We start from the raw sequence: 144179 nt of genomic DNA on the forward strand, positions 1-144179 counted from the left end.
TGGTGTTATCTATTCTTTTGAAAGAAATTTTGTGCTTTTAACTTGTAATAACTACCACTTGCTTAAAAGCCACCTTTTCCCCACTAGTTTGTGCATGGGACTCTTGCACAAACACCGTTTTAAGAGAACACTACGTATTGGACTCTCCAATCCTTAGCATTATTGACAAGACATTACTTGAGAGCCCTATCACATGAAATTTCCAAAGGTTTGAAGCTTCCAGCTTATGTATTAGTTGATGTACTGTTTGATCGGCCTCTCTACTAGAAGCTCTTAGAAAGAGAGATTGGTGCACCATGCAATAGAATTCTACAGCCAAGCATCCTGAATGCTTGATGATGTATGCTTTACATACAACAAAGGTCCATTATATAAACATATAATTCACATTCTAATGTCATCAAATCATTGCCTTACTTGGTGCTCTATTTAAATTTTGCACACTTGACTAATTAACCACAACCATCGTATGTGTCCAGAGGAATGGTCATTAATTATGTGATTAGTTTTCACATTCATTATTTAGTTGGTAATGGAAATGACTCCTTATTCAAATTCATTTCAAGGTGTGTGTAGCATTATCTACCTACAACTAGCATTATATGCATAACTACTTGAATGATAAAGGCTTTGTAATAAGTTAGTCATTTATAATATTTGTGCAATGTTTAACTTACAACACATAATATCAATAGCTACCATCAAAGATAAATCGGTATCCATAAGAAAAAAATGGTATTATTATTCTCGTTAGATGGTTGTGAACATTTCCACTTAGCTTAACAATTTATCTAAATAGTTTCTCATCCTGCTACAAAGTGTTGCAACTTAGTATTCTTCTTTTGGAAGATCAAAATGAGCTTTAGAAATAGTTTCAAGTGCCCCCACATGGAATTCTCATGCAAGCACAAGTACTCTTTTAAAGTTTCTTTGCCTTTGGAAGTAGCTTCCTTCTATCCATTATTTTTTTCATAATGGTTGGGTATGCACTTTTTTGAAGCATTTTACCTCTCTGTGTAATATTGATGTAAAGATAAACAATTCAAAAACGGAACAGTAGGGAGGACCACTAGCTTAGCCACTCCCAGAGGAAGAGAGGAAGCATCATGTTTCGAAGTTTGATACGTATTCCTGTCTTGCTCCACTAGTAACTCCACCATAATTATACTACTACTAGTGATAGCTTAGAGACTAGCGTTCTCAATTTTTTTCACAATATTTTGGTTTGAGTGTTATATTGGCTTGAGACCTTATCTAGCAATTGTCTCAGAATCATCCTACTCCTTGTGGACTCGGTAACCTTTCTGAGACCCGTGGCTAGCAAGTTCTTTCAACACATCTGGTGGAAACTGATAGTATTCACTCCAAGTTGCCTTACAACATCCTATGAACTCCCATGCCACATCCACCTCTTCTCCCTCATTGAAATATACTAATTCATGCATTGATTTCCAATGAAAAATTGGCATCTGTATCGATTTCCTTCTCTAGTGCATCATCCTTAGTGAAATAGGCCACACCTTGGTGAGTTCCTTTGTAAAAAATCTCCAATGCTGCCAACTTTTTCTTTGTCTGGACAACACTACCCTAAGCACCCGACCTTCTTCTTCTCGAAACCATATTCTTGCTACTATGCATCGATACAAGGCATGTTCATAGGTTCTGTGACTACCTCAATCAACTTCATAGCTGACATTCTCAGCACCCTTCCTAACTTCTTGGTCATTATAGGCACACTACAAGTCTTGGTCTCATCCTAGAATATAAAATAGTGGGTTGCACCAATGTCCACCAAGGCTTCCACCTTCAACCCAATCACCGTCGCGTTCACAAGACAAAGGTCATGCTTACCTTCACCTCCCAAAGAATTCTTCCTTCACCCAAAGTTTCCATTGCAACTCTATCATTGGTGCACTTTTGCATGCTATAATGTGAAAGGAAGAATTAGATGGTTTCTAACGCTTACACATGGAAGAATAGGATTGACTCTCCCAAAGGCCCCCATTTCCTCTTTCCCCCTTGTGGGATCATTTCCCCTCATTTGAACATTATCTATATGTCAGTCATTGAAAACAAAAAATAATTGATTAAAATTAATTATGAAAAGAATTGTTCACTCCATTTCAGATTTGTGTTCATTCTCTATTTACATAGTTTTATTTAACTTTGTGTTCATTCCCTATTTACATAGTTTTATTTAACTGATTTTGTGTTCATTCTCTGTTTACATAGTTTTATTTAAAATAGATTTTGAATTATGAAAAGAGTTATTCACTCCATTTCAGATTTATGTTCATTCTCTGTTTACATTTTTTTTGTCAAAATTAAGTTATTGTACATTGATATTTCAGAATAATTTTGTCAAAGTTAAGTTATTCCAGATTGATATTTCAGAATAAAATCAACAATGTTCAAAGAAGTTCAAAACTGTTGCATATCCAAAAATATCATCATCAATCAAGTGAAGTTCAAAACTGTTGCAATATCCAAAAATATGTAATCTAATGAACTTTAGTCATTCATACTGAATTATGTGCAATCAAGTGAAGTTCAGTTATTTTATTGATATTTCAGAAGAAAATCTGGAGGTGCTATGATTTACAATCTCCTTAAATCTGTCGGTTCCCATTTACTATTGCGAGTTAATAACTTTATACTTCGCTGGTGATCTGCTGAACTTTCTACTAAATAATGAAAGAATTGTGCACCTGCGAAGCGTTCAGCGAGATAAATAAACATATTTGGTGAAAAAGTATTAATTCGTGCTTGGATTTGATTGAAAGAGTAAAACATGCCTTACGTTTTTTTTTCTATCCACAAAAAAACAATAGACCTTATCTTCTTACAGTATTGTACTGGTAAGACAAGACCTGCAATTCATTTCATTGAAGTAGTAGCTAACACTTCAAGCCAACTCTTGCATTTAACTGAGTCATGTTCAAATTGGTGGTTTCTCGAAGGAGTTCTATTGCAATTATTGAGTAGTTGGAAACATCCTCACATTCTTATAGTATTCTACTGGTAAGACAAGGCTCGCAATTCATTTCATTGAAGTATTTGCTAACACTTCAAGCCAACTCTTGTGTTTAACTGAGTCATGTTCAAATTGCTGGTTTCTCGAATGAGTTCTATTGCAATTATTGAGTAGTTGGAAACATCTATATGGGAGAAATAAAACAGAGTAGCAAAGTTGCTTGGGAGGCTTTGAAAAGCTTCAAAGAAGCTTTGGCTCGAGTGAATCTCCTTCCTACCCAGGAAGATCTGCTAGCTTTACAACCAGAAGAGCCCAAGAATTCACTAGGCCTGAGTCCTCCAACAGATGCTTGGAGAAAGCTAGTACCAACTATGAAATTTGGGTTGATCTGTGCAGATAGCAAGTTCCATGGAGGTTGGTGGTACTCTGATCCAAGATTCCAATTTGCAAATTCGTGGAGATTTAGCCACCCAAAAGACCCTTAACAGCTGGATCATGGCTAACTGGAAACCCAATGGAGGATTCACAGTCCCCCTACTGCAGCATTGCTTTGCCTCCCCTGAGTGTCTTTTGTGGCTCTTTTAACTTGCTTAAATTCCTCTGTGTCATTGCCGAAAGGTTTAGATATTTTTCATACTTATTATCCCTGCTTAGCCCATGTGATAATATTTCTTAATAAGGAACTTAACAAGGAAGATAAGGAATTACAGTTTTAGGCAATTCAATACAAAATAAGTAAAATACTGCCAACCCACTTCCCAAGTGATGTGAAGTTTTTGAACACTTCACATAATATTCGAATTTTTCCCATAAATGGATAATCGATCCACCTTGAACATAGCTGATCTATAATCTTTCCTTTTCATCAACAGGGGACACCATTTTAAAGGAAATTTCAATTCAAAATCTAGTGTGGACTTTTAATTAATTATAATATAATTAATTTATATCACATCGATCTAAGGTTAAGCAAGAATATGATAACTATTCTAGACATTTGTTGTTAAGGTTAAGCAATAATCTGATTGCTAATCTAGCCCAACCCTGTGTTGATTGTTTGACTATATCTATTTTCTTATTATTAAAAAGGAGTTTTTATTAGTTTGACCTTTCATTTGCTTTGGCATTCTCTGAAACCCTTGAAATGGCCTTGAAATGATTTCAATAATGGGGGATATGTAAGTAACATAGAATTCTAGACACATTGTTGTTACTTATTTAATTCTAATTAGAATATCTTGATCGAGAGAACCTGACAGAAGTTCCTCTTACAATCTGAGTATCTCCATCAATGTGAAAAGCACCAAGCTGCTGTAAAAGGTCTTGCATGTTATTCTTTCCAAGCAAATTTCCTCCTACAGTTTGAGTATCTCCATCGATGTGACAAGCACTAAGTTGTTGTAAAAGATCTTGCATGGTGTCCTTTCCAAGCAAATTTACTAGCTTCCGGTGGAGGCACAACTGATCGTTGTATAAAGCTTGGGAACACACAAACTGGAGCCAGTCTCAACAATCAAGACACTAGATCTTAGTTAAGGAATATAACTCTCAAATTCTTTGTTTCAAAGGTTTACACATAGGTTTTCTCCCTGCAGTGGAGTGAACATCAGAAGGAGCTCCTAATCAGCCACGGATTCAGTCAAAATCAACTTCGTCTATGGAAATCAACAACTGGATCTACTATTGCCCTTGCTTATGCACTTGCTTCTAGGCATGGAACATTTCTAGCTACCTCTACCTTCAGCTCTGCCCATGCTAGTGTTGGTGTTACATAAGGTGGTGGAGAAGCGACTACTACTAGCTCTGCCTCTATAGGGTATGAAACCACTGGTGTTGCTTCTTTGACTGAGCCGGTTATGATTTGATTGCTAGGACTGGTATTGATGCTGCTACTGTTACGGGTGTTGTGAGTGGAATCATCAGAGTTGCCCTATTCTCACTACAGCCAGACAATCTTGGATGGAAGGAAGGTTTACCTACTACTACCAACTCACCACCTGTCCATTTACCACCCTTGATAGACCGACTAGAAGGGTTGCTTGTACTATAGCAGTTGGGCACATGAACATTAGCCATCATTTGTGCCCACTTCAAGAGAGCAGTAAAATTTTGCAGAAATTAGAGAATTTATCTTTAAGCTTTTAGTGAAGGGCTTAGAAGCATGTTTGGGTTCAATAACACCCAGTCGAGCATTAAGCTTCCAATGATGCTAAATTTCAAATGTGACATTGATCACTATTGAGGTTGGGTCCAAGCCTCATCTTTGCCTTTATTTTTGTAATTCTATTGATAGAATAACCATCTCACAGTTCAGTTCTACCATAAAAGAGCTTTTCCAGTAAGCTTTGAACAATTTTTCTGCATAAATTTACAGGCGCATCATTATATGCAAATGTATTATTCTAGTAGTCAACTCATTGCTGCAATGCTACTTACAAAATACTCATCTCATTGCTCAACTCGCCCACTCAACTACCTCGGCTCCTTTCCTCACCCCCGTAAGGCAGGGACTAGCTATCGTGCAACCTATCTTGTTTAAAATTAAAGAGGGATAGTTTTGACCATTCCAATTAAAAATTAAAGTCCATTTAATTAATGAAAATGGAATTGCAAAAATAGTTAAGTTTTACACACTATCGAACAATTAGACTGTATTTATATTCAAGGATTAATTTAAATTTAAAAATGACCATTAACCATGTGTAAAAGAATAAATAAATATAAGAATAAGAATTATAATGTGACATGTATAGTAATAAATTAATAATAATTTTATTATGTATAACTTCATTAATACTTTCTTTTTAATATGAATGTGCTTCATTTTTTAAGAAATTAATGTATGGTTACGGTCTTTTTAATCTAAATTTTATGTTGAAGTATTTTGTTTACTAATAAATGTCAATGTCATTTGATTTTTATGTGTTTATTTTATTTTATTATAATTTATTATAATGCTCGATGTATTCAAGTTTGTCGTTACGTGAATGTCACTTGATTTTTATATGTTTAGTTTATTTTATTATAATTTATCGTACTACTAGATGATATTCAAGAATGTGGGTACGCTAGAGAAGATCGGTTTGTGTGGATGATTTTTATATGTTTAGTTTATTTTATTATAATTTATCATACTACTAGATGATATTCAAGAATGTGGGTACGCGAGAGAAGTTCGGTTTGTGTGGATGAAGTGGAATAAGAAGGTTTGAGCATGAGTTGAAGGCAATTGGGAGATTGGTAGAATATGATGCAGAGATCAGTGCGTATGTTGAGCAATACAAGATGAAGAAGGTGAGTGGAGTGAAGAGCTAAGGCGCTTTTTTTTGGATCACTATCTCTGCGATTTCCATTGAGGATATATCCAGTGGTAAGATCTGCTTCCAGAGTTTTATTGTTGGGATTAAGAAATGCTATAAATTACAATAAAAAATCACTAAATGTATTGATGTAATTAGTAAAATTGAGTTATTGTTCAATAAGTTTTGTAACTATAGGAAGTTATGTAATGAAATGGTCCATATTAAATTGGTGATTGCCTGAGAGACTTGATGCAATGTTTTGGATAATCATTTTTTGACCTGCAGTGATAAGAATTCCAATCTCTTGCCCTATGGAGGTTTTCTTGACACACTGTCAAGGTTTCACCACATAATTCCTTGCTTTTTCTTGTGTTATTCAATTTCTATTCTTTAGGCATTTCTTTCTCAATTAGATATTAAATGGGCTCAAAATATCAACAAGTGGTAACAAAGCTTAGGATGAGAAGCGCTGGATTGTGAGGGTCATGATGTTAATTTTTTTTTAAACTGTGTGTACCTATAGAGCTGCCGTTTTGAATAATCGGGCAGAGAATTTTACAGCGATAGAGAATAAAGGAGCCACCTTCCGCCTTCCGTTGTATCATGTCTATCATTGAGAAATCAAGAAGTGTATTTTCCATCGAGCAATTAGAGAGCCACGGGTAAGAAGTCAAGAAGGTAAATCAAATTCTTAGCGACAAACTTCTTGAAATTATGGAGTTGTACTGTTGACTATGTTTTTTGATGAGCCAACAAAGCGCCAACCTCGTCTTCTGCTGAACGAGTCATTCATTTTCTTTGTTGAGCCACTCTGTTCGCAATAAGATTTTTAAAGAGTAGAGCTGCTGTTGAATTTTGAGGCGCCAACCAAGAGCAGATCCGCCAATATCTGATGAAAATACAAAGTTGCCTACACAAAACGATCCAACCGCGAGTTGAACTGTTGGGAGAAGCAAAGACAACACAATTTTTTTATTTATTATTTGAACAACTGTTGGCTCAAAAAAGAATCCGAGAAATTGCTGAGGGGAGCATGCCGCGCCATGGAAGAGTTTTTTTTATAATTAAAATCTCTGGAAGCGAGTAGTCATCATACATATTTGAAATAAAAGAACAGTTATTGTTTAATACAGTTTGCATAATTTTTTTTGAAGAATTGTTTCTCCTATGAACAAACAATGAGATTTAAGTAGGGTTCTAAAGGAAAAGTTCTGGGTTCTAGGTTTAAATTTTTGTAAAAAGGAAGGGGAACTAGTTTTCCTTTTAAAGAAGAAAAAATATTTGAAAATTCTAAAAACAAGAAGTAGTTGAAAACCATAATTGAGAGAAGAAATAAAAAGAAACCCTAGTTAAAGAAACGAGAATAAATAAATTTAGATAAACGCTAGTTAAAAGTAGAAAGGGAAATCTAGAAGATTTTTTTGAAGGAACGCGTTCATTAGTAAAGATTTTTTTTTTGAAAGAACCCGTGTAGGAAGAAAATACTAAAATGACTATTGCTAAGTTTGAGGTGAAGAAGTTCACCAGTAAGAACAATTTTGCATTATGGAAACTGAAAGTAAGGGATTTGCTATTGCAACAAGGGTTGCACTGATCCAGGTGGATATTGGTGGCCACTCGCCAATTCCACTTAGACCCCCACCATTGCTTCTTTAAGTTTTTTCAGTTTCCTTAATTGTAGCACAATTTACTATTTTTAGCAGTTTTTTGGGTCCTAAAGTTCCGGAGTCGTTTTGAGGCCCTAAATGAATTTTTTCTGGAAATCTACCGCTAGAAATATGTTTTCTAAAATGGTATTTTTTGTCGTAGTCCTCAGAGAGATCTTTCCAACATGCTATCATGTCCGTCAAAGGGAGATAATATGACCAAGTCACGACCTCGAGAAGTTGGCTGTCCAACTCACGCCAATAGGGTCCATAAACTCTTGGTGTTACATCTCCTCAGGTTAGGGTTTTGGTCGTTTAGGGTTTGCTCTTATTGTTCAATAATAAAAAGGCCCTTGAGCCTCATTTAGTTTAGTTCAGAGGCATGTAGCTGTCACATATCTTCTCAGAGATAAGCTACCATCACCCTAGCTGGTGTATTTCCATTTCCGTTTGTAAGCATATTTCAGTATTTTACATTAATGAAATGACATATTATTTCCACTGCATCTATGTGTTTATGGTTATCTCTGTAATTTGTTGCATTCCTGTTTAAATCCAAATCAGTGGTATCAGAGCGGTCTGCTTTTTTTTCTCTATTTTTCTTTGCATGTCCCCAACGAGGTTAGGATATAAGGAGTTAGGGCTTGAACTGGTCGAACCTTTGCAAGACCAGCCTCGCAAATCCCAACGGCCTCCCATGGCAAATGAAAAGAAAGACAAGGGGGCAGGAGATCCTATCAAAATCTTGCTCGAAGAAGCCCTCGAGCAACAAAGGAACACGATGATGGAAAACTTTGCCCAGATCCTTCAGCGGCTACCCAAGGGTGACGCATCAGCTTCCAACAGCTACTCTAGAAATGCCACACCATATAAGGTACAAGTTTATTTTGAAATCCCCATATTCAAGGGTCAGATATACGCAGATGCCATCGATAGATGGTTAAATCTGCTAGAGGGTTATTTTTCTGTTCATGATTTTTCCAGTTAGGAAAAGATTATTTTCGCTCTTCTCAAAGCACCCCCCCCACGTCAAGGACTTGTGGGAAACCTACTACAAGCAGAAGGATGAATGTACGGGCTCACTATTTTCAGCTGCACCCACTTGGAATTAATTCTGAGATGCCATCAAGGAGCAGTACTACCCTGTCAAAAGCTATGAGGATCAATACATAAAGTGGACCATGTTGCGGCAGGGAAGGGACCAAGACGTGCCGAAGTTTACCAATATTTTTGATACCCTTCGCACAAAGTTGGGTATCAAGGATTCAGAGCAGCATTTGGTACTCAAATACTGCAGCTTCCTGCACAAGCACATCCAGGAAGAAATAGAATTCCTGAACATCTCCTCGCTCAGCACGACATATCGATATGCTGTCAAGGTTGAGAAAAAGTTTAAACAGAAGAAGCGAGACTTTGGATCTACGAATTCGAAGCAAGGGAAAGGTTCCCCCAAACCACAGAACAAAGGACAAAGCCAAGGCAGGGCAGCCCAAGATAACCCACCAAGGCTGCAAGAAAAGAACAACGCCACGAAGCCAAAAAAGGACACGGGAAAGTGGTGTGAGTTCCATAAGAGCTCCACTCACAACACAAGTGAGTGTCGGGCCAAGCAGTCACTAGTGGCCGAGCTAAAGGTTTCAAAATCAGATGCATGTTCCGACTCTGAGTCAAAACGCGACAAGGGGAATGATAAAGGGAAGCAGATTATTGATGCAGAGCCCAATGCCACCGTTGCCACCACGAAGACCCAGAAGGAGGAACCCGAAGATCCAGAGGAGGAGGAGCATCTCTTCCACTCCCAGATGTGGGTAAAGGGCTTCGTGCTACAGTTCATTGTTGATAGCGGGAGCCAAAAGAACCTCATTTCGGCAGAGGTCGTGAAGCGGTTGGGCTTACCGATCATAGCACATCCACAACCGTACACCATGAGGTGGCTTCACCAAGGACGGGATCTTCACGTGAGCCAGCAATTTCACCTTCCATACAACATCAAGCCCTTCACATATGAGGTATTGTGTGATATTGCTTCCCTTGAAGTTTCTGATGTATTATTAGGACAACCATACTCTTGGAAGCGACATGTTGTGTATGAATCAAGTCCCTGTGTTGTTATTGTTACTTTGGGAAATAAGTTTTACAGGATACTGGAGGTAGCACCGCCTACTGCCATCTCTTTGGTTACTGCAAAACAATGCAGTAAGGTCATTTCCAAAACCGAGAAATTTGTTTTCCTAATGATACACCCTCAAGGAAAGAAGAAGACGGTGGCCAGACTGCCAGACAAGGCCCCTCCACACGACAACTACATATGGACAAGGTTGTGGAGGAGCACAAGGACATATTCACCTCCTTCGCAGGATTTCATCTGCACTGTCAGGTCAAGCACTCCATCAATCTAACCCCAGGTGCACTGCTACCCAATGGACCAATCTATTGGCGCTCTGAAGACATAACTCCATAACACTATTCTACCACTACTTTATCCCACTCATTTAAGGTGTTAGTTTACTACTTTCGTTATAGGCGGATTCTGTTCTGGAGAACGATGAAATCAAGAGGAAGATTCTAGAGCTGTTGCAAAAAGGTCACATCCATCTGAGTTCATTGCCCTGTGTGAGCCCAATCATGTTGGTACATAAGAAGGATGGGACTTGGAGACTCTGTATTGACTATGGGACGCTGAACAAGATCACTGTTCATAATAGGTACCCAATCCCACGGATTGATGACCTCTTGGACCAACTGAAGGGGGCAAAATATTTCAACAAGATCAATTTGAAGTCAGGATATCACCAGGTACCAATCGAACCCTCCGATGTGTGGAAGACTGCCTTCAAATCTAAGGAGGGCCTTTTCGAATGGTTGGTTATGCCTTTCGGATTGACAAATGTTCCTGCAACCTTCATGAGGCTAATGGATGGCATCTTGCAGCCACTCACCAACTCATTTGTAGTGGTATACTTGGATGACATCCTGATCTTCAGCCAAAGTTGGGAAGAGCACCTCCACCATATCCGACAAGTTCTCCAAACACTACAACAACACCAGTTATGTGCCAATTTAGAGAAATGCAGTTTTGGCATGACCCAGGTTCAGTATCTGGGATACATTATTGATGAACAAGGGGTGCATGTGGATCCAGCCAAGATCCAAGTCATTCGGGATTTGCCTTCTCCAACCACTCTGACAGAGCTCCGCAACTTTCTAGGTCTTGCCAACTTCTACCGCAAGTTCGTGTTGGGATTTTCTCATATCACTTGGTCCTTGAGTCAAGTCACCAAGGGAGGAGTGAAAGAAAAATTATTTTGGTCTGAATATCAACAAAAGGCATTCACAGAGTTGAAAGATCGCCTTTGCTCGGTGCCTTTGCTCGGCACCAGTGCTCGCATTACCAGACTTGCAACAACCATTTGAGGTCGAAACAGATGCCTCTGACGATGCTATTGGGGCAGTCCTTACTCAACACGGGCATCCAGTGGCATATCACAGTGAGACACTTTCAGACATAGTCCGGAAGTATCCCACTTATGACAAAGAGATGTATTCCATTGTGCAAGCCTGCCGACAATGGAAGCATTACATTTTGGGGAAGGAAACGATCATCCACATAGACCACCGACCCCTGGAGTTCATACAAACCCAAGGGAAATTGCAAAATGATCGCCATCAGAAGTGGTTTACATACCTGCAACAGTTCCATTTGAATATCAAGTATAAGAAGGGCAACACAAATAATGTTGCACATTGCCTCATTCGACCATTGATTATGGCGTTAACCACCGTGCTCAACTATTGTGGGCACAATACTTTTGATTGGCCACTTCACTACAAAAGCAACCCAAAATTCTACCACACATACCAGACACCCTTGGAGGGTCAGCATGTTCCATATTTTCACTTCCAAGATGCCCTGTTATGCCACTTGGGTCACCTTTGTGTTACTTCAATTGAGCATGCCAAGATGATTTGGGAAGCACACTACAGTCGAGCTGCTGGGCATTTCAGGGTCGAGAAAATGGTGGCAGTTTTATAGAAGTATTTCTATTGGCTGAATCTTCAACAGGATGTTAGGAAGTACATTAGATCATGCACTACCTACGCCATTACCAAACCAACCATCAAGAAGCAAGGCCTCTATACTCCGTTGCTTACCCCTGGTCAACCTTGGGAATCCATCTCCATGGATTACATGTCAGGCCTTCCTTCCACTAAGCATGGAAATGACTATGTTTTTGTGGTCGTCGACAAGTTCTCCAAGATGGCCATTATGGCAGCTTGCAAAAAGAATATCACAGCCGAAGCCACTCCTAAACTCTTCTTCGAACGAATGTGGGTACACTTTGGGATGCCACAGTCTATCATCTCAGATTGGGACAACAGGTTCCTCAGTACATTTTGGTCCAGTCTCTGGTCGATGCTGGACACCAAACTCACTAAGTACATAGCCTTCCATCCTCAAACTGATGGCCAGATAGAGGTTGTCAACAGGATGATTGTACACATTCTAGGCATGTACAACTCAAAGCATCCACACACATGGGACGAGAGCCTCCCCTATGCTCAGCACAGCTACAATCGAGCTCTCCACAGCTCGATTGGCCACAACCCTTTTCAGGCGGGCTTGGGATTCCAGCCACTATGTCCCATTGATGTGGCCATGCCATTTCCAGCTACTCACGCAGATTCGACACATGCCCAGTCTAAACCAGATAAGTCAAACAACTTCATTAAGAACATCCAACATATTCTCCAACAGGTCCATGACATTCTAGAGAAATCAAATTCCAAGTACAAGCAGCGACATGATCAACATCGGGTGCCACACAAGTTTCAGGTGGGTGACAAAGTCTGGTTGAATTTGCAAAAGGAACGCCTTACCGAAGCCTATCGGAAACTCAGGCCACTCTGATATGGTCCTTACACCATTACCAAGGCTATGGGAGACAATGCATTTGAGCTCAACATTTCCCCATTCCTTGGCCTACACCCAGTGTTCAATGTGGACCGCCTTCGGCCATACTTTCCACCATTACTAGACACATCCGACATTGCAGACAACTCACACCCATAGAGTTAAATCTAGATTGCATGGAACAAGCTGCAACTGATTGGATCACGAACACAAAGATCAAGCACACTCACCAACAGAATATCCGACTGTATCGAGTTGTCAAAGCAGTCCAACTCCTTCCCCAGGGCAAGTGGCTCACTACGAACCAAGTTCAGCAGAAGTTTCCTCATCTCATGGAGGAACTCAACGCAATGGGGACCATTGCTTCCTAAGGGGCGAGGAATGATCTAGGTGGATATTGGTGTCCACCCGCCAATTCCACTTGGACGCCCACCATTGCTTCTTTAAGTTTTTTCAGTTTCCTTAATTGTAGCACAATTTACTATTTTTAGCAGTTTTTTGGGTCCTAAACTTCTGAAGCCTTTTTGAGGCACTAAACGACGTTTTTTGGAAATATACAGCCATCAAAATTTTGTCCAAAAATCACCTTTTTCGTCGTAGTCCTTGGAGAGATCTTTCCAATGGGCTATCATGTGCATCAAATGGAGATAATATGACCAAGTCATGACCTCGGGAAGTTGGTTGTCCAACTCAGCCCAATGGGGCCCATAAACTCTTGGTGTTACATCTCCTCGGGTTATGGTTTTGGTTGCTTAGGGTTTTCTCTTATTGTTCAATAATAAAATGGCCCTTCGGCCTCATTGTAGTTCAGTTCAGAGGCATGTAGCCACCACATCTCTTCTCAGAGATAAGCTACCATCACCCTAGCTAGTGTATTTCCATTTCTGTTTGTAAGCATATTTAAGTATTTTACATTAATGAAATGAAGTATTATTTCCATTGCATCTCTGTGTTTATGGTTATCTCTATAATTTGTTGCATTCCTGTTTAAATCTGAATCATACACAAAGCTTTAGATGTGGTTAGGAAGAAACTTGCTAGCATGACAAATTTGGATTGGGAGGACTTGGATGCCTGAGCTCTCACTACTATCAGGTTGTGTCTTCCAGATGAAGTTCTTTTCAACATTGTTAACAACAACATGTTTGTGGGGGAAGTTGGAAACATGATATATGACCAAATATTTAACCAATAGAATTTATTTGAAGAGACGACTCTATAGCCTTCGGATGAAAGACAATACTAAATTTACAGAACACTTAAATATATTTAATACACTTATTTACCATTTGGTAGATATGGATGTTAAATTGAAGAAAAATATAAAGTTATTACCTTGTTGTTTTTCTTGCCTGATTCTTGGGATCACTTTGTGACTTCTATCAATTTGAGCACAACCGAATCTTTGGACTTTGATTTTGTTGTGGGAGCTCTGTTATCTAAAGAAGTACATAGGAAGTATAAAATCGAAACTTCCACGCCAGAAGCCATGGTAGCCAGAGGTTGGTCCAAGGAAAGAGGAGAGAAAGAAAGCAATTCTTCCATATCAAAATCAAAAGGATAGAAGTGTAAAGCTGAATGATGGTATTGCAAGAAATAGAGCATCTCAAGAATGATTATTGGAAAAGAAAGGAGTCCATTAAAGACTCAAAGAAGTAAGCAAATCAAGTTGAGTCTGGTATGATTGATGAAGTTTTTCTACTGAATTAGGTATGGTAGATGAAGCTTTACCTGTTTGTAATGTCTCTCAGAATTATGAAAATTGGTTGTTAGATTCTGGTGCTTCTCATCACTTGAGTCCGCACAGAAATTGGTACATTTCATATCAAGCTGTGAATGATAGCTCTGTGTTTATGGGTTCTTGTCAAACTGTTGGGATAGGAGATATCATAATTAAAATGTATGATGATATAGTTAGAACATTGACTGCTGTTAGAAATGTACTTGAGTTGAGAAAGAATTTGATTTCTTTGGGAGTATTGGACTTTGAAGGTTACAAGTTTACATATCAAAATTGGGTGTTGAAAGTTTCAGAGGGAACTCTAGTTTTTATGAAGGTAGAGCAGATCAGAAATATTTTCTAGACTCAAACAAAGAACTCAGGTTAGTGAGGCAACGACTGTATCTAAGAAGGCAGAAGAAGATACTCGCCTATGGAATGAAATGTTGGGTCACATGAGTGAGAAGGGCCTTTAGGTAATTATGAATCACAAATTACTTCCTAGTTTGAAATCCTTGAGTTTGGATTTTTGTAAAAATTTTGTATGTGGAAAACAATGTAAACAAAAGTTTAAAACTAGAAGTCATAATAGTAAAGGAATTTTGGACTATATTCATTTTGATCTTTGGGGACCATCTCATACTGTATCTTATGGAGGCTCATTATACTTCTTAACATTTATTGACGATTTCTCCAAGAAATTATTGGTCTATATGTTTAAAAGAAAAGTTGATGTATTTAATGTTTTAAAACAATTTAAAGCTACGATGGAAAAGAAACCAGACAAATCAATTAAATGTTTAAGAATTGACAATGGAGGTGGATTTACTTCCTTATAATTTGAACATTATTACAAGGATGAAGGGATTGTTAGACATAACACTACTATCTACACTCAGAAAAATGGTGTTGCTCAACATATGTATCAGATTCTTATGGAAAGAGCCAGAAGCATGATCAACAATGCTAACCTACAAAAGGAGTTGTGGGAATAAGAAATATATTCTACTTGTTATTTGGTAAACATATTACATCCAGTTGCTATTAATTGTAAAATTCCTGAAGAAGTTTGGTCGAGTCAACCTTGTGATTAGTCACATTTAAGAATTTTTGGTTGTGATGCCTATGATATTATTTCAAAGAATCAACATTCAAAGTTAGAGCCAAAGGAAAAATGTTATGTCTTTGTTGGGTATGACTATCCAGTGAAATGATGCAAATTATGGGATCCTTCCTCATGTAAAATAGTCATTAGTAGAGATGCAACATTTGATGAATATTCTCTTCTAAAATCAGATGTTGAAAAAGTTGAACAGGAATAGGTATCACCGAATCAAAAAATTTAGTTGGATACAACCTTTTTTTGAAAGTCGAAAGGAAGGAGAGACTTCTGAAGAAAAAGGTGAAGAAGATGCAAAGGAAATTGTAGAAGTCAAGAACCAATCCAACAACCAGTCACTCTAAGGAGGTCTATAAGGGAAAGAAGAGCACCAAACGGTATGAAGATTCTGCTTCATCTATTGCATTTATTACTGAAGACGGAGAACCTTCTTGTTATCAAGACAAAGTGGATGATGTAGATAGAGAAAAGTGGAAAAAGACAATTCTGCTATAATTTTTCTTCTCGAAGGTTTCAAAAGCTAAAACTTTAACAATAGTGAGGGAAATATTGTTGATCATGTAGTCAAAATTTCATATATTGGGTCACAATATTTTAGGAGATATAATCAGAGCAAGTTGAACTTCTTAGATGCTCCTAAAATCATGCATCAAATATTCCATGTTGGCATTTATGCTATAAAATTTCTTCTAGGAGGTTCCAGAAGCTAGAACTTGGATCATAGTTAGGGGAAATCCCATTGATCATCTGGTTGAGTTTTTAGAACTTGGATTGCTATAAATTAGGAGATATTTCCTGAGGAAGTTACCATATTGTTTTTTTGCAAAGTGTTTGAATAAATGCCAAAATAGTTTAATGATTCATTGCATACAAACTACTTGATGAAATGCCTCAATGAATATGTTGTTTTGTGGATGGGAATAATATTGGTGTGTGTTAGCATTGTTATATGACGTTATTGTTGTAGCCGATATCTACCTATCTGAATGAAAAGAATATGAAGAAATGTATTAAAAGTGTTTTATTAAAATTTTCATTCAAACTAATGAGTGGTATATTTTAGTTATTATGTTACAAGTGGAACTAGAGGAATGCTTCTTATTTGATTTCATACAAAATGTTTGAAAAAATGACTACAAGAAAAAGGCTACTTAATTGGTTGTATAAAAAGTCTTTGAAGAAAGGTTTACATGTAAAGTGTTTGACAAAACGTACGAGAGATGAAAATCAAGGTTTTGCAAATGTGGTTTGGATAAAATTAGTAGCCTGGGTATATCACAATGTGGTATGAGATCTTATTTTCAAGCTAGTAAAAAGAAAAATATTTTTTTTGCTGTCCCGAAGCCTCTATAAGTCATTGAGGGAAACGATTATGTTACAAATAATTATTTATCATTTATGAGGCATTTATGAGTTCCTTGAGACTTATCCACTTGTGCCTTATGGATTATTTTATTAGTGTTGTTGCCTTATCTGTAGGGTTTGTCAGAGATAAAGGAATTATTGTATGCTTTTATAGATTTTAGAGAAAAGTCACATGTTATATCTCTCGTAAATAAGAGAAGTATTCCTCACTTGTAAATCATTTTTTCTTATGGGGACATATAACTATATACCTACTTTCATCATTATGAAAAAGGCTATGGAAGGCTTACAAGAGCAACTTCTTGTGGAGATAATTTTAGTGGATGATCCTGAAAATTTATATGGACTTTCATGACTATGGTTTGGTGGTTGATTTTAATTTTATGAGTAAGTGTCATCTATAATATTGTTGGATTTTTTTATGGATGATTTGATTTTAATTGTACTTGTTTAGTGGAGAGGGTGCACTCACATGGATTCTTTTGGATAAATCCCATTTTTAATATCCTAGGATGCTTTCTAGTGGAGAAACTTCCATGGAATCTCTTAGATTTGTCATAAAATACTAGGTATATATTCTAGGGTTGGTAATGGAAAGCACTAAATATATCCATTTATCCTCTTACTATGCTTCAAGGGAGTCCTTATTTGACTCCATATTCCCCAAAAAATAAGTAGGCACTAGTATTTCTCCCAAAAATCTATAACTAAATTCAAAAAATCACCTTTTATTTTCTATTTTAGGTTTAGATTCAGGTTTATAACAACAAAATATCCATTTCCAACCATACAATAGCTAGAAATCTAGGGTTATAAGCATTTATATGGATAAAAATAAGTTTTATCATCTTATAATGCATTATTGATTTATTTTAGAACCTTCTTAGGGATGGACATCTTGCATTTTAGGGTTTTTATATGCCATTTAAACCCCATAACTAAGAAGAAACTTAGCAAGAGACACAAAAGCCTTTGTTTGAGAAAAAAACCTAACTTATAACTCTTCTTTGGCGCACATAACTTCTTCAAAAGATGATAACAATCACATTACCTTCACCGAGTTTGCTTGATGCTCCTGCGTTCATGTCTACTTGCCACTTCTTCATCACCATGTTTTATCACTACTTCTTCCTTCAGTTGGTTAGACAAAAAAATGAGTCTCTAGATGAAATTTATGGTAAATCTCCCACACCTCTCACAAAGCTTGTTCCTTTTGGCCTCTTCCCAAGAACAAAATTGTATAGAATTCCAAATATCCAGTTCTAAAAATATGATTATGAAAATTTTCCTTGAGGTACATCTGTATGTCTCAGATATTTTAAAATTTGACAATCTAAAATGACACCAAAAAAAAATTGTGGAAAAAATACCAATTGACTTGTTCAAAATTGATTTCAAGACCATTTAGGAACCCTCACTTCCATAGGGAATATCTCAAAAGTTATAGAGAACCAAAAGATAAATTTTTTACCTAAGATATTTCTATATATCTTTTCATATCTCTCAAAATTCTACAGTATGAAAAGTATTATAAATGAATTTATCACAAAACTGGCATGCTAGCATGCATGCAATTGATTTTAGGACCATTTAGAAACCCTAATTTACATAGAGCATATCTATAAAAGCATAATGAAGCAAAGTCTAAAATCTAGATTACACTTACCTAGAGGTCTATCCTCTATCTCCTCGAAATTTCATGGCCTAAAACATCCCAAAAAATAAGTTATAGTGATATTTTCAAATTGACTTGTTTGAAATTGATTTCAGGAGTGTTCATCTACCCAAATTTCCTTAGAGCATATATTTGGAATTATAGCAAATTGAAGGTTAAAGGTTTCACCATAGGTACTTAAATATCTTAACTCCATCTCATAAAAGTTTCAGGGTATGACATAACCTAAAAAAACCGTTATAGAAAAAGTGTCAATCTAACTTGTTTGAAATTGATGTTAAGGGAATTCAAGAACCCTAACTTCCACATGACTTATTTTAAAGATTATAATCTACCAATTTATGAGCATTTGACCACATGTATGGAGATATACCACCTCTATCTCCTTAAAATTTCATGGTATGAAATGTCCAAGAGAATAAATTATAGTGGAAATACTGATATGACTCGTTTGAAGCAGATTGTGGGACCAACCATAACCGTAACATCCACAACATATATCTTCAAAAATATAGAAAATAGATATGAAATTTTAACCAAATGTTCCCTTTGATCTCTCCTCAATATTCTCAAAATTTCACGATTTGAAGCATCCCAGGAAAAAGTTATAGCAAAAAGGCCAAGATGACTCCTCTACTCCAAAAACTGCATTTTTTTCTTACAGACTCTTTCCTTCCAACACTTTCTCTTATTATAAATGATCGTAACCCTTCATGAGAAGACATGTTACTTCAAAAATTCATGTCAATTCATTAATTAAATAATTAATTCCCCTTTTTTTTTCAAAATTCTAAATATCATTGGAAAATCCCATGGGATTCCTGGTGAGCACCAGTATTGTAGCAATAATGCTACAACTTCTGGGGCTTCCTACTTTACTTTTATCAACCCGGTAGTTCGTAACAAACTTGGAAGTGACGGTGCTGTATGCACAAGTACTAGCTCTTACTGCAGGCTGTCACTTGGTCAGCTGGTGCAAGATCACTAGGAGCTCAAGCCAACTTCTATGAGTTTCCAGAAGAAGCTTTTAACGGTGATGAAAGAAACCTAACTCTACAAAGAATATTCTACTTGCAGAAAGAGAAAGAAGACTGGAGTGTAAAGAAAACCCTACCAAACCCTAATTTTTCCAACTAACCCTACTTTTGCAGAAAAAAGAGATGAAAATTGGTGAAATGAATGCCATTGACTACTGAAAAGGTAAATTATATCTATTCAAGCTATTCCTAGAAGAAAATGAGAAAAGAACATCTTTTTGTATTTTAATGTGTTTTATGTGAAATTGTTATGCATGTGATTTTGTCTGTTTGCGACTATGCAGAGGTTTGGTGGTGATGGAGGATGGATTTGGTTCTTGCAAAGGTGGAGGAAGGTGTGGAGAGGTCCTAAGAAGCCCCTAGTACCCTTCTGAAGACTTCCCTTGCAATCGGATTTCGAAAAATCACTTACAGGAAATTCTACAGGAGGCTGCAGGGGATCTACAGGAGGATCTACAGGAGGGTGCCGAGAGCTATTTTTGAAGATTTTGAAGGTGGAAAAATGGTGGGAAAGGGTTAACGAAGGCTAGATGAAAGTGTTTAGGTGTCTGGATCTTGTCAAGGAAGATCAAGAGGGAACATGATGGTTGGATTTGTTCAAATGGCAGGAGGGAAGCTTATGGAGAAAAATGCAGAAATTAGGGCAGATTGGTGAAATGTTGCGAATGACTTGGGAAATCTGTGAGAAGTGAGTTGATGCTGGCTACTTTATGGATGTATGGTGAGCTGAGGTGTCCTGCAAGAGATCTACACATCTACTTACAAAAACTGATCAAAGAAAGGACTAGCTATACCATGGAAATATAAATTTCTCTAGCTTGACCTAATTTTTGACCTAGAAACAAAAAATGCTGAACGGTAACCTTTGAATAGAAAAGCATGCAAAGAGATCTATTTTAAAAGAATAGGAAATGATCTAGGCAACTGAATCTGAAGCAACACATTAACTTTTGAATCAAGTCATCACACTAGAAATTGCATGGAAGAACAAAACTGTGTTTTTGGTGGCAGCAATGGTGCCAAGACCCCAAATCATGATCCCAGGAAGGGAGAAAAGAGATCAGGGCCTATTGTTTGCCTTTTTGAATCTTACCCTATCATTGTATGAACCTACTTCAGCAACTGAAACAAAAGCAGCTATGCAAACCATCAAAAGCAACCTATTCTAAACAAGTTAAAATGAATCTATCTAACATAAATTAACTCATGAACTAAAGCAAAAACATATAAGTACAAAGAAAGAGGTGTTGGGCAGCTTGGGTTGGGCCCTAACCCAAGAGCTTCAGCCCTCTGAAATAGATCAGTACTAGCTCAAAAATGGTTTCATCTCCATTATCAAAAACAAAAGTCACATTACATAAACTGTCCTCAAAAAGGAAGCTCGAAACTGAGCTAAACAAGAGCTGCACAAAAGTGTGAAAATTCTACTAATAACTGGCCAAAATCCAACTAACTCCACTGAGCACCTAAGCCCTACTATTTATACAACTCGAGCCTCCAACAGCTCTCCTAAAATCAAGGAGCTCAGCTTCCCAAAACTGCAGATAAACAACAGTCCTTCTTTACTTTCTCAGCTGCCCCTTGGATGCACTCATGTGGCTGCTTGTGCTCCGAGTTTCTGATGGAAAATTTGAGGTAAGGGTTCATAAATGAAGGGGACACCCCCTTACAAATCCTCTTCCCTGTTTTCCTCGAATATTGGCGGGCAAATGCTCATAAATCCTTTGACTTTGTCCAAAATTGACCAAAAAATCTGCAAAAAGCACACATTAGACTTCATGCCATAATGACTAACCCAATTCACTCTATTAGCATAAATATAATAAAAAACATGCAATAAACTAATGAGAATGGTGGATTAAGTCGAATTAAGAGGTAGAATGAGCCCATATAATTACCCATTTATGGGGCTCAGCATCACCCCCTACTGAAAGTGTTGCTCATCCTCTGAGCAACTAATCTATCTCTTCATCGTTGATGGCCTTGATGGCCTCTCTAACATTCCATGCTTCAGATATGAGATCTTCTTCCCTATCATGGAATCCAGCTTTGGCATCCAACTTTTCCCACTGCTATTTTTCTTCTTCTTCCTTTGTGCCTTCTAGCAGTCCTAGCAGTAGTGGAGGACTCAGCTTCAAACCAATCCAATGGGCCTTCAGACTTTGCATAGAGTCCTTATATAGGGGCACTCTTCTTAGTGCTTCTATCATTCTGTTTGGGGAGTGGTACTCCCTGATCTGTAGGTTGTGGGGGAGTGTGTTCCACCTTCTCATGCAGGCATGGATGCAATCTTCCCCAAACAACCTTTCCATGTCTTCAAAATGCGCAATAGCCTAAGCTTGCTCATTGATGTACTTAGGCGCACTTTGAGGATTAGCTGCAAGTTGCTGGTGTGTGTAAATGAGAGCCATTGGGTCTGATGGTTCTGCTCTAATCATCAGAGGTTCATTCTGCTCTTTTGCCATCATTTTCTAGATTTCTGCTGCTCTTTTCTCTTCATGGTTCATCCAAGATGCCATGGCCATCAACTGCAAGTCTCCTAACACAACATTGGGGTCCCATAGGTTCATATCAGTAAGGGCCATGTTGTGTAAATAAAACTCTGCCAGATTCACTTTGTCCTTAGCTAAACTGTGGTCACATAGATCCATTAATTGGCCATAATCCTGAAAAGGTATGGTGCGTCTCTGGGCCAGAGTTTTGATTTGGAACTGGAGCCACTGATCCTTGAGGTATACTACATAGGATTTGGCTACTTACCTACACTGTAGTGCCTCCATAGCCCAGTTGGCCATGTAGGCTAATTGGGCTTCCCTTTCCTGTAGCTGCCTTCTTAAGATCAATACCTCATTTTCTACCTGGGGTTCCCCTTCCTGTTGTTGTCTTATTAATATCTCACTTTCTGCCTGGGGTTCCTTTTCCTGCTGCTGTCTTCTTAAGATCAACAGCTCATTTTCTGCCTGTGGTTCCCTCTCTTGCAGTTGTTTCTTTAACCTCTTATTTTCTTCTTCCAATTGCGATCTCATAATGCCTTCTATATGCCTTACAGTGCTTAATTCTTTGCCCATCTCTCTCAACCTGTTTTCCATGTGCCTAATGTCTTCCACCCCTTTTAATTTTGCGATTTGCATCCACCTATGGCTTCTGACCCATTCTTTTTCTAGCTCAAAGAAGAGCGGGACTACAAATTTCTGAGGAATAATTTTTTCTCCTTCAAGAAGGTTGTAATAAGAGCCCAAATTAGGCTGTGGGTCAGGTTCTGGTATCTCTCTTGCTTATCTTTCTCCTTGGTCTGCTCCTCTGCCTTTTTCTCAAGATTTTCAGTCTCTTGTAGCTTTGTCAATTTCTCCTGTAGGACTGTATGCACCTCCTGTAGGATTTCTTGAGAGTCCTGTAGTTTTATCCTTTCTTTCCAAGTCGAGGTCTTAGGACTTCCTCTTTCATAAGTGATGGGGGTTTTGGATGGAGATTCATCCTTTTTGGTAGTAGGGGAATCTTCAATGATGATGGGCTCCTTTGAAGGTGGCTGACGCTTCCTCATCTTTATTCTGGTGCTTTTTTGAGCCTTGAAGTACATGGATGGTTGTCTTTTCCTTCTTCCCTTTGGCTTGGCTAGAGTACTAAGTGCAGCAAGAACAACTGCTGCCTCCCTTGCTAGTGTCTCAAGGGACACTTCTTTTTCTTCATCTACTGTGTTTCCTGTTTCTGCTGGTTTTTCCTCTTGTGTCTCTGTTTGGGTTTCCTCTTCTTTTTTCTTAGCTTCTGCTTTTTCCATGTTAACCTTTTTCTGAGTTGTCTTAGGCTTTTTCCTATTGATTCTAGGCCTCTTCTTTTTCTCTATTGTGGTTTTATCCTTCTTTGTTCTTGGTTCCTTCTTCTTTTCTGTTGTAGCCTTTTTTCCTTCCACTTGGGTGTTCCTTTCCTCTTCTTGGGTTTCCTTCTCAGCTTCCTCTTTTTGTTCTTCCTCCTCACTCTCAGATGGACTGAGGTCGTAAGTGAAGGCTTTCACATCATCCTCCTTGGTCATATTTATGAAAATCTCCCAGGCTATGGGGATTGTGAAAGTGTGGAGGGCATCTTCCACTAGCAATTTAATTAACCCATGGTGAGCCAGTTGGTCTAAAACTCCTGCCTTCAATTTGGTGCTAGATTCTATTAAGGATTGGAGGAGAAAATAAGGAGTACTGAGTTTTCGAGGTGTAGGGAGATCCATGCCATACGTCAATTCATGCAAAAGTCTGAAATGATACCCATAAACTATGTTGTATCTTCCTTCACAGGAGATGTATTTCATAATCTGATATCTGACCTCATCCCAGGGGTAAGGTATACTGGTTCTCCTAATTCCATTCTTGTCTTCCACAAGGTGCTCATTTGGCTAGAAAAAGGTCTTCTTGGCAACCTGACCCAGTGGTTTTTCTTCCTTGCTCCAGGATAGCCCAAGTGGGAGACCGGTGACCCTATTGATGAATTCCGATGTGAGTTCTATGGTTAAACCCCTGAAACTGACAATGGCATGGGTTTTTGAGTGAGGTTTTAAAGACAATGCAAATTCCTCTGTGACTTCCTCATCATACCCATGAAACTTTTCAAAGAAAGGCATCCAATTTGCTTTGGTAAAGAGGGCTACGACTTCTAGATGTTCATGCAGCTTAGTTGAATTCAGAGACTCCTTCCTCATAAAACCCCCTGTCATGATGTTTCAGATTCTGCTGGAATATTTAAGTTGAAGAGGGAGGCAACAAGTTTCAATACCTAAAACAGAGGAACAGTTGAAGTTTTCTTTCAGGAAACAAAGAGAGATTTTTCGCGTTCTTTCTTTTTAACAAAAACAAATTGCAACTTTCCTTCCTTCCAAACTTTTTTCTTAAACTTACACTACTTCTCTGTCTGTTTGAGGGAAACACTATCTAAAAAAATGGAGAACATACAGAACTGTGTTTTTTCCCTTTTACAAAATAATCAGACTACCCAATGCAAGTTCACTCTTTACAGGCTTAATTTTCTAGAGTTTCATCATCTCTTTACATAGGAGAATACCACTAAGGAGAAAGAGATAGTATTTTAGTGCAAAGAGCAAATGGAAAAACTGTATATACTTTTAAAAAACACAGGCAGACTCTGCTCTCACTTTTCCTTCCTTTTTCAACTCAATACCTTGCTTGAAATCACACCACCCTTTGTAGAGACGGAAATGCAGAGAGGGTCTACACAAAGCCTACCTCTTCGAGCTCGAATTTTCCATAAAATCCTGAATTTTCCTCTGCGATGCTGCTCACTGGCCCTCCTGTAGAAAGGCTCCTGTAGGACTGTGTTTCCACTCCTGTAGAGTTCGATAATGCTCCTATAGAGCCCGATAAGCGGAAGGGTTCTGAAACTGACAGAGAGTGACTGTTTCGAGGCTCTGGAGGTGGTAGGTAGCTCATTGCAGTCGAGAGCACGACGATACAAATGAAAACAAAGGTGGTGAAGGCGGTCGACTGCAACGTACTTAAGCTTATGGGAGAGAGTTGCGGTGATGAGATGAGGTGGCAGGAAGGGTACGTTACCCTCATCTGGACCGTTGGTCCCTACTTTAGTGTCATTATGAAACTTCATGCCACCTGCCTGCAATCATTTCCATCATTTGTGTTTGGACGCCGCCACTACCTGTTTTCAAATTCTTACGAGTTGACTGGACACACGTGCTGAGTGCACCCATTGAGCGCTATTTGAACTGGACGAGGGTGGCCAGTTAGCTGGCCACCAATCTAGTTTAATCACAACCATCTCATTTATCCATGCAGTTTTTAAACTATACCCATGCAACAGAGGAACGATTTTAGTCACTTACCTGTTAGTCGAGAATTGCGTCCTATCGTGTTGTTGCATGCTTAGACTTTGGCATTCTATCCATGGATTTCTACTACTAGCGCCCGTGGCTTCTGGATTGGTGGCTCAACTTCTTTTTACAGGTGATCTTCAATCAGGATCCTGCTCCTTGCACGTTCTACACATCTGTGGCTGCACTGACCTTGCCTCTGGAGCTTGATTTTTAAGGGGATCAACTGCTACAGGAATCCTATAGGAATTCCTGTAGCTACTTCTCCCTCTAAAAATTTTGGTTGGGGCTTGAGCAGGGATTTGAGAGGAATCTAAGGAAGATTCTGACTGTCATGGGAAAGCAGTTGGTATGCAATAGGTAAGAGTTGAGGATGCTGCTTGGTTATTTTTTTATTTTTCTAAAAAACCAAAAGAAACAGGATTTCTGTGTTTTATGTGTAGGGAGGAGAGAAACGATTAGGAATGTGGTGGTGCAGGTATGGAATGGAGAGTTATGATGATGGATGACTGTAGGATGGCTCATAGGTCTTCTGTGAAAGTTTCTAGCCCTTTGATCCCTTTTTCGACCTAATTTCGAGCTCTCTGTGATTTCTACAGGAGCCTCCTGTAGAACACACAGAGCTTCCTGTAGGATGCACAATTTTCAAAAAATGTAAGACCAGGGAATGGGAGAAGGCAGAAATGATGGAAGAGGGTCTAGAAGAGGTGTAGTAGACTTGGTGCATGTCCCCTTTCCTTCTGTGGTCCTCCTGCAACCTGCAATGCACTCAACAGAAGTTAATTTCTCTTTTCTTGTTTTTTCTTTCTTTTTGTTTTTTTTTTTTTTTAAGGGACAGCTAGGGCACCTCCAGGAGGTTTTCACCCTACCTGCCTGCCATGGGCCCCTCCAAAGGGAGGGTTTCACCCAGGGATCTTTATTCTCCTCATTTTTTACTTTTTTATTTTATTTATTTATTTATTTATTTATTTTTATTTTTTTTAGTGAGTGGGTGGATTGGGGGCAGAGACTTGCTCCACTACCAACACTGTTTTACTCAGATTTTCAATGAATTCTTGCATGTAGAGGGGCTTCTTGTATATTTTCAACCTATGCCCATTGACACGAATGGGGATGGCTTCTTCATCGATGGTCTTGATTAGAACTGAACCATTGTCATTGCACTTTTCTACTGTGTACGGTCCCAGCCATCTTGTCCTTAGTTTTCCCTTGAAATCCTTATACCTTGAGTCATATAGCAGTGCCCAATCTCCTTCTTGGAATTGCTTCTCTTTGAGGTGTTTGTCATGCCATATTTTCCTTTGAAGCTGGACTACCTCTGTGTGGAGAAGGGCCTGCAATCTTTGTTCATCCAATCCATTTAGCTGGAGTAACCTTTCCTTTTGTGCATGGCTGAGATCTAGGTCCAGCTGAGCTGCCATCCTTAGTGTATTGTATTCAAATTCTATTGACAACAAAGCCTTCTTTCCATAGACCAGCTCATAGAGTGTGAACCCGATGGTGGTCTTCCATGTGGTGTTATAGGCCCAGGTGGCCTCAACCAGTCGATTTGCCCAATCTTTTTTGCTGCTGCTCACTACTTTGGTCAAAATTCTAGACTACAATCTTTGTTCATCCAATCCATTTAGCTGGAGTAACATTTCCTTTTGTGCATGGCTGAGATCTAAGTCCAGTTGAGTTGCCATCCTTAGTGTATTATATTCAAATTCTATTGACAGCAAAGCCTTCTTTCCATAGACCAACTCATAGGGTGTGAACCCGGTGGTGGTCTTCCATGTGGTGTTATAGGCCCAAGTGGCCTCAACCAGTCAATCTGCCCAATCTTTTCTGCTGTTGCTCACTACATTGGTCAAAATTCCTTCCAAAGCTCTGTTAGTGACTTCCACCTATCCATTTTCTTGTGGATGGTAAGGGGTGGAAGTTCTGTGCTTGATTTTGTGATGTGTGAGCAGGTCTTCAACCATATTGGAGGTAAACTGACTCCCTTTATCTGTGACTAACTCTCTTGGATAGCCAAACTTATAGAATATGTTCTCCCTCAAAAACTCAGCTACTTTTTCTTCTGTTGCTACCTTGATCGCCTTCGTCTCTGCGCATTTTGTTAGATAATCAGTGCACACAATGATGTAATATTTCTACTTTGAAGGAGGGTTGACAGGACCCACAAAGTCCATGCCCCACTTCTCAAATGGCTTGAAAGTCACTTGAGGTTGCAGGAGAATCTCATCCCTTGGAGTAGGTTTCCCCATCCTTTGACAATGGTCACATTGGCTTATATATCTCCTCACATCTTGATGAAGAGTGCGCCAATAGTAGCCTGCTTGCAGAATTTTGAAGGCAGTCCTCTTTGTTGCAAAATGGCCTCCACAGGGCCCATCATGACAGGTCAGGAGGATGTCAAAGACTTCTTCCTCCCTGACACATCTTCTCAAAACTTGATCTGGGCCAAGTTTGAAGAGATTGCCCCCAATCCAAGTGAAAGGGGCACTTTTCCTCACAATCTTTCTCTTCTCTTTCTAGGACAAGTGTGGTGGGAACTGTGTTGAAACCAAGTAATTTGCTATATCATCAAACCATGGAGAGACTACTGAGATAGTGAATAGGTGTTCATCTGGAATTTGAGCATCCACCATTCCTTCTTCACCTGTAGGCAGATTTAGCCTAGACAAAAAGTCAGCAACAACATTTTCCTTACCAAGTTTATCAGTAATGGTTAAATCAAACTATTGTAATAAGAGCAAGCACCTAATGATACAAGCATTCACATCTGGTTTATTCATCAAATACCTAATTGCAGCATGATCAGTGTGTACAAATGTTTGGTAGCCAGTGATGTAGTGTCTGAATTTATTTAAGGAATGGACTACAGCTAGGAGTTCTTTCTCGGTCACCGTGTAGTTTAATTCTACCTTTGATAAATTTTTACTTATAAAATATATGGCATAAGGTAGCTTCTCATCAACTTTCCCTAAGGCTGCTCCTATCGCTTTGTTCGAGGCATCTATGTGAATGTGGAAAGGTAGGGCCCAGTTTGGACCTCTCAAAATTGGGGTAGTCACAAGTTTACTTTTCAAGGTATCTAGGGCTTCTTGACAGTGGTCAGTCCATATGAATTCGACATCTTTCCCCAAAAGACCAAACAATGGAGAGGCTAGCTTACTGAAATATTTAATGAATCTTCTATAATATCCCACTAAGCCTAGGAAACTTCAGACATCTCTCACCTTTTGAGGAGGTGGGACCCTTTGGATGATGGCAATTTTGTTGGGGTCCACCTATAATCCTTGCTGAGAGATTGCATGACCTAGCACAGTCCCTTCAGTCATCAAGAATTCACACTTTTCAAGACTGAGGGACATGTTCATTTCAATACACTTGTCCAATTTTTTTTTGAGGTTAGACAAAGCTTCTTGGAAGTTAGAACCATAAGGGGTAAAATCATCCATATATATTTCCACTGCATCATGAACCAGTTCAGAGAATACACTCAATACTTCTCTCTAGAAAGTGGCAAGAGCATTGCAAAAACCAAAAGGAAGGACCCGATATGCAAAGGTACCCCATGGACAAGTGAAAGTGGTCTTATCTTGGTCTTCCAGGTTGATTTGGATCTGATTGTACCTACTAAACCCATCTGATTGTACCTGCTAAACCCATCTGGGAAGGAGAAAAAAAATTTCCCTGCCAGGCCATCTAACACTTGATCTATGAAAGGCAAAGGAAAATGGTCCTTCTTGGTGGCCTTTTTTAGTTCCCGATAATCGACACAGATTCTCCACTTCCTATTTTTCCTTGGCACCAGCACCAAAGGAGAGACCCATTCACTGTCAGAGATGGTGTAGATGAATCCTGCATCCAGTAACTTTTGCAATTCTTCCTTGACAATGTCTTTAAGGGCTGGATTCATCCTCCTTTGAGGCTGCCTGACTGGTTTGCAATCTTCCTTAATGTAAATGTGATGAGTATATACTGAAGGGTGCAGTCCCTTCATCTCCTTATAGCGCCAAGCGAAGGCATCCAAATGGGTTCTCAATATGCTACATAGTTCCTTCTCCTGGGAGGTGGATAGGGATGAGTTGATTTTCAAGGTCCTTTCTGGGTCGAACTCTATATTCTTAACTCGGAGAGAGGTTGGGTCGGCCACATAGAAATCAGCTGAAAGATTGTCTTGGGTTTCTTTCGCTAGCTCTTCTAATGGCAACATACTGGGGGATGGATTCTGAATTAAGTTTTCAATGATATCATCCTCAGTTTGTGGTTCCCCCCCCATGGCAGTTTCTACTGCACACAGTGGTGCAGAATAGACTTCATCCTCATCTTCCTCCTCCAACTAGAGAGGTAGATCATGTTCTAGCAAAGGTTGGGCAGGAGGGTATAGGACTAGTTGTTCAGACATATGCCCATTCTTGATTGTCATGTTCCAAGCTCGACAGCTGATGTAGGCATATGCAGTAGCCAACCAAGGTCTTCCTAGGATGAGAGGATACCCAGTGAGCTTTGCCTTCGGCTGGAGAACCCAGAAATCAGCAGGGTACTCCCAAGAATCAATGTATACCATTACATCTTCCACAATCCCTTCAGGGGTCATGGTGGAGCGGTTTGCTAACTGCAGTACTGTTGTGGTCTTTCTCAGGGAGCCCTGGAGGTTGAGCTTGAGCATAGTGTCCTTTGTCATCACATTAATGGCAGCCCCTAAATCAATCAGGGTATGGGGGATGATAGTTCCATTGATGTGGACATTAACTACTGGGCTTCCAGGGTTTAGATACTTCGGACAGATTACCTTCGCCAGCATCAGGTCGGATAGTTGTCCTATGACATTGATGGTTGGGGCATCTCTCTTGTGCCTACCTGGATGCTTGAAGCACTTCTCCTTGATCATATTGTTGTATATAGGCACATCCTTTATGGCTTGGAGAAGTGGTATCTTTACACATAATTGTTTCAATTCTCCCAGAAGTTTAGTTTCTTCTGGGGTAGGCTATGTTGTGCTGGATAATCTCTCAGGAAAGGGTGGAATTTCTTTTGGTCCACTTTCCTCTTTGTCTTCATCATCCTCCTTAGGGGGAGGCTGGCTATCTAGGAGAACCTTCCCAGATCGTAGGTTAATCTCCTAGATCTCCACAACATAGGTTGGGCATGACGATTCCCCACTATGTACCTAGTGATCCTGTCTATTATTTGGGTTCGGGTTCGGTTGAGGAGGCATTTGGGTTGCCCAGGTGGAGCAGGAGGCAATGGTTGTGGTTGAACAGGTGGTGGAGGCAAAAGAGCGGGAGGAGAGTTGTACCGGGGCCTCCACCCCTGATGAGGTGCATTCCACTGAGGCTGTGGCTGAGCATAGGGGTGAAATGAATGAGCAGTGGGTTGAGCATGGTATTGAGATGGATATGACCACTGCAGAGGTGTGTACCAGGAAGGATGAGTAGGGTGACCCCAAGAAGGCATCGTAGTGGCTTGACTAGGGTTGTAGTATGCTTGGGATGTCACTTGCATCCCCTGCTGATAAGGTCTAGGCCCATGTGGCCTCCTTTGGTTCATGAAATAGAGTGGCTCAGTGGTTCCTTCGGCCCCTTGGTATACAACATTAAGTCCGGGCAAGGAAGGGAACTTGTTTGTAGCATGATCTTCTTCACAGACTGAACACAATTCTATAGAGTTCAATGGACACTCATTCCTAGGATGCCTTCTGGTGAACCCAGGACAAAAAATAGCCAAAGCTTTTTCTTCTTCCTCTTGTTTCCTTTTGATATGCAAGGTATCCATTTGCATGGAAAGAGTCTGCATCATCTCACTCTTGAAATCTTCCAGCAGATTTCCAAATTCTCCTTTAATGGATGAACTGGATGAGGAGGTACTGGCTATGGGTTGACTCCCCCTACCTCTCTTTCTGGCTGCCCTAGAATGGTTTCTAAATACAGTCTTGATGTCTTCATAAGGTAGCTCGTAGATGTCTCCCCCAGCCAGTAAATGGAGGGTGTCTAGAAGGTCTTCCGGAACTCCTCTGAGCAAGCCAAACTTCAGAGATTTGGGGTCAAGTGTGCACCTGGCCCTTTTATAACTGAGTTGGAATATCTCTTCATAGTCCTCCAAGGATACATCACTTCCCATAGTCATTCGGAAGATTTCTTCCTTGGTATCTTTTCACCTACAGTAGTCTCGATATTTGTTATCAAAATCTTGCTGCATCTAAGCCCAAGTGGTGATGTTGTTGCCAGGTAACCCCATGAACCAGCGCAGTGGTGCATCCTTAAGGGTAGAAGGAAACAGTTTCAACTTCTTCTCATCTTCTGCATAATCATAGGTTCGACAGATAATGGCAAACTGAAACAAAAAGGTGTCAAGATCTTCAGTAGTCAATCCATGGAACTGAGGTAGAGCTGAAGGGCCAATGTTATTCATTTTAGTGTCCCCATTGGTTTCTCGGATGGGAAAGGTACCCTCTACTCTCTCTCCATTTCCCTTAACATTTCTATTTTCAGCCATTGTCTCCGGAGGGATGGTTTCTTCCTCTTCTTCTGCTATAGTATCTTTGTATATCTCTGGTTGTTCACCTATAGGTTCTTCCGGATCACTGCCATCGAAGAAGAGAGAAGGGTGGATTTGTGATGTGGTGTGGGTGTTGGGTAGGAATTTCCATGAATTATCTCTATTCCTACGAGGCATGAAAAGAAATATTTTTGGGTGGTTTTTGTTTTTTTCGCTGCTTGTACCTACAAAACTGAAATTGATTGAACAAACAAATTGTAACTACTGAAATGAACTTGCTGAAATGAAAATTTGCAAAATGGAAATGAAAGCAAGGAAATGACTAATCTACTTTTGTTGAAATGGAAATTGCAGAATTGAAATGAAAGCAAGGAAATGACTAATCTACTTTGCTGAAATGGAAATTGCAGAATTGAAATGAAAGCAAGGAAATGTCTAATCTACTTTGCTGAAATGAAAATTACAGAATTGAAATGAAAGCAGGGAAATGACTAATCTACTTTTGCTGAAATGGAAATTATAGAATTGAAATGAAAGCAAGGAAATGCAGAAATTGAAGGAAACAACTACTCTACTTTTGTTGAAATAAACTACTTAGCAAAATGTTGCGAGAAGAAAATAGAAGAAAAGCAATAATCACAAAATACTCTGACGCTTCCTCGACAACAACACCAAAAAGTGGTGAGCACCAGTATTGCATCAATAATGTTGCAACTCCTAGGACTTCCTACTTTACTTTTATCAACCCAGTAGTTCATAACAAACTTGGAAGCAACGATGTTGTATGCACAAGTACTAGCTCTTATTGCAGGCTGTCACTTGGTTAGCTAGTGCAAGATCACTAGGAGCTCAAGCCAACTTCTATGAGTTTCCAGAAGAAGCTTTTAACTGTGATGAAAGAAAGCTAACTCTACAAAGACTATTTTACTTGCAGAAAGAGAAAGAAGACTGGAGGGTCAAGCAAACCCTAACAAACCCTAATTTTTCCAACTAACCCTACTTTTGCAGAAAAAAGAGATGAAAACTGATGAAATGAATGCCATTGACTACTGAAAAGTTAAATTATATCTATTCAAGCTATTCCTAGAAGAAAATGAGAAAAGAAGATCTTTTTGCACTTTTATGTGTTTTATGTGAAATTGTTATGCATGTGATTTTGTCTGTTTGTGACTGTGCAGAGGTTTGGTGGTGATGGAGGATGGATTTGGTTTTTTCAGAGGTGGAGGAAGGTGTGGAGAGGTACTAGGAAGACCTAGTACCCTTCTAAAGACTTCCCTTGCAATCAGATTTCAAAAAGTCACTTACAAGAAATTCTACAGGAGGCTGCAGGGGATCTACAGGAGGATCTACAAGTTGATGCAGAGAGCTATTTTTGGAGGTTTTCAAGGTGGAAAAATGGTGGGAAAGGGTAACTGAATGCTAGATGAAGGTGTTTAGGTGTCTAGAGCTTTTCAAGGAAGATCAAGAGGGAACATGATAGTTGGATTTGTTCAAATGGCAGGAGGGAAGCTTATGGAGAAAAATGCAGAAATTAGGGTAGATTGGTGAAATGTTGCGAATGACTTGGGAAATCTATGAGAAGTGAGTTGATATTGGCTGCTTTATGGATGTATGGTGAGCTAAGGTGTCCTACAAGAGATCTGCACATCTACTTACAAAAACTAATCAAAGAAAGGACTAGCTATACCATGGAAATAGAAATTTCTCTAGCTTGACCTAATTTTTGACCTACAAACAAAAAATGCTGAACATTAACCTTTGAACAGAAAAGAATGTAAAGATATCTATTGTAAAAGAACAGGAAATGATCTAGGCAACTGAATCTGAAGCAACACATTAACTTTTGAATCAAGTCATCGCACTAGAAATTGCATGGAAGAGCAAAAATGTGTTTTTGGTGGTAGGAATGGTGCCAAGACCCCAAATCATGATCCCAGGAAGGGAGAAAAGAGATCAGGGCCTATTGTTTGCCTTTTTGAATCTTATCCTATCACCGTATGAACCTATTTCAGCAACCAAATCAATAGCAGCTATGAAAACCATCAAAAGCAACCTATTCTAAACAAGTTAAAATGAATCTATCTAACAAAAATTAACTCGTGAACTAAAGAGAAAACATATAAGTACAAAGCAAGAGGTGCTGGGAAGCTTGGGTTGGGCCCTAACCCAAGAGCTTCAACCCTCTGAAAGAGATCAGTACTGGCTCAAAAACTATTTCATCTCCATTATCAAAAATAAAAGTCACATTACATTAACTGTCCTAAAAAAGGAAGCTCGAAACTGAGCTAAACAAGAACTGCACAAAAGTGCGAAAATTCTACTAATAACTAGCTAAAATTCAACTAACTCCATTAAGCACCTAATCCCTGCTACTTATACAACTTGAGCCTCCAACAACTCTCCTAAAATCAAGGAGCTCAGCTTCCCAAAACTACAGATAAACAACAGTCCTTCTTTACTTGCTCGGCTGCCCCTTGGATGCACTCATGTGGTTGCTTGTGCTTCGAGTTTCTGATGGAGAATGTGAGGTAAGGGTTCATAAAGGAAGGGAACACCCCCCTACAAATCCTCTTCCCTGTTTTCCTCAAATATTGGCTGCCAAATGCTCATAAATCCTTTGACTTTGTCCAAAATTGACCAAAAAATCTGCATAAAACACGCATTAGACTTCATGGCATAATGACTAACCCAATTCACTCTATTAGCATAAATATAATCGAAAACATGCAATAACTAATGAGAATGGTGGATTAATTTGAGTTAAGAGGCAGAATGAGCCCATATAATTACCCATTTATGGGGTTCATCAATTCCTAAAATATTGGTTTATAGCCACCGAAACCACCATTTAAATTTTTGACTTATCCAATTTCACAAAAACCTCCTTTTTAATATACTTAGATACTCATATATAATATCAATTATATAAGCCCTTTTACATCAATTATAACAATTTGTTCAACATTCACAAGTAGAGGGCATTGATTTTGACATTTTTCTTTCTCTTATTGCTAAATTGAATTCTATATTAGATTTCTTTTATCTAGTGCTACTACTTTTGATCTTGAAGTAAACAATATGGATGTAAAAACAACGTTCCTAAATGTGGATCTTGAAGAAGAATTCTTGATCAAATATATAGGTTCTTTTGTATTGAAGGGGTATAAAGAGCTATTTTGTAAGTTGAAAAATTACATATTGTAGGTTTTAAACGTGCACAATTAATTGTTGCAAACAAATTCTTAATAAAATAAAAGAAATGTAGTGCCAAACACACACATAAACACATATATTTTATCTTGGAAATTTAAAATTGGGAAACCAACAAGATTGTTACAATATATATTCTTTTGTATAATATTACAAAATAATATATATCCCATGACATCCGTGAAATACCAATCCATTTACCCTGGGTTACAATACAATTGTAGTTCCTTAACCAAAACTACAAATCATGGGAAACACCACCATGTAGCACAAAAACACTTAAAAAAATTGTGTGCAAAAACTACCAAAAACAGACACAAAAAGTTGGCCAATTTCTTTTAGGGGTGTTTCCCCTAAATCCCTACATAGGGGGAATTCCACCCCCAACAAAGCCCTTAAACAAGGGGGGCTTCTACCCTTATATTATGTGTCACAGATTCTACAATGCATGAGGATAGGTGCGCAAATAATATAATACATACCCACCATTATCCCACTTGTTATTTTATTTACACGTACGGGGTTACAAGTGTACATTATCAAAAATCTAGGGAAATAATGCCCATTATTTCTCGACACTAAGCGAACTTCTCAGTTATCACATATTTGTTAATAATTATATAACATTATCATGTTCACTTTTTCCAACCCCACCTTCTTGACTTCAAATATATCTCTTACAAATTGATACTGGACATCAATATTCTTTGTCTTTGAATAATAAGACAGGCTCTTTTCAAGGAAGATTGCACTCTAACAATCACAAAATATCCTTACATATTGTCATACTAACCCAATATCTGAACAAAATATCTACAAAGATATTTATTCCTTGCTCGCATTAGTGGCTACAAGGTATTCAACTCCTTTATTTAAGAGTGCCACTAAAGATTGTATTTTCATCATCTAACTGATTACTCCAATTTGCCCTAGAAGGAAACCTTCGGTTTATATGAGAGAATTGTATTGCGATCGTGTATGATTTCTGAGCAAGAGAGAGAGGAGGTTGTGTAAGAGTGAAGAGGAAATTACAACGGATTTGTTGTATGTTGCATCTCTTCATTTTGCTGAATAATATAAAAGGAAGGACTCGTTGTTTCTCAGTGGATGTAGCCCAAATTGGGTGAACCATGTATATCTGTGTCTATCTTGTTTTATGTGTTTCTGTATTTGTGTTTCTGCAATATTTTATGCATTCCATTTCTCTAAAATATATAATTTTCTAACAACTAGTATTAGTTCTGAAGGTCTATTTGGCCAATAAACTCGTAGGAAAGAAGTGTTCCTGATTCAAGTGGGAGCAATGGCAGAAGATGGTAGGTTTAGGGTCGATAAAATTAATTGCCAAAACTACTATCTATGGAAGATGTAGATAGAAGATTATATGTATCAGAAATATTTGTACCTACCATTGAGTGGAAAATCAAAGAAGTTGACGAGTATGATGGATGCACAACGCGAGATTCTTGATAGGAAGGCACTAGGAACAATACAAATGTGTCTGGTAGCATCGGTGGCATTCAACATTTCAAAGGAAACAACAACAAAAGTTTTAATGATGACATTGATGAAACTATATGAAAAAACCTTGGCCTCAAATAAGGTATTTCTTATGAATCGTTCATTTAATATGAATATGTCAGAAGGTGGATCTGTTGATGATAATTTAAATTAATTTAACATGGTTACCGGCCAATTAAGTTATGTGGGGGTAAATTTTTATGATGAAGTTAGGGCTCTATTGCTTCTGTGCTCATTTCCAGAAATTTGGAATGGCTTAGTTATGGCTATCAGTAACTCTACCTCTGGATCTAATACTTTAAGGTTTGATGAATTTGTTAGGGATATCCTTAGCAAGGAAATGCGACATAAAAACTCAGGTGAGACATCAGGCAATGCTTCGAATGCAGATACTAGGGGAAGAAAAATTGGAAGAGGAAGGATCCCATGAAATCTCAGTAAGTCAAGAAAAGGAAAATCCAAATCCAGATTAGGATAATGTGCTAGAAATGCAAGAAGAAAGGACACTTGAAGAAAGATTGCAAATCTCAGAAAGGAAAAGAAGGAGAAGGACAATAAGAGAACAATCATGAAGCAAATGTGACATGTGATGTGTTGAAATATTATTTGATTATTTCCTTAGAGAATATTATTGATGCCTGTGTGGTAGATTTAGGGGCCTCATTCTATGCCACACATGATAGGAAATATTTTCATGACTACATTCAAGGAAATTTTCGACACATTCGTTTGGGTGATGATAAACCCTGTACAATCATTGGAATGGGTAAGTTTTTTACAAAGAATAAGAATTGAATACAATGACTATTGAAGGAGGTAAGACATGTTCCATATCTGAAGAAAAATCTAATTTCAATAGGGAATTTAAGTGGAGAAATTTATGTAACTACATCCACAGACAAAACCTAGAAGGTCACTAAATGAGCCCTGGTAATAGAAAATGGAGAAAAGGTTGGTAAATTGTATTTATGAAATGATATTTCTAATTTTGGTTAATGATTTAACCTCCGTAGGAGAAGATACCATATTCTGGCATCATAGGCTTGGGCACATGAGTGAAAAAGGGATGCATATTCTTCACTCAAGAAATTTGTTACTAGGTTTGAATCATGTTGATTTGGATTTTTGTGAGAATTGTGTTTATGAAAAACAAAAGAGAGTCAAATTATCAAAGTTGGAAGGATAAGAAGAGAGAAAAATTAGAGCTTGTGCATATAGATGTATGTGGACCAGATCTGGTATCATCTCTTGGTAGCTCTCTCTATTATGCTATTTTTATTGATGATGCAACTAGAAAAAATTGGATTTATTGTATTCAGAATAAATATGATGTATTCAAAACTTTCAAGAAATGGAAAGATTTGGTTGAGAATGAGAAAATAAAGAAGTTGAACTGTCTTTGATCAAATAATGGAGGTGAATACTGCAACAAAGAGTTTGATAAATATTGTTCAGAACATGGAATTCGTAGAGAGAAGACAGTTCCAAGAGTGCCATAGGAAAATGGTGTGTCAGAAAGGATGAACATGACCATCATTGAGCTTGCAAGGTGCATGAGATTACATGTACGATTTTGGGTAGATGTTGTAGATACTTTTGTTTATCTAATAAATATAGGACCTTGAATTTCTTTAGATAGTGGTATTCCATAGGAGGCATCGACAGGTAAAAAGGTAAACTACTCATTTTTAAATACTTTCGGTTATGAATCCTTTGCCCACATTAATAAATAAAATAGAACAAAACTTGAGGAGAAATCAAAGAAATGTACCTTTATTGGATATGGTGTGAATGATTTTGGTTATCGCTTATGTGATTATTAGAACCACAAAATCATTAGGAGCAGAGATGTCATATTCAATGAAATGTATCTTATAAGGATCAAATGCATTGAAAGAAATAGGAAAAGGAAAAAAAAGAATATGAAATGCTTAATGAGATCATAGAAAAAGTAAAGGTGCCTAAAACTGATAATGATCAGTAGTGACAACAACAACAACAACCAAAACAACCACAACAACAACAAACACCTCAAACACTTGAAAGTGGCATTAGAATATCTACCAGGATAAGTAGACCCCCTAAATGATACTCTCCTTCATTATATTATGTATTGTTGACTAATTCTAGTGAACCGAAAATATATGATGAAGTAATGCAGATAGATACTAGAATTAAGTGGGAGCAATCCATGGAAGAAGCGATGGACTCCTTAACGCATAAATAGACTTGGGACTTTGTAGGTAAAACATCATTGCAGAATAAATGAGTTTACAGGTTGAAGGAAGAAGATGGAGGAAAACAAAGGTATAATGCTAGACTTGTGGGGAAGGGGTTTTCAAAAAATAAATGTATATAATTTGATGAAATTTTTTCTCCTATTGTTAAAATGACTTCAATTAGAACTATTTTAAGTCTAGTGGCAGAAGAAGATTTTCATCTTGAGAAATTAGATGTAAATACAACCTTTCTCCATGGGGATTTGGAGGAATAAATATATATGCAACAACCACAAGGGTATGAGGTCAAAGGGAAGGATAAATTAGTGTGTAGGTTGAAGAAGAGCTTGTATGGCCTAAAACAAGCTCCAAGGCAATGATATCTAAAATTTGATAAGTTTATGTCTGAACAAGGTTATATTAGATGTCATTTTGATCATTGTGTTTATCTTAAGAAACAAAATGATGGCGGCTATATGATATTTCTATTGCATGTAGATGACATGCTTTTTGCAGGGTCTAGCATGCGGGAAATAAATGTGCTCAAAGGAAAATTGGCAAATGCATTTGAAATGAAGGATTTGTGTTGGTTGTGTTATATTATTTCAATGGCTAGCCCATGTAGTTAACCGGGGGGTTAGAGGGGGGGCGGAGCAGGGGGGTCACAGGGGGTTTGACGGGTGTAGGTAACCCCCCTCTATGGGGTCTGGGGCAGTGCCCTAGAAAATTTTGTTTTTTGGACCCTGTATTAGGTTGGGTGGACCTACCTATGGTCTTGTGCATGATTTTCGCACATGGTTTTGGACGCGATGGTTTTTGGTCCATGGTTTTGGATGTGATGTTTTTTGGTCCATGGTATTGGATGCTTCGGCATGTATAAATATGTATTGTAACATTAAAAGGAACATAATGAAAAATCAAGCTAGTAGTCCTGGTTTTGGGATCCAAGGGAAATCTCTGTGTATATGTGTTTTATGTGTTATGCTCTCGCATTGTTTCTTTTCTGTGTTTTAGAATTCATATGCAGGTAATTTCTGTACAGGTTTAAAACTGACATTTTGTATCAGAGTTGTTTTTTGCTTCAAGGGGACGCCTTTATTGCTGAGGGGTTTCACTTGGGCCTGTGGCAGACCTTGTTCAGTGGGAGATCTACGAGATGGATTCTGGTGGTGAAAGAAGATGGCGAGCAGTGGAAAGATAGAAATCGAGAAATTTAATGGTCAAATTTTTGAGTTGTGGAAACTCAAAATGGAGGATCTGTTGGTGGATAAAGATCAGTGGATCACGGTAGATCCAGGTACTAAACCAACGAGAGTGTCTGATGAAGAATGGATGAAGTTGGATCGGAAGGAAAAGAGCACAATATGATTGTGTGTCTCAGATTCAATATTGTTGAATCTATCAGGGGAAGCTACGATGAAGGCTTTGTGGGACAAGTTAGGGACTTTGTACAAATCTAAGTCTCTGGTGAATAAATTGTTCCTGCAGAAAAAGATGTATAAACTAAGGATGAAAGATGGAGACTTGGTGACAGAGCATCTGAACAAATTTAATACTATGTTAAGTCAATTATTATCTGTTGATATTAAAATTTCAGATGAAGATAAGTGCATCAGTTTGTTGTGTTCTCTACCAGATTCGTGGGATAGTCTGGTTATTGCAATAGGTAGTAATACAACTGCCTTACAGTTTGATGAAATAGTCTCATCCTTGCTGACAGAGGAGATGAGATGGAAAAATATGGAGAGCCAGAATGGTGATGCCTTGTTTGTATGAGGACGGTCCCATAACAGAAACAAAAATAAGTCATCAAGTGGGGGATGTAAATCTGGAGGAAAACATGTAAAGGTGGTATGCTGGAAATGCGGAAAGGAAGGGCACTACAAAAGGGACTGTAAATCTAAAGCTCCTAATAAAGGAAAGGGATCTAATCATGCTCCCTCTATAGAGGCGAAAACCACCTTAGATGAAGGTGGGGATGTGTACTTGGCTTCTTCAAGTACACATGTAGATCATGAGGCATGGTTGATTGACTCAGGTGCATCCTTTCACTTCACTCCCTATAGGGAGTGGTTCTGTGAGTATGAGAAATACGATGGTGGTGATGTCTTCTTAGGGGATGATAGGAAGGCTAGAATCGTTGGTCACAGAAAAGTAAATTTGATATTGCAAGGTGGAAGGGTTAGAACACTTCTGGGTGTTCTGCATATTCCTTCATTGGCCAAAAATCTGATTTCTGTAAGCAAGTTAGATGATGTAGGTGTAAAAATACTGTTCGAGAATGATACCTGCAAGATGGTTCGGGCAGCACTGGTATTGATGCAGGGAGTTCAGATTGGAACTCTGTACAAGCTGCAAGGTAGCACTGTTGTTGATGGGTACAATAGCTCTATGGTTCCTGAAAGTGGAGCAGAAAATCTAGTGGTCTCTGGAGAGAAGACCATGATGTGGCATCAAAGGCTTGGACATATTGGAGAGAAGGGCCTTCGAATACTTCATGGTAAAGGTATGGTAGAAGGTATGAGCAATATCTCTCTCGATTTTGATTTTTGTGAAAATTGTGTATATGGGAAGCAGAATCGAGTGAGTTTCCCCTCTGGTGGTAAGAGGGTGAAACATATATTAGAACTTGTGCACAGTGATGTGTTTGGACCTGTGAAGGTTCCATCACTGGGTAAGTCTGTGTACTATGTATCATTTATAGATGACTTCTCAAGGAATACATGGATATATTTCCTTAAGAAGAAATTTGAAGTCTTCGATAGATTTAAATAATTTAAGGCTCTAGTGGAAGACAAGACAGAGAAGAAGATAAAAGTGTTGAGGACAGATAACGGTGGAGAGTTTTGTACCAAAGAATTTGAAGAATTTTGTAAGAAGTGTGGTATAGCATGGGAGAAGACTACTCCATACACACCTGAGAAAAATGGAGTTGCAGAAAGAATCAAGAAGAATTTAATGGAAAGGGCAAGAAGCATGCTCAATGGTGCCAGGTTAGGATAGGAATTCTGGGTAGAGGCAGTGGAGATAGCATGTTGCCTAGTCAATAGATCACCTTCATCAACGTTGGAGGATAAGAATCCACAAGAGGTATGGGCTGGTAAGAAACCCTCTCTTTCACATCTGAGGGTATTTGGATGTGATTCATATGTACATGTTCCAAAGGAGAAACGAACCAAGTTGGATAGTAAATCTGAAAAGTGCATCTTTATTGGGTATAAGAATGGTTTAAAGGGTTATAAGATTTGGAACCCAATAACAAGGAAGGTTGTCTACAACTAAGATGTGGTGTTCAGAGAGGTAAAAGATGTTACTAAACATGAAGTCCAACCAAAGGAACCTGAGAAGATAACATTTGAGCTTAAGGAGGAAGAATCAGACTCTGCAACAGAGGAGGAATCAGAAGATGAAAAGCCACAAACTCTAGGTGTGAGAAGATCAATTCGAGAAAGAAGGCAACCAAAAAGGTATAGTCCATCTTCTTTCTGTTCAAATTTGTCTTTATCTATTACTGACGATGATCCCAGAACTGTGAAGGAAGTAGTAGATTCAGAGGATGGAAAACTATGAAAAGAGGCCATGGTTGATGAAATGGCATCTTTGCACAAAAATGAGGCTTGGGATCTGGTGGAGTTGCCGACTAGAAGGAAACCCATTGGCAGCAAATGGGTTTTCAAGAAGAAGACAAATGCAGAAGGAAAGGTGGTTAATACAAAGCTTGGTTGGTAGCAAAAGGCTATTCCCACGTGTTGGGAATTGATTTTGGTGATATTTTTTCTCCTGTTGCCAAGGTAACTTCTATTACATTACTTTTATTTGTTGTTGCTGCTTTTGATTTTGAGGTAGAACAGATGGATGTGAAGACATAATTTCTTCACGGGGATCTAGAAGAGGAAATCTACATGAATAACCCTGAAGGCTTTGCAGTCAAGGGTAAGAAAGAACTGGTATGAAAGTTAAAGAAGTCTCTATCAGGGAAAATTTTAAGAACCCCCCCTAAATTTATAAATATAATAAATGGGCGAATCTCCATGGTATATAGGAAAAATGGAAGGCGATTTTATCAATAATATAATATGTATATATAATTTTTTGGCGAATCTCTAACCAGGCATGGCGAATATTTTACTCAATTATAAAATCTTGTAAGATCTTGGCGAGTCTTTCACTAAATAATAAAACTTTGTAAAGTCCTAGTGAATCTTAGCATAGGCTACATGCTGGTTTAATTCCCCGATTTAAATAGGCTACATTCTAGGTGAATACCATGGGTCAATACCATGTGCCATTTTTATTTTTATTAATTCTAATATTAGGGTTAATAATGGTTTTTTGCATGGTATTAATAACAATCTAGTCCATGGTATTTGTCCCATAGTATTTTGGCCATAGGTTTCACCTAAATATAACCCATTTTTTGAGTGTTCGTAAATATAAGGTGACTTATGGAGTAAATATAAGAAAATGTTTTATTTGTTTACCATACCTCTCATTTATTTATATTTTTATTAATTTACCATACCTCTTTTACAAATATGGTATTTGGCCCATAGGATTCACTTAAATAAAACCTCTTTCTTGAGCCTTCATAAATAGAACGAGGGTTATGGACTAAATATAAAAAGAGGTTTTATTTATTTACGATACGTCTAGTTTATTTATATTTTTATTTATTTACCATACCTTTTGAGTAAGTATAAAAAGACGTTTTATTTATTTACCATACCTCCACTTTACTTATATTTTTATTTGTTTACACCCTTACATATATATAAGGTGACTTATGGAGTAAATATAAAAAATGTTTTATTTATTTACCATACCTCTCATTTATTTATATTTTTATTAATTTACCATACCTCTTTTATAAATATGGTATTTGGCCCATAGGATTCACTTAAATAAAACCTATTCTTGAAATGCGCGAATAGATTCACTTAAATAAAACCTATTCTTGAAAATGGGCGAATGGAAGGTTGTAAGTCCTAATTTCAAGGGCTAAATTTACCTTTTTTACCCTCTCCCTTAAAATAAGGTGGGCTATTTGAGGTGATTTGTAAAAATGTACTATGATACAAAATATTCGCGCACTAAAAATTTAAAACCCCTTAATTTCGCCAAAGGGCGAACATTCGCCCCTAAAATTATCCTTGGTCTCTATATGGATTAAAACAATCACCAAGGATGTGGTATCAAAAATTTAATACATTTATACGAGGACTTGGCTTCACCAGAAGTAAAGAAGATCACTATGTGTATTTTAAATTAATTGGTGACCGTGTTATTTATCTGGTCTTGTATGTGGATGATATGTTGCTAATTGGAAATGACAAAGAAATTATCCAGGATTTGAAGACCCAATTGTCCTCCAAATTCGACATGAAAGATATTGGTGCTGCAAAATATATTTTGGGCATGGAAATTAAAAGAGATCGGGCAAAGAGGAAGCTCTGGTTAAACCAGAGGAAGTATGTCCAGACAATACTGCAGAGTTCTAATATGTAGGATAGTAAATCGATGAAGGTTCCTATTCCTATAGGTCTAAATTTATCTGTTGAACAGTGTCCCAAGACACAAGAAGAGGAAGAGGACATGTCCCGTGTTCCATATGCAAGTGCAGTCGGTAGCCTGATGTATGCAATGGTCTATACTAGACCAGACATTGTACATGCAATGGGAGTATTGAGCAGTCTTATGTCAAAACCAGGGAAGGAGCACTAGACAACAGTGAAGTGGGTTTTCAGGTATTTGCGTGGCACTAGTGATTATGGTTTGTGCTACCAAGGAAGACCAGGATTGGACAAAGTGTTAGATATTCGTGGCTTTGCTGATGCAGACTGGGCTGAAGATCTGGATCAGAGAAGATCTACAAGTGGATATGTGTTTAACCTATTTGGAGGTGTAGTCAGTTGGATGAGTAAGAAATAATCTATAGTGGCACTATCAACTACAGAGGAAGAATACATGGTAGCCACTCGTGTAAGCAAGGAAGCAGTTTGGTTGAAGAGATTGTGTTCAAGTATGGGGTTAGTATAGGCAACTATAAGGATAGAATGTGATAGCCAAAGTGCCATTTTCTTGGCAAAGAACATTGCATATCATTCAAAGATAAAGCACATTGGTGTTCAATATCACTTTGTGAGGGATATGATAGAAGACAAAAAGGTGTTGCTAGTAAAGGTGGACACTTTGAAGAATACTACTGATGAATTGGAAAAATTTGTGAGCTCTGAGAAGTTCTCTTGGTGTAGAGAAACAATGGGCATTGTAGGGCTGGATAAATGACTAAGCTCTCTTGTGGCCCCCTGTGGTAAGAAAACAACAATTGGGAGAATGTTGGGTTGTGTTATATTCTTTCCACAACTAGCCCTCGTAGTTAACCAGGGGGTTAGAGGGGGGCGAAGCCACCCATTCGTTGCGCCGATTGCGTAGTGGGGGGGTCACAGGGGGTTTGAAGGGTGCAGGTAATCCCCCTTTATGGGGTCCAGGGCAACACCTCGGAAAATTTTGTTTCTTGGACCCTATATTAGGTTGGGTGGACCTAGCTAGGTTTTGTGCATGATTTTCGCACATGGTTTTGGACACGATGGTTTTCAGTCCATGGTTTTGGACGCGATGGTTTTTGGTCCATGGTATTGGATTCTTCGACATGTATAAATATGTATTGTAACATTGAAAAGAACATAATGAAAAATCAAGCTAGTAGTCTCGGTTTTGGGATCTATGGAAAATCTCTATGTATATGTGTTTTATGTGTTATGCTCTCACATTGTTTATTTTTTGTGTTTTAGAATTCGTATGTAGGTAATTTCTGTACGGGGTTAAAACCTAAAATTTGGGTGTTGCAAAACAAATCCTTGGTATGAGAATAACTAGAGACAAGAAAAATCAGAAATTAACACTGTCTCAGAGTGAGTACATAGAAAAGGTTATGGAAATATTTAATATGGAGAATGCAAAACCAGTTAGTACACCTTTGGCTAGCCATTTCAAACTAAGTAAGGAGATGTGTCCCAAGACCCAAGAAGAGATGGATTATATATATATAAAGTTCCATATGCATCAATATTTGGACGCTTATTGTATGCAATGGTCTGCACAAGGCCTGATATTGCACATTTAGTGGGAGTTGTAAGTAGGTATATGAATAATATATGAAAAGAGCATTGGTGTAACACCCTCCTCTGACATCTACCCAAGCAACTAGCCAGCTGAGGTAAATATGCGATGGGAGGCCATTATGATATGATTCGACCACCTAAGTCACGTTAAGGAAGTGGAACCAATGGAAACACACCATACAAACATTCAACATCAACATTAGGACCCTCATGAACCAATCCAACCTTCCTTCCAACCATCCCCTGGGTCCCACTAACATTTTGTACTACTTGACCTCTGTATGCTCTCATGCTATGTGAATGCCAACGTCGAGGGACCTCTGGATGCTCTCATAGGCCTGCAAGCCAATGTCCAGGGACTATGTTGCACAGTGCTATGCTAGCGTCCCCAATATTTGAGCCAATTTTTCATGTCCAGAGCCTAGGTCACTGCCAATAATTGAATGACATCTTTAGAACATTATATTGACAAGGAAATGATAGTACACATGAAATCACTTGAATAAGACCTTGACTGGACCACTACTAGCCATGCTAGGAATTTCTTCAAACATATCATGAATATGTAATATAGAGGTGTAATTAACATATTTTTGGATAGGGGTCTCATACTTAGCTGAGAATCGCTAAGAAAAATTGATGCCTCAAGGCATAAAATGCCATTTCATCCATTAGGTCATAGATACATTTTTCATTCATTTACCAGTAAAAACATGATGAGAGCCATACATGGCTACTGTCATGAAACATATAAATAAACAACACAATAGTAGTATAAATACCATTGAAATCACATCTATATAAACCACATATAACCAGCATAATACACATAGAATTACAAGGAAAAATAATCTTATATTGATGATGAAAAATCCTATCCCAGGATGGGACTTCTACGTTCCACTCGACTGTAGTATGGCTGAGCCAAATCTCTCTTCAGCCATTCACCCTCATGCCATATTCCAAGCATAAATGTGGGATGTCATATAACACATCAATCCAAAACCATCTAGGTCTTCCAAAGGACATCTACCTCAACCCATCAAACAGTGATTCGACCTCATAGTCAGACATCACAAAACCATCATCAGATTGGTCTCTATCCAATCCTTTTAGGGCTTCCAGAGCATTTGTTCCAACCAAGGCTTCCAGGACTAGTAACTCAACCCACAACTTCCATCGAGCTTCCAGAGTGTTTTTCCAACCAAGTCTTATGGGACTAGGAACTCAACCCACCAAGGGCATCCAAAGCGTTTGTCCAACCAAGACTTCGAGGACTACTCACTCAACCCAAGATGTTACAGGCCCTTCAAGAGTGTTTGTCCAACCAGGGCTTCCAGGAACTAGTAATTCAACCCAACCTAAAGAAAACATGAGAACCAACTAGAAAAACAAAGAAATAAACTCACAACACCATGGATATCTAGGAAATGGAAAGGCTAGGAAAATCCACTGTCAATCTAGGCAATCCTCCATGTCAATGACAGATCATAAGAAAGAAACCACATTCATGTTCCATGCATGCCGAAACTAGTGAGGAAAACATACATGCAACTCGGTACCTGCAAGAAAAACTCGTTGTAGCTTCCCAATGTCCTCTTGCGATTTCCTGCTCTTTCTTTGCCTTATTGCCCCAAGAATCCAAGTATTCCACACTATCCAAGAGTGCTCCAAGAAAACTCCAAGTATCCAAGAGTATGAGAGAGAGAATAGAATAGAGCTCCACCAAACAAAACTAGCCAAGCTTACACTGACCAATCCTGCCCACTGATCCTCATAAGCCTTTTTATTAATGAGGCCTCTATTTTCTTCATTTTCCATTATTTTTCTTCAATTTCCTCCTCACATGCAACCTGTGACCTTCCACCTTCCTTTTCTCCTAATTTCCATTATTTTCATAAATAAAATGCCAATAAATGCCTCATGCCTTTTTAATGCATTACCCTTTTCCTTTACCAATTTCCTTAGCCATAATAAACTGAATGAACACCCACTAGTATGTTTTCCCCACCATTTAGATTGGAATACATGTCCCATCACCATGGCTTTATATATTTTTATATGGATTTTTAACCAAGGTTGTTACAGAACCCTTCCCCTTGGAGGAACACCGTCCTTGGTGTTCAATGACACCTATAGCCAACAAGACTGTTGAAACAAAAGATACTGCCCATGGAGGTTTATAACATAGCTCGTTACAGTATTTACAATGACCATCTGTTAAAACATGACAAACATACCGTTTACTAGAGCTTTATAACAATACTCATTACGTTATTTACAATAACAACAACATATACTCATGCACATTTTCCTCGCCCAAAAAATAATCATACTGCCTATGAAACTTTATAAATCAAGCTCAATATAGTATTACAATAATACACACATATAAACATGTACATTTTCTCAACCAACAAATAAAATGATATGATGCTTGCATCCCCAATAGGGAATCCATGGACTCACACCTCCACCCTCAAAGTAATACCAGGATTCACCTCCTTCCCAGGAAGTCCATAATCCACTATAAGGTCAAACCTACATCTAATGTCCAGCGCAACAATCTAGCACAACTTTTCCTCTCAATGAAAAATTATCGGCTCATTGTTCCAGGGCACACTCCTAATGTGCATCAAATTCCATCTATCAATGCTAGTGACAAAAAAGAATCCATCCCCAACATTACCTTCTCTGCTACATAGTCCCTCAAGCAATCTGGTCACCCCTTCTATGTAGTCACTCACCTTCCAAGTTCCATTGGCACCCCCATCCCAGGCAGTCCATCCCTTGCAAGGATTCCTTACACCAGAAGATACAAAAACCAAGGCATATCCCTACATTAAAACCATCATACCCTTCATAAGATGCTCATCGAAATCAGTGGAATATATGGGTACCAATGTCCCACAATGGACCTACTATTGGATGCTTTACCAACATACTGCTGCCTTTTCCAATTCCTTTTGTTGTTGAATGTTCTTGTAGTCAATTTCAACCACCCAATCGAGCATGTTCATGTATTCTTATACCAAGCACATAATTTCCATTAGATTTAAAATGAAATGAAATAAATTCACATCACGCCTTATTGGTAGCGCACCAATAAGGTACACTTGCAATCCTATTTGCTTCCTACCACAACAAGTCAAACTAGCATCTTTTACCAGATCAACATGTATAAACATATCACATCAGGTTAGCTCAAAACACAACCATCATAGATCAACATCATAAATCGCATGTAACCATCATCAACCAGAATCATAGATCACATGTAATCATCATAGACCAGAATCATAAGTCACATGAATAATAAAATTGAAATAAAGTACTAGTACTTATCCTTTAATCAATCCTTTGCTTCTATCTTTGTCTTTATTCTGTACACACTTCGGATCGGTTGCCAAACCTAACAAACACCCAGTGCCTTCTCCTCAACCATGTGCACATACACATAGTGTGCATCGCACACATACAATGAAACACGACATATAACACCATGCAATACATGCACCTACACTTGACATGCCACACATAAACCTACATCCAGTGTACAACACAACACAATACATATGCCTACATCCAGTGTACACCACCACACAATACATACACCTACACTAGATGTAAAACACAATACAATACATATGCCCACGTTAAGTTTACAACACCACACAATACATACACCTACACCCGGTGTACAACACAATACAAACATCTTTACCTGATGTACAACCCCACACAATACATATACATACACATAGTACAACATAATGAATACATGTCACGATACGATGACTATAGAATGCACATACATAATACCACATGCCTGCAACACAACATGTACAACATGCACACAATACCACACGTACACCGGTACCATATGTACAACACATACAGTACAACCTGTACATAGTACCACCTGTACATAGTACCACCTGTACATAGTACCACCTGCACAACATGTGCACAACATCACATGTACACAGCACTACATGCACAATGTGTACACAATGCCACATGTACATCATACCACCTGTACAATGTGTATACAATGCCATACGTACACATCACCACATGCATGACATGTACACGACACCACATGTACACAACACCATATGCACGACATGTACAAAACACCACCTGCACACAACACCATATGTACATAGTACCAAATGTAAAACATGCACACAACACCATATCTACATAGCACTACATATACAATATGTACATAGCACCCTCTGTACACAGCACTGCATATCTAACATGCACACAACACCGCATATCCATCACGCACACAATACAATATGTACACAACATCACAAATGAAACATGTACACCATGCACAACATATACACAACAATAGTAGCTCACATCCAAAATCACACTGTCTCTACCAAGAACCTTGCTTCTGTGTCTTATCCATGCTTGTCCCAACATGTCGCAGAGCAAACTGCTTTCATTTCGTTGATGTATCTGTCAACGTTGTTATCACTCAAATTTTCCTTGAAGTTGTCAGAAGAAGGAAAGGGGTCTGAGGTAACCACAAACCAACTTTAAAGTATGAAATCTAGCCAATCTGTACTCAGAGGGGGCTCTCTCTTTAAGATTTAGCTTTGTTTTATAGGATATTAGGCTAGTTATGAAATCTTAGGGGTTTTGATTGTGTTTGGTGGTGGAATTCAAGAGAAGATGGGTAGAACAGATTATCTCAGGCCATTGGGCTATGGAGTCAATTGCAGATGGCTAAACTAGATTTGGATTATTCAACAAAGGAGGGCTTCACAAGGAAAGATAGCTAAACAAGGGACAAATGGTAACTTGAAAGGGTGATATGGTCTCAAAAGGGAAGAAGGGCAGTTAAGAATCCTTCAACAAATTTTAAGAGTAGGGAAAAGGGTTATCACTAATAAAAAGAAATTAAGAATTTCTTATGAAATGAACACAATGATAAACTAAGAAGCAAAGAGCAGTTAAGAATTCCTTGCCTATGATAGCTTAGAAGAAAACATTTATAATAAAAACGATTTTAAAGACAGATTGCAGTAAAGCACATTCTGAAATATAATTTTTCATTTAGTATTCAGATATGAAACACAAATGAAATATTAAACTAGAAAACAATAACACATAAGATATAGAATACTTATTTGTCCAATGTTTGACACATGAATCCTGTAAAAGTCCTTTGCTTTATTTCTTCATCCAGCCAACCATACAAAAGTTGTTCAACAACACTTTATTCCAAAATAATAAGTCTACATAAATGTTTTTGAATCCACCCTAAGTACTTCGAATGGGGAAGTACTTATACAAAAATTTACAATCAAAATATCTCATAACTGAGAGAAATATAATCTAGGAAGACTAACTATATGTTACATAAAAGTAGAGACAGATGGTCTCAAAGATAGAAGCTAAAAGTGAACCAATGGCTTATTGTCCCTGTTTTTGTGAATAAGCTGGAGGCAGGCCTTATGATTGAGCATCTTGCTATCTTGCTCGTAATTCTGTGTTCGCTTTTTACTTTTCATCTTCTTACTGATACTCTTTGACCTGTTCTGATACTTTTTCCCTGCTTTATCCTTATTCACATTTTTACCAAAATTGACTATGGTAAATACTGAAATTTACTTCTTTTTACCAAGGGAAATCATAAAATTTTTGTCATATCTGTCCACCAATCTTCCTTTGGTATCCTGGTCCTTTGTAGCTTCCTGAAGATTTCATCAGCCTTTGTGTATTTTAGAAAATTAGATTGAACTAAAAACAAATGTTTTAATTCATGTTCAACATAGAAAAGGTTCTCTAGACTGTCATAGAGAACTCTGCCTGTAGGGAGTGCCTTGGGTGTAGATGCACTAGTTGATTAACTAGCTTGGTTATTTGCATACTTATCCAATTTGTCGATATAATCCTCATGCCTCATCAACTTATCATTGATCACTAAAGGACTTGGAAGTCCTTTGCTCTGTAAAATGCCAAACTTCTCCATAAATTCATCAATGTCCTCCTGCATGTTTTGACATTTTCTTTCTAAGATCTACATTAGAGACCTTTTGGTTAAGACCTTCTTAATTTCTAGGATAGTTCCAATTCTATCCTCAATATTTAGCTCTTCTAGCTAGTTCCTGGTCCTACTATTTAAAAATTTTATTAGCCTGATAGCTTCCTCGGGCTTCCCTCCTAGCTCTTCCTTAGTTTTTTGAATCTCTTGAAGAGCTACTTTCACCAGGTCAATCTGTTCAAAAATGATTTGTATGGATGACCAAACATCATTTATTGATTGAGTGATGTTGGTCCAAAGAATATTCCTAATATCTGTTAAAGGTTTTTCAAAAGTGAGGTCCTTCTCTAGTGTTTTCACCTGCTGAGCCAAACCTCTATTTTTCCTTACTTCTTCAACAAAATTAATCTTTGAGACATCATACTTCTGCTCCAAGGTGACAAATTTTTCTTTTACCTTTCGCAATTCAGAGACTTGGAGTTCCATCTCCTCCATGGAATTAATTAGTTCTGCAGTACTTTGAATTGAAGTTCCCACCTATAATGTACTTGTGCTTGTACCTGTGACTGCTTCTATTGTGGCCAAAGGAACATTTGGTGCCAGAGCTGTTGCAAGTGTTGAAGGGACTGCCGTGGAGACCACTGGTATCACATTTTGAGGCTGGTAGGTCGGCTCACCCTGCCTGCTTTTTACTGATTTTTCTAGTTCCTGCTCAATCTCATTTAATTGTTCATTGAGCTTGAGGACTAGGTCCATAAGCTCTTCGTCATATTTCTTTTGAATAACTTCAGCAGTTTGTGGATGCCTTGATGGAGGCAACTTTAACTACTTTCTCAAGGTAGCTATGTCTTCATCTTTCTTCTTTATCAAGGCTTCTGTAGCTTTTACATCTTTTGGGTTATGACCCAATCCAATAACCAACTCCTCCAGTGATTTAATTCTATTGTCTTTAGCCTATGAGGAGGCTCTTTCTAGCTATAGCTGAGTAGTGGTATTGTAAAAAGAATTCTCTAATCTATGGGCCATCATTGCTTTACTTGTCAAGGTGGAATACACCATCTCCCCTATCTACTTATGTAATTCAATCTGATCTAGGGGGTGAATGTCCTTGGCCATGACCTCAAAATCAGTCTTGAGGTACTTTTCAATTGACTGAGGTTGTTGTACTTTGGGCTTAAAGAAGCTCATCTGCATTTTGACTTGCTTGATGTCATAGGCTGACATCAACCTATTCTGATTGGTGGGATCCATCTTCAAATATTGATTATAGACTTGGACCCTTAGTGGTTCATTTCTGGCCTTTATTTCTTTGAATTTCTCTTTAATGTCTAGGTTGTTATTCGCTGAAGGCCTGAAGGATGATACTTCAACACTTTTCTGTCTCTCCAGCTCCTGTCTTTGTGAGCTAGAAGGTGTCCCACCTACTGGGAAGGTATGTTGACTGTTTGCACCTTCTTTCCTCTGACTCTCTGTAGTTTCTTCAAAGAAATCTTCTTCTGAATGGGGATTTAGCCTATGCCTCTTAGCACCAGGCTGGTTTGTAGGGCCATTGGGAGGGGTAGCTACTTCCCTGTCTCTCTTTAAGCTTTTTTCCTCATTCATAGGAGTCTGCAAAATTGGAGGGTCTCCCATGTTAACTTGAGTTGGGTGGGCCTGTGTTTGAGCCTTTTCTTGAGAGGTTTGAGGCTACTTTGACATGCTTGATTGCTCTGTTGCTGGAGTGCTAGTTTCTTGTTCTCTTCCTTGTGATGTCTCTGCAAGTGGTGCACTAGTATCCTATGAGTGCCTTTGTGAGGTATCAGCTGTTGAGGCACTAGTCCCTGATGCTGGCTTGTGAGAAGTCTCAAATTGCACATGTCCAAAAGATTCCAAGTCAAGTGTTTTTTCTAGATCTTTCATGACATTTTCTACATTGACCTGATAACTATCCATTTCTACAAGAGTCCCTTCCCTCCATTTATCCATGTTAGCATATTGCTCAATTTCTGGAATTCTATGATGAAAATATGGTGATAGTCTATTTTTCATTCTCCTATCACATATGAAACTGTGGGGGTCATATGGAGTCCAACTAAAACTTTTGTTTAATTTCATGTGGTCTTCTAGGATTTGTTCTACTGCTTTCCATGCTTCCCTATTGTTGCAGACAAATGGGCCTAGATGATCTTTTATTCTCAGTTGTGATTTCTTCTTGGCCTTGGTAAAATGAATAAGATCTGAGTATATCATTTGTCTATAATATTCCAAAGCAAAAAGTCTCATTGGAACATATCTTCGTAGCATGAATAGGGGAAGTTCACAACCATATACCCTAATTTTTGTGTGATTCTGGTATAAGTACTAGTCACCTACTCTGTACTGTTTTGATAGCTGAAGGATCCTTTTGATTTCATCACTAATCCTCGGGGGAGGATTTCCTGTCAGCAAGGTAGTTTTTGGGTGGACAAACTGGTCAATGAACTCATTATATGAATAAGGGCAAGCAAAAGATTCATGGAAGATAGAAGTCCAAAAGATGACAGACCTTGGATTACCCTTTGTATCAAGTTTCTTGACAGAAAAAGGGAACTTGTCAGACTGGTAGTAGAGAATGAGGTGGTATATGAATGTGGAGTATTTGAAAACCTTTTCATTTTCCAGTCTCGTGAACTGGTCATGAATTTTCTCAGCAATAAATGAAGCATAATTGTACTTGATAGCAGGGGGTTGACCCAGGGTAAATATGGACATCAACACTAGGGTCTACTCATCTACATACTCACTAGTGTTGAATCCCATGACTGCAACTATCATATCAACTGTAATTTTGCCTATATCTGTGAAGAAAGCTGACATATAAGGAGGGGGATCTTTGGGTTGATGGTTCTTATCCACAAAGGTCTGACAAAGGTGACTGAGTTCAGATTGGGTCAATTTAGTTTATTTTTCAAGCAAATCTCCAAGGGAAATGGGGGTGAGGGCTTGACTAGGATGAAATTGCAGCATCTCATTGATTGAGTCAACAGTTATGGTGAAGAGGACTCTTTGATTAGGAGACATCACTGCCCTGAGGTTGGGGTCATAATTTGCATGCACTGATGGATTATATCAGGAAAAACGTGCACAGAGGGGAGAAAGTACATTGGGAGATTGGATTCCCATAGTCCTATGGCATCATAGCCATTCAAGTGATTATCTCAGCATTGGCAAAACACTTTCAAATGGTCTTTCTTAGTGGTTAGGTCTTTTATTTGAAAACAGATAGTCTAAATCACGGTGAGGGGTGGTAATGGGAGCAATTTAGGGAAACTAGGGTTTCCATTTTGGTTCTTGTGGATTCAGAAAGGAAACTCAGATTTTTATGGAAAATTGGTGAAAACAGATGGTCTGGGGAACTTGAATTTCAAGTGTGATAACTGAATTATGGTGAATTGGGGTTCTTTTCAATTAAATTTGCAGTGAAAACAAATATTCAGAGGGTTTCTTGACGGGAATTTGGTAAATACCTGCTTTTAGGGACGGGAAACATAATGCAGATACATTGGGTGTGAATGGATGACTCTAAGCAGCGTCGACTACAAGTTTTGAAGTTGGTTGGCGGCTGGGAGCACAAGCTGGTTGACCTCGTTGTTAAGTTTGCATGTTTGTACAGGTTCGCAGAATAGAACAACGAAATGATTTCTTTTGTTTTTTATACAAAGTCAAGAATTTGGTGGGTTTCAGGATTTGGACAGGTGGCGTCAGCAGGAGGATTTGATGTTTTGTCATTAGCGGGAGGCAGTAAGCAGTTTCTATCGCACCGCTAATGGAGGGGATGTGGTATTTAGGCTAGACCGAGCGATTCCATAGGATGAGTGACGTGTGGTGATGGCATTGTTCATAAAACCGCTTTGCGATTGCACGCTAACGTTTAGTCGCGAAGGGCTGTACAATATGCACAACAGCCGTTGGATGTGGGGCACTTGATCGGATGGCTATCGAGGAGGTGAGGTGACGGGATTTTAATGAGGGTGAGCCCAACACAATTAAAGATTTTTTAATCATATCGGGAGCAACGGGATTGGTCGGGAAAGTTATTAATTAACCGTGGGGGTTAATTAATCCTTATATTTAATATGGCAGGGTCATAGTTCTTAATTAGTTACAGATTAACTAATTAATCCCAATTAGGAATTTATTATGGTTATATTTTAACCTGAGGGACAGGATATATAAGATTTCAGGGTTTTTACATAGTTAAAGTAATACGAGAATGGGAAATCTTTTAGGGGAACTATTTAATAATATAAGTTAGTAGTTAATATGACTGAATGAATAGAAAAGGCACTAAGTATCAAACATTTTCATGTGTATATTTAAACTTAGGCTAAGTGAGAAATGAGGGTTTTTATGGAAAATATTTTAATTTCCCTAAGTAAAATGGAATTTTACTTAGGAAAAACTTTATAAAGGGGATAAATGACTTATGAAGGGGTATGATGATTGATGAGTGGGCTTAAGTACTTCGACATTATAAATTATTGGGTCGAGGGTTCGGTCCCTCCAAAAGTTAGAGAAATGCTCTGAGCCCCTCTAATTTGATAGATACCTTGGCACTTAGGGGAAATTAGTAAAAATTTAGGGGAAATGAGTAGGGAAGTTAACTATTTTGACTTTTCTTGCTTGATATGCCTTCCATGTGATGTATGCCTTTGTCTTGTGATGACAGTAAAAGATTTACACAGTTAAACTTATCATTCATCATATGTTATTATGCAACCATCATCTACCTACCCTACCTGCTTAACCTAACATTTTTACTTATTTATTAGGGTGCACTTAGACTGGAAAACCCTTATCAAACTTTCTTTTCTTTTACATGGTGATTCCTATCTAAGTCTACACTTATTACATCCAAGGGCTCAAATTACACTGTTGAGCTCCTTTTTTCACTCTACCTATCTACTTATCTGCCAAGATTACACTGTTTGGTCAGATCTTAATTCTCTATTTCTACAACATGAAATTGAAAATATGAACTATCCAAGTTTAAACTGTTTGACTATTCATGAATTGTGTCATAAGTGACAAGCTTCACATAATTGTTTATTATACAAAAGTGAAAAAGTAGTGGCATTTAGACTTGCACACTTTCCTAGTCTTTATTTTTTGTTGGGGTTCATTTTCTTTCATTTTTTGACCATCTTTTATTCTTTTCACCCTTTGATTTTTCTTTTAGGGTATACTAGATCTTTACTTTTTTTAAATTTTTTGATTTTTTACAAATATGGAAAACCTTTGCAACAAGTAAAGGTATGAACATATTACATAGCTCATCAAGTCAATCATGATATATGACACCTATTGGTATAGGGGAATAACAAATGTTACCTGTCATAACATAAACAGAGGCATAATACAAGCATACAATATCAATTCATATCCATATGACACTGACCTCATACATTTTCCATGACTACTTTTCCCACTTGATTCCTTATAATTGAGGAACCTCTTCATGCAATTAACCTACATAAGAAATCATTCTTCCACAAGAATGATCCCTGATGACCCTGTCAGACAATGACATAGATACATGGATACATACATATATACACATAAATATTAGCATAAACAATCATGATCCTGTCAGATAACGATATGCATACGTACACATACATACACATAAAAATCAACATAGAATAATAATGATCCATAATGACCCTGTCAGACATGACATACATACATACATACATACATACATACATACATGTATACACATATAGACAGCAACATAATCATGATCACACGTAATTACTAGATATCAGAAGGTCAAGGTTAAGAGAACTCCCTTTTTGCGTGAAACACATGTGCAACGTCGAGAAAAACAGTTCCCAACATAGCCAAGGCATATGATTCCTCAAATCCATTCAACTTACCTTCCTTGATTACCTTCCCCATGACTATCTTGTCATCGTCCATTTACACCAATGGACCCAACCAATCCAATTGGTTGTCATACTCTTTCCTTCAACTTCCTTTATACATGCACCGGCTTCCTCTGAGTCTTACATTGCCTATTGGATTTCATTCAAGTCTCTTCGAGCTCCACTAACTTTTCTCTTTCCAAACCAATTCACAAGACTCAAAACTTAAAAGGAAAACACAAGAAACAAACAAGATAAAACCATGAAAACCAATAATAATATGATACCACAAACAAAGCAGTATGGCCATACACCACACGTAAACAAATTCGCAATCAAGCACAAAAAATCACAAAAGAGAAAACACAAAAAAGTAGAAGCAAACACCATGACTCAATCCCTATGGTTCCCGAAGCCTCCAAGGGAAATCTCAACCAGAACCTTCTTCAGAATTTCATGGCAGTCTCTTTCCCATGCAATCCCCTACATCATATTCCCAGAAACACATAATTGTTAGTGCATAAATAAGTATACAATATACTATCTGTCTTACCTTATTGTGAAAATCACGTTGCCTGCAACTGAACACATCCAGGCCATCTCTTAAGGGACTCAAATTGTCATGACAGATCCACCTGTAACTAGAGGCTAGATAATATAACTGTCAAATACAAGTTCATGAATCTAGCACATATCCACATAATGTCAGACAAGATTAAGGTTAAGAATACTTCCTATATGCAAAGCACTCATTTGTTTGGAATTAGGGTTTCCAAACATAACCAAAATAATTCTTGCCCAATTCCTTTCTTTGACCTTTTCCTTGTTGTAGTTGAGTGTTACTATGCACTGTCACATCACCAAACTATTAGTTATATAAACACAACAACTACTACCTTGCCATGTTAATACCAAGCATGTTTCCTGCAACTGTTTACACATGTCAACCACATGTTCCAAATATCAATAAAATCATGTGTATGAATTTGAAATCAATCTTTACCAATACTAACAACCATGTCATACTCAATAATCAACTCACATTCATTAGTCATAGCATATAATGCTACAACTATCACCTACTTACTCTCAAGTAAATATCAACTGTCTCAACACATAATGCATTAGTACAACCATCTTAAAACAAGACCATTCATTCATGTAAGCTTACAGACATATACTCGTATAATGCAAGTAATCAAACATTTAAAATACATATAGATGACATAATAGACACCAAACACTCAAACACCAAGTATATGACATAATCAAACATTCAAGCACCAAGTAGATGACATAAGCAAACCCATACCTTAATGTATCTCAAGGGAGGCTACCTTTTCTACACAATCAAGCTAGATTCACACAGTATAACTTCACAACATATCAAATCAACGATAAATAAGGCCATGATATCCATAATAGTAACTAGATAACATGTTCACATCATAAGCTCATAAGCGATTATCATTCATACATAATAATCACATCTGCATAGTCAATATAGATTAGTACAACATAATATCACAAAATTGTCAACTCATACCTGAATGTCATAACCCTAACCATCTACATAGGCCAATCCACTTTAGCATGATACATATAAAATCAAGATCTTAAATGCAATAACCCTAATCATCAAGTTAACTAACATATAACAAAAACAATTTATATATCATGCTCATCAACAACATATAATATAATCATCAAGCTAACTATCATATAACCACAACAAATTAACCTAGAACATACTCATCAAGTTATCTAACATAAAACAACAAGAGTAATGCATACAACCATAGGTTACTACCACTCATGACTATCTGTCACATGTGCATATGACTACACTAATAAACTAGAATCTATCACGTATGTAACCATAACATCAATAGAATGAAAGGAATTCACGTAACCATAAAGCATATAACAACCCTTAACATACATACCTACATGCCCAACATAAAAATCTGCATGACGACATGCTCTTTCCTTGAGGTCCAATGTTGCAACCTCACTTTGATGATCTACATCTCCTGCTTTATCTCAGCCAAAACAACAACATCATAACAACCAACAACATCATGATGACCTAAAGTGCAAACAATGACCTGAAAATGCATGTTTGACGTACTATACATGCATAACTATAACCATGACAATGCATGCCTAATAACATATATACACTAACATGCATAACAACTGCATATATAACCATACACTCATGACGACACATCCCACAAAATAATCATCAAACTTCTCATGGAAAAATCACTACAACCATGATCAACACCATGTAAATGCAACAAGAACTGGACTACAAGGATAAGCAAGACATATGCAACCAACATTAATGCATGACCAACACACTGCCCATCTAGTTTGAGGGGTGAACCATGCTCTAATACCCCTATGTAACACTCTCCTCCCACATCTACCCAAGCAACCAACCAACCGGGGAAAACATGCGACAAGAAGCCACTATGATATGACTCGACCTCCCAAGTCAGATTAAGGAAGTGGAACTCACAGAATTACACCATAAAAGCATTCAACATCAACATTAGGACCCTTAGGAACTAATCCAACCTTCCTTCCAACCAGCACCTCGGTCCCACTGACATTTTGGACTACTTGACCTATGGGAACTCTGATGCTATGGGCATGCCAGTGTCTAGGGACGTTTGGATTCTCTCACAGGCCTACAAGCCAGCGTCCAGGGACTATATTGCACAGTGTTGTGCTAGCATCCCCAAGATTTGCTCCACTTTTTCAAGCCCAAAGCCTAGGTCACTACTGTGAATTGAATGACATATTCAGAACATTAAATTGATAAGGAAATGAAAGTATAAATGCAATCACTTGAGAAGACCTTGACTGGACCCCTACTAGCCATGACAGGCATTTCATCAAACATATCATGAATATGTAATCTACAAGTGTAATTAATAAATCTGAGCATAGGGATCTCATACTTAGCTGAGAATCGCTAAGAAACATTGATGCCTCAACACATCAACTTCCATTTCATCCATTAGGTCATAGATACATTGTTCATTCAGTTACCAGTAAAAAAATGATGAGATCCATACATAGCTACTATCATGAAACATATATATAACCAACATAATAATAGCAGAAATAACAATGAAATCACATCCATATAAACCACATATAAAACGTATAAAAATCATAGGATTACAAGGAGAAATAATCTCGTATTGATGATGAAAAATCAAAACCCAGGATGGAACTTCCATGTACCACACGACCATAGAATGGCTGAGCCAAATCTCTCTTTAGCCATTCACCCTCATGACATATTCCAAGCATGAATGTGGGATCTCATAGAACACATCAATCCAAAACCATCCATGGATTCCAGAGGCCATCCACCTCAACCCATCAAACAGTGATTCCACCTCACGGTTAGACAACAAAAAATAATCATCAGATTGGTCTTTATCCAAGCCTTCCAGGTCTTCCAGAGCATTTGTTCCAGCCAAGGCTTCCAGGACTAGTAAATCAACCCACGACTGTCGTCAGGATTCCAGAGCGTTTTTCCAACAAAGGCTTCCAGGACTAGTAACTCAACCCACTAAGGGTTTCCAAGGTGTCTATCCAACCAAGGCTTCCAGGACTAGTAACTCAACCCAAGCTGTTACAGGGCTTCCAAAGCATTTTTCCAACTAGGGATTCCGAGAACTATTAACTCAACCCAAGCTAAAGGAATCATGAGAACCAACTAGAAAAACAAAGCAATAAACCCACAACACCATCGCTATCTAGGAAATGACAAGGCTAGGAAAATCCATTGTCAATCTAGGCAATCATCCATGCCAATGACATATCATAAGAAATAAACCACATGAATGTGCCATGCACGTCGAAACTAGTGAGGAAAACATACATGAAACTCGGTACCTACAAACACAATCCATTGTAGCTGTTGATCCCGATGTCCTCTTATGCATTCTAGATATTCCTTTGCCTTCTTACCTCAAAAATACAAGTATGCCACACTCTCCAAAAGTGCTCCAAGAAAAATCTAAGTATCCAAGAGTATGAGAGAGAGAATAGAGGAGAGCTCCACCAAACTGAAATGACCAAGCTTACACTGACCAAACCTGCCCACTGATCCTCATAAGCCTTTTTATTAATGAGGCATATATTTTCTTCATTTTCCATTATTTTCCTTCAATTTCCTCCTTACATGCAAACTGCGACCTTTCACCTTTTCTCCAAATTCCCATTACTTTTATAAATAAAATGCCAATAAATGCCTCATGCCTTTTTAATGCCTTAGCCTTTGTCTTTGCAAATTTTCTTAGCCATAACAAACTGAATGAACACCCAATAGGATGTTTTCCCCACCATTTAGCTTGTAATATGTGTCCCATCACCATGGTCTTATATATTTTTACATGGATTTTTAACTAGGACTGTTACAATTGTATGACAGTGAAGTGCATTCTGAAATATTTGAGAGGCACCACAAATCAAACATTATGTTTTGGTGGTTCAAACATTTCTCTACAGGGATATGTTGATGCAGATATGGTAGGTGATAGAGATAATAGGAGGAACACCATAGGGTATGTGTTTAATGTAGGTGGAACAACTGTCAGTTGGGTTTCAAAATTGAAAAACATTGTTTCACTTTGAACAACGAAATTAGAGTATGTTGCTACTATAGAGGCTAGTAAAGAAATGATTTGGTTACAAAGGTTTATGGATGAGTTGGCAAACAAGTGGGAGATGGGAAGGTTATACAGTGGCAAAGAGAGTTCCATTCATCTTGTAAAGAATTCAACATTTCATTCGAAGGCTAAACATATACATATCGAGTACCATTTCATACAGTCAGTGTTGGAAGATGGACAATTGAAGATGATAAAGATACACACTAGCTAGAATCTCGCAGACATGTTAACAAAGGTTTTAACCGGTGAGAAACTGAGATATTTCTTAGTTACAATTGGTCTTCAAGTATGATGATGAATATGAGAAACAAATAGGTCTGAAGTGGAAGCATTTTCCTGCAAATGAAGCAGCGATGGAGTTGTTATAATCAGTCTAAAAGTGGGATATTGTTGGAAGTGGAGCTTGTTTATCTTCTTGATTTAGATGTCTTAGTGACGTTGGACCCCAGTTCCTAAATGGGGTCAAAAACCTTCCCATACGATAGCTTCTGGGGGGGTCAAGGGGGGGTGATGACTACTTTTAAAGAGCCCCCTCCTGGCTTGGGTTCGGGGGTAGTTCCCCGAAGCTAAAAATAGATGAAAAATTACCTTGTAAAATATTGTAATTTCATAGTCAATCTGAGTCATTCATTAGGTGCATGATATGATAGTAGAAGTTATTTTAATTTAGGGTTTTTTCCCTAGAAGGAAACCCTTGGTTTATACAACATAATTTTATTGTGGTTGTGTATGATTTCTAAGCGAGAGAGAGAGAAGCGGATGTGTGAGAGTGAAGAGGAGATTACAGCGGACATGTTCTAGGTTATATTGCTTCATTTTATTGGATAATATAAAAGGAAGGATTGGATGTTTCTCCGTGAAAGTAGCCCAAATTTTGTGAACCATGTATATCTGTGTCTCTCTTATTTTATGCATTTTTGTAATTGTGTTTCCACAATATTTTATGTGTTCCATTGATCTGTAATATATATTTTTCTAACAATTTTTACTACCTCAACTGTGAACTAGAGTTACAATGTAGACTCTTCTGGATTCTTATATATCATAATCATGTGGCTAGCCCATTTTTCATGAATAATGGGGGCTAGAATGGCATGCTCTCAAATTATGGTGGTGAAAATAGGAAGGCCAAATTTTGAGTTGCATAACTTTCGCATACAAACTCTGATTAACATGACTCTTGCACCATTGGAAAGGTATCTATGTGTAGAATAGGAAAATAATATTCCAAATCAAAGTGGAAACTTTTTACCCCCCAAAAATTAATTTGATGCCTCAAAACACTCTCAAAATTTTTCAGACCCCAATTTTCCAAATTGGGTCCCACTGGTAAAAATGGTCCCAAGAGTTGATTCCTCCACTTTTTCCACTCTAAAAGCATCGATATGGATGAAAACAAATATAATGATCCAATTTGTATCATAAATTCCCATTTTAGAATGATTTTGGTCTCGAAAAGCTTCTACTGAATGAGGTGAGGAAATTTTTCCTCCACCTTCTCTCAGGTGTACCATTTAGCTTTTCCTAGAAGTTTTCCTTTCAACCTAATATGCCAAAGGTCATGCTATCCCCGTATTTTAGTTCTATACCTCTTTTTAAAAAATGTATCATTTTTCAGCTCTTCCTTAACATATGGTTCCAAATCCTCCACAAAAGGTACGACCTATTCCTATTCCTGATCTAACATGGAAGGCTCATAGAGTTTTAGATTCTCTACATTTAAAACTGAGAAAATGAACATATATGGTGGTAAATTGAGTTGATATGCATTACCGGCCAACTTTTCCAATATCTCAAAAGGACCATATCTCATATTCTTAATTTTCTTACCAGGCTCATTTATCATGTCCTTGTTTAACTGAAACTATACTCTGTCTCCCACCTTGAATTCTTTCTCTGTTCTATGTTGATCATGCTTGGCGTTATATTTATCCTGTGACTTCTACAATGTCTCTTGTACTTGTATATGGATATGCCCGATATTTTCTATAATTTTTTCAACAATCAAGGCGTCTTGTGTGAGATCTTCCCTCACTCCTCCTTTCTACCCACATGAAATGTCTAAAGGTGAAGGCCACAAATATCCAAAACAAGCTTCAAATGGGGAATTTCTTGTAGAAGTGTGGGCTAATTTTTTGTAAGATTTTTGTATATATACTATATTTTCATCCTAGGTATTCAAATTCTTTTGGTTGTAACCCCTCATAAGCTACACCAAAATCATTCTGACTACTTATGTCTACCCATCTATTTGGGGATGGAATTTTGTAAATATCTTCAACGTTGTGTCCACATTCTCCCACAATGTAGTCCATAATGCACTGATAAATCTCATTTCCATATCTGAAATGATGCTATTTGGTATCCAAAAGTGCACCCACACCTATCTAAAGAAAATTTTGCTGCTTCTTTCCCACTAATGGTCTTCTTACAGGACATCACAACACACAACTTGTTGAACCTATCAACTACCATGAATAGGTAGTACCATGTCCCTTCCTGGTTGTTGGTAAACCTCCAAAAAATTCCATGGAAATTTTTTCCCAACGAAGAGTGGGTACAATTAAGGGATGATATAGGCCTTGTTTCTTGTTGCTAGGCTTACTGGTACAACAAATCATGTATCCTCTTATCAACCTAGTTACCTATTCTTGCATCTTGAGCCAATACCCATACCTCTGCAAGTTGGAAACAATATTTCCTACACCAAAGTGCCTTGCAAACTTCGAGGTGTGAGCCTCTCTAATCAGTTGCGCTCAACATTAGGAACACCTAGATTATCCAATTTGTAGAGTAAGCCATCCTAGAGATGGTAGTCAATGGTGTTGTCACATCATGCGCATGAATCTAACTTTGCAATTACCAAAACATCTTCTTGAAGTCCTCATCTTCTAAATATGCCTCTCTATATACATCATGGGTGAATGGCTTAATATGCATAAGAGTTCCCAAATATGTGATTTTTAGTGTAGGTGGATGCTTAAAATTATGTTTGCAAACTTGTTTGTGCTTCCCTTCTTGTACTTAACCACTAAATGAAATTTCTAAGAAACCCATCCACTTGTAATGTATGATATGTTGTAGATTAGTTTGGGCCCGCAAGTACTATAGCAGTTGGTGATCTATGTGGATTATTAGCTCCTTTCCCCTTAGATAGTGCTTCCACTTCTTCACAGCATGAACTAGGGCATAAGGCTACTTTTCGTACATAGGGTAGTTAAGAACCATCCCATGGAATACCTCAAAATGGTAGAATAAAAACCTTCCTCCCTACATTAAGACTTCTCCCATAACATACCCACTTTCATCTATCTCCACTTCAAAGGGCTGCTGCAAGTTTGGTAATGACAAAAATGGTGCTTGAATGATCTTCTTCTTTAGCTCCTTGAAAGCCCTTTGCTAACCCTTTCCCCACTAGACACTCTTTCCACTTGTTGTATAATTGAGTGGCGTTGTTACCACTGAAAATGAGACTATGATCAGGTAACATAGACAATAACAAATGAATCTATAAAAGGGAACAATACATCATTCATTAATCTCATAAATGTAACTAGTGCATTGTGTAGGCCAAATGGAACCACTAACCACTAATACAAAACTTTCCTAGTTTTGAAGGTAGTCTTCCAGGTATCTTCATCTCTAACTCGAACCTCGTAATATATAGACTCTAAGTCTAGATGTTGAAGTATTTTTCTTGCTGTAACTGATCCAAGAGATCATCTATCCTAGGTAGGGGGTACTTGTTCTTAAGTGTGATTTTGTTCAATGCCCTGTAATCTATACACATCCGCTAAGTCCCACCCTTCTTTGGGACAATGATAATGGGTGACCCACATATTGATGTACTTGTTCAAATGACACCATGTTCCAATAGTTGCTACAATTTTTTCTTAACCTCACTTGCTTATATAATAGACTCCCTCTACAACCAAATGTTTGGCAATGGGGAGTATGACAATAACGGGATCTAGTGCTCCACTTCCCTTTTAAGTGGTAACCCTTTAGGTCGCTGGAACACGTCCCTGCATTCATGTATAAAATATTCCATTTGTTGTTTTTTTTTCTCAAATACACCCATCCATCGATGTCTTGCCTCTAACTGACTCTTCTACAAACTAATTTTCTCTTAAAAACAACAAAACATACTTCTTGCTGGAACTGATCAATTCTTGGCTTGGTTTTCACTCACGAGAAAATTTTTGACTTTCCTTTGTGCACTTTGACGGTGAATAATTTTCCATCCTTGATGATCCAGTACAAGTTGGCTCTTCACATGAATATTTCATCTCACATGAGATGTAGGGACTACAAAACTTAACTCTACATACATGAAGGGGAACCACATCTAGTTCTACTTCATCAATAAAATCAACACTAATAGAAAATATATTTTTTCACTATTTTTTTACCTTCAAATTTGCATCTTTATTTTCCCATACCAATGGATATGGGCTTGGATGATCAAAAACTTCCATCCCCAACTCTTCAACTAGCTTTGCTGCAATAGAATTCACTTTCAATCTTGAGTCAAAGAGAGCATCAACTTAGTATTTTTGACCTGTATCTTTATGTGGAAGCATTTAATCATTTCTTTCTTTTATTGTTGTTGAAGGCTACTCAGATTCACCTCCTTATACATTGATTTACATATGATCTTCTCATCCACGTATGATTTTCTTTAAACTTGGTTGTTGGAATCAGTGGCCATGAAATTCTTCTTCTTATTATCTTTCTTTTTTTTCTTTGGTTTAATATCTGGATGCAACTTCCAAGACTTCTCCTCTATATGGCCATTAATGTTGTAGTGGCTGTTGGGATATTTTCACTGATGTGTTGTGGCTACTGTCTCTTTATGCTTCTCCTTCCCCTCCTTGGAAGTGCTCTATTTCTCCTTTTGTTTCGATTGACTTGATTGCACTTTATTGAAGCCTATATTCTCAAGGTACTATGCATGTATACAAGCCTCATCCACCAATATAGGCTTGAAAAACATCACGTGATCCCGCAAATGGTAGTGTAGACCCACTAGATACTTAAGGAGTATATTTGGGTTTTTTAGGGAGATACCCAACATTATGGCCATATTTTAGAAGTATATGATGTACTCCTGTATGCTTTTCCCTGGCTTTTGCCTAAAGTAGTGCTGTCAGATCCACTTGTCCTCTTCATACCCAATAGGGTAAAACTATGAATTAATAAGGGTTTTAAAGTCATCACACTTAGTCACTTGAGGCTATCCTTCCAACCTTAGGGTCTCCATGTGGATTTCCCACTAAGTTAGGGCATGTGCCTCTAATTTCAGCCATGTAAATGAAATATTTTGTTCTTCTTCAATGTGATGGATGCTGAAATATACTTCCAGTTGCTGCAGCTAGTGATTTAGTTTCAGAGCGTTTATCTCACTGTGATATGGATTTGTATGATCCAATTGAAAGTCAGTTAGAAAGGACATGTCAAGAGAAGGTGATTGTACACAAGCTTATTCTTGTAAATACATTAACAATAATTGTACATAATATTTTCAAATGTATTTATGTTGGTTTAAGTAGATTTATACTTTGGTTACTAATGTTTGATGTATATATTCATGCAAAAAATAAGATGCTTGAATGGCTACATTGGAAGTATGATTTCACTTAGTCTTAGTCTACTTTTTAGATTAGGATGAGGACTAGTTTAGAAATTAGTTTGAATAAGAAGATGGTTTTGAACTGTGATTAATACATGGGAGAAAATGAAGATTCATTAGGTAAAATCATGAGTGAATTCTTCCAGGTACACATATATATGTTCATTCTCATCTAGTTTGAGCTCTACTACAACTTTTCTTTTCTCTTCTAATCATTATTTCTTTCTTATATTTTGTTGTTCTTCTTGTAGGTTTCCATGGATTTGATTTGTAGATTTAGCCTTGCTGGAAATTTACATTTTGGAAGAACAATCATCATATGATATTAGGGATTTTTCTCTTTTCTAATTTTCCATACATTTTGAAATCAATTTCCAGTCTTATACTTAAAATTAAATCTATAAAGACTCGTAAATTATCTTTAACCAAGATTTGAAAAAGTTAAAAAACCCCTGTCAAGGCATACAACAATAATTATAAATCAATAACTATGCTTTGAAACAAAATAGCTTTATTAAAAAAATCATATTACAAGATAAAATCAACATAATCTCATTTTTCTTGTTACTTGTATCTCAAGGTTCACTCTCTTAATTGTATTCTTTCTAATTTGATAAGCATTTTAGGCTTAGCTGGATTGTCTTTTCATTTCATTTCACAATAAAATGGAGTAATTTTTTCTCTTTAAGATTGGCATAACCGTTGGGAGAGTCATTTTCATACTCTAATATATATCAATGGAACCTAATCTTTAAGGATCACTTCAATGAAGATGATTTCATTTATGTTCAATTTTCGCTTTCGTTACCAAGTAGAGTCCTTGGTTTTTTGTTCTTTTAGTTTAAATCTTTCCATTATTTTGTAATGAAATATCTTTAACCCATAAGCTTTAAATAAAGTAAAACATATATAACAATAGTTTCTTAAGGTCATGAGTTCTTTTGGGAGCAGGTTTAGTCAAGTGAATAGTAGTCAGCTTAAATATTTTTATGCCATCCATTACTCTTAAGGAGAACTATGCCACCCCATATATGATGTAATCTCTATGAGATTAACAATAACCATATTTAAACATAAAAACAAAAATGGTCAATTAAAGGATAGGAGGTCCCATCAGGAGCTGACCTACCATGATCATAAGTTCTAACATTGTGACATTATCATTATTGGCCACCAAGCCAAGGTAATGGCTTTCGACCGTAAGGCTGAAGGACAAGAGGTCTCATCATGAGTTGGCTTGTTCATAATGTTAGATATCATGAATGTAATTGTCATTAGATGGTTACCAAGCTAGGACAATGATCTTCAATTAACTATCAAATAAGTTTGAGACGATCTTTTGCAACTATGGATTTATTCCGAATAGATGGGACACTGGAACCTAAAAGGGTTAAAAGGCATCCTGTCGAAGCTATAGATTCCTGCTGGAAGCAGTTTCCATGTCTGTGGTATGGAAGGTAAATTAATACTATGTTTTCTTGATTATCGTTTTTACTCAAAAACTCATGCCCAACTAAGATGGCTGTTGTGCATATAAATTTACTGAAACATTGAATTCACAGGGTAAATTTTTACAAGTTCATTAACGATAATGTTATATATATTTATTTGATAGCGTATTATAGGGACAAAATGGTTAGGATATCTAAATTTGATCATTTCAAATTATCTAATTATAATTCCTTGATTTTTAAACTAGGTTCCATATCTTTAGGACAAAGATAACTGCTTCTCCCCAGTGTGTCACCATTGTTGTAGTGAAAACACAACACCCCCATTTTTTTCTAACATAATAAACATTGGGACCCTTTTTTGCATTGTATGTAGGCTTTGAGTGTGATTACTTCATTTCAAGTCTAATTTTCCTTTTATTTACACTAGTTTTAATTTTATAGTTTGCCTAAGTTTTATTAAGTTTTTTTGTTAAAAAACTTTGTAAATAAGTTTTTGTTTTAAACATCTTAGATTAATTAATAAAACATAGCTCTAAGACAAAGATTCATAAATTAACCATATTATAATGTGTTAAGTGGCTTAGCCCTTTTTAATAAACATTAAAATATAAACTTCGAACCATATGACAAATGGATTAAATACAAACAAACGAATATATGTTTCGATGATATATATTATAAAGTGGCTGAAGTATTATGGACCCACATACCACATAACTCTCCTCCACTCCCTTATATCAGAGAATCCATCATATCAAAGTTTTTGTTATGTGTCACCTCTTAAAATTTTTGATATTATATTTCCCTGATCTCCTATTTCCGATACAATGTTCCCTCTGATCGCCAATATCCCTAAAGGGCTCCGCTCCAATATGCCGATAATCATTTGCCTCTGATCTCCGATAGGCCTTTGCTCCAACCTCCGACATACTATTCCTTCCAATAAGTGAACATGATATGCGTATTAAAGTTGGTTTAATCAGAATATTGCATCCACTCTCATATCAGAACTGTTGAAATGACACATATCTAAAATTGTCGACATGAGTTAATCTTTCGATCACCGATTTGGTTGCAGATCTGACGGGATTTTTCACAACGATTTAATATAATATTTCATCTACTCCTCATAAGAACTTTCCATATATCACAAGTTTTGCAGAGTGTGTTATGTTAAAACTTCGATACTCCAACCTCTGATATCCATTTGAGTTCGCCTCTTGTCACACCTTGGTTTGGTATTTACTATTAAGCTTTAAATAAGTCACTTTTAATGGTCTCAGGCTATTTGTCATTGGTTTTTCATTGGGATTAGTTTAGATTCAAATTATTTGTAAAACACTGATTGCTTTGTTGTATTTGGATTACAAGACCGATTCTAGAAATACTTTCTCTTCTGATTTTAATTGAACATTTGAACCACTATAGCGCTAAAGAAAGACAAAGGTTGTTGAAAAAGGCTATTCGGAGAATTTGTTGGAAACTACCATTTCACTCATTTGAAGACTGTTCAGATCTAATCCAAATGAAGCTTCTAAGATCTTATAAGTTTAGCTTGTGACTCAACAAAATAAAAAACCTCCAGATTCATTTACTTTTTAATTCTTGTTTGTTGAGAAATTGAAGGGATCTATTAACTTTGAAACTCTGTATAAACACTTGTCTCCTCAATAAGATGAGAGGAGGTCGTGATCCACTCAAGGGGGATTCTTTGTAGCTATTCAATTTGTGCAATAACACTACCGTTATGTACATAAAGGATGATTATAGAGAAAACAAAGGGTTTCTAGATTTGTTATAATTGCTTTGCACTATTGTAGGCAATGCAATTTTGGGTCTAAGATACTCCAGGACTGCATATTTTATAATATGCTTTCGCACTGTTTAATTAATTCTTGTTCTTGTGTACTATTACTGGAATGAAGGATTATTGTCTCACTGTTAAAGTTTCATTTTTGGTTCTGATATTTATTCTAAACAATATTATGTTTCTTCGATATTATGCACTATTGTTGTGTCATTGACATTTTTCTATTGAACAATTGTTAAACTTATCTTTTCAGGGTATAATGAGATCAGAATCAATGCTAATTTGTTGTAGTATTCCTCTGGTGACTAACAACTATTTATTATTCATTTGTAGGCTTCTTTTTCTTTCACTTGCATTAGTTAATGTGAACTAATTCCTTTAACTAATACAAAATCATATGATGAATTATATCAGTTCTTTGCCCCCATTTTAGTTAACTTCCTCTCCGATTAGGAGAGGGATATCCCATTCTAGTTTGAGATAGGATTTGATGTTTTAGATTAGTTTTGCATTAACATCTTAATTTTCACTAAGTCCTCTCTTAAAGAGGAAAATGAATCATTTAATTGTGGTTTGATCAACCTTTAATTCGATCAAACCTTTGCATTGATCTATTCCTTGAATTTACATATTTAAGGATCGATATGAAGGAAATGTAACATATTGTGATTTGTATAAATTAACTCTTAGTTTAGTTTAGATTAATATTAGATTAATTTTAGGTTTGTCTTAGATGACAAGGTAATTGGACCTAGAACCATCATCTTCAATGGAAAATGAGCTTCTTTAAGTTCCTGATTGGGTGGTCTCCCCTAATGTTGACGGATGACATTTTTTCTGATCAACAAGACTCTTTCAACATTCAAACTAGCTCTTTCCTTTATTTCATAGCAAAGCATTCTGGATTCTTTATGTAGATTTCTTATTGCATATCCCCAGGTGGAAATGTCATCTTCACATCCATCTGTTCCACTTCAAGATTAAAAGTAGTAGTAACACATGAAATCTAATAGAAGTTAACTTGGAAATAAGAGAAAAAATATCACCAAAGTGACTTATCTCTACTTGGGAATAATCCTTTGCTACTAACCAAGCTTTGTATTTCATCATTTTTCCCTATTCATTTAACTTCTTCTTAACACCCATTTTTTGCCAATGGGATTTCTTCCAACTGGAAACTTCTCTGTACGCCTCATTCTTATATAAGGCTATCATTTCATCAACCATGACCTTTTTCTAGAATTTTCCATCCTATGAAGCCACTACTTGCCTAACAGTTCTAGGATGATCATGAGTAATAAAAAAGAAATTTTTGAACAAAAATGAAGTGGAGTTAAAAGTTTTTAGGATAAATCTTTGAATACTATGTCAATAATATTTTCTTACTTTTATTTATTTTTTAACAAAGAATATTAGTATGCATTACATCACTATAAAGGTAGAAAAATTACATTTTTTACCCTTATTAAAGTCTAACAGAGCAATTTTTATCTTAGTGGATAATAACCATTATCATCACGAGTAACAAAATGAATTTACTTCATGAATAATTCAATTTTATAATTTAGGTAAGATCCACTTTATAATAAGGTTTTCTTATAATTGAATGTTTCATGCGCTTTCAAAATATAACATATAAAAGAAAGACTTAAACTAAAGTCCTCTATTTTAATGAAATAATTAACAATCAATTGAACTATTACAAAAATTACATTTCTTACCCTTATTAAGGTTTAATAAAGCAAATTTTGTCTTAATAGAAATAATTTTCAATCAATCAAACTATTAAAAAAATTTCATTTCCTACCCTTATTAAGGTTTAATAGAGAAAATTCATCATCATCATTATCATCATCAATAACAAAATGAATTTACTTCATGACTAATTCAATCTTATAATTTAACTAAGATCTACTTTATAATAAATATTTTTTCTTTTTTTTTTTAATAATTGAAACTTTCATACACTTTTCAAAATATAACATATAAAAGAAAGACCTAAACTCAACTCTTCTATTTCAATAAAATAATTTTGAATCAAGTGAACTATTACAAGCAAGGTTTTGTTTTGTTTTATTTTTTTCACTAACATCCTTCTCAAAGTATATGCTTATCATGAAACCCTTGCTTTTCTTGCAAAAATATTTTAACACCATTGCAAAGATGTAACAGGGAAAAAAGAAAAAGAAAATCATATACCATCCATAAAAAAATTCTCTCTTTTTCTGGTTTGGCATGATTGGAAGGAGGAAAATGAAAACTATGAAGGTAAAATCCAAAATGAAATATTAAAATAAAAAATATAAATATAACAACCAAAATTAAATATTAAAAATGCATGAAAGATGATGCAGGTGCATAGGTTGATCACAAAAAATGACGAAGTCTTTACAAGAGCTTACCAATATGATGGGATGACCACATGGTAATATTGGGAGGAAATGTTTAGTGTTTTATAATAAACTAAAAATATTTACATTAGGAAGTTAGTTTTAGTTTTTCGTTTCCCTTATTTTGTGGTGAAGGGGAAACAATTCGCCCTTTGTGACTCTTGGTTGTCATGGTCAGTTTATTTTGGGAAGCAATAAGAAAACAGTATTTGGGAAGAAGAAGAGAGGAGGAGAAGCTCCTGAGTGAGGAGAAGAAGTAGGAAGGAGAACAGAGGAGGAGAAGAGAGGAACCCACTATTTCTCCATGTATTATAGTTATGAAGTTTGCAAACCCGCGTGTTCCTTCAATCTATGTGAACTAGAAGGTATTTCTCTGTGAATGGCGTAAATGAAGAGCAATTTGGACTGTAAATTGTGGGATTGTTACATGACTTGAGATTGAATAAAATCCCTATGTTTAAACCAAATTGGTTTCTGCTTATGAACTATTATTACTTGCGATTTTTATTCCTGTGTGTTGATATTGGTCAGTTTATGAAAACATGTAGTTCGTTGAACCTATTTATATTAAGAATATGAATCTTGTGGCTTCAATCACTATGTTATTTAAAGCCCACGAAGGAAGGTGTTCTTGCATTATAGAGTAGTGAATGCATGGTCCTCTGCGATGTGAGTACCATCAACAAAAAAAGAGCACCCTATTTTTTTTAATATGGTCAAAACCCTTTTTTCATTCGTTTTCTGAATATGAAATTCAAACCAACATTGAAAACTCAGTGAAGAGAGGAAAATTAAATTGTTAACTATGTTCAGAAGCAATTTTAGGATGTGGAGAGTCGATCTGGGAAATAGTCGAGTCATTTCATCTTCCCCAAAATTGCCATACAGAATTTTAACGAGCATTGCGAAATTATTTCATGGTGAACAACGCTACAAAATTATTCTGTAGCGAATGGGCAGTGATTAAGAATCATATGTTGTGAATTTATTTCGTAGCGATTGTTGAAAAAGTATTTAAATTTTGAAAGACTACATGTCGGTTTGAAATCCCCTTTTAGCTTGCTTCCGTATTACCCAGTTGTGTGGGTATTTTTTATTGATGGGAATTGAATGTGACTAAGGGTCGAACCCATTGTTATATGGGCATAAACATGAAGGATTAAAACACTGGGACACACACTAAAATGAGTGTTTCAAAGTGTTATTATATTTCATACATTATTTTTTAAGTGGGGGAATATGTAATTAGATTTCTGAAATGAGGTGAGATTCCCAGGGAGGATGAGAGAAAAAATGTCTCTTGGAATTTATGATAATAAATTCATATTCTTATGTTAAATATAAATATGAGACTATGTGTGGAGTGGATTGGAGATATTAGCACCAGCCTATCAGTTCCGTGCCATCAAGTGGTATCAAATTATGAATTCCTTTTGGTGATGAGATTAGAACAACTCAGCAAGGAAGCAAAGTTTTGGAGCTGAAATTCATAACATGGAGCAAAATAAAATCTAATAAATCTAATTGACTAACTATAGAATGAAAATATGAAAGAAAGGAAACCAGTAAAGTTTATAGTTCACTACAGAAGCATGGACCATAATCATATTTGAAAATTTGATTGAGGTAACTTATTTTAATTCTTATTGAATTTGAAGATTGATGCTTGCATGATGGTAATATAAAGAAGACAATGTGTGGAAGAAAATCTATTATGGGAGGAAGTAGATCATTTTTGTTTTGAAGATAGATCTGAAAACAATTTTTTTTTATTGAAGGACATTAGAACACTGTAACATTGAAGGTAGAGACAACAGAGAACACTACAACAACAATGATGCATGTTCAATAGATATTTAGATTGTGAGGTAATGGTCTTTTGTTAATTAATTACTAAATACATGTAGTAGTGATGATGGTTATAGTTGATGATTATAACCAAGAACAAAGAGAGTTCTTGATGATGATGGTAAGGAACCTTGCAATAGAGAAGGAGGACAAGAAAAGTTCTCAAAGAAGGAAGGTGAGTAAATTGCATGCATGAGCTAGAAGAGCAGAGAGCACTCAGATGAATATTCTAGAGGAAGGAGTCAATAAAAATACCAGGAGAAGACTATGCATGGAAAAGCTTAGTATGGTGTTTACAAATAGGTTGATGGAGTTAACTTGTTATAGTGGATTGTTTGCATCTCACGATGAGAAGGGAGAAGCTCGTAGAAGGAGGCGATTTGTGACTACTGAGAGTCACAGTAAAGGTTCAGAGAGAAGCCATAGTAGATCAAGTTAGGACAAAATTTATAGAGAATTATATGAAACCAATTCACAACTAGATATTTTGAGAGAACTACTATAGAAAGATGAGGAATACCACGGTTATAAATGGACTCTCCAGAAGATAGTAAAATGAATTTTTTTGCAGGTGAAGTTGAGAGAGAGATATTAAATGCTCAGTTGACAGAGAAAATCAAGGAGTCTGAACAAAAGTTAAATGCTTAGTTGGAGGAAAAACTCAAAGGAGTTGAGCTACAACAAAGGACAACTATTGAAGAACCTCTTTGTGAACTTAAACAAGGAGTAAACCTTGAAGAGAGAGAGAATGATAATGTTGAAAGGAGACTAATTGAAAGTATCATGGTCCATTTGGACGCTAAAAGCTAGCATGAAGAAAATGTTGATGAGAGACTATTTAAGAGTCTCGCAAGTAATGTGTACAATCAACATATGATGGATGAGGTGTTAATGGAGGAAACAATCCTTGATGATTTATATTTTAGAATTTGGTGTGTGAATGAAGGAGTTGCTTTAGATGAAGGGCATATCATTTATTTTGTTCTATGTAAAGAGGAGGAAAATTCACTAAATATTGCTATATAGACTGGAAGGAAGATAGAGGATATTCAAGATGAAGACTATGTTCGATGGGAAAATACAACCATGGAAAACCAACCAAAGATTGATGAACACATGTGTGCGGATATTAGTGAGGAATCTATCATGGTGGATGAAGCAGATGAATATTTGATGGGTAGTTTGAAATTTTTAGCATTGCATGAGGGAGAGATGATGGAAGAAACAAGGGAAATTACAAAGTCTCATATTTTTAAAACAAATAATTGGTTTGAGTATGCAGTTGTGCAAGAAAGAATAAAATGGATTGGAAATACTTCCATTAATGAAGTACAATAACCATTAGGAGAGAACCTACAATATTGAAGAATAGGCACGGAAGACATTGCAACTGAATTCAAGTATTTAGAAAATTAGTTGAACAATCCAAGGATAACAAGTATAGTGAATTGAAACAACCTAAGAGATCACTAGGAAAAGCTTTCCATGAAGAAATTGCAGCAAAAAATAGCCAACAATGATGAAGAGTGCCAACAGAAAATACAGAGAGTGGTAAAAGTAGTTTCAAGCAATTGTTATCTTGATGTTTTAGTGGAGGACATCGGTGAATTTCAGCCATGAACTAATAGTTTGTGCTAGCCAAAGGATAGTTTGGATGTGGAAATATAGAGAATAAGGAAGTAGATGTTGTTGAAACCTTGCAGAAAGAGGTATGTAGGGAACAAAATAATAAAGGACAACATGTTACAAATGGTAAAGTGAGTTTTCATTAGAAAAGAGGGAGGAAGAATACAGTAGGAGAAAACAATAGAGAAATGACATGGCAAGGAGAAGGGCTAGCTATAATATAAAGTTTGGGATCGAGGAAGATTCACTTCATCAACACATGTTCAGGAGACCATGTATCGTTTTTCAGCTTGGGAGTCTGATGCAGGTGCATAGGCCGAGCACACAAATTGACAAAGTTTGGACTAGAGCTTACTAATGTGATGGGATGGCCACATGATAATGCTGGGAGGAAATTTTAAATGTTTTGTAACAAATGGTAAATATTTACATTAGAAAGTGAGTTCTAGTTTTCAATTTCCCTTATTTTGTGGAGAAGGGGAAATGATTCATCCTTTGTGACTCTTGGTTGTCATGATCAGTTTATTTTTGGAAACAATAAGAAAAGAGTGTTTAGGAAGAAGAAGATAGAAGTAGAACCTCCTAGTGAGGAGAAGAAGTGGGAAGGAGAAAAGAGGAGGAGAAGAGAGGAACCCACTGTGTCTCTATGTGTTCAAGTTATGAATTTTGTAAACCCGCCTGTAGCTTCAATCTATGTGAACTTGTTATGAAACCAACTCACAAAAAGATAGAAAATATAGATGAACGCCTTAAAAATTAGCCTCCTTGAGGGGGAAACCTCCTTTACATTACACAAATGAACAATTATTGGATGATACAAATGAGAAGACCTCCTTTCTATATATAGGAGTCTAAGGGGTCATAATATAATCAGACCCGACATAACAATAATAATGTAAGGGCACAATAATAATAATAGTGGGCTTCTATGGGGCACAATATTAACAATATGGGGACTACATGGGCACAACAATATAATAAGGGGGTTGTACTAATAACAATAGGGGGTTACACTAGTAGTATAGGGACCAAACATGCCCCTCTCCTTCAAAAAGTGTTGTCCTCAATGCTTGAGTATTTCTTGATGCTTCTGTATAAAATTCTTGTCCTCTAATGTGGAATCTTCAGCGGGTAAGTTCTTCCACTTGATGAGACACTCTGAAATTGATTGATTTCGTAGTTTTCGGGTTCTTGTTTCTGTGACTACTCCAGGTTCTAATATGATTTTTCCTTCCTCATCAAGTTCTGGAAATATTGTTTGAACTGGGATCTTCTGCAACTTTTGAATGAGTGGCCACACTTCTTTGTCCTTCTTCCATTCATCCCTTGCTTCGTTTATCCAATCTGTTTGGATAATATAAATATCACAAAACAATGCTTCCACATCCTCATCCTTTCTTGAGTGTGCATCTGCAACAACATTTTGCTTCCCCAATTTGTACATGATTTCAAAGTCATAACCCAAAATATTTGTGACCCATATTTTTTGTTCTTCTAAAGATAATCTAAAAGTTATTTAAGACTATCATGATCCATTTTTACCTTGAAGTGTCTTCCCATTAGGTAAGGTTGCCATTTCTTAAGTGCATGTAGTATTGCCAACATTTCCTTCTCATAAATAGATTGCTTGAGATACAGCCGTAAAAATACCCAATTGCCTACATCAAAACTTCTTTCACTGCGATGTTAATCATCCTATTGTTTCATTAGATTCTGCATCAAAGTGGCGTTATCCTTTAAAAGTTGGAGAACTTGTTGTTGATGCTCAATGTGATATTTCACTGCTTGAATATTTTTCTTCTTGATATGTCCTTCTATCTTGAGAGTTTGAGGAGTGGTAATTTCTTCCAATGCATTACAAGATATGGTCGGATTCATTTCCTGATGCTCGATGTGATCTTTCACTTCTTGAACAACTTTCTTCTTGATATGTCCTTCTCTCTTGATAGTTTGAGGAGTGGTAATTCTGGCCAATGCATTACAAGATATGGTCAAATTCATTTCTTCTTTCTTGATGTCATATTTCACTTCTTGAACCTTTTTCTTCTTGATATGTCCTTCTATCTTGAGAGTTTTAGGAGTGGTAATTCTTGCCAATGCTTTACAAGATATGTTTAGATTCATTTCTTCTTTCTTTGGGTTGGTTCCTGGTGTATATTCTCTTCTTTTGATTTTTCTTGATCCTTTCCATCAAACTTCCTCATATCGATCTTTAGAATATGTTGGGTCATCAATCCAATGTTAGATTCTATGAAATCATGATTGACATTTATTGTTTTCTCATCATGAGTTTCCTCTACTACATTTTCGTCATTAGGAGGCCATTCTTGTAGCAGCTTTCTCCCACCTTCCTTAAAACCTTCCATGTCTTTCTTCAAATCTTCGATGCCTTTCTTCCAATATGCTTTCATACCATCGATATCAGCTTCCATGGCATTGATAAAACTATTTACCTTTCCTTTGATCACATTCTTCAAATCATCCATCCCATTTTGATTACTAGATGTTTCTATTTTCATGATTCGAGTCATTATTTTTCTTTTTAGGATCTCAATATTTAATCTATTGTATCTCTTAAAGTTCGGCCCTCCAAGGTCTATAATTGTGAACTATGGTAGCCCTCTACATCCTCTTTCCAACCCCACAAGTCTAATCAAGGTTGGATTCTCCAAGGAAGAGTTATTCCAAATCTCCCACAATGACTTGATTATAGACTGGTTTAGTAGAGCAACTTGTATGAAGTTACACGTGTCACTGTTCCAACCCTCGGACCTAAAACTGATACACAGAAATCTACAGGCCATCCTCTTTCTGTAACTTCTTACGAAACTTCAATCAGATGCTTAGCAGACACGTTATGATGATTTTCCCAAGGTCACCCGTTTACAATGTAATTCAGGATTATGCAAAAAACCCTAACTTCCTCAGATTATATCTCCACAATATAGCAAGACAAGATCTGAAATTAGGACCTGAGCTTCACCCAGATTTCAGCTCAAATGGGTTTTAATTTCAGAGTCTAAACCTTCATAGAAAAAAAATTATAGCGAAAATTCCACTATGACCTGTTTGAGATGAAATTCTGGGGCTTACAAAAACCCTAATTTCCTCATATCATGTCTCTGAAAATATAACGATACAAGATCTGAAATTTTCACCCGAGGTTCAGAATGATTTCATCGCAAATGGGTTTTTTGTTATCCTCTGAAACGTCGCAGAAAAAAGTTATATCAAAAATTCCACGAAGCCCTATTTGTAGCAGCGAAACCCTAGAATCCAAAGCTCTTATACCAAATGTTATGAAACCAGCTCACAAAAAGATAGAAAATATAGATGAATGCCTTAAAAATCAGCCTCTTCGATGGGATAACTTCCTTTACATTACACAAATGAACAATTCTTGGATGATACAAATGACAAGATCTCCTTTCTATATAGGAGTCTAAGGGGTCATAATATAATCAAAGCCGACATAACAATAATAATGAAAGGGCATAATAATAAAAATAGTGGGCTTCTATGGGGCACAATAATAACAATATGGGGACTACATCGGCATAAAAATATAATAAGGGGGTTGTACTAATAACAATAGGGGGTTACACTAGTAGTATAGGGCCCTAACAAAACTAGAAGGTATTTTTGTGTGAATGGCGTAAATGAACAAGGCCTGTAAATTATGGGATTGTTACATGACTTGAGATTGAATCAGATCCCTGTGCTTAAACCAATTTTTTTTATTCTTATGAACTGTTATCACTTGTAATTTTTACTCCTGTGCGTTGATATTGGCTAGTTTATGAAAACTTGTATCTTGTTGAATTGATTTTTATTAAGAATGTGAATCTTGTGGCTTCAATCGTTGTGTTATTTTTCATTTTCCTTTTGGGGTTCTTGTTGTATTAGCGTTAAATCCCATGAAGGAAGGTGTTGCTGCATTTTGGAGTAGTGAATCCATGGGATACTGCGATGCGAGTACCATCAACAAAAACAGAGCGCCATGCTTTTTTTAATACGGTCCAAACCCCTTTGTGATTGGTTTTCTAACTGTAAAATTCAAACCAAGATCCAAAAATCAGTGAAGAGAGGAAAAGTAAATCATTTATTGTGTTAAGAAGCAAGTCTGGTGCGTGGAGAGTCGATTTGGGAAAAAGCCCAGTTGTTTCATCTTCCCCAACATTATTGTACATAATTTTAACAAGTGCTACAAAATTAGTTTGTAGCGAATGACACTACGAAATTATTCTATAGCGACTCAGTGATGAACTAGAAATGGACGCTACGAAATTATTTTGTAGTGCCTGATAAAAAAAAATTAATTTTGAAAGACCGGGTGTTAGTTTGAAATCCCCTTTTGGCTTGCTTCTGTATTACGCAATTGTGTGGGTATTTTTTATTTTTGGGCATTGCATGTGACAAAAAGTCGAATCCATTATTATATGTGTATAAACATGAAGGATTAAAACACTAGGACAAATGCTTAAATGTGTGTGTCAAAACGTTATTATATTGCATACATTATTTTTTAAGTTGAAGTGTATGTAATTCCATATCTGAAATGAGTAGAGATTCCTGAGGGAGGGTGAGAGAAAAAATATCTCATGGAATTTATTATAATAAATTCATATTCTTATATTGACTGTAAATATGAAACTGTGTGTGGAGTAGATTGGGGATATTGGCGTTGACGTGTGAGTTGACAAGCATCAAACGAGATTTAAACAAACTAAAAAATGAAAGTGCATATCTCCATATTTGGTATAAACAAACAAATCTAGTGAGATTTCTCAAGATGTAAACCGCTCTTTTAGTTCAAAAATTGAAGAAAGATTTGCACTTCAATAGATTTTATTCCTCTTAGATGCTTGGTAGATCCACAGTTAAGATGGACTATGATGGTTTTAATAAGATTCTCCCTCTCTATATTATTAAAACCCTAACACATATAATACCTATATATGAGTCAAACACTTTTCTTTGACATATTTTATAATATTTTTTACATTACTTTTTCAATAAGACATGATTATATATATATACTTTCTAATTATATTCTTATTAATTAAATTTATTAAGCTTTTATATGTTTATTAATTATATGTTTTGAAATGTTATGGTTAAGAAAATCAATTATTATTATTTAATTTTATTTTAATGTGAATCCACTTCATATGATTATTGTTCATAATTAATCAGTTTAATTAAAAAACAAAAAGAACATAACTATTTTAAAGATAAATCTCTATCTTTGATTTGTATATATTACTAAAAATATTATAAAATATTTTATGAAGATTAAATCCTATCATCCACATAATAAATATAATAATTGCATTAAAATTATTAAAACTTTTAAAAAAGTAAACATACCTATTTATATAATTAAACCAATATAATATTTTATATATTAAAAAATGTAAACATAAAAAAAAATATCTTTCAATTTTATAAGCTCATAACATAAATAATGTAAAATCTTATAAATATTTAGTTATTAATTTAAATTTACTTTTAATTTAAAATTAAAATATCTCCAACAAAAAAATCCTATATAGACAAGTTTATAATAATATTGAAGATAACTTTAACCTATAAGATTTTTGAAGAAATTTAAAATAAAATAAAAAAATCTAAATATATTTTATAATATTTAACGTTAATGTTAAACATAATATTTGTTACTCACTCTCTAAACGTGGTCCTATTGGAATATTTCCAACCCAATAATTCTTCTCATAACTTCTTAAATTTCATATTTTGTAAAAACAATTCCAACCCAATAATTCCTCTCATAATTTCTTAAATTTCATATTTTGTAAAATTAAAAAATTTATGCTTTTGAAAATAAATTTTAACTTATAATATATATTTTCATAAAATTTTAAAATAATTCAAATTTTTTTATAATATTATACATAATATTTATTACTTCAATTTTTTTATTCAAGTATTGATTTAATATAATTTTTGTTAGACACTTAATTCTCAAAAATTAAAAAAAATATGTAAATAGAGTAATCAGAATAGGCCATGAAATTAGAATCCCAAAAATCACCACTTTGATATATATATATAATAATGCACTTTGAAATATATATATATATATAGATATATATATATATATATATATATATATATAAAATAATGTTCATACTAATAAGAATATAAATTAAGAATTACCTTCTTAACCTAACATGGTATTAGAGCTCGACCCCAAATTTAGATATTCTTTTATCCCTTGTAACTACTATGAGCGGCTCTTCTCACACCTCTATTAATTCCCTACCTTGACAAAAATGCTTCTCCATCTCTGTCTCTCTTACTGTGGTAACTGTGCATTCATTCGTCTATTTGTGGGTCAATTCATGCACGCGCAACTTTACCCGGGCATTATTCCATCGTCCTAGTTGTAACACTTCTTTGCCAATATTGTAACATTCCCTTCTCTCTGTATTCTGCTTAGCAAATGGTGTCCCATGCAAGTCTGACCATATTGGTCTCAGCATCATCTACTCTCCCCCCACTCACATGTGTAAAATCCCAAATCTCCCATTGCCAACGTCTTCTATACAGTCCATTATGCCTTGGATCAGAGAATCTTTCTTCAAAATCAATTTTCAAGCCCAAATGATATTGACTTGGGTTTGAAGCCCAAAAAAATTTCTAAACATGGTCAAATTTCCTTATGCTTAATCCTCATAGGGCCTTTTGGGAGTCATTTCGTGAACCGAATTAGAAAAATCGTTGTAGCGGTTTAAGAAAAAATGAAAAACTTCCTTCTTTGTATTTCTTTTTGTAATTATCTTCAAAGTTGTAGGCATTTTTCCATTCTTGAGACACCTGCGCTCTATAATCCTCTCTTTCACGGGAGGCTACCAAATGTGAGAACTCGTATATACTACAATATCCATCCTTGTTTATAATTTGGCCTTTATCTGAATCGGCCAAGCTTCACATAAAGGCCTTAAAGCAGATTTTGTGCTGCAACATTTTGCTTACCATAAGAGTAGTATATGTTGCAGACAAGTCAAGTCTCAAGCCATCTAGATTTGACATCATCAGGCTTAAACTCTTTGGAATTCCTAACTTTTGCATGATGTACTCTACCTTTTAGATATGTAGAGAAACGTGTTGTACCTTGTTCACATTCTCTAACAAGGACACTAGTGAGCTCCAGTATTGTAGCAATAATGCTACAACTCCTGGGGCTTCCTGTCTCTTAATTTTATCAACCCGGTAGTTCGTACAAACTTGGAAGCGACGGTGCTATATGTACAAGTACTAGCTCTTGTCGCAGCTGTCACTTGGTCAGCTGGCACAAGTCCGCTAGGGCTCAAGCCAACTTCTATAGGCTCTCAGAAGAAGCTTGCTAATTGATGGACGAAAGCTATTCTCAAAGGAAAGCTACTTTACTTGACAAAAATGGACTGAAAGCAAATCAAAGCATGTAAACCTAGGAAACCCTAATTTGACTAGTCTAACCTCTATAATGCAAAGAATGTGAATGAAACTTCTACCAATGCTTTCATTACCTCTAATAAGTGAAAATGCATGAATCTAAGCTGCTTGCATCTGAAAAGACATGTTTTTGTATTTTTTCTTTAAGTGGATGGAATGATTGTGATTTTGTGCTTATTAGGGTTTGGTTGTGCAAATGGGATGGAGAAGGAAGGAAAGCGTGGGAAAGGTTGGGGAGGCTAGGAGAGGTCCCCAGGGATCCTTAGCATCCGTCCACAGAGGTTCCTCACGTTCAGAAGCTCAGCAACCGAGTGAGTGGCCTCCTACAGGATGTCTGCAGGGGATCCTACAGGAAACTCAGAGGTTTCTACAGGAAGTCTACAAATTGCTACAGGATGACCTACCGTGGGTGTTTGAAGTGATGGAGGAGTGATGGAATGGTAGGGGGAGATATGTAAGGTAAGAATAAGGCTGGTGATGGCTCAGAAGTGGAGGGATAGGATGGGGAATGAGTGTAGGGAGTAGGTTGGAAGATAGAGGGCTATGTCAATGAAAGGGCTAAAGAATGAAGCTACGTGAGGAGTGGAGGAATTTGGAAGATAACAGAGCGGAGCAGTGGTCAAGGATGTGGTTACATGCGTGATCAAGACGAAGGAGGAGGTAATGGAACGAGGGAGAGCAGTGTAAATGAAACAAATGCTTATGACTGTCACCAAGACGAAAATGCATTCAGCTAGACTACCTGTGCTATGAATTCAATGAACAGCAATCCAAAACGCGAAGAGGAATGTGCATGAAGCTGTGATGAAGGTGTGTGGTGTAGGTGTGAATTACATGGAAGCATCTAACATAACTGTGACTGTGTTGCAGCAATCATGAAGTAAAGAAATGCGTATTTTTGGTGGTTGGTTATGGACTGCACCCCAGTCTCTAACAGAGATGGCAGTGGGCCTTTACAACCTTTTTGCTGGAGCTCCAATGATGTATAACTATCCTCCTATTGAACTTAAGCAACTGAAACAAATGCACCATAAACTAATCCTATCTAAGCTCATGAAAAAGACTAAGTTAACAAACTGTAAATTCGAATTGCATGTGAAAGTAAACAAACTCAAAGTGCTGGAACTAAATGCAAACACATTACAACACCGAGGAGATCTATTGCTCTCAGGTTGGGCCCTAACCTGAGAGCTATAGCTCCTTGAGAAAACTCAGAACTAGATCAAAATCTGCCTTCTTTATTCATAATCTGATGTCATGCCAAACTGGCTTACAAAAGGAACAAAAACACAGAGCTGTGCTCAAGAATTACAATAGTAATGCGAAAGTTTCAACAACCTATCAAAGGCTACGGCCTCTATACTTATGCGAAAACGATCATCCAACAGGTGTCCTTGATTTTAGGAGCTCGGCTGTCCAACTGAAGTTTAAACTGCTGATCCTGTAGGACAGTCATAATTGTTGTTCCTGTAGAACAGTTATAACTGCTGTTCCTGTAGAACAGCTGGCTGCTTCTAAGCTCGGTGGGGAGATGGATTGGAGCTCGGAGCTATGGTGGGAATCACGAGGAGGGTCCCAAGACTGTGGACATCCTCTCCTAAAAACTAGTAGTGCCACCTCATTGTATCCTTGTCTCCTTTTCACGTGGTCTTTTCTCCCATTTAATGCAAAAACCTGAAATCATAATGCATTAGTCACGTGGATAGAGTGCCTACCCTTCTTCCTACAAACAACATGAATAAACTAAGAAATGCATGCATAAGCAATAAAAGATGAATGGTTTGAGCAAGTAGAATAGGCCAAAATGAGCCCAAATTGTACCAAAATTGGGGCTCATCATCACCCCCCAGCTGAACCATTTGCTCATCCTTGAGCAACTCAGTCAAGATCCTCATCCTTCATGGCTTTCACTGCTCCCCTTACATCCCAAGCTTCTGTGGTGATGTCCTCTTTGTTGATATGAAACCCGGCTGTTTTGTCCACCTTTTCCCATTGTGCATTGTCATCTTTCTCTGTACTCCCTTCAGCCAATCCTAGCAGCAATGGGGGACTGAGTTTAAGGCCAATCCAGCTGGCCTGAAGTCTTTGCATGGATTTCTTGTAAAGGTTCACTCTTGCCAATGCTTCCCTCATCCGGGTTGGGGTATGGTATTCCCGGATCTTCAAACTATGTGCCAAGGTATTCCACCTGCGTGCACATGCTTGGGCAGCAGTTTCTCCCAATAATCTTTCCATGTCTTCAAAGTGGGCTATTGCTTGGGCCTGCTGGTCCATAAATCTCAAGGAAGCTGTGGGATCATTAGACAACTGTTGGCGGGCTGAGATGAGGGCAACCGGATCCTCTGGTTCTGCTCGAATGTATAGTGGCTCACTCATTTCTCGGTTCATGACCGATTTTTCTTCAGTTGCTCTCTGATCCTCATGATTTAGCCATGAAGCGAAGGCCATCAACTGCATATCACCCAAGGCAATATTGGGATCCCAAGAGACTTCATTAGGCAAAACCAGATTGTGGAGGTAGAATTCTGCTAGTTTGGCTTTGTCTTCTGCCGAGCTAGTATTGCATAATTCGGCAAATTGCTGTGGGTTATGGATTTGCGCAATGCCTCTTTGTGCTAATGTGTTTATCTGGAACTGCAGCCACTGATCCTTTAAGTACAACCCATAAGATTTTGCAGGATGTCTGCACTGCAGGGCTTCCATGGCCCAACTGGCCATGCAAGCCAATTGTGTTTCCTTTTGTTTCAGCTGCTCTTTCAGAGCTTGTATTTCAATTTGGCCCTGCTGTCTTGTTTCCTGTAGAAGTGTTATTGGCTCCTCAAGATGGGTGGTCAGCTCTTGTTTTCCTTGCTGCTCATTTGTGGTGTCTTTGGAGGATGTTCCTACCCCTGCCCTTAGCTCCTGTAGCTGCAATTTCAACTTTTGGTTTTCTTCCTGTAGAAGCACACGTTGACAATTAGCCACCAATGCAAATTCACTCCTGACCTCCTTAAGTTGTTCTTGCAGGGGACCTATGTCCGCCACACCCTTGGACTTGGCAATTTGCATCCATGTGTGGGAACGGACCCTCTCCTCTTCCAATGCAAAAAATAGAGGTACAGTAAATTTTTGCGGTATGATCTTTCCCGCCTCCAAGAAGGTGTAGTAGGAGTTCAGATTAGGTGAAGGGCTAGGTTCAGGGATATGTTCTCTTTCTTCCTCTCCAGGAGGTGCTAGCTCACCCTCCTTTGGTGACGAGGGTCCTTCCCCTTCTCTTTGTTCGGTTTCCTGTAGTCGAGCCAAAGTATCCTGTAGGACATTTTCGGCTTCCTGTAGCCGGGTTTTTTCATCCAACAGATCTAACCTTTCTTGCCATGTGTTCTTCTTTGGACTTCCCTTTTCGTAGGTAACTGTAATCTTTGAGGGGGATGTTTCTTTGGGAGAAGCAGGGGTGTCTTCGATGACAATTGGGCTGCTGGACTGCGTCTGTGGTTTCCCTGTTTTTATCCTAACACTTCTCCGGGCTTTGAAGTAGAGAGGAGGGTCCCTCTTCCTCTTTCCTCTTGGCTTAGGCGGCGTACTGAGGCCAGCTAATACAGCCGCTGCCTCCCTGGCCAGAACATCCACTTTCTGCTCCTTTGATTTTGATTTTGCATGGCTTCCTGTAGAAGCCTGTTTCTCCGTTTTCGGGCTTCCTGTAGAAGCCTGTTTCTGCGCTTTTGTGCTTCCTGTAGAAGCTGTTTTCGGGCTTCCTGTAGAAGCCTGCTTCTCCTTTCCTGTAGTGACAGGTGTCTTCACTTTCGCTCGCTTTGCTGCAGGGGTTTTATCTTTTTGTTTGCTTGTGAGTGCTGGAGAGGTAATTGGGCTGACATGGCCCGCCCCAACTTTGTCCCTTCTGCTCTTTGACCTTATTTCCCTCGCTGACAGGATGGGGGAGTCAGCTTTTTCTTCAGCATCTTTTTCTTCGTGCTGCTTCTCCTGCATGGTAGTCGGGGTACTTGGGCTAGTTTCCTTCTTTTCTTCGGCCACTGCTTCTTGTTCTTCACTGCTAGACGACCCTGTTTCTTCCATCAACATTTTTATGTCTCCCTCTCGTGTTAAATTCCGGAAGGATTCCCATGAGAGGGGAACCTTTTGTGAGTGGAGCGCGTCTTCCACAAGAAGCTTGATCAGCCCATGGTGTGCGACTTGATCCGGTATGCCATCTTTGAGCTTTGTAGCGCACTCAATCAAGGATTGCAACAGGAAATAAGGAATGCTTAATTTCTGCTCTACAGGAAGATTGATCCGGTGTCTTAATTCGGTGAGTAGCCTAAAGTGATATGCATACACGATGCTGTAACGACCCTCACAGGTGATATATTTCATGATTTGCAAACTGACTTCGTTCCATGGTGGCAACAGGCTTGTCCTTCTCACCCCATTTTTATCCTCCGTGAATTCTTCTTCAGGTGGGAAGAACTCTTTCTTGGCTTGCTGGCTTAGCTTTCTTTCGTCCTTGTCCCATGGCAGACCCATAGGGAGTTCTGTGATCCGACTGATATGTTCTGGGGTGAGCTTGAGGCTCAGACCTCTGAAGTTCACTGTGGCCAGTGTCTGGGATTTAGGCTTCATAGCCTGCAAGAATTCTTCGGCTACTTCATCATCGTAGCCCTGCAGCTTATCACAAAAAGTCATCCATTGTGCTCTGGTGAAGAGCTCTACCACTGCCGGGTTTCTCCTCAATTTATCTGAATCCGTGGGTTCTCGCCTGATAAATCCACCCGGCATGATGGCACAATTTTCTTAACCGGAGGTGGTGATGGTGGCAGAGAGTTTAGTTTTGGGGACAGAGTGTAGAACAATGCGCATAACCCACAAAATTTTCAACACAGTCTAATTACTCAACAATCCTGTAGAATGACAGTATAGGCACACAGACAGCAATTTCACCACTTTCTCTATACCCAGACAGTGACTGACAATCCTACCACCTTTAATGACCATTTGCATGAGAAGTCCAGGGTTACCTCGTTACTCGGCCACCTTTTTTACGTGAGCACCCGTGTTCTTGTAGAAGACTGCGTTCCTGTAGAAGCTGTTCCTATAGGAGCAGTGTGCAAACTTCAGGGAGGACTGTAGTTGGCCAGCGGTCGAGATGTGCTTCACCGGCGTTCTGGTAGCCGAAAGCTCGGCATATCAACGTGCAGAGGAAATCAAAAGAGCCACTCGAGTTTTGAAGTGGAGGTTGATGAATACATGCGCATAATCTAGCCGGTTAGATTTTGAATCGGCGCAGCTCGTGGCGCGGGGGGTGAGCTGTCTACGCCGGACCGTTGGGCGACGTCACCCATCATTTGCCTGCATATTCACTCGCTGCCGCATTCATTCCCACAGATCTGTCGCCGCCCTTTTCGGTTAAACTCGTTTCTCGGTTAACGGGACTATCCTCACGTGCGTGCTGCGTATTTTCTTTGTCGTGGATGCCACCCAATCATCCGACTATACCATAACTAGCCGACGTGGCCAGTCAACTGGCCATACGGCCGCTCAACCATTCATTTCTACGCCATGCAAACAAATCAAAGTAATACTCATGCGATTTGGTGGAAGGAAGGGTTGAGACACTTACCTGCGCGCGGCTGCACACGATTTTTCGGTTTTTGGACGACGGGGAGCGGATCTACCTGCTGCATGCGACCTACACAGTCCCGGAGGCTCATGGTTACAGGATGCCGGCGATGGAGTGGATGCTCTGGTTGCTTGCGCCCGTGTGTTGTTTGCAGATGGCGGTGCTGTGAATGGTATCCACTCATGCAGGTTTGACTGTTACAGGATTCCCGCGGGGTGCCTTGTAACAGTCTCGCCTCCTTGGGTGCATGCTGCACGACGATGGATAGAATCTTCTGATCACGCTCCCGGAGCTTCTGATGCTCGACATGGATGTGGTATGAGCTCTCGGTGCTTGTTTTTCTTTGACAAATGGCTTTACCATGAGAACTCATTGATCTGGTTTGCTGGTGCAGGGATCTTGGGTGCATGTCGACGAGGATGGTGGAGCAAGGTAACAGCGTCGTGCATGGGCCCAAAAGAGGCTTGCATGCGTCCAAACCAACCCGTAGTCATCAGATCTGTTCATGAAATGCATTCTGGGCTGTTCTGAGCTTCTATAGGAAGTTTCCTGTAGAAATACAGAGCTTCCTGTAGACAGACAGCTCTTCCTGTAGAAATTTTCACCTTCCTGTAGAAATTTGCACCTTCCTGTAGAAATTTGCACCTTCCTGTAGAAAATCTGCGTCTTCCTGTAGGAGACTCAATCTATAATGAAAGTGCACATACCTTGAAGAACATAAGCATTCTTGGAGGAGGTGCTGGTGAGGTGTCCTGGCTGCATGATAAGGACTTTTGGCCTTGAGTTGAGAGGCTTCATCTCCTCCATAGAACACCTGCAATCTGCATGCAACTTTCACATAAGAAACTTGTTGATCTTGTATTTTTTCTTTTTGTTTTTTTTTTCTTTTTTTTTTTTGAAAGATAGCTGGGGCGCCTCAATGAGGTTTTCACCCTTACCACTTGCCTTAAGCGCCTCAGAGAGGTTTTCATTCAAGGATCTTTATCTCTTTTTTCTTTTTCTTTTTTTGAAAGATAGTAGGGGCGCCTCAATGAGGTTTTCACCCCTACCACCTGCCTTGGGCGCCTCAGAAAGGTTTTCACCCAAGGATCTTTATTATTTATTTATTATTATTTATTATTTATTTTTTTTTTTTTTTTTTTTTTTTTTTAGATTCTTCAGGGTGTGCCCAAAGCAGGGGCAGAACCCTTCTCTATGACCAATACTGCCTTCTCCATAGTTTTGATGAACTCTTGTCTGGAGGGAGGCTTCCTGTAGATCTTCAATCGATGCCCGTTGACAAGCATGGGGATGGCTTCCTCATCAATGGTCCGAATAAGAACAGATCCATTGTCATGACATTTTTCCACTGAATATGGCCCGAGCCATCTGGTTCTCAGCTTCCCCTTGAAGTCTTTGTATCTGGAATCATACAACAAAGCCTAATCTCCCGGCTGAAATTGCTTGTCATGGAGATGTTGGTCATGCCACACCTTTCTCTGAAGTTGGACCACTTCTGAGTGAAGGAGGGCCTGCATGCGGTGCTCATCCAGTCCATTCAGCTGCAATAGCCTTTCTTGTTGTGCATGGCTGAGATCTAGATCCAGCTGAGCTGCCATCCTCAAAGTGTTGTATTCGAACTCAATGGACAGCAAAGCCTTCTTCCCATAGACCAGCTCATAAGGTGTGAAGCCGGTGGTGGTCTTCCAAGTGGTGTTGTAAGCCCATGTGGCTTCAACTAGGCGATCTGCCCAGTCCTTTCTGCTGCTGCTCACCACCTTGGTCAAGATCCCTTCTAATGCTCTATTGGTGACTTCCACCTGCCCATTTGCTTGAGGATGATAGGGGGTGGAAGTCCTATGCTTGATCTTGTGATGAGCTAGTAGATCTTCAACCAAGTTGGATGTGAACTGGCTCCCTTGATCGGTCACCAGCTCTCTTGGGTAGCCAAACTTGTAGAAGATGTTCTCTCTTAAGAACTCGACCACCCTTTCTTCTGTTGCTGCTTTGATTGCTTTGGTCTCTGCCCACTTTGTCAAATAGTCAGTGCACACAATGATGTAAGACCTTTGCCTTGAAGGAGGGTTGATTGGGCCCACAAAGTCCATACCCCACTTCTCAAATGGCTCAAGAGTCACTTGAGGTTGGAGAGGCATCTCATCCCTTTGGGTCGGTTTCCCCATTCTTTGGCATTGGTCACACTGACTGACATATCTTCTGACATCTTGATGAAGTGTGGGCCAATAGTAGCCTGCCTGCAGGATCTTGAAGGCAGTTCTCTTTGCTGCAAAATGTCCTCCACAAGGCCCATCATGACAGGTGAGGAGGAGGTCAAAGACTTCCTCCTCCCTTACACAACGCCTTAAGATCTGATCGGGGCCAAGCTTGAACAGATTGCCCCCGATCCAGGTAAATGAGGCACTCTTTCTGATGATTCTGCTCTTCTCTTTTGAAGAGAGGTGCGGAGGGAACTGAGCTGAAACAAGGTAGTTTGCTATATCAGCAAACCATGGAGAGAGTACTGAGATAGCAAACAGATGCTCATCAGGCATCTGGTCATCCACCGTCCCATCTTCATCTGCAGACAAATCCAATCTAGATAAAAAATCAGCAACAACATTTTCTCTACCTGGTTTATCAACAATGGTTAAGTCAAACTGTTGTAATAAAAGTAACCATCTAATAATACGAGCATTCACATCTGGTTTATTCATTAAATATCGGATTGCAGCATGGTCAGTATGTACAAATGTTTGATAGCCAGTGATGTAATGTCGGAACTTGTTCAGTGCATGGACCACAGCTAAGAATTCTTTCTCGGTTACAGTGTAATTCAGCTCAGCTTTGGACAAGTTTTTGCTAACGAAGTAAATGGCATATGGAAGTTTTTGCTCAACTTGTCCTAAGGCTGCACCTATGGCTTTGTTCGAGGCATCAGTGTGGATGTGGAAAGGTAGGGCCCAGTTTGGACCTCTCAGGATTGGTGCTGACACTAACTTGTCTTTTAATTCATTCAAACTCTTCTGACAATCATCAGTCCAATTAAACTCCACATCTTTTGCCAAAAGGCCAAACAATGGTGAGGCTAACTTGCTGAAGTCTTTAATGAATCTTCGGTAATATCCTGCTAATCCCAAGAAACTCCTAACATCCCTTACCTTCTGTGGAGGTGGAACCCTCTTGATTAGAGCAATTTTGTTAGGATCCACCTGTAACCCTTGGCGAGAGATGGTATGGCCTAGCACGGTCCCTTCAGTCATTAGGAATTCACATTTTTCAGGGCTAAGGGACAAGTTCATCTCGATGCACTTGGTTAGGAATTTTCCCAAATTGGACAATGCTTCCTGGAAGTTGGCCCCATAAGGAGTAAAGTCGTCCATATAGATTTCTACTGCATCATGGACCAGCTCCGAGAAGATGCTCAAGACAGCTCTCTGGAAGGTAGCAGGAGCATTGCATAGCCCAAAGGGAAGGACACGGTAGGCAAAGGTACCCTAAGGACAGGTGAAGGTGGTCTTATCTTGGTCTTCCGGGCTGATTTGAATCTAGTTGTACCCGCTGAACCCATCTAGGAAAGAGAAGAACTTCTTTCCTGCCAGTCCATCCAACACTTGATCTATGAAAGGTAGAGGAAAATGGTCTTTCTTGGTAGCTTTGTTCAGTTCTCGGTAGTCCACACAGATTCTCCATTTCCCATTTTTCTTGGGAACCAAGACCAGAGGGGACACCCATTCACTATCTGAGATGGGGTAGATGAATCCGGCATCTAACAGTTTCTGCAATTCTTCCTTGACAATGTCCTTAAGGGCTGGATTCATTCTCCTCTGGGGTTGCCTAACCGGTTTACAATCCTCTTTGATGTATATATGATGGGTACAGACCGAGGGATGGACTCCTTTCATCTCCTTATAGCTCCAAGCAAAAGCATCTAGGTGGTTGGCCAACAGACTACACAGCTCCTTTTCCTGGGAAGGAGATAGGGAGGAGCTGATCTTTAATGCTCTCTCAGGGCCGAACTCCACGTTTTTGACTCTGGGAGTGACAGGGTTGGTTGTACAAAGGTCCACTAAGGTGCTAGCTTGGGCATCCTCCACCAACTTCTCTAAGGATAATGCACTGGAAGGTGGATTCTGGATCAGAGTCTCAATCAAGTCATCCTCGGTTGGAGGGTCTCTTCTAGTGGTATCTAGGGTGCATAGAGGTGCTGAGTACACCTCGTCTTCCTCTCCTTCTTCTAACCAGAGTGGTAAATCATGCTCTAAGGAGGGTTGGGCAGGAGGGTATAGGACTAGCTGCTTGGACATGGGACCATTTTTGATGGTCATATTTCCTGCACGACAACTTATGTAAGCATCTGCAGTAGCTAACCAAGGCCTTCCCAAAATGAGAGGATATCCAGTAAGCTTGGCCTTTGGTTGCAGAACCAGGAAGTCTGTAGGGTATTCCCAAGAATCAATAGAGACCAAGACATCCTCCACAATCCCTTCGGGAGTCACGGTGGAGTGATCTGCTAATTGCAGTACTGTCGAGGTCTTCCTTAAGGAACCCTGAAGATTGAGTTTAAGCATAGTATCTCTGGTCATCACATTAATGGCAGCTCCCAGATCAATCAAGGTGTGAGGTATAATGGTGCCATTGATGTGGACATCTACTACAGGACTTCCAGGATCTAGGTACTTTGGGCAAATGACTTGTCCTAGCATAAGGTCGGACAGTTGTCCTATGACATTGATAGTTGAGGCATCTTTCTTTCTCCTGCCTGGGTGTTTAAAGCACTTTTCCTTAACCAGTTTGTTGTATATGGGCACATCCTTGATGGCTTGGAGAAGGGGTATCTTCACACACAACTGCTTGAGCTCTCCCAGAAGCTCATCCTCCTCTCGGTTGGGTTGTGTGGTGGCTGTTAGTCTCTCAGGAAAGGGTGGAATAGGCTTTGGTTCACTCTCCTGATGGTCTTCCTCATCCTCTGGGGGAGGAGGTTGACGACCTGGAAGAGTCTTTCCAGATCTAAGATTGATCTCCTGGATCTCCACAGCATAGGTAGGGCATGAGGTCTCCCCAGTGTATACCTGCTGAGCCTATCTATTGTTGGGGTTTGGGTTCGGTTGAGCGGGCATTTGAGGTTGCCTTGGAGGAGCAGGAGGTAAAGGCTGAGGTTGAACTGGTGGTGGAGGCAAAATGGCAGGAGGAGTGTTGTATTGGGGCCTCCACCCCGACTGAGGTGCACTCCATTGAGGCTGTGACTAGGCGTGTGAATGATATGAATGAGAAGTAGGTTGAGTAGGGTACTGAGGTGGATAAGACCATGGAGGAGGCATGGACCAAGAAGGATGAGCAGGGGGACCCCAAGAAGGCATGGGAGTCGATTGGTTGGGGTTATAATAAGCTTGTGGTGCCCCTTGCATTCCCTGCTGATAAGGTCTAGATCCTTGTGGCCTCCTTTGGTTGATGAAGTAGAGAGGTTCAGTGGGGGCTTCGGTCCCTTGGTACATGGCTTTAAACCCAGGTAAGGTTGGACACTGATTTGTTGGATGGTCCTCCTCACAAACAAAACACACTTCAACCGAGTGCAATGGGCATTCGTTCTTAGGGTGTCTTCTAGTGCACCTAGGGCAGAAGACAGCCAAGGCTCTCTCAGCTTCTTCCTTCTTCTGCTGGATCCTGAATGTGTCCAGCTGCATGGCAATGGTCTGTCTCACCTCACTCTTAAGATCTTCTAGTTGGTTTGTAAACTCATGTTTGGAGAAAGGGACACCAGTGGAGAGGAGATTTCCTCTACCTCGCTTCCTAGCTGCCCTGGAGTGATTTCTAAACATAGTCTTGATGTCCTCATAAGGCAGCTGGTAAATGTCCCCCCCAGCTAACATGTGAAGGGTGTCTAAGAGATCTTCAGGGACTCCTCGGAGTAGAACCAACTTGAGGGATTCAGGGTCAAGTGTGCACCTGGCCCGCTTATAGCTAAGTTGGAACCTCTCCTCATAATCCTCTAAGGACTCATCATTTCCCATGGTCATCCGAAAGATTTCTCCCTTGGTTTCCTTGGACCTACAGTAATCCCTATACTTGGTATTGAAGGCTTGCTGCATATGAGCCCAAGTAGTGATACTATTCCCAGGTAATCCCATGAACCAGCGTAATGCTGCATCCTTAAGAGTTGAAGGGAAAAGCTTCAGCTTTTGCTCATCTTCGGTATAGTCATAAGTTCTACAAAGGACAACAAACTCAAACAGGAAGGTATCAGGATCCTCAGTGGTCAGTCCATGGAAGTGAGGCAAGGCAGAGGGGCTAATGTTCTTCATTTTCATCTCTCCATTGGTCTCTCGGATGGGGAAAGCTCCTTCTATTCTCTCATCCTCTCTTCTATTATCAGCCATGGCTTCAGATGGAGTGGTCTCTAACTCTTCTTCTATAGGGTCTTGGTATATCTCAGGTTGTTCACCTATAGGTTCCTCTGGGTCACTGTCACCAAAGAAGAGAGAAGGGTGACTTAGTGATGTGGTGGGGGTGTTGGGTAGGAATTTGCCTGATTTATCTCGGTTCCTACGAGGCATGAAATGGAAAGGACTTTTCTTTTTTGATTGCTTTTGCTTTTTTTCTTTGGTACCTGCAAAACTGAAACAGAGTGATCTACAACTAACTATCTTGCTCAAATGAAATTGCGGAATTGGAAAGCTAATCTAGGAAAGCAAAAAATACTAATCTATGAAAGCAGGAAATGCTAATCTATGAAAGCAGGAAATGCTAATCTATGAAAGCAGGAAATGCTAATCTATGAAAGCAGGAAATACTAATCTATGAAAGCAGGAAATGTCTATGCTACTTTTGCAGAATGAAAATGAAATAAACTACTGAGCAGAAGTAAGAGTATGAAAGTACAAGAAAAGCAACAATTACTAATACTCTGACGCTTCCCCGGCAACGGCGCCAAAAAGATGGTGAGCTCCAGTATTGTAGCAATAATGCTACAACTCCTGGGGCTTCCTGTCTCTTAATTTTATCAACCCGGTAGTTCGTACAAACTTGGAAGCGACGATGCTATATGCACAAGTACTAGCTCTTGTCGAAGCTGTCACTTGGTCAGCTGGCACAAGTCCGCTAGGGCTCAAGCCAACTTCTATAGGCTCTCAGAAGAAGCTTGCTAATTGATGGACAAAAGCTATTCTCAAAGGAAAGCTACTTTACTTGACAAAAATGGACTGAAAGCAAATCAAAGCATGTAAACCTAGGAAACCCTAATTTGACTAGTCTAACCTCTATAATGCAAAGAATGTGAATGAAACTTCTACCAATGTTGTCATTACCTCTAATAAGTGAAAATGCATGAATCTAAGCTGCTTGCATCTGAAAAGACATGTTTTTGTATTTTTTCTTTAAGTGGATGGAATGATTGTGATTTTGTGCTTATTAGGGTTTGGTTGTGCAGATGGGATGGAGAAGGAAGGAAAGCGTGGGAAAGGTTGGGGAGGCTAGGAGAGGTCCCCAGGGATCCTTAGCATCCGTCCACAGAGGTTCCTCACGTTCAGAAGCTCAGCAACCGAGTGAGTGGCCTCCTACAGGATGTCTGCAGGGGATCCTACAGGAAACTCAGAGGTTTCTACAGGAAGTCTACAAATTGCTACAGGATGACCTACCGTGGGTGTTTGAAGTGATGGAGGAGTGATGGAATGGTAGGGGGAGATATGTAAGGTAGGAATAAGGCTGGTGATGGCTCAGAAGTGGAGGGATAGGATGGGGAATGAGTGTAGGGAGTAGGTTGGAAGATAGAGGGCTATGTCAATGAAAGGGCTAAAGAATGAAGCTACGTGAGGAGTGGAGGAATTTGGAAGATAACAGAGCGGAGCAGTGGTCAAGGATGTGGTTGCATGCGTGATCAAGACGAAGGAGGAGGTAATGGAACGAGGGAGAGCAGTGTAAATGAAACAAATGCTTATGACTGTCACCAAGACGAAAATGCATTCACCTAGACTACCTGTGCTATGAATTCAATGAACAGCAATCCAAAACGCAAAGAGGAATGTGCATGAAGCTGTGATGAAGGTGTGTGGTGCAGGTGTGAATTACATGGAAGCATCTAACATAACCGTGACTGTGTTGCAGCAATCATGAAGTAAAGAAATGCGTATTTTTGGTGGTTGGTTATGGACTGCACCCCAGTCTCTAACAGAGATGGCAGTGGGCCTTTACAACCTTTTTGCTGGAGCTCCAATGATGTATAACTATCCTCCTATTGAACTTAAGCAACTGAAACAAATGCACCATAAACTAATCCTATCGAAGCTCATGAAAAAGACTAAGTTAACAAACTGTAAATTCGAATTGCATGTGAAAGTAAACAAACTCAAAGTGCTGGAACTAAATGCAAACACATTACAACACCGAGGAGATCTATTGCTCTCAGGTTGGGCCCTAACCTGAGAGCTATAGCTCCTTGAGAAAACTCAGAACTAGATCAAAATATGCCTTCTTTATTCATAATCTGATGTCATGCCAAACTGGCTTACAAAAGGAACAAAAACACAGAGCTGTGCTCAAGAATTACAATAGTAATGTGAAAGTTTCAACAACCTATCAAAGGCTACGGCCTCTATACTTATGCAAAAACGATCATCCAACAGGTGTCCTTGATTTTAGGAGCTCGGCTGTCCAACTGAAGTTTAAACCGCTGATCCTGTAGGACAGTCATAATTGTTGTTCCTGTAGAACAGTTATAACTGTTGTTCTTGTAGAACAGCTGGCTACTTCTAAGCTCGGTGGGGAGATGGATTGGAGCTCGGAGCTATGGTGGGAATCACGAGGAGGGTCCCAAGACTGTGGACATCCTCTCCTAAAAACCAGTAGTGCCACCTCATTGTCTCCTTGTCTCCTTTTCACGTGGTCTTTTCTGCCTTTTAATGCAAAAACCTGAAATCATAATGCATTAGTCACGTGGATAGAGTGCCTACCCTTCTTCCTACAAACAACATGAATAAACTAAGAAATGCATGCATAAGCAATAAAAGATGAATGGTTTGAGCAAGTAGAATAGGCCAAAATGAGCCCAAATTGTACCAAAATTGGGGCTCATCAGACACTCCATTCATATGTTTGATGACAAAGTTAAGATAACAAAACATCAAACAACACAATTTTCATGTATGGAATAGAGAGGGAAAGATTGTTGAAGCTACAAGGAACATCTTCTCACGCACAATACTCTACATATAATTCCAAGTACAATGAATGTACATTTCCATCTAGCCTTCTATGGCATGTGATATTTGGATATCTTGATTAAGACAATATTCATTTGTTGAAAAGAAATGGTCTTGCTGTTTTCCAACTATTCCAAGGAAATGAAAGAAATTTGATGCTTGTATCAAAGGAAATCATAACAAACAACCATTCATGATTATGCTTCTAGAGCATGTAAAAATCTTGTACTGATTCATTATGTTATGTGTGGTCCTACGCCAATTCCTTCTACAAATGGAAATAAATATATGATGAATTTTATTGATGATTACACTAGGATGTATTGGGTATATTTGTTAAACAGTAAATCAGAAGCTTTTGAAACTTTCAGAAACTTTCATTCATGGATTGAAAATGACATACAATCACATATTGAATTTCTTCATACTGATAATGGAAAATAATATACCTCTAATGAATTTGAAAACTATCTTCAACAAATGGGATTCAACATCAAACAACTATACCATACATCCTCAATGAAATGGTGTATTTGAAAGAATGAACATGAATGTCTTAAATATGGTTTGCTCAATGATGTTTTTCAAAAATGTGAAGTTGATGTTTGGGGTTGATGTAGTTCTATGTGTAATATATATCAAAATCAAATTTCCATATCATGCTCTAAAAAATAAGGCTCCTTATGAAATGTGGTATAGCTGCATTCCTTCGGTAAAACATCTCATGATATTTGGTTCCACTTGCTATGCCTTGATTCCCAAGGAACAAAAAAGAAAGCTTGATGGAAAGAGATGAAAGTGCATGTTCTTGGGGTAACCAGATACCACCAAAACATATAATCTCTGCAATGAGGTAATTAAGAAATTTATATTGTCTAAAGATGTGATTTTTCTTGAATCTTCTAAGATTGACAATATTATTGAGTGGCAACTTGATTGTTTAGATAGATTTAATAATCTAAAATCTTATCGTGAATTTGATAATGAGATTCCACATCTTGAAGGGGGGATCCTTATCTTGGATCAATCTATGGAATCTCCTTCTAAAACACTCTCTTTCGCTCATGAAGTTCCAACCACTTCATTAGATCATAAAGACACTTTGAATGATGTGAGAGAGGATTGAAATGCTAAATCTTGATGCAAATTCATCCCAATTAAAAAAAACATCTTGTGCCATCTTAGAAAGGTCTTCCAAAATGGCTCATTAAAACACTTAAATGTGTTCACCCTAATAAGGTTGAAAATTCATGAATTAGAAGTTCTACCAAACAAAATAGAGGTGATGAAGACAATTTTGATTAGTTGATGATATGGATGTTTATAATGATTGTCGGTTAATTTTTTCTACTAATTTTGGACCAACTTCCATTAAAGAAGCTGCTTCTAAGGATGAATGGAAAGGAGTAATACAAAAGGAGTATGATACACTCATAAACAATAGAACATGGAAGTTGGTGAACCCTTCATTTAGAGCCAAACCAATTGGCTACAATTGGGTCTTTAAGAAAAAGTATAAATTAGATGGTTCACTTGACAAGAACAAAGAAAGGCTCATGGAAAAAGGCTTTGCATAGAAATAAGATGTCGATTATGAATAGACCTCTGATGCCACAACAAAATGGTCCACCATCTAGACTCTCTTTGCTTTGGAAACTTAGAATGGATGGAACATCCATAAAATGGATTTAAATATTACATTTTTTAATGGCGATTTGAAATAAATGATTTTATGTCTCAACCATAATGTTTTGTTGTGAATGGAAAAAAACAAAAAGTATGCAAATTCATCAAATCCTTGTATAGCTTAAAACAAGAACTGTTTGCTTGGTAAAAAAATTCATTGAGCATCTTCTCAAACTAAATTTCAAACAATTTAATATTGATGTGCAAATCTATTTTTCAAGAAATTTGGAAAATTGTTGTCTATCTTGTGGTATATGTAGATGATTTATTGATAACAGGGAAAATGTAAACTATATTGCATCTATAAAGAAAGAATTGAAAGAAGGAATTGAGATGACAAATTTTAGACACCTTCATTACTATTTGAGCATTGAAGTAATTCGACATCCAAGATATATATTCCTATCTCAAAAGAGTAGAATTGATGAACAAGTTTGACATGGCTAAATCAATCCTTTTTCCACTCCAATGGAACAAATTCTAAAGCTCACATCTAAAGAAGGAAATGAATTTGATGATGCAACTAAGTTGTGGAAAGCCTTATCTACCTCACCACTACCAAAACATATATTTCATTTATTGTTGGAATACTTTCAAAGTTTATGAAAAATCATTCTGAGGGACATTGGTCTGCTACAAAAAGAGTTCTAAAGTACTTGAAAGGAACTCAAGACTTTGGACTCAAATATTCACAGATGGATGATTCGAGCTTGATTGAATATTCTGATTTAGTCTTTGATGGAGATGAGGGAAATGGAGTGTCTACTTCAAGCTATAGTATGATTCTTGGATCAGGAGCTGTCTCCTGGAGGTTATTTAAATAATCAGTTCCAATAGATTCCACAACCGAGACAAAATATGTGGCAACTGCAAAAGCAACCAAGGAAATTGTGTGGCTTAGGAAAATTCTTGAATATTTGCAGGAGAAACAAGTGAACTCTACTTCCCTTTTGATTGACAATACTTCTACAATTAAATTGGCCAAGAATCCTTAATTCCATGATCAAACCAGAAATATCAAAATAAATTATCTTTTGATTCGAAATCATATAGAGGCCAAGAATATTCACCTACAACATTTTTCCACAAATGAGAAAATTGTAGGCATGTTCACTAATGCATTTGGAAGAGAAAAGTTTGAAAGATTCAAAATGATGGTTGGACTCCAAAAACCCCTTCATATTGGATAGGGGGGGTATTAGACATAGATTGAGAGGGGTGTGGAACCATGGGGAATGTTATACACCTAATCTTCAAGGATTAGACGAAAATATGTAAATAGAATAAATACAGTAATTTTAATAAACCTTAGAATTAAAATCCCAAAAGTCACCACTTTGATATATAGAGTGATATTCACATTAATAGAATATACAACTGAGAGTTATTTTATTTCTAGTATGACAATTTTCAAATCCAATCATTATCTTCCTAATTTCTTGGATTCTATGTTTTTTCAAATTACAAAATGAAAAGAAATGATTAAAATATCAAATAAAAAGAGATTACATTATAGGTAACATTATATGGCACCTTACATTTTTACAGAGCGTAAAGATACTCATATTATAAATCTGGCTAAAACTGTTCATTCTTTATCAGAAGCTTGTGATTTGCTGTTTGATATAGCAGGTAGAGGAAAACAATTCCTGATAGTCTGTACGAAATATCAAGCAACTGATTTAGTAGCATCAGCTGCTACAGAAGCTCGATGTCATTATGTAAATAGAAAATGGCTTGGTGGTATGTTAACTAATTGGTCTACTACAGAGACGAGACTTCAGAAGTTCAAGGATTTAAAAAAAGAACAAGATACGGGACGATTCAATCAACTTATTAAACTATAATCAAGAAATTAGGTTTAATTAATTTAATTGGCGTGTCTATTTTATAATGAAATAGTCTATAACGCGACTTTTTGAAAGCCTTTCCGGCGGGTTTTTCCGGTCGAAATCCGGCAGGAATTTATTGGAATCGCAAGTTTGATAGCTAGTTTCTGCACAATGAAAGCATCCCAGGGGTTATCGAGGGTGCTGAATCCAAATATGTAGTTAAAAAACCATTTTAACTGCAACAAATCAAGATTTAACCTCAATTTCTTCCATCGGATTCCGTCACCGGAATCTCCAAAAAGTCGCATTATAGACAACTCCTTTTATAATTGGGAAAAAAATTCTAAATTAGTCAATGGCTCATCCTTTTTATTCTTCACCATCTAACGTTAAACTCAAATTCATGTAGAGATTAACCACTCCAGCCAGAATTGTGTGATTCGACATGAAAACGGGAAAGGAAAAAGCCACGGTTGGCTCGAATAAGAACTTGATTTTGTTGAACCGATTCGATCGCACGACCAAACCCTACGGAAAATCTTGTGACCACAATGCTATTGTCCATAATAGAAAACATAAATTCGGGACAATTGCAAATTTTCAAAAGATTTAGCATAAAAGTAATGTGGAGGAAATTTTATCGAGATGGTTTTTATTACAGTCTGGTTTGTATGTCAATTAGAAAAATCTCATTTAATATACATATATGTTTTTCAAGTCCCATAGGCCTCCCCTATAGGAGTGGGTCACTTTAATCTTTTTGTTATTTAATCTTGATCAAATGGTCTGTGGGTATATTATCATTTTGGCTGCCCCATCAATGAATAAAATTGAAATTGATAACTTCTTTGCATATGCAAATCAAGTAATTAAACCTTGTTTAAGTTATTTTTTACCAAATTATCATTAAATATTTACTGTGCCTCTTATGGATCTGCAAGTATGAGGATTACAGAAAATAAAAATGAAAATTTTATTTCGAAAGTGCGTATGAAACAAATGTCTGTTTGCATTCTAAAAAACATATGCATGTTGAGAGAAAATAAAATTGAAAATTTAGTTTCAAACGTCCCTATGAAACGGATATCTGTTTGCATTCTAAAAACGTTTGCATATTGAGAGAAAATTAAATTGAAAATTTAGTTTCAAATGTGCCTATGAAACAAATGTCTGTTTGCATTCCAAAAATGTATGCAGGCTTGAGACGTGGAGGAAAAAATGACAACCCAAGGTAATGTGGTTATGTAACTACTCTGGTTCATATTCTCCTTCTACTGCGTGATTTACTCAGGCGACCAGAAATTGGTTTGGATTACTCATATTTCAATTTGTTTTTCATGTCATAGATCCCCAAAGTTCTCTGTGGCTCATGTTTATCATGACTAAATTATAATAGTGATGAGATCAAACATAAATATAATCGTATACACTGCTCCCCTTCTCATGGCAGCATACCCACAGATTTTATTGTTCATTCCTTCTCTTTCCAAACAGGTAATTTTATTAGCTGGTATCGAAGATAGAGAGAGTGATGGTTGTGGCTTGGCTTGATTTTTCCATGTGAAAGTCACAACCTCTGGTTCCTTCTATTATATAAACGCCTTAACAGCATATCTTGTATTAGTCTTGTGTCCTGCTCGAACAACTGGGAGGAAATTGGACTCTAGTGTGTCAGGTTTAATTCATAAATCCCTCTTGATATTCTTAGATTTTGTTGGTATATTTAGGTTCTCATGTTATTGTTATTTAGAAATGTGTTTTAATGTATATAATATTGATCTATGTTGTGTAGGAAAAAAAATTTAACATCGGAGAAGTAATAAGGGTTTTGAGTGCTTAAAAACCTTGAAATCTTGCAAGGTATCCCGACGTTATGTTTCTTTACAGAAGATAAACCCAATTGTGAATGTCCTGCAATCAACTTCTACATAGAAAAGAACCAGTGGAGAGTATGGAATCAACTCATGCACGTTGTGATGCATGTTGCGACTGTTGAATTAAACAAATTAGTTACACGATGAAGATGTATATAGAGCCAGGCAGAAATGTGAAGTAAGGTGGAAATGTGAAGTCTTAAACACCCTTTCTAAATGTAAAAAGCTAAAAAGAAAATTATGATACCTGCCAAGCATTTAATTATATATAGATAGCCATAGGTTAAGCCAAAGGCATAGTACTAAAACAATCTTGGGCACAGAAGGAATTGTATAGATTTTACAGATCTCGGTCATTCCTCTCTTTGTTGAAACCTCCTTTTAAGTTTATTTTTTATTTTTTAACTACTTGATTGTAACAACCTTTAAAATTTTATGTCATATTTAACTTCTTTCCTCATTTATTGTTTAAGATTTCAAAATAATTTATTAAAATGATATGTTTAATACTTTCAATTTGGATTAATGTGTATATTGATATATTGTAAAATGATCTACAACCCATAGGATTTTATTTTCAATACTTCTAAATTTCTATGATTAAGTTTTGCATTGATACAAAGTAAATATACCATGAATTTTTTCCATTTTTCATTTATACATTTTATAATTGTATTTTCTATTTTTAAAATTCTATTTTATTTTACAGGTTTTAATATTATGTTTTAGGTACTATGTTTTAACCATTACTAATAATAATATTAAGTTTATAACAAATTTTATTGTATATTTAACAATAATATTAATATTTAATTAGCTTTAATAATATTAAACTTGAATTAGTTTTATTATTTAATTCATCTTTGTTATTAATATTATAGATGGCCACATGTTAAGCCAAAGGCATAGAACTGAAATAGTCTTGGGCGCGGAAGGAATAACATATATTTTACATATCTCGATCATTCCTCTCTTTGTTGAAACTTGTTTTTAAATTTTTTTATTTCTTAAGTACTTGACTGTAACAAGGTTTATAATTTTATGTGACATAATTAACTTCATTTTTTATTTATTTTTTAAGATTTCAGAACAATTTATTAAAACGGTATGTTTAATATTTTCAATTTAGTTTAATTTTTATATTAATATATTGTTAAATGGTCTACCACGTTTTAATTCCTTTTTATTGAAAATCTGAAAAAAAAAAAAAATATATAATAAGATTTTATTTTATGTGATTAATTTTTGCGTTGGTAAACTAATTTCAATTTTTATATTATATATTTTATAATTGTATTTTCAACTTTTAAAATTCTATTTTATTTTAATGGTTTTAATATTATTTTCTAATATTATGTTTTAGGTATTATATTTTAAGTATTACTAATAATAATATTAATTTTATAATCAAAGTGAAAACCAAAAGGAGAACTTGGGCTACAATGGGTCAAAAGGATTTTTGAGAGTCATCTTTGACCCACTAGAAGACAGAGACAAAATTTTTGAAGGAGGCCTCTACTTCTTCAACTTAGTTGGGCTCTGCATGAGATTCTGGAAGGAAAACTTTACTAGAAAAAAATACTTCACAAGAGTCCCAATTTGGGTAAGGCTATACTTGCTACCTACGGATTACTTGGCACTATTTGTTCTCAAAGGCATTGGATATGAACTAGGAGAATATATAAAAAATGTCAGAAGGCACTAAAAACGGCCACTATGTTTCCTACGTAAGAATATCCATATATATAGATGTTTCAGATCCCTACCAGAGGCAATAAAGCTTGTATTTAGAGATGAAGTCTAGCTCCAAAGCATATAATATGAACATATACCATTGCGATGTAGGAAATGCCATGAGCATGTACATCTATTTCGAGACTACCCCCAAAACAAGGCTCCTCAAAGCAATGAGAAAACTCAAAGGAAAAAAAGATGAGCAGGGTTTCCCAAAGGTTGGACCAAGAAACAAGCTTAACAAGAGGACATATGGGAAACAAGACCAATATCAAGAAAACATCACAAAAAAATTTGAAGCACTACAAAATATACAAGAAGACCCTCTCTCAAACAACAGGTAAGAAAAGGAAACAAATGGAAAAATCAAAAATCGGAAAACGAGGAACAAGGAGAAAAAATTTTAGAGCATATTCAAATAAAAGAGGACTACACACAAGAAGACATTGAAATGGAACCAGCAATGATGGAAACCACCCAAGAAAAAAAATGCGTAAAGGAAGCCCTCGAAGGTGTCATCCTCATATCCATAGCAGAAGAATGGCCAAGAACTCAATTGGAAGCAATACTAGAAGAAAAAATATAGAGAATAGAAGGAGCATACATCCTATAAGAGGAACTAAAAGAGAGTACACTTAAAAAAAAAAAACCAAAGGATCAAGCAAATAAGGTAATATTGGCGAATATGACAACAGAAAGATACAATCCAAAAGGACCCAGCAGAAAAAGAGGAAGAAAAATGATGAGACATCTCCTTCAGGAACTTGGCACAAGGCTCCTCAATGAAGGAGATGTAAAAGTTGTAACCCTTACCCCTCATTCTTATCAATGAATTACATTTCCTGGAACATAAGAGGCCTTAATGGTCCTGGGAAGAAAAGAGTCTTAAAGAATAGACTCATCACTGACAAACATGATATGGTTCTCATTCAAGAAACTAAACTTGACATGGAATACCTCAACACCCTTCAAAAAAATCGCTTCAAAAACTACAGCTTCATAGAAAACTCAACAATCTGCTTTGTTGGAGGACTCATAACTCTTTGGAAAAGCTCACTGTATGAGCTATCTTCATCTGTAGCAACAAGACACTGCATTACTACTATTCTAAAAATCATTGGAAATAATGAAAGTAGAAAAAATCCTCATACACTCCTCGTAGGGCAGTAGAAAGAATCTGAATGCTATAGATTATCAACAAACTCTAGGAAAACATTCCCCAACCTTTCAAAATTAAGAGTGAGATTTCAATATGGTTCTAAACCTTGGGGAAAAAGATGAGGTATCCACAAATTGGATAAGGACTCCGAAGCCTTCCAATCAATGATAGATAGGCTAAGTTTGATAGACATCCCCACCAACAATGGTATCTTCACCTAGAACAAAATAAGAGGGGGAGACAGACTAATAGCCTCTAAACTTGACCACTTCCTTCTCTCATATGCTATTTACATGACATCCTAGGAAACGGAGGCTTGAATCCTCCCCCAAATAGGTTCAGACCACTGGCCTATCTCCTTGAAAATTTAAATCTTTATAGGACTAAAAAACAAGCCTTTCAGATTTGTAGCATTCTAGCTTGAGCACCCAGAATTCATGGAAAATATGAAAGAGTGGTGAAAAATCCCATTGCCACAATGAGGAAAAAAAAGTACCAATTCCAACAGAGATTGAAACTCGTAAAAACCAAAATCAAAACATGGAACAAGGAGAGCTTTGGCGACATTTTTGCAAATAAAAAAGACATGGAACAAAGATTGGAAACACTCAAAAAAACTTTCATCAGCAATGGCATCACGAATCAAATGAGATCAGAACAATTAAGCCTCCAAAATAAATGGGAAGAAAGAGTCTCCCAGGAGGAAAAATTATGGCAACAAAAATCTCGCATCAATTGGCTTAAATGTGGAGAAAAACAATCCTCATTCTTTCACTGCTCTATGATACAACACATAAGAAACAATAGAATCCTGGGTAGAAAAACCATAGAGGGGAACATGATCCACAATCATTAGGACATGGCTAATGAACTAAATATTTACTTCATCAATGTTCTCGAGGACCCTAAGATAGACAGGGCCAAAGCAATAAAAGAAATCACTAACAACATACCAGTCATCCTTAATCAAGGTCACAACAAAATTCTCCTAAGTAAAGTAATAATGCAAGAGGTAGAAGAAGAAGTTTTGTCTATACCTAATGGAAAGCCTCTGGCACTAGATGCCTTCACAAAATGACTTCTGTAAAGCCTGTTGGCCCCTAATAAAAGAGGGAGTCCATGTTGTAGTGGAGGAATACTGAGTACACAAATGAGTTCTACAAGCTCTGAATGCCACTTTCCTCACTCTCATTCCCAAGGAGGAAGGGGATGAATCCCCAGAAAGGTTTAGACCTATATCACTTTGCAATGTAATTTACAAGATAGTCTCAAAGCTTCTAGCTAATAGGATCAAAACTATCCTTCCACTCTTAATCTCCCCAAATCAATTGAGCTACATGGAAGGTAGACAAATCTTGGACAACATAACCCTTACACATGAACATATACAGTCCCTAAAAGTTCATAAAAAACTAGGCATGATGATGCAACTTGATTTGTAAAAAACCTTTGAAAAAATAAGCTCGGAGTATATGAAAGAAGTTTTAGAAGCTTTTGTCTTCAATAAGGAATGCACAAATTTGACCATGGAAATGGTTTATGGGGATTTCTTCTCCATTCTTCTAAACAGAGCCCGATCAAAGTTGTTCTACCCTTCCAGAGGCATTAGACAAGGAGACCCCCTATCCTATTTCCTCTTTGTTATTATGGCAGAAGGTCTAAGCAGATCCATCACATCAGCTTCTTCAAATGACTCTCTGACAAGCCTAAAACTTCATATAAATGCCCCTCCCTCCACTCATGAGAAATTTGCTGATGATACTATGTTAATGGACATTCCTATGGTGAAGGAAGACATCTCATTTAAAAATATCCTAGCAGAATTTTCAGAAGCTTCAAGCACTTCCATCAACCTAGAGAAATCCAAGTTGTTCTTTTTTAATACCCCAACATCCATTCAAAGGAACATTTCTAGAACATTGCAATTCCAAAGATGTAACCTCACTTCTAAATAATTAGGGGTTCCTCTAACTAAAAAACCCTTAGTCCGTTCCATATGGGAAGATCTCATAAATAAACTAGAAAAAAGATTGGCTAATTGGACTTTCCATACCCTTATCCTGGCTGGCAGGTTGGTCCTATTAAAATTTGTGTTGCAAGCCATACCCTAATACATGCACTCTGCTCTTATTACTCCCAAGTTGATCTCCAACAACATCAGGAACATCCAAAGGAATTTTTTCTGGAGGGGCACCGAAAACAAAAAAATGTGGACACTGGTTTCCTAGGAGAAAATTTGCAGACCGAAACATGCTGGTGGTTTGGGCTTGAGGGGTCCAGAAATTCTGAGCAAAACCCTTGGATCCAAAACCTGGTGGCGCTGGTTGGAAAATCCAAATACACCATGGGTAGTATTTTGAAAGCAAAATATGTCCCAAATCACTCTATATAAAATATCATCAAGCTCAACGAGAACATCAAAGGCTCGACCATATGGAACCAAGTGTGGGAAACAAGGCAATCATCCAAAATTATAGTTTTTGGGAAATAGGAAACAGAGAAAGTGCTCTCTTCCGGGAGGACGCATGGCAGAAAATGCGAGATTTAAACAACGAGCCAACTTCGCAACATTATGAATGAAAGGGGAAAAATAAAGTAGCTCATTATTGGAAGCCTCACAATGGCAATGATAATGGAGAGAATGGTTGGACATTAGAGATTGTGAAACTTTGCACAATGACTCTGATTGGGGAGCTTTTGCCTGAGCAATTCAAGAAAGGATAATACAATATGATAAAGGGGAAGACACAATTAGATGGGGGAAAATACAACATGCTGCTTCAACCTCAAGGAATCTTACAGTTACATGGAAAATCATGACCAAATTCAACTAGAGCAAAAGTGGAAAGCTCTGTGGGGTAGAAAAAAGTGGCCCAAAATCACCCTCTTTCTATGTCTAACTCTAGAGAAGAAGATTTTAACCTGGGACAAATTCCACGGACCCTCAAGATGCACTCTTTGTGAGAAAAAGAAGAAACTTCCACTCATCTTCTGAATGAATGAATTAATTCAAACAACCTCTCGGAGAGGATTGAAATGATCTTCAAAGTCCTAGACAAGGATAAGTCATCAATCCTCAACACAATTGAGAAATAGCAAAATTTAGTCTCTTGTAACGTAATGGTTGATAGTGCATGGAACCTAATCCTTGGCATAATATGTTGGGTTCTATGGAAAGAAAGGAACACCAGAATTTTCAGGGGAAAAGAGAGGCCGGGAAAAAACTTTCTTACCTTGATCAAGAAGACGATCAGGGAAACCGTTTCCACTTGTTGAGATTTTTCTGTTTTAGTCAAAATAGGCAAAATCCCAGTGTGTGACAACAATAGAAAATCTGTTGCTGGATTATCTCCAGGTTGTTGGGAGAGATTTAATGCATCCTAAATTTGATGTGAGAAGCAGTTAGATTCTCCTTGCTATAAAATAGGTGGTCATACGGATAGCTGGGTGGAGTGTGAGAGTTTAATTGATGTAATCTCCTGTTTGATTAATGAGAATTGCTTATGCCTTAGTTTGGTGGACGTAGCCCAGATTGGTTGGGTGAACCACGTTAAATTCTTGTGTTTATGTGCTTGATTTATTCTGCTGTGTGTTTATTTAATTTAGCTGTGTATCTCTCCAACAATTGGTATCAGAGCGCGTTGGAGGAGCGGCACTGCTGGAGGTGGAGCGCTGGCTACCTTAAAGCCGTTAGGGTGCTGGTGCGTGGTGTAGGTAATCCGATCTGGTGCAGGTAACTTACGTTGTGAAATATAGATTGCTGCGTGGATATATATATTTTAAAAACAGCATGGATCTATTTTACAAACGGTGTGAATTACTTTAAAAAAAAGGCGTGGTTATGTTATATATCAGCGTGGATATATGATATATATATTTTTCAAAACAAAACGTTGGAATATTTGACACCTGCGTGGAGAACTGCGCTGTTGAGTGACCTGTAGCTGCTGCGTGGGGGGCTTCAAACACAAGTGACAAAGCGTATTACTATCCAAGTGCTGCGTGGGCTGTTGGTATTGCGGTGGGATAACCAAGTGCTGCGTGGGCTGTTGGTAAAACGTTTGCTGTACGTGGAAAACGATTGCTGAACATTGGAACAGCCATATGTAACAACGTTTCCACCACATGGTGATTCCACCATAACGGCGTGGATAGTTAATAGATATTGGGTGCTGGCCGGTGCGTGTGCGTGCAAGCTACCTGCGCGTGGAAAATTAAACCGTTGATACAGCATTGTGGTAACCAGATTGTCGTGGGGCTGACCTGCGTGTCAATTTTTTCCGCGGACCTGAGCTGCAAGGTAAACCTTGTGCGTGGAACGTATTGTATGTCCACTGATGCTGATGCGTGTCAAATAAAATTGTGAGCAGCGTATTTGTTTTTCCGTTTTTATTTTTTGTTTTGGGATTGGCGCGGGTAATTCAAATGCAGTCGCGCCAACAAACAGAATTAGCGCAGAAATGTATTATTTAAGTGCGCCAATGCGCCAATTCTCGGGTTAGCGCGAATTTTAAAGGTATAAACGCGCCAATTTGTCATCACTTATACCATTTTTTAATTGCCGCGGTTCAGGTGCTGCTTAGCCAGCGCCATTTGTTTTTTACTTGGAAATCTGAGTTTTATACAGCAAAGCACAGGGGTTTGTTTTTTTTTTCTTAAAAAAGGCGAAGATAATCTGAGGCATAGGCATTTATTGACATTCAATTTTGTTTTTTAATTAAATTGAAATTGGAGATTCTTTGTTTTTAGACGAGATGGCCAAAACTCAGAGTGCCCGTTTTGAAATAGAGAAATTTAATGGAAAAAATAATTTCGAGATCTGGAAGGTAAAGATGCACGATCTGCTGGTTCAACAAGGTGTGGCAAAAGCACTGTTGGGGAAAAACAAAAGGCCTCCTTCCATGACGGAGGATGAATGGGATGAGATGGACGATAGAGCTCTGAGCGCAATTCGGTTATGTCTGGCGGACGATGTTCTGTTCAACATTGTGTCAGAGAAAACCGCCGCAGGCCTGTGGTCGAAGCTTGAGAAGCTCTATATGACGAAATCTCTGACAAATCGGATTCTCCTGAAACGGCAGCTTTATGGTTTGCGGATGAAAGAAGGTACCTCAATTACTGATCACCTGAATGTTTTTAATACCTTACTGGTGCAATTAGACAGTCTAGATGTGAAATTTGATTCAGAGGATAAGGCAATAACTCTATTGTGTTCATTGCCCGAATCCTGGGATCACTTTGTTACTTCCATAAGCTTTAGTACAACAGACATCCTTGAGTTTGACGATGTTGTTGGAGCCTTGTTGGCTGAGGAGACGAGGAAGAGGTCGAATGCAGACACCTCTACATCAGAGGTAATGATGGCCAGAGGTCGCTCAAGAGAGAGACACTCCGGGGGAAAGCATAGCGACTCTCGTTCAAAGTCCAAAGGAAAAAAGACAAAGGTGAAGTGCTGGCATTGTGGCAAGGCTGGACATCTAAAAAAGGATTGCTGGAAGCGAAAGCAGGCTGCTAAAGAAGGCTCTTCGACAGAAAAGAAGGAAGCCAACACCACAGATACAGGTTCAGTATCTGGTTCAGGTATGATTGATGAGGTATTGTCTGTTAATATGTCAAAACATGATCAACATTGGTTGTTAGATTCTGGGGCATCTAACCACATGTGTATTCATAAAGATTGGTTTAAAACATATAGATCAGTTGATGATGGAGTCGTGTACATGGGTAATGATGTCACTTGCAGTATTATTGGAATAGGAAGTGTACAACTACAAATGTTTGATGGCACAACCAAAATGTTAACTGATGTGAGACATGTACCAGATCTAAGAAAAAATCTAATTTCATTAGGAGCACTGGATACGAATGGATATAAAACTGTAATTCAAGGTGGAGTTATGAAAATTTATAAAGGTATCTTACTAGTGATGAAGGCTAAGAAGGTAGGAAATCTTTTTCAATTAGAAGGTAGAACTGGGTCAGATCATGTGTCGGTGTCTGAACAGGACAGTAGTTCCATTCGCCTGCGGCATCAAAGGTTGGGCCATATGAGCGAACGAGGGTTGAAAATTTTGGCTGACCGCAAGTTACTTCCTAATCTAAGAGCTGGAAAGTTAGATTTCTGTAAACATTGCTTGTTTGGAAAACAAAGTAAACAAAAGTTTAAAACAGGCAAACATACTAGTAAAGGGATACTTGATTATATTCATTCAGATGTTTGGGGTCCAGCCCCTACAACGTCGTATGGTGGCTCATCGTATTTTGTGTCGTTTATTGATGACTTTTCTCGGAAAGTATGGGTCTACATGTTGAAAAAAAAGTCTGATGTTTTTACAGTTTTCAAGCAATTTAGAGCATTGGTAGAAAACAGCACTGGTAGAACTATAAAATGTTTAAGAACTAACAATGGTGGTGAGTTTTCCTCCAAGGAGTTTGACAGCTATTGCAAGGATGCAGGGATCGAGAGACATAAGACCACGGTTTATACTCCTTAGCAAAATGGAGTTGCTGAACGCATGAATAGGACTCTTCTAGAAAGAGCAAGGTGTATGCTGAGTAACGTCGGGTTGCAAAAGGAGTTGTGGACGGAAGCAGTGGCAACAGCTTGTTATGTGATAAACCGATCTCCATCAACGGCGATAGGCTGCAAGGTTCCGCAAGAGGTATGGAAAGGACACCCTTGTGACTATTCTAAACTCAAAGTGTTTGGTTGTGATGCATATGCTCTAGTGCCTAAACATCAGCGAACTAAATCAGATCCGAAATCGAAAAGGTATGTCTTTGTTGGGTATGGTGATGGAACAAAGGGATTTAGATTGTGGGATCCTACTACCCGCAAAATCATCATCAACAGAGATGTAAAGTTTGATGAATCCTCTCTTGTACAGTTAGATGTAAATAGTAGATTGAAACAGGATGATGTATCTGATTTCCAGCATATTCAGTTTGACAGCATTTCTAATGATAGTCATAACGACCATAGTTCAGATTCTAGTCATGAACAAGTTTCAGAATCAGATTATGAACAGGGTTCAGATGGAGGTCATGAACAGGTCTCAGATGGCAATCATGAAGAAGTTCCTACAGATGATAGACAGCCAATTGTGGAAGCACCAGAAACATTCTTAAGGAGGTCTACAAGGATCAAACGCCCTCCGAGAAGGTATGATGATCATGTTACTTCAGTTGCTTTGATCGCTAATGATGATGAACCTTTGTGTTATCAGGAAGCTGTAGAAGGTTCAAATAGTGACAAATGGAAAGCAGCCATGAAGGAAGAAATGATGGCCTTAGGTAAGAATGGCACGTGGGGTCTGGTTGAACTTCCCAAAGGCAGGAAAACTGTGGGATGCAAGTGGGTGTTCAAGGTGAAACAGGGTGTGAATGATACGGAAGACAGGTACAAAGCGAGACTGGTTGCAAAAGGGTTTCCTCAGAAAGCTGGCATAGACTTTCATGAGATATTTTCACCAGTGGTTAAAATTGTTTCAATTAGAATTGTGTTAGCATTAGTGGCTTTGCTTGATTTAGAGTTGCAGCAATTAGATGTTAAGACTGCATTTCTACATGGAGACTTAGATGAGGAAATATATATGGAACAACCGGAAGGGTTTGTTCAGCATCGCAATGAGAAATTTGTTTGCAGGCTCAAGAAGTCGTTATATGGCCTGAAGCAGTCACCTCGGCAGTGGTATAAGAAGTTTGATTCTTTCATGTTGAGTCAGAAATATGTAAGAAGTGAATATGATCATTGTGTTTACTTTAAGCAGTTAAATAATGGCATGTTCATTATCTTAGTGTTGTATGTTGACGATATGCTTTTAGCAAGCAAAAGCATTAAAGAAATCAATAGGTTGAAGACTCAGATGGCAAGGACGTTTGATATGAAAGATCTAGGAGCAGCAAGGCAGATTTTGGGCATGGAGATTTTCAGAGACAGGAGTAATGGTAAGCTGTGGCTATCACAATAGAAGTATGTTGAGAAAATACTTTTGAGGTTTGGAATGAATAATGTGAAGCCTGTGTCGTTCCCTTTAGCTTCCCATTTTAAGCTTTCTTCGAGTTTATGTCCTAATACAGATGAAGAAAAGGATTATATGTCTCGAATTCCGTATGCCAATGTAGTAGGATGTTTGATGTATGCGATGGTGTGTACGCGACCAGATATTTCACATGCAGTTGGGGTTGTCAGCAGGTACATGGCAAATCCGGGTAAAGAGCACTGGTCAGCGGTAAAATGGGTGCTTCGGTATTTAAGAGGCACAAGTAGTTATTGTATTACTTACAATAAAAGTAGTGAATCTGTTTGCGGATATGTTGATTCTGATTTTGCAGGTGACTTGGATAAGAGAAGGTCAACTTCAGGGTATGTCTTTACTCTTGCAGGTGGAGCTATTAGCTGGATGTCAAAGCTACAAAACATTGTTGCTTTATCCACTACTGAAGCAGAATACATTGCTCCTTCGCATGCTTGCAAAGAGGCGGTTTGGTTGAAAGGTTTGCTTGGTGAATTTGGTAGGTTACAGGACAACATCAGGTTACTTTGTGACAGTCAAAGTGCAATACATTTGGCTAAGAATCCGGCCTATCATAGTAAATCAAAGCATATTCCAATCAAATATCATTTTGTAAGACAGGTTATCACTGAAAGGGGAGTTTCTCTTGAAAAGGTGCATACAAAGGAAAACTGTGCAGACATGTTCACGAAACCAGTTTTGTTAGAGAAGCTACGTTGGTGTTTGGCTTGTCTTGGCTTGCAGAAAAGATGAAAATAATAAACAAACAGGGCATCAGGCTAATTGTTGTCAAGGTGGAGATTGTTGAGATTTTTCTGTTTTAGTCAAAATAGGCAAAATCCCAGTGTGTGACAACAATAGAAAATCTGTTGCTGGATTATCTCCAGGTTGTTGGGAGAAATTTAATGCATCCTAAATTTGATGTGAGAAGCAGTTAGATTCTCCGTGCTATAAAATAGGTTGTCATACAGATAGCTGGGTGGAGTGTGAGAGTTTAATTGATGTAATCTCCTGTTTGATTAATGAGAATTGCCTATGCCTTAGTTTGGTGGACGTAGCCCAGATTGGTTGGGTGAACCACGTTAAATTCTTGTGTTTATGTGCTTGATTTATTCTGCTGTGTGTTTATTTAATTTAGCTGTGTATCTCTCCAACACCACTTCCTATATTCTGATCTCCAACGACACTACTAGTTAAGCTGATCAAATAATTCTCTCTTCTCGATCTGAACTACCCCCACCAAAGTAACATTTCAAATGCTATAGACAAACACAATTCTCTGTGTCAATGGTCTCCTTTGGACAATGAAATAGTAAAGGTGAACTATGATGGCGTGACAAAGGGTAACCGGGGAGCTACTGGATTCAATGGTGTTTTCAAAAATTCTGAGGGGAATATAATCTGGGCTTACGCTAGCAATTTAGGAACATCCGCCAATAATTCCGCTGAGCTGCAGGCTCTGGAGCATGGTTTGGAAATTGCTAAAGTTCAAATATTTTGGCCATTAGTAGTGGAAGGTGATTCCATGCTCACCACTCAAGATTGCCACAAGCTACAATAGGGAATGTTGGTCATCAGAGTTTCAGACAATTGGTAGCTGAACAAAATCCTTCACAGTATCAAGCGACACGTCAATGAGGCAAATGTGCTCCACTTTCAAGCAGTGAGAAGAAAAGCGAACAACCTAGAAGATAGATTGGCAAAGAAAGGCACAACTGGTAACCTCATACTTCACTCCATTACATGGAGGGACCTGGAAAAGGGTACGTTGAGACGAGATTGTGAAATCATAAATGATCCACATAACATGACAACAAGCCTTCCCATTAATTAGATCAACTCTCGCGCTCAAGATCAGAGCAGTTACACTCCCTCGCAATAATTCACAATGTGCCTCTCCAAGTGCAGCAACCCCAATTCTCTGTGTGAAATGAGCACGAACCGATTCACTGCATCCCTTCAACCTCATTGCCTCTCACACCTCTCGACCAGTATTTATACACCCTCCCTCATCATGGCGATGTACATCATTCTGGCTACATTAAATTACCACCCAACACCATCCCGCTACCCCCTGATCTCCCCCCAGTTTTCCGCCTCCTCCCCAACGTGGCTTCAAGGCGTGGTTCCGACCCGGCTCTCCAACATGGTCGCGGTCGCAGTCAAGGCCGAAAATTATGCAGATGGGATAAGACCAGTAGACCGCCAAGCACTAGAGTGGAGGCCTCTGCAAGACGGGCCGCTATCAACTATGCCATCTCAGTTAACCGAGGGACACAAGGAAGAATAAAAACCTGGAAATGCAAGTGTGAAACATTAGATGAAGAGTCTCCTCAGAAACAGTGGATGCCAAATTCGAATGGATCCCAAACCCGAGCCTCACTAGGGAAAGGGGGAGCCTTTATAGCCACACAATTGAATTATCATGGCAGTTGAAGACAATTCAGGGGCTAGCTCTTCACGAGCAGACAAAGAACACCAAGGCAATGTTGGAAAATATTGAGATGTTAACCGACAAGTTCACAATGTACGTGGAGTCTGTCCACCATCGAAATTTCATCACTCGGGAATTGCCTCACTATGCATTACTCAAAATATGCATCGTTAGAGGAGGGGGTTCTCCCAGTATCAAAAAAGAAACAATCGACACTTCCTCAAGCCGCCAGGTAGCTACAGAGGCTCAGGCTAGAAGCACGGAGGAGAAGCCTATTACCCTGGATGAAGATCCATTGGAGGTCAGCGCCTAAGAATCTTGGCCATGGAACTCATTTTTGGTATAATACCTATGCTACTCATTCCAGATCTCTGGAAGTTTGCAGTCTTCAACAGCTCACCTATCACCACTAGCGTCATTGCATTTAAAAATTCTCTCATTTCTCGCACCATCAACGTTTTTTAGAACATCAGAAGCACTATTTCTTCCACATAAAACTCCATTCTCTCCTTTCAGCTCAAGGGAGTAAACTTTTTTTTTTGTTTAATTTTGCAATTGTAAAGACAAAAATACCAGTCAGTTAAGGAGGAAAAGTTTTTGTAAAAATTACTGTAAAGGCTACTATAGCAGAGGCAAGAGAAGCCTTTTTTGTAAATTCTGTGCAAAGAAAGATTGGCTCTGGTGCTGCAGCACAAAGCTCGCGGGATCCATTTTAGACTGTACATATCCAAATTCGAATTAATAGAATCTATCTTATTTACTAAAAAAAATTATGTTAAATTTAATGATAATATTAAATTTAAATTAGCTTTATTATTTATATTATTATAATCATATTTATTTTATAACAAAATTTATATTATATTTAAAAATAATATTAAAATTTACATTATTTAAAAAATATATATTATATTATATTTATTTATTTAATAATAATAACAATAATAATAATTGTTATTTTCACATTACACATTTATATTGTTAATAACATTTACATTATAATTTAATATTAATAACATTTATAACATTTACATTATAAATTAATATTAATAAAATTTAATTAATAATATTAATAAAACACTCAATGGATTATAAACTCAATGAATTAATACTAAATATTCAATGGATTAATACTATAAACCCCAAGGAATATAAATTCAAAGGAATAAGATTAAACCCAAAGAATTAATCTTATAAACTTTAGGTGAATAAACCCTAAGTATATTAATATAAATCCATTTCTTAATTAATCTTTATTATTTATATTATAGATGGCCACATGTTAAGCCAAAGGCATAGTACTGAAATAGTCTTCTGTGCGGAAGGAATAACATAGATTTTACATATATGACTCACTCATCTCTTTGTTGAAACATCTTTTTAAATTTTTATTTTTTTTAGTACTTGGCTGTAACCACCTTTACAATTTTATGTAAGCTATTTAACTTCATTTTTTATTTATTTTTTAAGATTTCAAAACAATGGATTAAAATGGTATGATTAATATTTTCAATTTAGTTTAATTTGTGTATTAACATATTGTTAAATGATCTACAACGTTTTACTTCTTTTCTATTGAAACTCTCACAACAAAATATAATGAGATTTTATTTTCTGTGATTAAGTTTTGCGCTGATATCAATTAGCTTCCTTCAAATTTTACTTTATATATTTTATAATTGTATTTTCTATTTTTAAATTTTATTTTAAGTTTTACATATTATGTTTTTAGGTATTAATAATAATAATAATAAGTTTATAATATTTTTTTATAGAGGTTTTAATATTGTTTTTTAATATTATGTTTTTTTTTTTTAATTTAATTATAGTGGAATTGACAACAGGGGCAGGCTCGTGACTGGCGTTACAGTCAGGGTCGATTTTGACCGCTACCTCTATAACCACTAGGAGCTGCACTCGCCCTCTATACAGCTGCAAGGTAAGTCCGGGGGATTTGAACTCGTGACATTCAGTATGGAGCCCGCTTTTCTAACGAACTTCACCGCATTGTGATTACCAACTCGCCTACCCCATGGGGCTATGTTTTTAGGTATTATTACCCATAATATTAAGTATATATTTTTTTTAGAAAATTTAAAAATAATATTAAAATTTATATTATAATAGGAAGTTTAAATCAATTTTAATGTTTATAGTATTATAATATTATTGTTTTATTTTTAATGTTTATAGTAGATTTAAAAATAATAATAAATTTATGTTTAATACAATGATAATATTAAATTTAAATTAGTTTTATTATTTATATTAGTATAACCATATTTCTTTTATAACAAAGATTATATTATATTTAAAAAAAATATTAAATTTATATTATATTAAAAATATATATTATATTATATTTATTTATTAATAATAATAATAATAATAATTATTATTATTATTTATTATTTTCACATTACACATTTATATGGTTAATAACATTTACATTATAATTTAACATTATAACTTAATGTTAATAACATTTAATTAATAATATTAATAATATTAATTACAATAAGATTGTTAAGAAAAATAGATTTAACATTTATATCGATAAATAAAATTAAACATGTTTTCTCTCTAATTACTAACAATAAAATTGTTAACTAGCACAAACACATTAATGAATGTGTATAAATATAGATTTAATATTAATATATTTTTTTTTGGTGACTAGCGGAATCGGCAACGGCGGTGGTATCGTACTCGCGTTACATAGGGTCAATATCCTCTAGGAGGAATCGCCCAGCCCGCAAGAATAGCCCTCGGTTAATATGAGACTCGAACTCGTGACCTGTACAGCGACACGGACGACTTAGCAGATCGTTCACTGGCCACGAGACCAAACCTCTGCGGGTGATTTAATATTAATATTAATATAGATACTAATAAATATATAAATATAATAGTAATACAATAATAATAATTATATTATAAAATATTATTACCCTATATTATAAATATGATAATAATTATAATAATTATAATGACAATTTATTAATCTAAGGGTTCATATTCCATGGTTTATAATATTAATCTTTTGGGTTTAATATTATTTCCTTTGGTTTATAACATCAATAGGTTGGGTTTATTAATATTAGGGTTCATATTCCTAGGGTCTAATATTATTGATACTAAAAAACTAAAGGATTAATACTAAAAACTCAAGGGATTATAGACCAAATGGATTAATACTAAAAACCCAATGGATTAATATTATAAACCCAAGGGAATAATACTAATGCCAATGGATTAATATTATAACCATTAGGAGTGCAAACCCTACATATATTAATATAAATCTGTTGGGTTTATACTCATGGTCGATAATGGTGACAAAAATTGTCTCAATAGGAAAATTATCCATGGTCAATCAAGGTCCAATGTCACATTGTGACTAAGATATTTTGAATATAAAAATCAACCATGGTCAACCATTTTTATTTTAGGGTTCATAGTATTTATCTTAGGGTTTATATACCTAGGGTTTATAGGTATAATCCCTTGGGATTAATATTATTCCCTTGGGTTTATATTCCTAGTTTCTTTAGTATTAATCCCTTTGGTTTATTATTCCCTTGTTTATAATATAAATACATTGGGTTTATTAATCTAAGGGTTCATATTCCTAGGGTTTATAATATTAATCCCTTGGGTTTATTATTATTCCCTTGGATTCATTATTTCCTTGGTTTTATAATATCAGTCGGTTGGGTTTGTTAATCTAAGGGCTCATGTTCCTAGTATATAATATTATTCATACTGTTTATAATATTATAAACAATATGGATTAATAGTATAAATATGGATTAATACTAAAAACACAATGGATTAATACTATAAACCCTAGGGAATATAAACCCAAGGGAATAATATTAAACCCAAGGACTTAATATGATAAAACTTAGGTGTATAAATCATACATATTTTAATATAAGTCCCTTGGGTTTACACTCATGGTCGACCATGGTCTAATGTCACATCGTGACAAAGATTGTCCCAATAGGAAAAGTAACCATGGTCAGCCAACGTCCAACGTGGCATTGTGACAAAGATATTCTCAATATGAAAACTAACAATGGTAAACCATGGTCAACCATATTTTTTTAGGGTTCATGGTATTGATCTTAGGGTCTATATACCTAGGGTTTATCAGTATACTCCCTTGGGTTTATATTCCCTAGGGTTTTTAGTATTAAACCTTTGGGTTTATTATTCTCTTTAATTTATAATATCAATACATTGGGTTTATCAATATAAGGTTTATATTCCTAAGGTGAAATCTAAGGGTTCATATTCCTAGGGTTTATAATATTAATGCCTTGGGTTTATTACTATTCCCTTGGGTTCATTATTTCCTTGTTTTTATAATTTCAAGCGGTTGTGTTTATTAATCTAAGGGTTCATATTCCTGGGGTACAATATTATTCATAACATTTATAATATTATAAAAAATATAGATTAATACTAAAACCCAATGGGTTAATATTATAAACCCAAGGGAATAATATTAAACCCAATATATTAATACTATAAACCTTAGGTATATAAACCCTACGTATAATAATATAAATCTCTTGGCTTTATATCATGTCTGACCATCGTCCAGTGCCACATTGTGACAAATATTGTCTCAATAGGAAAATTAACCATGGTCAACCAAGGTCCAAAGTCACATTATGACAAAGATATTCTCAATATTAAAATCAACCAAGGTAAACCATGGTAACCCTTTTTTATTTTAGGGTTCATAGTATTTATCTTAGGGTCTATATACATAGGGTTTATAGGTATAATCCCTTGGGTTTAATGTTATGCCCTTGGGTTTATATTCTCTAGGGTTTTTAGTATCAATCCCTTGGGTTTGTTATTCCCTTTAGTTTATAATATTAATACATTCGGTTTATTAATATAATGTTTCATATTCTGAAGGTGAAATCTAAGGATTCATATTCATAGGGTTTATAATTTAATCCCTTGGGTTTATTACTATTCCCTTCGATTGATTATTTCCTTGGTTTTATAATATCAATGGGTTGGGTTTTTTAATCTAGGGGTTCGTATTCTTAGGGTATAATATTATTCATACTGTTTATAATAACGCAAATAATATGGATTATTAGTATCAACATGGATTAATACTATAAACCCTAGGGAATATAAACCCAAGGGATTAATACCAGAAATATTAGGTGTATAAAACCTATGTATATTAATATAAATCCCTTGGGTTTATACTTATGGTCCACCATGGTCCAATGTTAGATTGTGACAAATATTTTCTCAATAGGAAAATTAACCATGGTCAACCAAGATCCAACGTCACAATGTGGGAAAGATATTCTCAATATGAAAATCAATCATGGTAAACCATTTTTATATATTTATCTTAGGGTTTATAGGTATATTCCCTTGGGTTTAATATTATTCCCTTGGTTTTATATTCCCTAGGGTTTTTGGTATTAATCCATTGGGTTTATTATTTCCTTTAGTTTGTAATATAATACATTGGGTTTATTAAGGGTTGATATTCCTAAGGTGCAATATAAGGGTTCATATTCCTATGGTTTATAATATTAATACCTTGGTTTTGTTACTATTCTCTTGGGTTCATTATTTCCTTAATTTTATAATATCAATCGATTGGGTTTATTAATCTAAGGGTTCATATTCATAGGGTATAATACCATTCATAATGTTTATGATATTATAATAAATATGGATTATTAGTATCAATATGGATTAATACTAAAAACCCAATGGATTAATACTATAAACCCTAGGGAATATAAACCCAAGAAATTAATATTAAACCCAAGGGATTAATACTATAAATCTTAGGTGTATAAACCCTATTTATATTAATATAAATCCTTTGGGTTTATACTTATGGTCGACCATGGTCCAATGTAACATTGTGACAAAGATTGTCTCAATAGGAAAATTAACCAAGGTCTAATGTCGCATTGTGACAAAGATATTCTCAATACGAAAATCAGCCATGGTCAACCATTTTTATTTTAGGATTCATAGTATTTCTCTTAGGGTCTATATACCTAGGGTTTATAAGTATATTCCGTTGGGTTTAATATTATTCCTTTGGATTTACATTCCCTAGGGTTTTTAGTATTAATCTCTTGGGTTTATTATTCCCTTTAGTTTATAATATCAATGCATTCAGTTTATTAATATAAGGGTTCATATTCCTAAGGTGAAATCTAAGGGTTCATATTCCTAGGGTTTATAATATTAACCTCTTAGGTTTATTACTATTCCCTTGGGTTCATTATTTCCTTGGTTTTATAATATCGATCAGCTGGGTTTATTAATCTAAGGGTTAATATTCATAGGGCATAACATTATTCATAATGTTTATAACATTACAAACAATGTGGATTATTAGTATCAATATGTATTAATACTAAAAACCCATTGAATTAATACGATAAACCCTAGGGAATATAAAGCTAGTGGAATAATATTAAACCCAAGGGACTAATATGATAAACATTAGGTGTATAAACCCTACGTATATTAATTTAAATCCATTGGGTTTATACTCATGGTCGATCATTGTCCAATATCAAAATGTGACAAAGATTGTCTCAATAGGAAAATTAACCATGGCCAACCAAGGTCCAACATCGCATTGTGACAAATATATTCTCAATATGAAAATCAACAATGGTAAACCATGGTCAACCATTTTTATTTTAGGGTTCATAGTATTGATCTTAGGGTTTATATACCTAGGGTTTATAGGTATATTCCCTTGGTTTTATATTCCCTAGGGTTTTTAATATTAATCCCTTGATTTTATTATTCCCTTTACTTTATAATATTAATACATTTGGTTTATTAATATAAGGGTTCATATTCCTAAGGTGAAATCTAAGGGTTCATATTCCTAGGGTTTATAATATTAATCCCTTGGGTTTATTACTATTCCCTTGTGTTAGGTCCCTATGATACCAGTGATTCCCCCATTAATATTGTGATTGTAGCCCTTATTGTTATTTTTGTGCCCCTATTATCCCCATATTGTTATTATTGTGCCCCATAGAAGCCCACTATTTTTATTGTTGTGCCCTTATATTATTATTTTATGTCAGATTTGATTATATTGTGACCCCTTAGACTCCTATATATGGAAATGAGGTTTTTTCATTTGTAATAATCAAGGAATTATTTATTTGTGTAATGTAAAGGAGGTTTCTCTCTCGAAGAGGTTGATTTTGAAGTCATTGATCTATCTTTTCTTCTATTTTGTGAGCTAGTTACACAACATTTGGTATCATAGATTTCTATTCTAGGGTTTTGCTTCTCCAAAAATTTCATCATGGAATTTTCTTTATAATGTTTTTTCTATGACATTTTAGAAGTGAAAATTAAAACCCATTTCAGCCGAAATCGTAGTGAACCTCAGGTCCAAATTTTAGATCTTTTCTCACAATATTTTAGGAGATAGGATCCAAGGAAGTTAGGGTTTTTGCACGCTCCCGAATTATATCTAAAACAAGAGACTTGAGGAAAATCATCATAACTTTCTCTCTGAACATCAGATTGTAATTTCGTCAAATGTTACAGAAAGAGAACAGCTTGTAGTTTTCTATGTATCAATTTCAAGTCCAAAGGTCGAAACAGTGACACGTGGAACTTCATACAAGTTTTCCATACTCAACAAGTCTATAATCAGGTCATCGTGGGATATTAGGCATAGCTCTTCCTTGGAGAATCCAATATTGATCAAACTTGCAGAGTTGGAAAGAGGGCACAAAGGGCCACTGCAAGTCGTAATTTTAGATCTTGGAGATTCGCAATTATAGAGATATAACAGATTCAATATCGAGCTCCTAAAAAGTAAAAAAAGGTGTGTAGTTTTTTTTTTTAATTTTTCATAATTTTTCTTTGAAAAATTAGTTTGAAGGAATTCAAAGGGCATAGTGAGTAATTATTATCATTAATTTATACCCCGAAGAAATAAAATGAAAACACCTAGTAAGCAACCTAAAATCTGTAGCATGACTTATGAAGAAGAGGAAGAAATGCAACATGATATATTAAAATTACGAGACCAAAAGCAACAAAATTTACTCTCACAAAAAGTAACAGAAGCTAAGATGGATAGTTTAAAGAAAGGCGTGGAAGCTAAGATGGATGGTGTGGAAGCTAATATGGATGGTTTAAAGAAAGGAGTGGAAACTAATATGTATGGTATAGAATAAGAGCTTAAAGGAAATATGGAATATTTGAAGACAATCGTGGAATCTAAGATGGATGGTATAGAAGAAAAAATTAAAGGCAACATGAAAGATTTGAAGACAAATTTGACAAATTTTCTACTAGAAATTTTATCAATGGCAAAAGGGTAGTAAAAGAAACTCATGAGGAGATCAAAAGAAATGTTAATCATGATTTCATAGATTCTAATGGTGGATTGGAGACCCACCATGTTCCAAAGATCGATATTAAGAAGTTTGATGGCAAGGATCTCGTAACATGGATACTACAGATGGAGAAATAGTTTAATCTCCATAATGTGCAGAACACACAAAACGTGCACATCGAAACTTTATATTTGGAACCAAATCAATTTGTATGTTATCAATGGCTTTGCTCTCGTAAAAAAATTGTCACTTGGGCAATTTTTACAGAAGAAATGATAGCACATTATGAGGATACAAAGGCCAAAACTTTTTTTTCCAATTGATAAATATCAAACAAAACGGTTCAATGATGGAGCACATTGAGGACTTCCAAAAATTGAATATAAGGGTAAACGATATTCCAGAGGAGCATAGGATTGATGTGTTCATAGGGACTTTAAAGGGTAACATCCAACATGAGATTCACCTTTGGGAACCTAATTCATTGGAGAGGGCATTCAAGGTGGCAAGAAAAATGGAAAGCAAAATTATGGCAACAAGGAAGCCTACCACTCACAACTATAAAGATGTAAGTGTTGTTGCCCCTAGCCTTTCACAACCTACAACATTGACACCACAACAATTGGAAGAAAAAAGAGCAAAAGCGATTTTTTACAGTTGTGATAGAAAATACACTAAAGGTCATAAGTGTGTTGAGAAGAAATTATTTTACATATATTGTGAAGAGGAGGAAGAAAATGAACAAGAAATGTCAAAAGAAGAGGATATACACCAGGAAAAATCCCTGGAGAAAGAAGATATGAATCCGACCATATGTTGTAATGCATTGGCTAGAATTACCACTCCTCAAAATATCAAGATAAAAGGACATATCAAGAAGAAAAAGGTAATAATGTTGATTGATTCAGGCAGTACCCATAATTTTGTTCATTGTAAGATAGCCAAGGAATTGAATTGATTCTTCTATCCAACACCAAAGTGTCAATTGATGGTTGCAAGTGGAGGAAGCATAAATTTCTCTAGAAAGTGCCATGATATCAATATATCCATGGTAAAATATGTATTTAATAGCCCAATTCTTTCCATTCCAATAGGTGGTATTGATGTTGTAGTAGGAGTTCAATGGCTACAATCCTTGTTTCTAATTTTCAATGAACTTTCATGAAATTTTCTTCGGAAGGAAAAGAAGTTGAATTAAAGGGTATCACAAGGAAATCATGAAAGATAATCAACTCTAACATAATGACAAATATTCTAAAGAAATAACAACGAGGCGTAATTACACAATTATGTTCGCTAGAGGTTCCCACATCGAAATAATCTATTTCTCCAGATCTCCAAAAATCTTTGGACAATCATTCCAAGGTATTTTAGGCTCCCAAAGGCCTCCCACCTAATCATGATCATGATCATGCTACTCATTTGGTTCCAGGAAGTGTTCCTCCAAACATCAAGCCTTACATATATCCCTATGCCCAAAAGAGTGAAATTAAATGTATGGTTGTAGAAATGCTAGAGGCTAGTATAATTCAACTTAGTCAAAGTTCTTTCTCTGCTCCAGTAGTATTGGTGCACAAGAAGGATGGGTCATGGAGCATGTGTCCAGATTATAGGGAGCGCAACAAGCTCACTATTAAAGATAAATTTCCCATTCTTGTCATTGATGAATTATGGTATGAATTTCATGGATCAGTTTAATTCACCAAGTTGGATCTTCGTTCAGGATATCATCAAATCAGAATGAAGACTGAAGACATTCCAAAAACAACATTTAGAACTCATGAGGTTCATTATGAATTTTTGGTCATGCCTTTTGGCCTTACCAATGCACCCTCTACATTTGAAGGTTTGATGAATTCCAATTTCAAACCCTTCCTTGGAAAATTTGTGTTAGTATTTTTTGATAATATACTAATCTACAACAAGTCTTGGAAGGATCATGTTCAACATGTTGACAAGGTGCTCAAACTATTGGAGGAGAAACAATTATATGCAAAAAGCTCCAAATGTTTCTTTGGAGTACAAGAGGTGGAATATCTAGGCCATATCGTATCTCATGAAGGTGTGAAGGTAGACCCTAGAAAAATTAAAGCCATTAAGGAATGGAAAATCCCCACATCTATAAAGCATCTGCGAGGATTTCTCTGGTTGACATGGTATTATCGCAAGTTTGTTAAGAATTATGGGTGAACAACAACACCTCTAAAAACATTATTGAAGAAATATCCATTTTCATGGAATCCAAAAGTAACAAAGGCCTTTTAATATCTTAAAGAGGCAATGTGCCAAGCACTGGTCTTAGCTACGCCGGAATTCACAAAAACCTTTATTCTGTAATATGATGCCTTAGCAAATGGAATTGGTGTTGTTTTAGTGCAAGAATAAAGACTGATTGCTTTCGAAAGTCGTCAATCAAAGGAAATTATTTACACAAAGCTATTTATGAGAAGGAAATGTTGGCAATACTACATGCACTTAAGAAATGGTGACCCTACCTATTGGGAAGACACTTCGAGGTAAAAACGGATCATGATAGTCTTAAATACTTTTTAGAACAAATATTATTTTCACAAGAGTGGCAAAAATGGGTCACAAAGATGTTGGGTTATGACTTTGAAATCATCTACAAAAAGGGAAGCAAAATGTTGTGGCATATGCAATCTAAAGAAAGGATGAGGATGTGGAAGCATTGCTTTGCGCCATTTCTATTATCCAACCAGATTGGATAAACAAAGCAAGGGATGAATAGAAGAATGACGAAGAATTGTGGGCACTCATTCAAAAGTTACAACAAGATCTTAGTACATCTGATACATTTAGTTGTAAAAATGATTCGTTATGGTACAAAGATCACTTATACCTATGTAAGAATTCCAAACTCAAACAAAATGTTCTGATGGAATTGTACACCTCTCTCTTAAGAGGGCACTCAGGATTTTTAAAAACTTACCACAGGGTTAAGAAGGATTTTTTTTGGGATGGCCTTAAATCGGATATTCAAAGGTTTTTGGTAGAATGTTTGGTTGAGAAACAAAATAAAGTTGAAATAATTAAGACCACAGGTCTATTACAACCTTTATCCATTCCAAGCCAACGTTGGGAAGAGGTTTCAATGGATTTTATCACAGGTTTACCCAAGTCCAAAGGAAAGAGTGTCATCATGGTGGTAGTTGACAGACTTACCAAGTATGAACACTTTTGTGCATTATCACATCCAAAGCCAATACAATTTCTACTGCATTTATGGAAACAATTGAAAAGCTACATGGAAACCCAAAGATTATTTTAAGCGACAGAGATCCCATTTTCACTAGAATTTTTTAGACATAATTATTTTCTTCTCTTGGTACTCAGTTAGCTCATAACTCATCTTATCATCCTCAATCTAATGGGAAAACTGAGACAGTAAACAAATGTTTGGAAGGATATATTCGTTACTTTGTATCTGATAAACTTACACAATGGGTCAAATGGTTTCCTCTCGCTGAATGGTGTTATAGCACTTCCTTCCATACTGTAGAAAAAATGACCCCATTTACGGATATCATCCACCATCCATCAGATCATATTTAAGAGAAAATTATAAGGTTAAAGCATTGGAAGATCACATCGAGCATCAACAACAATTTCTCCAAATCTTAAAGGATAACCCCACTTTAGCACATAATAGAATGAAACAACAGGTAGATGAACATCGCAAAGAAAGAAGTTTTGATGTAGGTGACTTAGTATTCCTACAACTACAACCATATAAACAAATGTCTGTTAAGCAAGCTAAGAAGGATAATAAATTATCACCAAAGTATTATGGTCCATACAAGGTGTTGCAAAAGATTGGTACTATGGCATACAAATTGGAGCTTCCTGCAGCTTCCCGAGTGCACCCAGTTTTCCATGTTTCATGGTTAAAGAAGGTTATAGGTGACAAACTCTGGGTTTAAGCAATATTTCTAGAACTTGAAGAGGAAGGAAAATTAATATTTGAACCTTAAGAAGTCACAGAAACAATAACTCGATAGCTATAAAATCGATCAATTTCAGAGTATCTCGTCAAGTGGAAGAACTTACCCACTGAAGATTCCACATGAGAGGGTGAAAATTTTATACAGAAGCATCCAGAACTACCCAAGCATTGAGGAAAACACTTTTTTGAAGGAGAGGGGCATGTTAGGTCCCTATAATGCTAGTGATTCCCCCATTGCTATTGTCATTGTAGCCCTTATTGTTATTGTTGTTCCCTTATTGTCCCCATATTGTTATTATTGTGCCCCATAGAAGCCCACTATTGTTATTATTGTTCTGTTATATTATTATTGTTATGTCGGCTTTGATTATATTGTGACCCCTTAGACTCGCATATATAGAAAGTAGGTTTTTTCATTTGTAATAATCAAAAAATTATTCATTTGTGTAATGTAAAGGAGGTTACCCCCTTGAAGAGGCTGATTTTGAAGTCGTTAATCTATATTTTCTTCTATTTTTTGAGCTGGTTACATAACACATTGGGTTTATAATATCAATCGGTTGGGTTTATTAATATAAGGGTTCATGTTCCTAGGTTATAATATTATTCATAATGTTTATAATATTATAAATAATATGAATTATTAGTATCAATATGAATTAATACTAAAAACCTAATGGATTAATACTATAAACCTTAGGTGTATAAACCCTACGTATATTAATATAAATCCCTTTGGTTTATACTCATGGTCGACCATGGTCCAATGTCACATTGTGACAAAGATTGTCTCAATAGGAAAATTAACCATGGTCAACCAAGGTCCAATGTCGCATTGTGACAAAGATATTCTCAATATGAAAATCAACCATGGTCAACCATTTTTATTTTAGGGTTCATAGTATTTATCGTAGGGTTTATATACCTAGGGTTTATAGGTATATTCCGCTGGGTTTAATATTATTCCTTTCTATATTCCCTAGGGTTTTTAGTATTAATCCCTTGGGTTTATGATTCTGTTTAGTTTATAATATCAATACATTAGTTTTATTAATCTAAGGGTTCACATTCCTAGGGTTTATAATATTAATGCCATGGGTTTATTACTATTCCCTTGGGTTCATTATTTCCTTATTTTTATAATATGAATAATATTATACCCTAAGGATTTGAACCCTTAGATTAATAAACACAATGCATTGATATTATAAAGCTAAGGAAATAATAAAACCAAGGGAATAATATTAAAACCAGGTGATTAATATTATAAACCCTAGGAATATGAACCCTTAGATTACACCCTAGGAATACGAACCATTATATTAATAAACTCAATGGATTGATAATATAAACACAAAGGAATAATAAACCCAAGGGATTAATACTATAAACACTAACGAATATAAACCAAAGTTAATAATATTAAACCCAAGGGATTAATACTATAAACCTTACGTGTATAAATCCTAGGTATATTAATACAAATCCCTTGGTTTTATACTCATTTCAAACTAGGGTCCATCGTCATATTGTGACAAAATTATTCTCAATATTAAAACCAACCATGGTCAAGCATTGTCAACCATGTTTATTTTAGGGTTTATAGTATTTATATTATGGCTTATATACCTAAAGATTATTGTATTATTCACTTGGGATTAATAATATTCCCTTGGGTTCCCCCGATCGGGGTGAGAGAGAAGGAAAAGACGGTTCATAGGATAATACAGGGGAGAGGCTGGCAAGGGAAACCACCGAATGTTCTAATAATTACTCAAAGGGACGTGGGGGCATCATGCAGGACTGCTGGAATCCCGAGGCACTGAGGTGACAGGGGAGTGAAGGAAGAGGGACTAGGAAACGATGGCAGAAGAATGAAGGGATGTAAAATAAAAGAGAGAGGGTTAATGAGGAAGGCTGAGGGAGTAAGTGAGACTAGTTCGCAGCGAAGGAAATATAAGACCAGAGCCAAGTGAAAGCTGGATTCTTCTGCAACCGAGCGACAGTCCAGGTATGTTCTCTCAGTGCTAATTCTTGCTTCCCTTTCATCCTTTTGTTGTATGATGGAGGCAGGAGGGGAGTTAGGAGTTGTTGCGAGAGGAAGAAGCCCACAAGAGTATGAAATAATCCCTGTTGCGCATAGTAAGAAGGCAGAGGGGGACAAGAAGAGGAATGCAGAGGGAGATTCTTGCAAGGTAAGGAACCGAGAGGACCAGAATGAAAACTTGGTGGGGTTCGGTAGAGGATGGGTATAGGAGAAGACTGAGGAGATTAACAATGCAATCTGGGAGGTAGAGAATATTATAGAGAATATTCACATGTTGGGCCCAAGGGGAGGGAATCCGGGGAGTACCCGGACCACTGGGAGAACCTGGAGTGGGGAGGGCAAAATCTGGGACAGGGACACTCAGAATATGGGAACAAGAGTGAATGCTGATAATTTAACCTTTGTTGTTGGTCATGAAAAACAGGAGGTAGAAAAATGCAAGATGAAGCGTCCAGGTTGAGGAAGGGGCCGAGGTAGAAGAAGCCGGCACAGCCTGCCCGGACGTAACGACCCCATGACCTCTGCGCCCGCACTTTAGAGGCGTATTCGGAAAACTATGAGGAAAACAATACAGGAAGCTGCAAGGGCATATCAAGAAGGAACTGATGCAGATATACACAAGATTATTCAGGATTTGGAGGAAAATGTAATGGAAGAAGATTCAGAGCCCGAAATGGAGAAATGGGGAGATCTCATTCCTGACCCGGGAAACGCCAGGGGAAGAATGACTTTATATAATCAAGCCTTACACGTTTACTGGGTGCTGAAACATTTACTTGCAAAAGCACTGGAACAAGTAGAAGGTGAAATGGTCGAGCTTTCCCAGGGCATGCCAAACATGAAGAAAAAAATGAAAAATCTTGAAATCACAATGATCATGCAAGACAGTAAGCTGGAGGAGATCCAGCAACAGTTGAAAAAGTTAATTCCAGCAACGAAGGTCGTGGCAACAGCACCAGAGAACGTGGAAGACAGAGAAGTTTAGCTCTTGTAGTTGTTTATTATTTTTAGTTTCTGAGGATCAGTATTCTCTTTTCTTTGTAATGGCTTCATGACTGTCTAGAACAATTTAGCGTTTATGGGTGCGCGGTTTATATTGCATGGACTGATAGACTTAGAAATTTTTGTTATTGGATGGCATATAATAACTTGAGGTGGCCAACAGACCTGGTTTCCCATATGGGCAGGTTGAGGCCACGAAATCGATGTATATGGTTTAACCTGTTTTTGATATAAATAGAAAAAGGAAGGCACTACCGTAGCTTACAAAAAAAATAATATTCCCTTGGGTTTATATTCCCTAGTGTTCTTAGTATTGATCCATTGGGTTTATTATTCCCTTTGGTTTATAATATCAATACATTGGGTTTATTAATCTTAGGGTTCATAATCCTAAGGTGCAATCTAAGGGTTCATATCCCTTGGGTTTAATATTATTCCCTTGGTTCATTATTTTATTGGGTTTATAATATGAATCAATTGGATTTATTAATCGAAGAGTTTTTATTCCTAGAGTATAATATTATTCATACTAAAAACCCAAGGGATTAATACTAAAACCTCAAGGGATTATAAACCCAAGAGAATAATATTAAACCCAAAAAGTTAGTATTTTAAACCCAAGGTAATAAATGTAAATTAATATTATAAGTCTCCAAAGACTTATAATAAATAATATTAATTATTTACTATTATTAATATATATTTCTGTTTATAATTATACTAATTATACTATAATTATATTATATTTCAATGTAATATACACTACTTATTATTATTATTATTATATTAATAATAAATATTATTATTATAATATTAATATTATAATGTTAATAAAATATAAATATAATTCTTATTAATATTATTATATATTATTAATATAGAATCATTTTTTTTATAATATTTATTAATCATCAAAATATTTATGACAACTAAATGTATTTTATATTATATGTTAATTAGGTTATAGTTCCAAATATAATTGTTAATATATTAATATAGTATTATATAATAACATAATATTATATTAATATATAACATAATATAAATATAATAACCATGGTAGTTATTATTTATAAAATTATTATTGTACATAAATGGTCAAACGGTCAATTTTTAGAAGACACATTTACATTATACACTTAATAATTATTGATGTGGTAGATATAAGCCTCGATATGTCAACTACATTGTTGTTAAATGTGGTTGTAAATGCATTTCATATACCACATTAGTAAATGACACATTTACATTATACACTTAATAATTATTGATGTGGTAGATATCAGTCTTGGTATATCAACCACATTGTTGTTAAATATGGTTGTAAATGCATTTCATATACCACATTAGTAAATGTGGTTGTACTAGTATACATTTTTCTCTGGGTAATCACTAGATTAATTAATTTTAATTTAGTATAGAATAATATGATGATGACGGAGAATAACAATATCATGAGAAGATCCGTTATTTTTCATAATATTAAATGTTGTTTAAAAGTAAAGAATGATATTGTGTCTAATCTTATGTATTAATAAATTAATATATTATTGATAGAGTTCCAATTCAGCTTAATCTATGAATGGATGGAGGCTAGAAATGTTAAATGAAATTTTTGTTTCATTTTTGTAAATGATTAAGTTTTGAAGTGTGTTTAAATTAATGTAGTTTAAGTGATAGATAAAATGGTCTATTTACATATATTGTTTAAATTGTAAATTTTAACTATTTTGAGTTCTTTCAAGGTGTCAATCCATTTATGCATTTACAAACACATTTTAAACGAGAAGAAATCACAATCTCTCTCAAAACTATTTTATTTATTAGTTAGAATATTTCATTTAAATTTGAGTAGTTCTGATAAAGACATCAAAGATTAAGTGTTATTTTATTTTACTTTAGGGATGATATTTTATGGGTTTTGGATATTTGTTAAGGTTTTGTAAATCAAATAGCAAGTTAAATGGGTTTAATTGTGGAGAAAACTCCAAAATCATATAAACTTGAGTTAAAGAGTTTAAGGATGGATGATTTTCCAAAAATACTTATTTAACTGATACAAACTTTAGAAATGATAATTAATACAATATAATACATTTTGTTAATTAATCTAATAAATATATATATTAAAAATTTGGAAAATATATATTTTTGCGAATTAAAAGAGAACTTCAAACTTAATAGTTAAAATGTGTTAAAATTATCAACTCTGCAAAAAATTGCATAATATACCACTAAAAAAGCTCCTGCCAAACATTTATCTTTTTGTGCTTTCTACCTTCCAATGCTCCGAAACAATCAGACATTGACTTAGTCAAATAACTCTTTTATATATAATTTTACTATTTGTTTGTTTTGATATGAAATAAATTTTGTATATATAATTTTGCTATTGAAGTGTTTTCATATTCTATTATTTAGGATTGTATATATAATTTTACTATTTCTATGTTCATATTACATAAATTTTGTATATATAATTTTACTATTGAAGTGTTTTCTTATCTTATTATTTAGAATTTTTGGATAGTTTTAATTTGAATTTTTCAAATTCAATTTTGAATTATATTATTTTAGTTAAAAATTCATCTTAAATATAGATTTAACATGAGCAGAGAGATCAAATTTCTTTATGTGCAAACTTCTTAAAGTGCAAAATAGAATATGTAATGTTTTATTGTTTAAATTGTATTTTTGAATGCTATATAAGATATATACGACTAAATAAACCTTTTAATCATAAAAATTTATTTTTTAATGATACAAACATAATTTTTTTTAAATGATATATAATATATACATAATTGACGTTCAAATATTTTACATAACATGTACATAGAAACATTTTATAGCACAAATTAAAATGATTTTTTTATTATTAATATATTTTTAAGTATATGTCAATATTAATTTATATTAAAATATTTTATTGATAACTCAAATCTCCTATTAAAATATTTTTGAAAAATATAGAATTTAAATATCTTACATTGTGTTTTTTTACTTCTAATTACTTTAAACCTATTTTTCATTTTTTTTATAATGAATATTAATTTTCTTAAAACATAGTTTTTTTTTAATTTAAAAAAAACAAATTAAACTCCACAAATAGGCAAACACACTTACACATCCTTATCAATATAAACCCAAAAAGAAGAAGAAGCAAAAATCCCTATTCTTTATCACGGTGGGTATTATTCTACATCGTAAGAAAATGTATCATCCTATTATATATCAATAATATAATAAAACATCAATAATTTCATTTTCACTATGTTCACTCTCTTTGTTTATATATATATATTTCATTCTTAATGTGCTCACTCACTTTATCGATTCATTTACATGTTAAGGTAGTCGGAATTAAAAAAAATATATTAATAACAAAACAATATTTCACTCTCAATCATAAATATAATATTTCAATATCTATATTAAATTAAAAAAACAATTTTATAAATAGATAAAAAGTTTAAGAGCATGTGTTTCCTCCTAAGGGGTCACAAGTTCAAAACTAGAGGGTAGAGTATGTATGTCTTCCTAGACTTAGGAGTCAAATTGTTGAGCGGAGGTGGGTCCCTTGTCCCACAAACAAGGGGGTATCATACACCAATTTGGTGTTTGGCTTGGTCGTGACCTTAAAATTGGATAATAATAATAATAATAATCATTTTTACTTTCTTATATGAGGAAAATATGTAATCTTCTTCTTCTTTTTTTAAATAATTTTAATTCAAATTAAAATAAATTTAAAAACTTGAGATATATAATTCAGTTAGTTTTTAATATGAAATATGTATCATTTAAAATATATTAATATCAAGGTTGACCATAAATAAAATATTTCAATGTTAATGTTGAGTAAAATATTTTAATCTGAGGTGTGTGTGTGTGTATATATATATATATATATATATAATGATGATGATGATGATGATGATGATGATGATGAACATCCATAAAGACCAATGTGGTCTATGGGACTTTAAGAAAAGAAAGTCTAATTGTCATTTTTCAAAACATTTATATTAGTCTAACTATTTTAAGCTTTACTCTTTTCAGTTAATATTGTCCAAAATCTAGGAAATAAGTGTTGGAATTGCAAGTTAAAGCAATATTTCTAAGTGCCCAAGGTGATTTTCAAGGGGTTGAATCAATTTGCGCATTAAAAACTTCAATTTAAACAATGAAAAATTACAATCTCATCAAGAATTGTATTGCATAAACATTTTATTATTCTGTTGCTCAAAATGAAGGACATGTGCAATACCTTCTATGGTACATGGTACACAAACATACATATATATGCATGTTACTCAAAATCAAGGACATGTTCAATTCCTTCCACGCTTAACATGGACTTTATATAATAGATCCATCTTCATAGTAGATCTATCAAGTATTAAAAGAAAACAAATACCATGAGCTACAACCTTTTTTGTTTGTTTGTCAATTTGTTTGTGTCCTCTAATAGTGACTATAGGCTTAACCTTTGCCTTGAGAAAATATGGCCTGTGGTATCTAAGTCGTTAGAATCATCGAGGGATGACGCCTGACCTGGGCCACACTAACCTTTTAACATGACTGGATTTTTTCCCACAAAGTTTCGAACCTATGACTTTCACATCACAAAATGACTTAATAGTACACTCTTGAGTTTATACCTTTATTCAAGTATGCATTCTAAAAATTTTGCACCTCAATGTAGGAAAATGTGTAATTCATCTAATTTTTATTTTTTTCAATGTAGATCCTGAATAAAATATTTGAATATAAGCGTTAACTAAAATATTTCAGGATCGACTTGATACATATCTATATATAGAAAGAAAGTAAAAAAATATTTTAGTGCTACCATAAATAAATATTTTCATTGCAAATCTTAACTAATATCAACTTTCCCTAATGGGGATGTTACTCAACGAGAATAGTTTGTTTATGGACCGTGCTTGCACCCTGCAGAGAAGATCTCATTAAATGAAGGAGGTGGTGTGGCCACTTCCTTGCACGCACAAGGATGCAATTATGTGATATGAAAAATTCCATGGGATATGAAATGGAAGGATTTAAGGAGGGTAGGTGCATCCATATGCAGTGTAGAGCCAAGGGGAAATAGCTCGGTTTCCCAATGCTGGTGGAATAGATTAGATTAAGAGGGAGAATTGTAAGGTATATGAGTAACTGGATATCGATAAGTCATGGATACTATGGTATTTCTATTCCTTTAGTGAATTTGGGGGGAACTACTATCAAGTTGGCCCTATAATTAATTTTTTTGGGTGAGAGTTGTGTGTTGGAAATGAGGGGCATAAGGTTATAGAAGATTGCAAGGAGAGTTTTTCATACTTCAACAGAAGGTTGATACTTCTTAGGCAATCCTCAAGCAACTTCCACACAATTATCCATTCTAGTAATCCAATCATTGCACACATATGTTACTATGACATAGTTAATTCTGAAATCCTCTCATTATTTTTCCAAATTATGTGTATGAATATTGGCTAGTTTTTGATGTTAGTTTGGAGGTAGTTTTGTAGGTTTCTATGGTTTGGATATAGTCTTGTATATTTATCTCAATCACAATATTGGGGTGGTGTCTCTCTGCTGCGAATTTTTTTCTTCTCTAGTAATTATACTCTGCATAAACTACTACTACCTATTTTCTTATTTCTTGATACACCTGTTCTTGAGATGTGCTTTGACTTTATTGTGCTCTCAAACCTTTGTCCTGATGCCAACCTTGGATTTTTTCACCTCTGCTTTCAGTCCACTACCATTGTTAATTCTCGTGTATACCTCTGGTGCATACACTTGCTAGTTAATAAGGAACATCAAAGGATGCTAAGTTGGCATGGAGGGGGAGGCCACAACCCCTAGGGTTGAAACTGAGCCTAGTAGTAGGCCTAGTAGGATACTGAAACTTATCATTTGGTATTCCAATCAAAAACTCGCAATGAAATATGTCAATTAGAAACCCTTGTTGTTAGAGATAGATATGATTTATTGGCCTCTAAGATAATGAAAGATGTTGTTAACTGGGTTCCTAACCTTGGTCATACCAAGGGAAGGAGGAAGTAATATCTTAATGCCATATCACTATACTGGAAAATGAAGACCTTTCTAGGTAGGGTCTTAAAAGAAAAATATGAAGAAAGATATAATATCTTTGAAAGTTCAGAAGACATAAAACGTGTCGAGAGAAATCAACAAGTGTGTTTAGAAATAATGGATGCAAGGTTGGATCATATAGAGCACCAACTCCAGTGTGCTCCTGCTCCCTCAGATCCTCCAATATCTAGCGCCAAAGATCTAAATCATGTCACCTCCTTAGACTCCTAATTTCGACATGTTAGCTTGTAGTTTTATGATTTACAATTAGACAGTAGATACTGTAATCATGCTAAAGTTGTTAAAATGTTAGAATTTCAGACAAATTATTCTATTATTAGGTGCTAAAACATATTTGGTTTCCTACTGGGAATAATGAGACCACCTGTTGAAAAACATGGTTGATCCAGGTTCGAGTGTGAAGAAGGACCCTTCCAAGACCTTTTACTTTTGTGATGTGTTAAATTTCATTTTAAAAGAACATTAATGAATACATATGAACATTGTAAAGAAGAGGAGCATAACAACCATCAGCACATGAAAACATAAGACGTTGATAACGGAGTTCGTCCAGGAGGGACTATGTCTCTGGGCCCCGGTGTCAAGATGGTGTAGGCTGCTGCATTAAGTGCTGTCAATAATGGTGATGTACACAGAGATGATGTCTCGATCATACAAAGAAAAATTCCCTCATGCAGGAGTGGCTCTAAGAGATATTCCACTACTGGAATTCTCAATCAAAAGACTCCTATTAGTATGACACAAAAACAAGCATGATGAGCATCCCACCAACATGGCATAAAAGGGATTTCAAAACAAAACATGCATGACAACAACAAGAGTATCCCAACAACATACAACAAGGGATCTCAAAACATAACATAAAGAGTTATGACAACAAGTACATCACATAAAATATTCTGCATCAAATTAAGCAAGGAATCATGACAACATGTAATAAACAAGATCCTGCATCAACATCAATCAAGGATCTGTGCAGCATAATGTAGAAAGAAGAAGTAGATGAACACATCATATACCTCACAACCAAGGGCCATCTGAAGAAGTGGATGTCACACAGCTAAAGCTACTCGGACCATAGATCTCAAGGCATCGATCGTATGAAGATGGTTGCTCGCACATGAATGTGAACATTTGCACTGGCACTTAGAAAAGTGGCTAGAAGAAGAAATGACAGAATAAGAAATTTGAAGACACCATCAGATTTTTGGTGTCGAGTAGTGCTAAATTGACTATCCAAAATCTGAATTCTGAGAAGTTGAGAATTCTGGGCTGAAGGAATCTTTTAGATTCCCATGGGATTCCTCAAAGATTCTGCTCCATGCATGGACTGTAAATCTGCAACTCAGATGGCGAATCTGATCTCGCCATTGTGATCCCTACTGAAAACCATGAAAAACAAATATAAACTTGACTATACTCTGAAATGTCAAAATTTTACATCGTTGGGAAAATTTCATGGCTCATGGTTCTGCTCCCTACGCTGAAATCATGGTTCCATGTGCACTCTGGAAATGATTGAACAATGCATAACTCTGATGAATAAATGAACAACACCATTGTGTTCATGGCGACAAGAGGCGTAAAATCCATATAAAATTTGTCAATTTGTGACAAAGTGAAAATTTTGCCCTCCTGCAAAATTCATGGTTCCTGCATTAAAATATTAATTAGCTGCCTCGAAATTCGTGCCTACCTGATGCCTCAAAATCTATGCCTGTATTCTCTCTCCTCTGTCTTGAACTGTGTGCATTAGAAAAAATGCCTGTTTAAATAAAATTCATTCAGTGGATTTACCAAGGGAAAGTGGTTGGCGCATTGGTAAAAGAGGAAAATGGTTGAGGAGAGGTCAGGGGATCAAATCCCGCCCTCTCCATATATAAAATTTTATAACCAAAATTCATTTGAAATGGGGGGTCAGGTCTACATTAGGCGGCCCACCCCTTAAACCCTGTTGGAATTATGATTCTGGTATGGCTCTATGATACAGGTGTTGTACTTGATGGCAACTCACTCAAGTGGAAATGGTCTGTTCAGGCTCTCAAAATGATGGAAATTAAGAGGCTCGCAGGTGAATGGTTCAAAAGGTGCGGACCCGCAGGTTCGCCGTCCAAGAAGTGTGATCATACCCGCAGGTTACCCGTTCAGAAGGTGCGTTCCCCCAGTTCACTCACTTCAAGGTAGAGAAGTGCGCTCACGTGGGGTTTCTTATGTTTGGCCCATGGTATTTAGCCCGTCGTTCTTGATCCTATGGTTTTGGCCCGTGGTATAGGATCTATTTTAGCCCCAGTTTGGATCCCTTGTATTGGTTATTGATGGTTTTGTCCCATGGTGTGAATAAGGGCTTGACTATAAATAGGGAAGGAGATCACTTGGCTAATGTATCTTTGAAATTTGAATATCTTAAGATCTGAAATATTGGGTTATCAATGATTAAAAGCTTGATCTAAATCAAAGTAAATTTGAGGGTGAATCTATTAAGTCGTGATCTCTCAGGCGCATCTGTGCATCTGACTGTCAGTGGCACATTGGAGGGATGTTAATTCGGTTCAAATCAAAGGTACGCAGGTGATTTACAGTGCAGATGCGGAGGTTCGCAGCTCAGTGAAAGGTGCAGTGCGGTGGTACGCGGTCTGACGAAAGGCACAGTGTGGAGATACAGTAGAAGTACGCGGCACAATAGAAGGCGCGGTGCGGAGGCACGCGGCGCGACAGAAGAAACAGTGCGAGGTGATGTTATAGATACGCGGCGCGACAGAAGGAAAAGGTACAGAGGTACATAGAGGTACGTGGCGCGATAAAAGAAGAAGGTGCACTGGCACAGTAGAGGTACGCAGCAAGACAGAAGGTGAATTGCGGAGATATGCAGTGAAGCAGAAGGCGCTCTGCGTGGATACGCAGGAAAACAGAAGGCGGGGTGCAGAGTCACGCAGTCCAGATAAGGAAAAACTGTGGATCTGTCTTAAAACATTTGTTGGTTATCTTTTGTCTCTTGCTGCAGAGTTTTGGGTTTATATTTCTGGTACTATCTTTCTGTTTACAGCATTCTGAGAAGTTGGGTGATTCTTGGTTGATTGTATAAGGAGTTTGGGTGATTTGCATGTACTTGATGATTATTTGATATTCTTGGATCCAGTTTGAAAATTTATGAAAAGTGGTCCTTGAAAGAAAAGAAGTAGGGGGTTGTAGCTCCCTTCCAGGAGAGACTGGAAAACGAGAGAGAGTTGTAGCTCTCTGCAGGTTGCAGCCTGCGTACTGGTAAAGGACTGCACCAGTACAAAATCATTGTAAAAGGAGTTTCTAATTGAAAGAAGATAGAGACATATTGCAGCAGGTGGTTTTCACCCACATTGGGTTTCCACCTTATATCTGGTGTTCTTTGGTGTGACTATCTGTTTTTCTTGTTCATGCTCATTATTTTATGGTACTGACATACAAAGTAACGATCAATATCTGAAGAATAATTCAAAGTATAAATAAGGAAGATATATTGAAAAGAATTTGATAATACTGATTCACCCCCCCCACCTCAGTATTATTTCCAACAATTGGTATCAGAGCAAGTCCTTCTGAAGGAGCTTGATCGCTTGAAGGAAGATCCATCATCATGAGCAACTATGAGAGGGAAGCATCAATCAAGCCACCGATTTTTGATGGGACAAACTTCGTATATTGGAAGGTAAGAGTTACTGCCTATCTTCAATCTTTGGGTACAGAAGTCTGGGACATCATAGAAACAAGCTATACTTTTCCATCAGCTACTCCTACAGATCCAGCTGAGAAGAAGAAATATGAAACAAATGCAAAGGCGGTCAACACTCTTCTAGGATGTCTATCTCAATCAGAATTTGTGAAAGTTATGCAGTATAAATCCTCAAAAGAAATATGGGACAAGATTGTTCTGAGCTATGAAGGAGATGATCAAGTAAAACGTGAAAAACTTCAAATCCTCAGGATTCAGTATGAAAATCTCAAGATGTATAATGATGAAAGTGTGGCCAACTATTTTCTTCGCGTGGATGAGATTGTTAATTGTATGAAAAATTTGGGTGAAGAAATAAAAGAGGCTATTGTGGTTGAAAAAGTTCTAAGATATTTGTCACCTAGGTTTGAATCTAAAGATTCTGCTATAGAAGAAAAGGAGAATCTACAACATCTTAAAATGTCACAACTGCATGGAATTCTAACTACTTATGAAATGAGGAAAGGAG

This window comes from Pinus tabuliformis, chromosome 3_2, assembly GCF_031772625.1.
Source record: "Pinus tabuliformis cultivar Carrire ecotype Pingquan chromosome 3_2, CPIR1, whole genome shotgun sequence".
NCBI lineage: Eukaryota > Viridiplantae > Streptophyta > Pinopsida > Pinales > Pinaceae > Pinus > Pinus tabuliformis.